Source organism: Gorilla gorilla, chromosome 12 (genome assembly GCF_029281585.2).
Source record: "Gorilla gorilla gorilla isolate KB3781 chromosome 12, NHGRI_mGorGor1-v2.1_pri, whole genome shotgun sequence".
Lineage (NCBI taxonomy): Eukaryota > Metazoa > Chordata > Mammalia > Primates > Hominidae > Gorilla > Gorilla gorilla.
In genome coordinates, this window is record NC_073236.2 from 69,410,983 (window position 1) to 69,534,899 (window position 123,917).

The 123,917-nt window shown below is 43.4% G+C and overlaps 4 protein-coding genes, 1 non-coding gene and 1 pseudogene across 33 annotated transcripts; 5 read left to right on the forward strand and 1 right to left on the reverse strand.

Moving 5' to 3' along the window:
* Positions 1–23,911: 23,911 nt before the first annotated feature.
* Positions 23,912–30,060, forward strand: FAM136A (family with sequence similarity 136 member A). Its single transcript, XM_055378065.2, has 3 exons — positions 23,912–24,120; positions 25,066–25,206; positions 28,560–30,060. The coding sequence occupies exons 1-3, from the start codon at positions 24,034–24,036 to the stop codon at positions 28,746–28,748; spliced, it is 417 nt and encodes a 138-aa protein (XP_055234040.1). The 5' UTR covers positions 23,912–24,033; the 3' UTR covers positions 28,749–30,060.
* Positions 30,061–32,260: 2,200 nt separating this feature from the next.
* On the forward strand, positions 32,261–44,713 carry SNRPG (small nuclear ribonucleoprotein polypeptide G). Of its 5 annotated transcripts, none has more exons than XM_019020940.3 (4): positions 32,261–32,458; positions 36,704–36,726; positions 37,893–38,017; positions 44,402–44,713. In XM_019020940.3, the coding sequence occupies exons 1-4, from the start codon at positions 32,427–32,429 to the stop codon at positions 44,450–44,452; spliced, it is 231 nt and encodes a 76-aa protein (XP_018876485.1). In that variant the 5' UTR covers positions 32,261–32,426; the 3' UTR covers positions 44,453–44,713. The 5 variants fall into 5 exon arrangements, with proteins under 5 accessions (XP_018876485.1, XP_055234042.1, XP_018876488.1 ...); XM_055378067.2 differs by lacking the exon at positions 44,402–44,713 and adding an exon at positions 38,720–38,865 and having other exon boundaries at positions 32,295–32,458; XM_031008245.3 differs by lacking the exon at positions 32,261–32,458 and adding an exon at positions 32,638–32,923.
* A 185-nt stretch (positions 44,714–44,898) lies between these two features.
* PCYOX1 (prenylcysteine oxidase 1) lies at positions 44,899–67,374 on the reverse strand. 2 transcript variants are annotated; one of them, XM_055378064.2, is made up of 6 exons: positions 67,030–67,374; positions 65,587–65,793; positions 63,763–63,937; positions 50,901–51,112; positions 50,405–50,557; positions 44,899–49,370 (listed from the first exon to the last, which is right to left on the reverse strand). In XM_055378064.2, the coding sequence occupies exons 1-6, from the start codon at positions 67,133–67,135 to the stop codon at positions 48,712–48,714; spliced, it is 1,512 nt and encodes a 503-aa protein (XP_055234039.1). In that variant the 5' UTR covers positions 67,136–67,374; the 3' UTR covers positions 44,899–48,711. The 2 variants fall into 2 exon arrangements, with proteins under 2 accessions (XP_055234039.1, XP_018876489.2); XM_019020944.4 differs by lacking the exon at positions 67,030–67,374 and adding an exon at positions 66,778–66,991.
* Positions 67,375–71,028: 3,654 nt separating this feature from the next.
* LOC101138535 (large ribosomal subunit protein eL39-like) lies at positions 71,029–71,288 on the forward strand (annotated as a pseudogene).
* Positions 71,289–75,978: 4,690 nt separating this feature from the next.
* On the forward strand, positions 75,979–76,049 carry TRNAG-CCC (transfer RNA glycine (anticodon CCC)). The gene has a single exon. It is a non-coding gene; the product is annotated as a tRNA-Gly (tRNA).
* A 197-nt stretch (positions 76,050–76,246) lies between these two features.
* TIA1 (TIA1 cytotoxic granule associated RNA binding protein) lies at positions 76,247–115,072 on the forward strand. Of its 24 annotated transcripts, none has more exons than XM_031008233.3 (13): positions 76,247–76,635; positions 89,172–89,268; positions 94,475–94,573; positions 96,012–96,066; positions 96,239–96,271; positions 97,508–97,595; positions 100,699–100,774; positions 108,313–108,421; positions 108,804–108,899; positions 109,010–109,094; positions 109,810–109,933; positions 110,789–110,934; positions 112,431–115,072. In XM_031008233.3, exons 1-13 carry the CDS (start codon positions 76,610–76,612, stop codon positions 112,555–112,557), a joined length of 1,161 nt encoding a protein of 386 aa, XP_030864093.1. In that variant the 5' UTR covers positions 76,247–76,609; the 3' UTR covers positions 112,558–115,072. The 24 variants fall into 24 exon arrangements, 22 of the variants coding, with proteins under 22 accessions (XP_030864093.1, XP_030864096.1, XP_030864103.1 ...); XM_031008234.3 differs by having other exon boundaries at positions 76,306–76,635; positions 110,792–110,934; XM_031008232.3 differs by having other exon boundaries at positions 76,307–76,635; positions 89,172–89,274; positions 110,792–110,934.
* The last annotated feature ends 8,845 nt before the right edge of the window (positions 115,073–123,917 follow it).

Sequence of the window (123,917 nt, forward strand, 5' to 3'; positions counted from 1 at the left end):
CAGGCCATACGCTGAGTACTAAATACAACAGTGAGCAAAATACACATGGTCCCTGCCTTTATGATGCTTATTACAATCTAGTGGAAGACACAGATGTTAGTCAAATAATCCCATAAAAAAGGTAAAAGTACGGCCGGGCGTGGTGGCTCACGCCTGTAATCCCAGCACTTTGGGAGGCCAAGGTGGGTAGATCACCTGAGGTCAGGAGTTCAAGACCAGCCTGACAACATGGAGAAACCCCGTCTTTACTAAAAATATAAAATCAGCCGGGCGTGGTGGCTCACACCTGTAATCCCAGCACTTTGGGCAGCCGAGGCAGGCAGATCACTAAGTCAAGAGATCAAGACCATCCTGGCCAACATGGTGAAACCCTGTCTCTACTAAAAATACAAAAATTAGCTGGGCATGGTGGTGTGTGCCTGTAGTCCCAGCTACTCAGGAGGCTGAGGCAGGAGAATTGCTTGAACCCAGGAGGCGGAGGTTACAGTGAGCCGAGATCATAACACTGCAATCCAGCCTGGCAACAGAGCGAGACTCCATCTAAAAAAAAAAAAATATATATATATATATATATATATATATATATATATATAAAAATCAGCTGGGCATGGTGGTGCATGCCTGTAATCCCAGCTACTCGAGAGGCTGAGGCAGGAGAATCGCTTGAACCCAGGAGGCGGAGGTTGCAGTGAGCCGAGATCGCACCATTGCACCCCAACCCGGGCAACAAAAGGGAAACTCCATCTCAAAAAAATAAATAAATAAAAAATAAAAGTACACCACAACTGGTGCTGGGAAGAAAAGGATTACAATACTTAATTTGTGGTCCATGCACCAGCAGCCTGGGCTCCACCTGGGAGCTTGTTAGAAACACAGCATCTCCAGACCTTCTGAACCAGAATCTGCACCGTACCAGGATGCTTCATAGTTTGAGAAGTCCAGGAGTAGGGAGGATCTGACTGATTACAGAGGTAACAAAAGGTTCCTGAAGGAAGCAATGAGTAAACTTAGATCTGAAAGGAGAGAAGGCACTAAGTCAAAAAGGGAGGGAAGAGTTGCAGGTGGAGGAAAGAGCGTATGCAAAGCCTTTGTGGTGCTAGAAGCCTGGTGCACATGAAGAAATAAAAAGGCCAGTACACATGTTTAACACAGAGTGCCAGGCAGAGCATGGGGGAGGTAAGCTCAGAGAGAGAGGAGGGCCCAACATACAGGGCTTTGTGTACTAAGGCGTTTTGCCTTTATATAGGAAACTATTGTTGTGTTTTCAACATGGACATCACTGAATTATATGTGAACAATGAAGTGATTGCTTTTGCTGCCTTTGACCTGTGATGAAATGAATAGTTTATACTGATATATCACTATATTGAACTATATCAGCATTCCTAGAATAAACCCTACCTGAGTGTGATGTTTATTCGTTGGATTTTATTTGGAAGTACGTTATCATTTTGCATCCACATTCATTCGTTAAATCAGTCTACATGTTTTGTATGCTTGTCAGGAGGATGTTTTTGGGTTTTTTGGTTTTTTTCAGACAGACTCTCATTCTGTCACCCAGGCTGGAGTGCAGTAGTGCAACCTTGGCTTACTGCAACCTCCACCTCCCAGGTTCAAGCGATTCTCCTGCCTCAACCTCCTGAGTAGCTGAGATTACAGGTGTGCGCTACCGCACTGGCTAATTTTGGTATATTTTGTAGAGATGGGGTTTTGTCAATTACCCAGGCTGGTCTTGAACTCCTGAGCTCAAGCAATCCTCCTGCCTCGGCCTCCCAAAGTGCTGGGATTACAGGCATGAGCCACCTTGCCCAGCCTGTTGAGGGGATGTTTTGTTCTCTTTTTGTTTCATGCTAGCTTTGTAAAATAAAATTCTCTACTATCCAATAATTTATGTATCACAGGAATTCTTTTCTTTTTTTTCTTTTTTTGAGACAGAGTCTCACTCTTGTCACCCAGTCTGGAGTGCAATGGTGCAATATCGGCTCACTGCAACCTTCGCCTCCCAGGTTCAAGTGATTCTCCTGCCTCAGCCTCCTGAGTAGCTAGGGTTACAGATGCCTGCCACCACGTCTGGCTAATTTTTGTACTTTTAGTAGAGATGGGGTTTTGCCATGTTGGCCAGGCCGGTCTCGAACTCCTGACCTCAAGTGATCCGCCTGCGTTGGCCTCCCAAAGTGCTGGGATTACAGGCGTGAGCCACCACTCCCAGCCAGGAATTCTTTCCTTTGAAGACTTGAAAAAACTCAGTATGCAAGAAGCGTCTTGAACATATATTGATAATTTATATTATCTTTAAAAAGAATTCCATGAGGTCTAAAAGCATATTAGCATAGCATTATGCTTACATTATTCTAATAATTTTTGTTCACCGTGGTATCTGTGTTCCTTTTCTGATTACTCATTTTGTCTTTATTAGATTAGGTGTGGTATCCATTTTATAGTTGCTTTGTTTTTAATAACAATGTGTTGAATCTGCTTATCTACTTATGGTAGTGGCTATATTTTGCAAAGCTATCTGTTAATCCTCTCCCCAACCCCTTCTCCATTAAGAGACCCTGCAGCCTTGACCTCAGAAGTACACACATGTGAGGTTGAGCCAGTCAGGTACCAATCAGGTACCTCATAATTGCTGTTTCCAGGGTATATATGGGAACCAAGCCAGGCCAATCAGAGCTCTTTCCCGGGCTTTTTCTTGTAAAAGCTAGCAGTAAGAGCTGCCTTCTTTTCCTCTCTGGGTACAAGCTGAAAGGATGTGACCCTCAAGCTGCCAAGATCCACGTTCTTCTCCATGTGAAGGATAAAACAGAGCCAACACACAGAGAAATGCAGAAATGAAAAACCAAAAACCACTCCAACTGCCCTGGAGTCCTTTGGTTTGGCCGAAGCCAGCTCTGTCTCTGCTCTTCCTTTGATTTGATGAGTTACACCAATAAATTCCTTTATTAATTTCACTTAGTCAGTGTTGGATTTATTAAACCTGGGACTCATCTTTTTCCTTGAAGGCCTAAAAGAACTTCAGCATGTTTTTATCTTGGATTCATTTATCCTGATACTGATGCTGCAATCCCTGATTTCTTTGGGTCTGCCTTTGCAAGGCTGCCCTCTTATTTGAGCCTTTCTGGGTTGCTTTTGTTTTGAGTGTCTCTTAACAATGGCTGTACTTTGCTGCACACACACCAGCGGGATATGTTCCTGGAGAAAGGTGCATGTGTACTTCCAGAGCCTTAGCTGGTTTGTGTCCTACCTGAGTAGCCAATTAAACTCACCCTGCCCCACACCCATGACTCTGTAACACAAGGCTCTCTGGCCGTCTACCACCTCTGGTATTTTCATCATCACAGCACTCAGGGTTTCCATGCCCTGACTCAACTTCCTTCTGTTTCTTTCTCAAGCTTTTCCACCATGCCCACCAGAATTAGTTTTGAGTGTAATAAATGCCCCCATACTGCCAACTTTTCTACTAAGGTTTCCTTCACCTCCTTGTCTTAACTGAAACCTAGATTTTCCCATAAGATCTCCACTTCTAAAACATGTTTAAGTTCTATGGAAACCACTACCACATTTCATTTCAAAGTGTTCTTTCCTTTTTATTTCATCTTCCTTCCTCTTTATGTACTCCATTAGGCAGATCCATCTTCATTTCTATTATCTCATTATCTTTTTTTTTCCATTTCCTAGAAACTATGTTTTCTTGACTTTAAAGAACAAGGCAAGCCTCCTCACACCTGTGATCCCACCACTTTGGGAGGCCAAGATGGGTGGATCACCTAAAGTCAGGAGTTCAAGACCAGCCTGGCCAACATGGCGAAACCCCATCTCTACTGAAAATAACAAAAATTAGCCAGGCGTGGTGGCACACACCTATAATCCCAGCTACTTGGGAGGTTGAGGCCAGAGAATTGCTTAAACCTGGAAGGTGGAGGTTGCAGTGAGCAGAGATGGTGCCACTGCTCTCCAGCCTGGGTGACAGAACAAGACTCTGTCTCAAAAAAAAAAAAAGAAAAAAGAAAAATGCAATGCAAGCCTGGACAACATGGTGAGACCCTGTCTCTACAAAAAAATTAAAAATTAGCTGAGCATAGTGGCACGTGTCTGTAGTCCTAGCTACTAGGGAGGCTGTGCCTGGAGGATCACTTGAGCCCAGGAGTTCAAGGCTATCGTGAGCCTTTTTTTTTTTAAGAGACAGGGTCTCACTCTGTTGCCCAGGCTTTAGTGCAGTGGCACAATCATAGCTCACTGCAGCCTCAAGCTCCTGGGCTCAAGTGATCCTTCTGCCTCAACCTCCCAAAGTGCTGGGGATTACAGAGATGAGCCACTGAACCCAGCCTACAGTGAGCTATGATCACCTAGTGGCTCTTTAGCCCTTCTTAACATCCATAACAAATCTCACAACCTCCACTGTGTCTGCTGCCACAGTCAAGATGTTACGCAAGGCAGCCCTCAGCCACCCGCCACCTCTTCCCTTCCTCTCTACCTCCCCCATCCAGCCAGATTACATCAGCTAACAACTCTTGGATCTGTGAAGAACTTTGCTGACACTCTAAACTGCTTCTCAAAAACTACTAAGAGATGGGGCATGGTGGCTCACGCCTGTAATCCCAACACTTGGCAGGCTGAGGCAGGCAGATCACTTGAGGATGGGAGTTCGAGACCAGCCTAGCCAACATGGTGAAACCCCGTCTCTACTAAAAATACAAAAATTGGCCGGGTGCGGTGGCTCATGCCTGTAATCCCAGCACTTTGGGAGGCCGAGGCGGGCGGATCACGAGGTCAGGAGATCGAGACCATCCTGGCTAACACAGTGAAACCCCATCTCTACTAAAAATACAAAAAAGTAGCTGGGCGTGGTGGCGGGCGCCTGTAGTCCCAGCTACTCAGGAGGCTGAGGCAGGAGAATGGTGTGAACCCGGGAGGCGGAGCTTGCAGTGAGCTGAGATGGCACCACGGCACTCCAGCCTGGGTGACAGAGCAAGACCCCATCTCAAAAAACAAAACAAAACAAAAAATTAGCCGGACATGGTGGCAGCTGCCTGTAATCCCTGCTACTAGGGAGGCTGAGGCATGAGAATCACTTGAACCCGGGAGGTGGAGGTTGCAGTGAGCCTAGATCGTGCCACTGCACTCCAGCCTGGGTGACAGAGTGTGCCCTGTCTCAAAAAAAAAAAAAATTACTAAGAGCTTGCTGCTTTGTTACTGCCCCCTGAGTCCCCACTGCCCTTGAATCCCACTGGCCTACAAGGGACTCTTGTCAAGAAGCAGGAAGGCATGGTGGTTACAGGTATGGCCTCTGGAGCCAGACAGCCTGGGTGTGAATCCTGGCTTTACTACTTGCAAACACGTGACCTTGTGTAAGGTGCTTAACTTTTCTGTTTCCTCATCTGTAAAATGCAGACAATAATAATAATACCATAGGATTAGAATGAGGATTTGAAGACATATTTCCAAAGCACCTAGAATAATGCCCGGCACATCGTAAGCCAGACGTTTGTAAATAAATAAATGAGACTCTGTGCACCAACGGAGCTATTTCCCCTATGTCCAGCATTGATCATGACGTCCCCAGTCTTCTCCATTCATTTTCCTTTTAATTTTTTAATTTGAAATATTTTTGAGCACACAGGAAAGTAAACACAGAGACTAATACAGCCAATGCCTATGTGCTTATCAGGCAGACTAACTTTTAAAACATTTGTGTAGCAGAGAGAGAAATATGTGTATTTGTGTGTATGCGTGTATTATTCTAAGATATAGAGACAGAGTTCTGCCTGAGGAGAAATGAGTTCTTTTACTTAACTTGAATATAAAAGTGAAGCTTCTAGGACTTGGGCTGGACAGGTGAAAGGAAAACACACAAAGAAGCCTAGGAGACTGGATCCAGAAAGGAAGATACGATAACGGTGGAGGAAAGAAAGGCCAAACCTCATAGTGAGTAGAATGTTCTTCTCCACAGAAGCAGGAATCGCTGAGGCCTTTCTGAACCACACAATCCTATGTTCAAGTTAAGGCTGTTTGCTCTGCCGTGATGCTGTATGACTTCTCTTGTTGCCTCAAACTTTCCGTCAACAACCACCACTCACACTCGCTCCATTGAGTGTGCGGTACTGAGAGGGCATGTAGCAACCAGGGAAGTACCTAGTGTAGGATGACAAGGTCCAAAAATGGAATAGCACATATGGGAGATGAGATGCCGCCTGCAACCGGCAGCAGTCCGCGGGGAAACGAACCCCTTCATCCACAATAAACAAGCTAGGAGACCAGACCACTACAAATCAGACTTGCAGCAAGCCTGCCTGCTGTCTCTAAGTGACAATCCAGGAGGCAGCTTCCCTCATTTTTGTCCCCACATCCAATTTATTTAATTTTTTTTATTTATAATTTTTTAGATGGAGTCTCACTCTGTTGGCCAGGCTGGAGTGCAGTGGCACGATCCCGGCTCACTGCAACCACCGCCTCCCAGGTTCAAGTGATTCTCCTGCCTCAGCCACCCTAACAGCTAAGAATACAGGTGCTCGCCACCACACCTGGCTAATTTTTGCATTTTTAGTAGAGACAGGTTTTCACCTTGTTGGCCAGTCTGGTCTCAAACTCCTGGACTCAAGCGATCCACCGGCCTCGGCCTCCCAAAGTGCTGGGATTACAGGCATAAGCCACCATGCCCAGCCCCCACATCCAATTTAAAACAAACCAGAGAAAGCCAAATATGCCCCTCTAATGAATCACAGAGGATTAATCACATTCGCTTTGCCTTCATGGCCCCTACAGCTTCCCCATGCTAAGTGCCTCGCAGCAGAGCACACCTGACGCCTTCGCTTTCTTCCACTGTGAAGCTTTCCCACTCTGCTTGCCTTTGAGCCTTCACTAAACACAAGTGATGGTGGCTGACTCCCTTGCTATAGCAAGTTCACAATAAATAGCCTTTGCTTTTCTCATTCAGCTGATCTTTGTTTATCTCCACTGTCCCAAGGGATGACCACTCCAAATGCTGTCCACCTCTCCAGGTTGCAGAGGCCCAGGGTGCCCTCAGGAGATGGCAGCTTCAGTGGAGTAGTGATGGGGACAACCAGGTATGAAGAATCTGGTGCTAAAATGTACTTGAGGTTCATGTACATACAACCTGCCTGCACTCCAGGCAACTCTCTGGATACCAACTCGCTGGTTCCTTCCTTTTCCCACACCTCCCACCCACAGCTCACCCCTTTGCCGTTGTCCAGACACAGTATCTTGTTTCCTTCATATCTGCCTGTTGAATACATTTAAGCATTATTATTCCTGTGCACAAATGATGCAGAAACCCAACCTTGGCCATGCCCTGTGTCTCGCTCCTCTGAAGAACACACAGTTCTGCCCTGGGTGGCTTGAGGTCTTCCCATGCAGGGGTTCCACTAGCACAGGTAGACCAAGGGCATTTACTCCTCCCCTCTGCCCTTCCATTAAGAATGTGCTCAGCTGGCCCTCTGCTAAGCTACTCTCCATGCTTCTAACAGGGAAGAGAGAAAATCCCACTAATGTTCTTTCTGGTCATGGCCAGCATAACCTCAAGTCAGGAGAAGAAATGCGTCCCACCTCCTCTGGTGTTCGGTGGAGCCACCCCGCATGTCTGCTAAAAGTTCAGCTGGAACCTGATGGTCTTGCCTCTCTTGGGTTCCTGACCAGGAGCCACAAGCCATGGCTAGAGGTCCCAAGCCCAGCGGTGCTGCTGGTATAATGACAGCCCCTCCCTCATTCCCTGAAGCATCTCTCACCCCCTCTCAGCACAGATCACCTAAATGGCAACTATCCCTTCTCAGCCCACCATCACCCTCCCCACACCCCACTAAGTTACATTGACTTAATGACAAAAGTAAGTGTACAGATCTTGTCTTTAAAGGTTGAAGGCAAGCTGGGGCTGGTAGCTCACGCCTGTAATCCCAGCACTTTGGTGGGGCCAAAGTGGAAGGATTGCTTGAGCTCAGGATTTCGAGATCAGCCTAGGCAACACAGTAAGACCCCATCTCTACAGAAAATAAAGTATTAGCTGGGCATGGTGGAGCACAACTGTAGTCCCAGCTACTCAGGAGGCTGAGGTGAAAGGATCACTTGAGCTGTGATCATGCCACTGCACTCCAGCCTAAGTAAGACCCTGCCAAAAAAAAGAAGAAAAGTTGACGGCAACCTTTTCATTTCTCCAGGATTAAATGACCCACAGTGGTCCTGGGCCAGATGCTTGTCCTGTCAGAACTGAGATGTCTGACTTTATGTGAAGTGCCACTGATGTTCTAATATCACCAAGAGAACCTAGGTCCAGCCATTAGTATCACTCTTCTTGTTGAGCTTGGATATATTTTGAAAATCTGTGTGGCATGGTGTTTACATGGGTAAAGTATTCAGTATTTACAGTAGATGAAATAAGTCTTTGGCAACTCTGGATCCCCTCTTAAAACTTCTGTCCTAATCCCTGGTCCTTTCAGGAGCCCAGTGTCCACATTCAGCCCTCTAACTGTCCACAACTTTGACAATATCTCCTCAAATCCCACCACCCCATCCAGTCTTGACAACGCCTCAGAATGGATCTCTCCTCTCTTCTTACTCTTCACAATTTGGAGCCAGGGATGTTGCCTGATTAAGAAGGGACTCTTGGCCTCTTTGGTAAGGAACCAGAGAGATGGTTTAATCCAGTCAAGCTCATTTTACAGATAAAGAAATTGAATCCCAGAGAAAGGAATACCTAAAACCAACCCAGATCCAAAGATTTCAACCAAAGTTCCCTGAATGGACCTTTACTGTAAGGAGAAGCAGAGCCCTTTGGGTTGAGTGTGTGTGACAGGCCTGAAGTTGCCTCCTCTGGTGGAACAGAGCCCAGCCCGACAAGAGACCTTCTTTAAGGGGCTCCTCAGCACTTCTGCTCCCAAGGCCTGGCCCACAACAGGTTCCACAAATTATTATTATTATCACCATTGTTGTTTTGCTATAACAACCACAGTAATAAGAGGGGGAGAAAGGGAAATACAGGATTCCCAGGAACAATAATAATTATTTACCTCATACCTCAGAGACACTAACTGCCTGCCACCACACCCCTGAGAGTTAATAGTATTGTCACAATTTATAAAAGGGAGAAGGAAGGAAGAGAAAAGGGAGTGGCTCTATCACTGAGTTAGCTGAAGGACAAGTTGGGAGAAGTAGGCTAAGAACACAGAAGAGTTTGATGCTCAGCCCAAGATTGAATCTGTAAACCAATGTTTTCAACAGAAACTAGATCTGCAACCTACACAGTACTTCAGCCCAGGACTTTCCAAACTCTTTTGATCATTATCCACAGTAGGAAATATAATTTCACATTTACACCCATGCATATAGCACTTTAAGAGGCAAAGGTGGGCAGATTGCTTGAGCCCAGGAGTTTGAGACCAACCTGGGTAACATAGCAAGACCTTGTCTCTAAAAAAAATACGAAACTTAGCTGGGCATGACGGTGCATGCCTGTGGTCCCACTTACTTGAGAGGCTGAGGTGGGAGGTTGCGGTAAGACATGATTATGCCACTGCACTCTAGCCTTGGCAACAGAGCAAGACCCTATCTCAAAAAAAAAAAAAAAAAAGATATAATAGCTATGAACCAACCCACACATTCTCACATTCTCACCCTACCCTTACCACCCTGGAAAAATGGGACAGTTCAACTCAATAAGTATTTACCAGGTACATCTGACCAGCACTCCACCAGATGCTGTGAGAAATGCTCTGATTGACAATACAATTTTAGACTTGCGAGGTCAGCAGGAGCAGGGGAGAGGATGTGAGTTTTGGAGTCCATCAGATCTCATTTGAGTCCCTTTTCCACTGTGTCTTAGCAGTGTGACCTTAAACAATGTACTTGACCTCTAAAAGCACTTTCTCCTGACAATGTTGAATTTTACCTGAGCCCAGTGATTCTGAAGAACAGTGAAGGTTAAGAAATCCCCAACTCTTTGTGTTCTGGAAAATGCTTACTGCAAGGACCCACACTTCTCCATATGACTTAGAGAAAACTCACAGATGCCTCCCTTGTTTACTTATGACCAGGCCAGACACAGATTCCAAATTCCCATTCTTTACCTTATAAATAATTACCTGAATTGCTTGTTCCCATTGATCAATAGGAACAAGATGTCGGTTAACCAAATTTTGGGTTAAGAGCTTTCTTCCTCTCTCCAGACCTCTGAGGTTTGGCCACCCTGAGCCTGAGCCGCACAACACTCCCGAGAGTTTCCTCCCAGAAAATATGCTAGCCTCACAGTAAAACATTCTCTGATCTACTATCTCGTTGGTCACATCATCCTCTTCTCCTGCTTCCCAACACCTGGTTCTTTTCTAGCTTTTTTACTCCTTTAAAAAAACTCTTGGCCAGGCACAGTGGCTCACATTTGTAATCCCAGTACTTTGGGAGGCTGAGAAGGGCAGATCACTTGAGGTTAGGAGGTCACCTGAGGTCTCAGCCAGCCTGGCCAACATGGCAAAACTCCATCTGTACTAAAAATAAAAAACGTAGATGGGTGTGGTGGCACATACCTGTAATCCCAGCTACTCGGGAGGCTGAGATATGAGAATCACTTGAACCTAGGAGGCAGAGGTTGCAGTGAGCAGAGATCACACTGCTGCACTCCAACCTGGGTGACAAAGTAAGACTCTGTCTCAAAAAAAAAAAAGAAAAGAAAAAGAAAAAACTCTTCTTCTCTTCTTTGTCTAACTCTCAAGATCTTTGCAGATGTTATGGTCACAAGGTGCTCCCTACTGACGTAGTCCCTTCCCCCACTGCATTAGTCCCCTCCACTATTACAATATTCTCTCTCCCCCATTGCAACAGTCCCCTACCCCAGTGCGATACTCCCCTCTTCCTACTCAATTGTACCCTCCCTCTAATGCAACAGTCCTTCTCCCTCTATTGCAATAGTCCCCTCCCCTATTGCAGCAATCTTCTTTTTTTAAAGATGGGATCTGGCTGTGTTGTCCAAGCTGAACTAGAATTCCTGAGCTCAAGTGATCCTCCTGCTTCCCAAATAGCCCTCCAGAGTAGCTGACACTGCAGTTGTACAGCACCATGTCCAGCTGCAACAATCCTTTTGAATTAAAGTGTCTCCTTACTAAGTCTGAATGTGGTTTTGACACTTGTCTGTCAAATAAGGATAACAGTAACATCTGCAAAGCTGTGGAGAGGGTTAGAAGTCCTATCTTTATGTGCCTGGTATATCTGGTGCACAGTGGGTGCTCAGTAAACAGAAGCTACTGTTATTATCATTGAAGGTAAAATCCCAGATGAGAAAAGTGAGGCCCCACTCAGCCCCCACTTGCACTCAGCTCCATGGCCTACCTTGCAACAAGGAGTGTTATCATGAAGTGGCTTCAAGAGAATGTGACCCAGAGGATGGGGAGGACAGAGGCCAGGGTATTCAAGCCATGTCATTTCAGAGGTGTATAGAAAACACACTGGGATGACAGTCAGAGATATCCATGTGTATTCTAATTTCTGACACCCACTGTGATGACATGAAACCCATGTCTTTCTAGGGCCCAGTTTCATGAGAAGGTTGATTTGGATCAAGAATTCTCAAACTCAGGCCTGGCACGGTGGCTTACGCCTATAATCTTGTTAACAGTGGAGGGTGTCCAGGTTCTTGGCATCTTGAACAAAGAATTGGACAAAGCACACAAACAAAACAAGGAAGGAATGAAGGGATTTATTGAAAATAAAAGTACACTCCACAGTGTAGGAGCAGACCCGAGCATAGGGACCCAAGGGTCCTGTTACAGAGTTTTTGTGAGTTTAAATACCCTCTACTTGGGGTACGCCCGATGTAAATGAAGAGGATGAAGTAGTTACAAAGTAATTTACTTGGTGTACGCCCTATGTAGAGAATATTTCTTCTCATAGCTGAAGTCTGAATCAGCCTTATGTTCCCAGCCTCCAGACCCTATTTTCCTGCCTCAATCTCAGCATTTTGGGAGATCAAGGCAAGAGGATCTCTTGAGGCCAGGAGCCTAAGGCCAACATGGGCAGCATAGGAAGACCTTGTTTCTACCAGAAATAAATATTTTCTTTTTTTTTTTTTTTTTTTGAGGCGGAGTCTCACTCTGTCATCCAGGCTGGAGTGCAGTGGCACGATCTCAGCTCACTGCAACCTCTGCCGCCCGGGTTCAAGCAATTCTCCTGCCTCAGCCTCCCAAGTAGCTGGGATTATAGGTACCTGCCACTACGCCCAGCTAATTTTTTGTAATTTTAGTAGAGATGAGGTTTCACCATGTTGGCTAGGCTGGTCTCGAACTCCTAACCTCATGATTCGCTTGCCTCAGCCTCCCAAAGTGCTGCGATGACAGGCGTGAGCCACCGCACCCAGTCAAAATAAGTATTTTCTATTTTATTTATTTTGAGACAGAGTCTCACTCTGTCACCCAGGCTGGAGTACGATGGCGCCATCATGGCTCACTGCAACCTCCACCTTCCAGGTTCAAGCAATTCTCCTGCCTCAGCCTCCCAAGTAGCTAGGATTACAGGCATGTGCCACCATGCCCAGTTAATTTTTTTTTTTTTCCCCCAGAGATGGAGTCTTGCTCTGTCGCCCAGGCTGGAGTGCAGTGGGGAGATCTCAGCTCACTGATACTTCTGCCTCTCAGGTTTTTTAAGCAATTATCTTGCCTCATCCACCAGAGTAGCTGGGATTACAAGCATGTGACACCACACCCAGCTAATTTTTGTATTTTTAGTAGAGATGGGGTTTTACCATGTTGTCCAGGCTGGTCTCGAACTCCTGACCTACTGATACGCCTGCCTTGGCCTCCCAAAGTGCTGGGATTACAGGCATGAGCCACTGCGCCCGGCCCTAATTTGTTTGTATTTTTAGTAAAGACGGAGTTTTATCATGTTGGTCAGGCTGGTCTCAAACTCTTGACCTCATGATCTGCCCTCCACGGCCTCCCAAAGTGCTGGGATTACAGGCATGAGCCACCACACCCTGCAAATTATTTTTTTAAAGAGTTTTCAAGCTGTGCCCCACATCACTCTGGGGCTCCATAGAGATGCATTCAGGGTTCCACAAGATATCTAAGAATTTTAATTTTTTAAATGTTTTAAAATTCTTTTTTATCTGCCGTTCAAAAAACACCTGCTCAAGTATATTATATGCCATGTTTTAGCCTAGGAGACATCATTGGGGAATTTTCTTGTGCTACCAGGTTAACTTGCTTTAGTCCAGGCTTAGACTGAAGCCTCTCCTGCCACTTCTGCTTCGTAAAGAGTATCTCAAGACTGAAAAAGGAAGTGGTGGGAAGAGGCCACCATATGTAACTACTTACCTGGTAAAATCAAGGTTGTCTTGATTCTGTGTAAATAAAGCAAAACTGAGATGTACAATGGAAGCTGAGACTGTCCTAGAATTGGTATGTCATTCATAACCCAATTTCAATTTTTTTGTGTTGATTGAAACAACCTTGTTGTTCTAGAGCTATACTGACCAATAGAACTTTCTGCAATTATGGAAATGCTGTGTATCTACATATAGTAGCCACATGCCACATATCCTAGTGAGCATTTAAAATGTGGCTAGTGTGACTAAGCTGAATTCTTTAATTTTGTTGTATTAAAATTTTTATTTTATTTTATTTTATTTTTTGAGATGGAGTCTCACTCTGTCACCCAGGCTGGAGTGCAATAGGGCGATCTCAGCTCACTGCAACCTCCGCCTCTCGGATTCAAGCGATTCTTCTGCCTCAGCCTCCCGAGTAGCTGGGACCACAGGCGTGTGCCACCACGCCTGGCCAATTTTTGTATTTTTAGAGAGACGGGGTTTCACCATATTGGCCAGGCTGGTCCCGAACTCCTGACTTCATGATCCGCCCACCTCGGCCTCCCAAAATGCTGGGATTACATGCATGAGCCATTGTGCCCAGCCCCCCTTTTTTTTTTTTTTTTTTTGAGATGGAGTCTTGCTCTGTCACCCAGGCTGGAGTGCAGTGGTGCAATCTCAGTTCACTACAACCTCCACCTCCTGGTTTCCAACAATTCTCCTGCCTCAGCCTCCTGAATAGCTGGGTTTACAGGCAAGCACCACCATACCTGGCTAATTTTTGTATTTTTAGTAGAGACAGGGTTTCACCATGTTGGCCAGGCTGGTCTCGAACTCCTGACCTCAAGTGATCCACCCACCTCAGCCTCCCAAAGTGCTAGGATTACAGTCATAAGCCATTGCGCCCAGCCAAAAACTTTTTATATTTAAAATACAGATGGGGTCTCACTATGTTGCCCAGGCTGGTCTTAAACTCCCAAGCTCAACGGATCCTCTCACTTCAGCCTCCCAAAGCGCTACGATTATAGGCATGAGCCGCCATGTCTGCCTTTACTTTTCATTTAAATTTAAGTAACAACATGTAGTTAAGTGGCTGCCATCCTGGATGGCACAGTAGATAGTCTATCTACAATAAGCAAATCTTTGAAATGTAAACTTACAAAATTAATCGAGATTGTTAAAATAACATCATCCATTCTTTATATTGGAGTTGCCCCCCCGACCCCTCTGCACACCTAGTTGTTAAGTTTGAAAACTAACCAAAAAGAGGGGAAAGAAGTTCTAATGTGAGCTCCCTTCTGCTGGGTAGCAAGGACATAATCTCAATCAACTTGGGAGTTCATCCTCAAGTTTCATCTGGTGGGAAGGTGGGTAGGATCATCTGTCCACACTGGCATCTGCGAGGGAAAAGGTCTCCATTCTTGGTTCACACCAGCTGCCTCAGAGTCATTCCTCTTCCCAATGACAATATTTCTCCAGATCCAGTTCTCTCAGGTACTTCTGGGCTCTGGGCTCCTCTCAGCTGCCTGGAGATCATTAGGCAGTTCCCATTCTGGGCCATGGGAAAGAGATACTGTCAGGCTGTCTGTGGCCCTATCTAGTTTCATGCTACTCTAGGGCAGCTCCTACTCACACTGAGCCTTGGAGAACCCTGTGGACTGCCTAAGGCCCTCTCTGCCTAGACCCACCATGCAGCCATCACCCCTCTGGAGCCTGGCCAACTCCCTGGGACTCTACAAAGGCAGACATGACCCCTTTGCTCCTGGATTGCTCAGCCTACTTAGGGGATTCTATCAACTGCCATCCCAGGACTTACTCAAATCTCTACACTTGAATTATAATTTCAGTCCTTTTCTGCTTAACATTGGTCACTGGCTGTATGCAATGTTTCCTCTTATTTGTATATGACATGGAAACATTTGTAATATAATTGTAAAAGCAAGATACCAAAGTATATATATTTTATTACTACAATTTTTATTTATTTATTTTTTGAGATGGAGTCTTGCCCTGTCACCAGGCTGGAGTGCAGTGGTGCGATCTTGGCTCACTGCAACCTCCGCCTCCCGGGTTCAAGCGATTCCCCTGCCTTAACCTCCCGAGTAGCTGGGACTACAAGTGCATGCCACCATGCCCGGCTAATTTTCTGTATTTTACTAGAGATGGGGTTTCACCACGTTGGCCAGGATGGTCTCAATCTCCTGACCTCATGATCCGCCCGCCTCAGCCTCCCAAAGTGCTGGGATTACAGGCGTGAGCCACCACACCCGGCCTACAACAATGTTTTTAAAAACCCATATAGAAAAAAAAAAGACTGGAAAGAAATAAATCAAGACCATATAGATGAAAGTGTGACCCTGGAGATGACAGAACACCTAGAAAAAAGAGACATGGAGCTGCCATATGAGCTCTAGAATGCTTACCTTCAGATGATATCTGAGAAACAAACATTTATCATGTTTCAACAAAAGAAAGAAATCAAAATTTAACAGTGGTATTTGAAGTAGTAGGGTAGCCGGGTATGGTGGCACATGCCTGTAATCCCAGCTACTAGGGAAGCTGAGGCAGGAGAATTGCTTGAACCCAGGAGGTGGAGGATGCAGTGAGCCAAGATTGTGCCACTGCACTACAGCCAGGACAACAGAGTGAGGCTCCGTATAAAAAAATCAATCAATCAATCAATCAAAATACATAAATAAGTAAAGTTGTAGGGTAGTATTATGGATTTTTACATTTTTATCTATTCATTGTTGCTTTTCTCTGGTTTCCAAATATTTCTAGTAATCTGATTACCTGTATAATGAAATTAATGAGGGGTTAGTATGTGCCAGACACTAGGCAAAGAATTGGTGAGAAGCAATGAACAAAACAGACGTGGTCCCTCTCCTCATAGAGTTTTTAATCTAGCAAAGAAAATAGACATGGGACAAGTAATGAACGATAGTGATGGGCATCATCACAGACAAGTACAGAGGGCCAAGAAAATGACAGAGGAGCATACAGAGTGGGAAGGGGGCAATCAGAGAAGTCTTTTTTAAAAAAACATTATGCCGGCCGGGCATGGTGGCTCACACCTATAATCCCAGCACTTTGGGAGGCAGAGGCGGACAGATCACAAGGTTAGGAGTTAGAGACCAACCTGACCAACATAGTGAAACCCCATCTCTACTAAAAATACAAAAATTAGCTGAGCATGGTGGTGCACACCTGTAGTCCCAGCTACTCAGGAGGCTGAGGCAGGAGAAGTGCTTAAACCAGGGAGGCAGAGGTTGTGGTGAGATGAGATCACGCCACTGCACTCCAGCCTGGGCAACAGAGTGAGACTCCATCTCAAAAGAAAAAAAAAAATTATGCCATAAGAAAAGTCTTTTTGATTCCATATAGCAAGTTCCCACTAATCAAAAGATTGAAATTATAGAGTGCGTTTACTGACCATAATGCAATCACGCCTGCAATTGATAAAAAGTTACCTAAAAATACCCATATGTTTAGAAATTAAGAAATATATTTTGGTCTGGCACAACAGCTCACGCCTGTAATTCCAGCACTTTGGGAGGCCAAGGTGGGAGGATCACGTGAGCCCAGGAAGAGACCAGCCAGGACAACATGGCAAGACCCCATCTCTACCAAAACAAATACAAAAATTAGCCAACTGTGGTGGCATGTGCCTGTAGTCCCAACTACTTGGGAGGCTGGGGTGGGAGGATCGCTTGAGCCCAGGAGGCAGAGGCTGCAGTGAGCTGAGATTGTGCCAGTACACCCCAGCCTGGGAGAAAAGCCAGACCCTATCTCAAAAAATATATATGTGTGTGTGTGTATATATGTGTGTGTGTGTCTGTATGTGTGTGTGTGTATTTCAAAAAATCCCATGGGTCAAATAATTCATATGGAAATTAGAAAACATTTGAACTAAAAAACTACATGTCGAAATTTGTGGCAGTGTAAAGCTAAAGCAGTATAAAAAGGAACACTTATAACCATAAAATGCAAATAACTAGAAGAAAGGCTGAATAAAATTAAATAAATATAATTTTTGTTTGTTTGTTTGTGTTTTGTTTTTTTGAGACGGAATCTTGCTCTATCGCCCAGGCTGGAGTGCAGTGGCACGATCTCGGCTCACTGAAACCTCCGTCTCCCAGGTTCAAGCAATTCGCCTGCCTCAGCCTCCCAAGTAGCTGGGATTACAGGCACCAGCCACCACATCTGGCTAATTTTTGTATTTTAGTAGAGATGGGGTTTCACCATATTAGCCAGGTTGGTCTTGAACTCCTGACCTCAGGTGATCTACCCACCTCAGCCTCCCAAAGTGCTGGGATTAACAGGCATGAGCCACCGCACCCAGCCAGCTTTTTTTTTTTGTTTTTTTGTTTTGTTTTGTTTTTGAGACAGAGTCTCACTCTGTCACCCAGGCTGGAGTGCAATGGCACGATCTCGGCTCACTGCAACCTCCACCTCCCGGGTTCAAGCAATTCTCCTGCCTCAGCCTCTCAAGTAGCTGGGATTACAGGCGCCCGCCACCACGCCCAGCTAATTTTTGTATTTTTAGTAGAGATGGGGTTTCGCCTCCTTGGCCAGGCTAGTCTCAAACTCCTAAACTCAGGTAATCCGCCCACCTCGGCCTCCCAAAGTGCTAAGATTACAGGCATGAGCCATCGCACCCGGCCAAATATAATTTTTTAACATCTCAAGAATACTTTCAAATCTTAGAGTTAAGAAACTTGTATTTTGTTTTTTGAGACAGGGTCTCACTTTGTCACCCAGGCTGGAGTGCTGGGGCACAATCATAGCTCACTGGAGCCTCCATCTCCTGGGCTCAAGCAATCTTCCCACCTCGGCCTCCTAAGTAGCTGAGACGACAGATATGCACCACCATGCCCGGCTAATTTTTTTATTTTTTGTTCAGACAGGATCTCCCTATATTGCCCAGGTTGGTCTCAAATTCCTGGCCTCAAGTGATCCTCCCTCCTCGGCCTCCCAAAGTGTTAGGATTGCACCTATGAGCCATCCTGCCCAGCCAGAATGATTTTTTAAAAAAAAAAACACAAAAAGAATTAACCATAAAGGGAAAAAATATAAATAGGATTACATTTAAATTAAGGACTTCTTTCATTAATACTGTTTAAAAACTGAAACGTCCACGAAGTAGGAGAAAATATTGTAACACATATAACTGACAAAGAGCCATTACAAGACTATATAAATATATTCGACAGGCTGGGCTCAGTGGTGCAGGCCTGTAATCCCAGCACTTTGGGAGGCCGAGGCGGGTGGATCACAAGGTCAGGAGTTCAAGACCAGCCTGGCCAAGATGGTGAAACCCAGTCTCTACTAAAAATACAAAAAATTAGCCAGGCAGGTGGTGCGTGCCTGTGATCCCAGCTACTTGGGAGGCTGGGGCAGAGAATTGCTTGAACCCGGGAGGTGGAGGTTGCAGTGAGCCAAGATCGCGCCACTGCACTCCAGACTGGGCAACAGAGCGAGACTCTATCTCAAAAAAATTAAATTAAATTAAATTTAATTTAATTTAATTTAATTTAAAATATATATATATATATATACACACACACATTCAACAAGCCAGCAAGTAAATGACCACTCCATAAGAAGATTTTTTTTTTTTTTGAGATGGAATTTTGCTCTGTCACCCAGGCTGGAGTGCAGTGGAGCAATCTCAGCTCACTGCAACCTCTGCCTCCCAGGTTTAAGCGATTCTCCTGCCTCAGCCTCCTGAGTAGTTGGGATTACAGTCCCATGCCACTGTGCCTGGCTAATTTTTGTATTTTTAGTAGAGATGGGGTTACACCATGTTGGTCAGGCCAGTCTCAAAATCCTGGCTTCAAGTGATCCATCTGCCTCGGCCTCCCAGAGTTCTGGGATTATAGGCATGAGCCACCACCTAGCCACAATAGGAAGATTTAAACAGGATCAACTGTAGTAGGCCAGGCAATAATAATAATAATAGTGGCTTTAGGGTGATAACAGTAAGCTAGAGAGATGTGAATAGATTCAAGAGATATTTACATAAGTGGATATTTATAATCATAAAACATTTGCTTTATTTTATATTTAATAATATGCGTATATAAAATAATTATTCAACCAAAGTTTTGAATATATATGTATTTTTTTGGCAGAGAGCTGTGAAGCAATTGTGTGGGGGGGGTGTGTGTGTGTGTGTATATATATATAATGCATATATATATATTTTTTTTTTTTTTAACCTGAGACAAGGTCTCTATCGCACAGGCTGGAGTGCAGTGGCGTGATCTCGGTTCACTGCAATCTCTGCCTCTCGGGTTCAAGTGATTCTCATGTTTCAGCCTCCTTTGTACCTGGTACTACAGGCATTCGCCACCACACCCAGCTAATCTTTGTATTTTTAGTAGAGGCGGGGTTTCACCATGTTGGCCAGGCTGGTCTCGAACTCCTGGCCTCAAGTGATCCGCCCGCCTTGGCCTCCCAAAGTGCTGGGAATACAGGCGTGAGCCATCATGCCCGGCCAGCAATTGAATATATTTTTAAAAAGTACTTGTGACTTCCAAAAAGTTGACTGAATTCTTCATTCTGCAGAAGACAGTGTTCTTTGCTTGTGAGTTTTCTTTCCCCAGCAAGGCATCATAATCGACCAAGGAGTGTCATGACTAGAGAGTGATAACACTTCAAGCTCATTCTTGTTGGCATTAATTTAAAAACAACTGATAACATGAGAATTGCTTTCTAAATTATCAGTTTGATGGATAAAGTTTCATCTGGAAGTCTTTAACCAAGGTTGGCCATAGCTGGGTTTCTGGCTACCACCCATTGCTAACCTGAGGGTTAGAAAAGGTAGCAGCATCTAGCAAAATTCACTTCCTCCCCTCATCCCAGGCCTCCTGGCCCCCATTTATCTCACCCACATCCTGAACATGAGCAAACAGGAAAGAGCCCTAGTCCCTCTTGTGCCACCATTTGTCTCTGGCAGAGAGGCTGGGAGTGCTTCTACCACTGCGGGGCCTGCGTTCACAGGATGGCATGCAGGAGAGGTGGGAAAGGAATCAAGATGACAGAACTGACTACCCAGGATCCTGAAAGAGCTGTGACTTGTTTCCAGTGAGTCAGCCCAGGCTTGAGCCAGATAATCCTGAAACCTCATTTCCCACCCTCAAAGCACCAGGGTAATAGCACAGACAGGTATCTGAGCTTCCTAACATGAGATTAAACTCTGCTTCCACCATGACTCCCATGGGATTTCCACAGCCAACTAACTGGAAGTCAGGAATCATTTTTCTTTTTTTTTTTTTTTCTGGTGGTTTTTTTTTTTTCTGTTTTTTTTGTTTTTTTGTTTTTTTTGAGGCAGAGTCTCGCTCTGTCACCCATGCTGGAGTGCAGTGGCACCATCTCAGCTCACTGCAACCTCCACCTCCTGAGTTCTAGTGATTCTCCCACCTCAGCCTCTGAGTAGCCGTGATTGCAGGTGTGTGCCGCTATGCCCAGCTAATGTTTTTATATTTTTAGTAGAGATGGGGGTTTTATCACGTTGGCCAGGCTAGTCACAAGCTCCCGGCCCCAAGTGATCTGCCCACCTCGGCCTCCCAATGTGCTGGAATTACAGATGTGAGCCACCACCCCAGCCAAGAATCATTTTTCATAAATACTGAAAGTACCATTCAATTTGTGTATACAAACTAACAAGGCTGCATTACTCAAGGACTTTTAAACTCATTTTAGCATGATTAACTTGGCTCCTACAAGTAGGAGCTGTTGGAGAGGTTCTGTCTGGCATTTTAGGAATAAGAGGGAGAAGTGAGTAGTTTCAGACTGTGCTATAAAGAATAAAGAAAGAACTTTCTGTGGAATATGGGACATAAGTATAAACATTAAGTCAGTCACAATAGAGATTTCCTACTTTTTCTAGTCTGGAGTTAGCCCATCAGGATTGGAATTCCAGCTCCACCAGTTTATAAATGTGCAATCTCTGGCAAGTGGTTTCATCTTCCTAGGCCTCAGTTTTCTGCCCTGAGTGAGAGAAAAGAGGAGAGTAAAGTACCCACCTCATAGGGTGCTTTGTCATGGAAATTAAATGAGATCATCCCGTGGAAGGCACTTAAAACACTGTCTGGCACATTATTTAATAGTTGGTGTCACCCTGATTCCAGCTGCTGCTGGGAGCCACCTGTAGTCGAGCTTGAAGTGAATAGGCTGTCTCACAACCCTGAACTGTGATTTATGGGGAGATACTCACACTTGTACTCACTAGAGAGGGCCTGGCGCTGGAAGAACACAGTTTGGTTGCTTGCTTGTTTGCTTGCTTGCCTTTTTTTTTTTTTTTTTTTTTTTGAGGCAGAGTCTCACTTTGTTGCCCAAGCTGGAGTGCAGTGACATGATCTCAGCTCACTGCAACCTCTACCTCCCGGATTCAAGCGATTCTCCTGTCTCAGCCTCCCAAAGTAGCCAAGACTACAAGTGCCTGCCACCACGCCCGGCTAATTTTTGTGCTTTTAGTAGAGATGGGGTTTCACCATGTTGGCCAGGCTGGTCTCAAACTCCTGACTTCAGGTGATCCACCTGCCTCAGCTCCCCAAAGTGCTGGGATTACAGGCGTGAGCCACCGTGCCCAGTCAAAACACAGCTTTCTTCAAAGAAGCTTAGGTTGAGTCAAACTCCCCACTGCCCTCAAACTAGAGTTCTCCTGCCATCTAGCGCCCAATGGCAGAAAATCGTTAAATTCTAATGACGGCCCCATTCCTTTGTTCCACCCCCACCTTGCACCCCCATGCCTGACATGGATTTCTCTTCAGCCCCATATGCCAAGCAAACACCCACTCATTTCAATTCAATTCAAAGCCTCAATTCAAGCCTTATCTCCTCTAAGAAAACCTTCCTGAGGAACCCGGATGGCTCACTCACTCCTTGCCAGCCTAGACCACCTCCTCCAGCACACCTCTTCCATCACTGCCCCTTCCCCTTCTCCACGGATTGTGCGTTTCCCTTCTCCACTGACACTCCCCTCTGGACCCGCACCCCTAGCTAACGTATTCGATAAATGAATGCACACGACAGTACTGTTATGGGTGGGACAGTGAGGCATTCCAAAAAAAAAACTCCAGGAATTCAGAAACAGTTTCATGTTGCTGGCATATAAGTGCTTCATTGATGACTGCTTCATTGATGATCTGTAGCCCCTGCTTTGTCTCTGAAGTTCATTTTTTATTAGAAATAAATGCATAAATATACATCTACCCTGTGATCCAACAATCCCATTTCTAGATATTTACCCAAAAGAAAAGAAAATCTGTGTCTACAAAAGACTTGGTCCAGGACTGGGTGGTGGTGCATACCCGTAATCCCTTTGATAGGCAGAGGCAGGAGGATAGCTTGAGGCCTGGAGTTTGAGACCAGCCTGGACAACATAGCAAGATCCCATCTCCAAAAGAAAAAAAAATGGTCAAGGATGTTCATAGTCACCACTTTATTCATAATAGCTACTAACTGGAAAAGACCCAAACACCCATCAGCAGGGGAATGGATCAACAAATGTGGGCCGGGCCCGATCTCAGCAATCTCAGCCTGCAATCTCAGCACTTTGGGAGGCCGAGGTGTGTGGATCCCTTGAGCTCAGGAGTTGGAGACCAGCTTGGCTAACATGGTGAAATCCCGTGTCTACCAAAAAAAAAAAAAAAATTAGCCAGACGTGGTGGCACATGCCTGTAATCCCAGCTACTTGGGAGGCTGAGGCATGAGAATCACTTGAACTAGGGAGGTGGAGGCTGCGTGAGCCGAGACGACATCACTGCACTCCAGCCTGGGTGACAGAGTGAGACCCTGTCTCAAAAAACAACAACGACAAATGTGGTATGTCCATTCAATAGAATACTACTCAGCAGCAAAAAAGAACCAACAACACAGCTCAATCTCGAAAGCATTAGGCTAAGTATTTTTCAGCAATATGCTAAAAAAGCCAGACAGAAAAGGAGTACTTATTGGATAATAACATACATATGACATTCTAGAAAGAGAAAATGTAATCTACAGTGACAGAAGCAGACCAGTTAGGGCAGGGGTGGGGAGATGGGGTAGAAAGGACGGAGATTGGGACAAGACAGAGTTTGGGTTTTTATTGTTGTTTAGAGACAGAGTCTCACTCTGTCGTCCAGGCTGGAGTGCAATGGCGTGATTTCGGCTCACTGCAACCTCTCCCTCCCGGGTTCAAGCAATTCTCCTGCCTCAGCCTCCCAAATAGCTGGGACTACAGGTATGTGCCACCACACCCGGCTAATTTTTGTATTTTTAGTAGGGACGGGGTTTCGCCAGGTTGGCCAGGCTGGTCTCAAATTCCTGAGCTCAGGTGATCCACCTGCCCACGGCCTCCCAAAGTGCTGGGATTACAGGCGTAAGCCACTGCGCCCGGCGGACAGGGTTTGTTAAAACTCATCAAGCAGCACGCCTAAGATCTGGGCATTTATCTGTATGTAAATTACATTAAATAATTTTAAAGAATGTAAAGGGAGGGACAAGGGAGGGGAGGAGGAAAGGCAGGCAGCAGCCGCAGGGCAGGTGTCCCACTGACCGGTTCCCAAGCGGGAGGAGGGCGGTGGGCTCGCGGACACCAACATGCAGTGGCTCCGTTCGGCCGCCAGGGGGTGCGTGGGCCCTGGAAGGGCGGGCGGCGAAGGGCGGCGAAGGGCGGTGAGGGGGCGGGCCCGTACGCCGATTCCATATGGGCGCCGGCGCGGAGCGCCGCGGGGCAGCGCGGGGTCGCCATGGCTGAGCTGCAGCAGCTCCGGGTGCAGGAGGCGGTGGAGTCCATGGTGAAGAGTCTGGAAAGAGAGAACATCCGGAAGATGCAGGTAGCGGGGCTGGGGCCGAACCAGGACCCCCTTCTCCGCGGGTGGGTTCCGGGCCCTTCCCTCAGCCACCACGCGACGCCTTGCACTGCAGCCGCGTCCCCGCAGACCGGGTGTGGGCGGCCCTGGGGTCGCCGGGGCGGCCTCGGACAGGACTTCGGAAGCTTTGGCGGATCGGATGAAATCCGTGTGCCCTTGCCGTGCGCGAGGCTGTTTTCCGCCCCTTCCAGCCAGGGGCAGGAGCGTCCTCGGCGGCAGGTGGGAAGCCCCTGGTGGCAGGTGCTCGCCCCACCACCTTCCCCTCTTAACGCGGCCCCTTCCGCAGGTGAGCGGCCCGAGGCCCAGCAGAGGCGCTGCCAACGTGAAAGACCAGAAATGCGAGGGCTTCCGGCCTCCCCGTTGGCCAGGTCATGCCCGCTTCTCTTGCGCCCAACCTCGCTTCACACAGCGCGGGTTTCTACACTGTTCTTCTCTGAGCCCCGCAATGCCTCTGTGTGTTTCGGTCCTGCTTCTCTCACGGAGTATGCGTTTCCCAGATAGTGCCCCTTGAGTCATTGATTAGTGGGTCGGCTGCCCTCTGGTGGAATTTGTATTGCTAGGTTGCTGACCTCTGAACCCCGTGGAAGAGGCACCTGGTTTTCAGAATTTGGCTTCGTCAGACCACCCTACCCTCACCCACTCGGGCGAACCTCTGTTCACCCAACCATCGGTGCAACAGGTGCCGATGAGCTAGCAGCAAGGAGACCATGAAACACTACACTGGACATTGAGGATAATTTTCCCCAGTGGTGGTTTTAAGGTCCTGGTGTCTATTCTCAGGGAAGGTGAAAGCAGAAGGTGGAGAGAGAGGTGCAAATATCCACGTGGCCTTCTAACTCCTGTAGTGCTCCATAGTCATCTCTGTCCCCAGAGACTTTCCTACCTAACCTCTCTGCCCTTTCTCCCCAGGGTCTCATGTTCCGGTGCAGCGCCAGCTGCTGTGAGGACAGCCAGGCCTCCATGAAGCAGGTGCACCAGTGCATCGAGCGCTGCCATGTGCCTCTGGCTCAAGCCCAGGCTTTGGTCACCAGTGAGCTGGAGAAGTTCCAGGTGAGAAATATCCTAGACAGAGCACTCTAGTCCTTGATACAGACTTTTGCAGGAGATGACAAACATTTGTTCAAAACTCTTGGCTTTAGTGTCTTGGTTCTGTTAACAGTTGTGATACTGATGGCCAACCAGTTTTCACAGGGTTTGAAATTTTGGAAAAAGTCTTGGCGGTCAAGTGCCTTAAGTTGAACATCATTTCCTATAGAAATGATGTAGGCCGAGCGCGGAGGCTCATGCCTGTAATCCCAGCACTTTGGGAGGCTGAGGCAGGTGGATCATGAGAGCAGGAGATCAAGACCATCCTGGCCAACATGGTGAAACCCCGTCTCTACTAAAATACAAAAAATTAGCCAGACGTGGTGGCACGCACCTGTAGTCCCAGATACTAGGGAGGCTGAGGCAGGGGAATCTCTTGAACCCAGGAGGTGGAGTTGCAGTGAGCCAAGATCGCGCCAGTGCACTTCAGCCTGGCAACAGAGCGAGACTGTCTCAAAAAAAGAGAAATGATATAATAGGGAGTTACCAGGGGAGTTCATGACCAAGAGCCCTTATGCAGTTTGTTGGGGAGGAGGCGTTTGTTTGTTCCTTTTGACATAACCACCAAATACAGAATGTATACTGTGTAGTATAAAGTTTCCTGGCTGGACGCGTAGCTCACGCCTGTAATCCCAACATTTTGGGAGGCCGAGGCAGGTGGATCACGAGGTGAGGAGTTTGAGACCGTCCTGGCCAACATGGTGAAACCCCATCTCTACTAAAAATACAGAAATTATCTGGGCATGGTGGCAGGTGCCTGTAATCCCAGCTACTCGGGAGGCTGAGGCAGGAGAATCGCTTGAAACCAGAAGGCGTAGGTTGCAGTGAGCCAAGATCGCATGCCATTGCACTCCAGCCTGGACAACAAGAGCGAAACTCTGTCTCAAAAAAAAATAAATAATGTTCGGGCACGGTGGCTCACACCTGTAATCCCAGCACTTTGGGAGGCCGAGGCAGGCAGATCACGAGGTCAGGAGATCCAGACCATCCTGGCTAACACAGTGAAACCCCGTCTCTACTGAAAATACAAAAAATTGGCCGGGTGTGGTGGTGGGCGCCTGTAGTCCCAGCTACTCGGGAAGGTGAGGCAGGAGAATGGTGTGAATCCGGGAGGCAGAGCTTGCAGTGAGCCGAGATCGCGTCACTGCACTCCAGCCTGGGTGACAGAGCGAGACTCCATCTCAAAAAATAAATGAAAATAAAAAAATAAAGTTTCCTAAAACATATATTATTTTTAAAACAGCAGAATCTCTAGAAAGGTAGGATAGCCTTGAAAAGGTACAGATTAGAGGAACACCCTTCCACCATTTTGTGGACTTATACACCCACCCAGGACTGCCCCTACTTGCTATACCCAGAGGGCAGCCCCTCTGTCACTAAGGAGCCGTCATTTATGTGAATCATTATTACTGTTGACTCACTGATTCCTGGCTCACAAGCCCCTCTGAGGTTACCAAAAGAGCTCCCTGTTTCCCTCTCTGGAGCAAAGAGTATCCACAACTTCATTTTACTCCCATCTTCTAAGTATATTTTTCTGGAACCTGGGGGAAGCAAGCCTACTTCCAAGCCAGTCTTTCATAGCCTGAGGTTCCATCCACATGGAAAACTTATACATAATGTGACACATCTTTACATTCTTCCATTCAAAACGCTTCAAAGTTACTGCCATTATGAAGGAATAACTTCTTCAGGATCATGGAACCCCAAAGGGTTTCTTTATGTTCTTTTTGACAGCTAATTTTATAGATGGGGTCTTTGGAAATGTGATTCTTAGATTGCTCTATAACTCCCCTTGCATTATCTTTTTAGTCCTCTCCAAGTGGACTTTCACTCTTCACTGGGCCAGAACCACTCCTGCCACTCACCTCTATGGGGCCGAATCCGGGGGTCATTTCTCAGTCTTCATCTTACTCTGTCTGCATCATTGACACAGTGGATCCCTCTCCTTCTTAAAGCACTTTATTCAGTTGGTCACCAGGACATCTCACTTTCCTGGTTTTCTGCCTCCTTCCTCGGCCTCCTTTGCTCTCTCTTCCCCACTCCAGCCTCTGAGCATCAGAGTGCCTGGGGCTGTCCTTGTTTCTTTTCTCCTTTCTGCTTACTTCTCTAGTCTCCTCTAGCCTCATAGCTGTAAATATAATCTCTATGCTGACAGCTCCTGCATTTATATCTGTAGGCCAGAGCTCACTGATAAACTCCACATTCACATATCCAACTAATTCCTCCACATCTCCATTTACTTTGTTTGTCTCTTTCCTCTCACTGGAATGTAAGTTCTGTAAGGGTAAGAACTTTGTTTTACTCATTGCTATATTCCCTAACATTAAAAGAGTGCCTGGCACATAGTAGATGCTCAATAAATATTTGTTGAATTGAATGTTTTCCTGTAGAAAGAACAGACTTTAAAGAATCAGTGGCTCACACCTATAATCCCAGCACTTTGGGAGGCTGAGGCGGGTGGATCACCTGAGGTTGGGAGTTTGAGACCAGCCTGACCAACATGGAGAAACCCCATCTCTACTAAAAATATAAAAAAAGTTAGCTGGGCATGGTGGCGCATGCCTGTAATCCTAGCTACTCAGGAGGCTGAGGCAGGAGAATCACTTGAACCCGGGAGGCGGAGGTTGTGGTGAGCCGAGATTGTGCCATTGCACTCCAGCTTAGGCAACAAGAGTGAAACTCCGTCTCAAAAAAAAAAAAGAATCAAGATGTTTGTACATCTTACAGTAACCTCTAGGGACCTCTCATTTCCTGGAAGAATGTTCTGCCCAATTTATTCTGTCATTCACCTGCTTTCTAGTAATAGTTTGAGCCTTCCTGGTGCCATCTTCTGTTTGAGTCAAGACAGTCTTGGAAAGCCAAACACAGTGGCTCACACCTATAATCCCAACACTTTGGGAAGCCAAGGAGGGAGGATCACTTGAGCCCAGGAGTTCAAGACCAGCCTGGGCAACATAGGGAGATCCCATCTCTACAAAAATAATTTTTAAGAAAGTATTAGCCAAGAGTGGTGGCGTGTGCCTGTGGTCCTAGCTACTTGAGAGTGGAGGTGGAAAGATAGCGTGAGCCTGGCATGTTGAGGCTGCAGTAAGCCATAATTGTGCCACTGCAGTGCAGCACTCCAGCCTGGGCAACAGAGTGAGACTCTGCTCAAAAAAAAAAAAAAAAAAAAACTTGGCCAATCACACTACCATGTCCCTTTAATTGACCAAGATGATACATATTAAACCTGTAGCACAGGGCCTAACACATAATGAGCACGCAGTAAATGGAGGCCTTACTCTCAGCTTTTTCTACGTTCTTCCTTCTTGCCACAGGACCGCCTGGCCCGGTGCACCATGCATTGCAACGACAAAGCCAAAGATTCAATAGATGCTGGGAGTAAGGAGCTTCAGGTGAAGCAGCAGCTGGACAGTTGTGTGACCAAGTGTGTGGATGACCACATGCACCTCATCCCAACTATGACCAAGAAGATGAAGGAGGCTCTCTTATCAATTGGAAAATAAAAGTCTTTGCCAGTGGCCATCAGGGCTGAGGGCAAGAATATATTTTTTATAAGGAATAGGGAGTTTTAGTCTTTTAAGCAAAGTTTACGAATGAAGAAATGAAGGATGGCCACAAGTGTAAGGCATATGTCACTTGCCTCTGGACACTGGTTATTTTATGTTTCAGTCCCTAAAAAATGAAATGGAAAAAAGTGGTGCTAAATCGAGTCAGAGATATTACAGGAGAGTTTTAGAGCTTATTATTTCCTGTGGCCAGTGCTTGTTCTGGCAGTAAGGCTCTCCCCTGTAACAAGCCAGAGCCCTCCAAGGTACCAGACTCTTCTTACTACACAGGTACTAACAGGCTGGCAGGTTAGAGTTGGTGAAGTCTGAGGAGAGATATTTTCTCTTTGTTGCCAACATCCTGTTTACCAAAAGTGTCACCACACCATCTTCCATAAGCTGTGAAACAAAATCAATGAGGTCACTAACTTAGAAGGGAAAGAAAGTTTTCTGGGTCTTTGTTTTCTTGATTTGGGGTAATTTATACAAGGGCATACAAGTGGATTGTAAGATGTGGAACTGGGAGGTAGACTAGTTTGGATAAGAACTCTGAAATGTTCCTTGTGGATCCCCATTTCTGGTCATCAAGATGTGGATGTACATTTCTTAAAATTATTACATGCTGCATCTTTCAGCCTGGAGACTGTGCAGAAACATGAGAGGTGACGACACACTAATTATGGGAAGCAGAATTACTGGCTGATGGCCCCTGAGGCTGTGTGTAGCAAAATGACAGGACAATCTTGCAGTAACACTTTCCCCTTGAAGAGAAGGGGGTTTTGATTGTGATATATACTAGTATCTAGGAATGAACAGTAAAAGAGGAGCAGTTGGCTACTTGATTACAACAGAGTAATGAAGTACTGGATTTGGAAAAACCTGGTTTTATTAGAACAGATGGAATGAAAGCCTACACCTAGCATTGCCTACTTAGCCCCCTGAATTAACAGAGCCCAATTGAGACAAACCCCTGGCAACAGGAAATTCAAGGGAGAAAAAGTAAGCAACTTGGGCTAGGATGAGCTGACTCACTTAGAGCAAAGGAGAGGCAGCCCCCATTACCAAATACCATTTTTGCCTGGGGCTTGTGCAGCTGGCAGTGTTCCTGCCCCAGCATGGCACCTTATTGTTTTGATAGCAACTTCGTTGAATTTTCACCAACTTATTACTTGAAATTATAATATAGCCTGTCTGTTTGCTGTTTCCAGGCTGTGATATATTTTCCTAGTGGTTTGGTTTTAAAAATAAATAAGGTTTAATTTTCTCCCCACTATTGAGTCTTCTTTCCTTATATCTGGGTGGTGAATATGTAACTTTCTCAGGATGCTTCTCCTTTTAACAGGTTAAATGAGTTTAAAATGTCCAGAAGAGTGGAAATTACTTTAGTTCAGATGCAGAACTGGTTCATTGTAAATGGGAAAAACTTTGAGAGGAGACTAGGACATTGTGACTTGAAGTTCATTAATGTAGAAAAGAAACTGTCTATGAGGCTAAAAAGAGAAATTCATTATCTATGTCAGGTCTCTAGCTTCAACTAAACACTAATAGCAAGTGGTAGTAAAGGTACAAAGCTATGACCCTGCTAGAAAAAATTCAGTGTCTAGGATTTTGAGTACTAAGAGAGTGCAAAATATGTGATGAGTTTAAGTCTTTACTATCATTGATATTTATATAGAGCCATTCCAGAATATCAGGAATTAACCGAATTTTTGAGAACTATCCCCTATTTAAAAACAAGGTATTCTATTTTGGTTTAGTCTTCTATAATTTTGGGGTAACAACTGGGAACAAGTCCGAGACCACTTTTTACACATCTTGACATGAAAAAAGAACACCTTATATTAGAAAATGTTTGTGTGCTGCACTTCACGTTTTATATACAGGGGCAATAGCACATCAGTGAGTTCTGGAGGTAGTGTTTGAAAAATTTCAGAATTGCCAGGCATGCTGGCTAACCCCTGTAATCTCAGCACTTTGGGAGCCAGAGGCAGGCAGATCTCTTGAGGCCAGGAATTTGAGAACAGCCTGGGCAACAAAGCGAGACCTCGTCTCTACAAAAAAAAATTAGCTGGGTGCAGTGGCATGCGCCTGTACTCTCAACAACTCAGGAGGCTGAGGTGGAAGGATTGCTTGAGGCCAGGAGTTCGAGGTTGCAGTGAGCCATGATCACACCATGCTCCCCAGCCTAGGTGACAGAGCAAGAACTCATCTCAAAAAAAATTTTTTTTTGCAAGACCCCTCAGTCAGAAATAGGTTCAAATTCTTGGAGACAGACCCAGTCACCTTAACTCTACAATGGTTCAGAGGCTGCTAACTTACACGTTACGGGAACCCTACTTGGTCTGACAGTATGCTGTAGGGTTACCTGCCAAAAAAATATAGAGGTCCAGCCGGGAGCGGGGGCTCACGCCTTTAATCCCAGCACTTTGGGAGGCCGAGGCCAGCGGATCACGAGGTCAGGAGATCAAGACCATCCTGGCTAACACAGTGAAATACGGTGTCTACTAAAAATACAAAAAATTAGCCCGGCGTGGTGGCGGGCACCTGTAGTCGCAGCTACTCGGGAGGCTGAGGCAGGAGAATGGCGTGAACCCGGGAGGCAGAGCTTGCAGTGAGCCGAGATCGCGCCACTGCACTCCAGCCTGGGCGACAGAGCAAGACTCCGTCTCAAAAAAATATACATATAGAGAGAGAGGCCCATTCCTCCAGGGATCATTATCATTTGATATATTGGTATATATGAAGAAAATAAGCGATACGATCCACAGACATGCGGGATTGGCCGGGTTTGCCCAGGAGCTAGAGACGGGACCATTATCTCAATATCTCAATTTTATTTTTTAAATAGAGAAGGGGTCTCGCTATGTTGCCCAGGCTGGTCTCGAACTCCTGGGCTCAAGAGATCCAAAGTTCTGGGATTTACGGCGCCCGGCTTTGTTTTTTTATTTATTTATTTATATTTATTTATATTTATATTTATTTATTTATTTATTTATTTTATTTATTTTGGCTGTTCCATAGACAAGAGCAGGGATACCCGGCTGGGCGCGGTAGCTCACGCCTGTAATCCTAGCACTTTGGGAGGCCGAGGCGGGCGGATAACGAGGTCAGGAGATCGAGACCATCCTGGCTAACATGGTGAAACCCCGTCTCTACTAAAAGATACACAAAATTACCCGGGCGTGGTGGCGGGCGCCTGTAGTCCCAGCTATTCGGGTGGCTGAGGCAGGAGAATGGCGTGAGCCCGGGAGGCGGAGCTTGCAGTGAGCCGAGATCGCGCCACTGCACTCCAGCCTGGGCGACAGAGCTAGACTCCGTCTCAAAAAGAAAAGAAAAAGAGCAGGGATGCCCACCGGTGGAATACCCGTTATCTCAATTTTGTACAAGGAAAACGGAATTCAGAAAGGTGCCTAGAGGACGCACCCCTCCGTCCTGGCCAATCGCTGAGGACATAACCGGAAGCTCAACGATGACCGAGGCGCTGAGATATCGCGAGGTGAAATGTAAAAACTGCCAACAATCCATTGGCTAACGAGGTCGATAACGCCAGACGCAAGACGCCGGGCCTACCGCGGGAGCGTGAGGGAAGCCGCGCGTTGCGTTCCAAGGCATCTGTGAGCCCGCGGAGTATACACCATGAGCAAAGCTCACCCTCCCGAGTTGAAAAAGTAAGTATGTGTGAGAGCCAAACCGAAGTGGTCAGTTATTTGCGTCCCGCGAGTCCCTTGGTTCCCTCTCCGTTAGCCGAATGTCTTGAGCCGCTTCACTTCATTTCTTCTTCCGGTCCGAGGTCGCTGGGATCCCGGCCAGGCTCCCGCGCATGAGACGTGAAGCCCGCGCAGAGCTCGCGTGTCGGTGTGGTTACAGCCGGCAGCCACGGCACCTCCTTCCGGCCGACTAGTCTCCAGGTCCCGCGGTCCGGCCCTTGGTCACCCGGCGCTCTCCCTCGTTCCTTGAAGATCTCCAATGCCACCTTTTGTTGAACATCTCGAATAGTATCGTGTTCTAGATAGACGGCTAGAGGGGGAAATTCTCTAAAGGAACTAAGGAGGGGCTGGAAGGGAAGGAAGTGTTTTTAAAACTACGTGAGGCATCAGAATCCGAAAGCCACTTTAGTCTTAGCAAATGTGTTTGTAGGTGTTTGAGCTTTTACTTAGAAACCTCATTCCTTTTTCTTGCCTTCTTTTACGTTAAGCTTGAATGTCATGTGTTATCTTGCTCTGATGTTGAAACTATGTAAGAACATTCATTTTTCTTTTTTTAAGAACATTAATTTTTTCTACTCAGAGAAGGCAAATTTTTTGAAGTTTTTTCTACACACCCAGTAAAGTCAAACAACTTTAAGTAGGAGAGCCTTACTTTAGGTAGGACTCAACGTAAAGCTTTGAACTCCTCAAATAGTTTTTGAGTGGACTTAACAGGTTATGTGTTTCCTGACTACGTTTCTGTTTTGCTTATACTTCCTGATGCTGGAATTCTACGTGTATTAGTTGGATTGCACAAAGGATGCAAAATTTTTACAGGGATCAGTTTTTTTCTGGCGTAGCATGTGGTTGGCTTTGTGTATAGTTCATTTATTACCAGGCACATGGAAGTCAGACAAAAGGGAAAGTTCCTATTTAATAATTTTGCGGCCGGGCACAGTGGCTCACGCCTGTAATCCCAGCACTTTGGGAGGCTGAGGCGAGTGGATCACCTGAGGTTAGGAGTTCGAGACCAGCCTGGCCAACATGGTGAAACCCCCGTCTCTACTAAAAATACAAAAAATTAGCCAGGCAGGTGGTGTGCGCCTGTAGTCTCAGCTACTCCGGAGGTTGAGGCAGGAGAATCGCTTGAACCCGGGAAGCGGAGGTTGCAGTGAGTCAAGATCGCGCCATTGCCCTCCAGCCTGGGTAACAAGACCGAAACTCTGTTTCAAATAATAATAATATTTTTGCATTTAAAGGTCCATTTGTATCAAAGCCATCTTTTGTATGAAAACTACTTCTATGTATATTTTAGTTAGGTCTGTTAAGGAATTAATTATTAAAACATAAGCCCAACGCGGTGGTTCACGCCTGTAATCCCAGCACTTTGGGAGGCCGAGGCGAGCGGATCACGAGGTCAGGAGATGGAGACCATCATGGCTAAAACAGTGAAACCCCGTCTCTATAAAAATACAAAAAATTACGTGGGCTTGGTGGCGGGCGCCTGTAGTCCCAGCTACTCAGGAGGCTGAGGCAGGAGAATGGCGTGAACCCGGGAAGCGGAGCTTGCAGTGAGCCGAGATCGCGCCACTGCACTCCAGCCTGGGCAACAGAGCGAGACTCCGTCTCAAAAAAAAAAAAAAAAAATAGAAGTTACTCAGAAATTATTGTGAAAATTACTCTTTTTATCTGAAAGTTATTTTTGGTGATGTAAGTATCCTCTGGATTCATCAGGGACTGGTGAAATGGTGTTTTTTTGTTTGTTTGTTTGTTTGTTTGTTTGTTTTTTAACAAAAAGACCATTCTCTACTTGTAATCCAAGATTTTCTTTCTGATTCATAACATAGTTTTTGAAAATTTCAGAGAAGGAAGCTAGTTTTAATACCTTTCTCTTCTCATCCCTAGGTTTCATGAATTGTGAAATCCGGTCAGATCTGCCGCCAAAATGACTTAAAAATTTTTTCTTCCTTTGCTTTCTCACAGATAGCATCTTCTTTTACACCATTATGCCCTCCTTCTGGTGTAGCATAACTCAGGTGTTCTTAAATGGGGAGTAGGGAATCTGGTGCTACCGGCTTCTAGTGAGTAGACACCAGGGATGCTGCTAAACATCCTACTGCTTATTCGACTGCCCCCAACAATACAAAATTAACTGGTCCCAAATGTCAGTAGTATAGAAGTTGAGATACACTGGCTTAACTGAATTCTTCCTTCCACTTCTTAAAATTTGCTGCCACAGTAGTCTTGCCAGTGACTGCTTTAATAATTTATCACAGTATGCAAAATCGAGTCTGTACTTAACCCAGCATTCAAGCACCAAACCTTATAGCTGCTAATACTCACGTATTCCGTTCTCCAGTCAAACTGAACTATTTGTGTTTGCTCTCACTTGCTGTGTGACTTTGAAAAATTGCTTTAGCTTTTCCAAGCCTAGTTCTCCATCTGTAAAAACGGTGGAAATGATAGACCATAATTGCAAAGTCGTTGTAAAGATTGTATAAGATCTTGTGTGTTATATTTGATATGTTTTATGTATCTTATTAAAATATAGTTTACTTCATATATATATATATATATTTTTTTTTTTTTTTTTTTTGAGATGGAGTTTCGCTCTTATTGCCCAGGCTGGAGTGCAGTGGCGCGATCTCGGCTCACCGCAACCTGCGCCTCCCGGGTTCGAGCGATTCTCCTGCCTCAGCCTCCCGAGTAGCTGGGATTACAAGAATGCACCACCACACCCAACTAACTTTTTTTTTTTTTTTTAGTAGAGACGGGTTTTCTCCATGTTGATCAGGCTGGTCTCAAACTCCCGACCTCAGGTGATCCGCCCGCCTTGGCCTCCCAAAGTGCTGGGATTACAAGCATGAGCCACCGTGCCCGGCCCATAAATATATTTTTACTTGTAAATGTATCTACTCCCTCCTTCAGTCATGCTCCTTGTTTTATATTTACATTTTCCCATGATAATCCTATACATTAAAATTGAATAAGTGCCCCACTTCGTGGCCCATATACTAAACATTTTTTTTTCTTTTTTTTGTATTTTAAAATTTGAATGAAATTTTTAAAATTGAATGAAATTTTATGTTTTCTGGCCTATAAATGGAAGAGATTAAAAACTGATTTGACTGCATGGCTTAATCTCATATTCCACTAAAATGGAATTTTTTTTTAATTCATATCGTTTGAAGTTTCAAATGTGCATTTATTATTCTAAAATATACTTAAATGTTGAGGACTACCCTGAACATTTATGCTTGATGCTTTAATATTAAATAAAAGAACACTTCTTATTTCAAATATAAAATACCTATTGAATTACATATGATTTGATTACTGTTTGCTGTCTTTACAACTTAGTTTTGGAAATAACCAAACGTAGGCAAGTCTTTGTTTTCCTCTTGTGACTATAAAATCCAATCATTGAAAATTAGGTCAATGAGACCAGATGTGGTAGCTCATGCCTGTGTAATCCCAGCGGCACTTTGGGAGGCTGAGGGGGAGCATATTTTTCGAGGCCAGGAATTCAAGACCAGCCTGGGCAACATAGTGAGACTCCCATCTCTTAAAAAAAAAAAAAAGAAAAGAAAGTAAGAAATTTAGGTCAATGAAACAACATAGTATTGAACAATAAGAATGTAATTCATATTAGTATACTCTACTTAATGTAAATTAATATAGTCTAAATATGTTTCATTTTTATTGCCTTTCCTCTTCCCAAATTACTTTGCTTCGTAGAATGTCTAATTTAGGTAACCCTTTATGCCCCCACTCTTTTTTTCCCCTGAGACAGTTTCGCTCTATTGCCCAAGCTGGAGAGCAGTGGCGCAATCATGGCTCACTGCAGCCTCAACGTGGCAGGCTCCAGTGATTCTCCGACCTCAGCCTCCCAAGTAGCTGGAACCATAGGCATGTGCCACCACCCCCAGCTAATTTTTGTATTTTTGGTAGAGATGGGGTTTCACCATGTTGCCCAGGCTGGTCTCAACTCAACTCCTGAGCTCAAGCAGTCCACCCGCCTCAGCCTCCTAAAGTGCTGGGATTACAGGCGTGAGCTACCTCGCCCTACTCCCTCACTCTTTACAGCAATACATTATTTTTACTATTGTAGATTTCATTATTCCCATTGTATAAATTTTAGCAAATTATCTTAACTATACCTATTTACTTGTTTATGCTTAAATTTTTTTAATTGGTTATATAATCTTTACCCTTTTCCTTTTTCAGATTTATGGACAAGAAGTTATCATGTAAGTTTGTTGTTGTTTTGGGGGTTTTTTTAATTATTTAATTGCTTTTTACATGTGTCTTAGCAATATGTTTGGAGCAACTTCATAAAAATTTAAAGTGGCCAGGCGCGATGGCTCACGCCTGTCTGTAATCCCAACACTTTGGGAGGCCGAGGCAGGCGGATCGTGAGGTCAGGAGATCAAGACCATCCTGGCTAACACGGTGAAACCCCGTCTCTACTAAAAATACAAAAAAAAATTAGCCGGGCGCAGTGGCGGGTGCCTGTAGTCCCAGTTACTCGGGAGGCTGAGTCAGGAGAATAGCATGAACCCAGGAGGTGGAGTTTGCAGTGAGCCAAGATGGCGCTACTGCACTCCAGTCTGGGCTATAGAGCTAGACTCCGTCTCAAAAAAAAAAAAATTTAAAGCACACAGGACCTCTAATTGACATCCATTAATTAAGCAGATTACTTAATCCTAACTAGACAATTTTATTTACCTAATTTCTGATAATTAATAAATTTAACAGCACTTCAGACTTTATCTTATGTAAGCCCTTCCTCACTTTGGCAAAATTAACAGGATTTATCAACCTTTTTTCTTTAAACAAGCTACAAAGGACTTAGACAAGGAACAGTTATCTTGTTTCTTGGGAATATGTAGGAATAACATTTGTTCAATTTATCTAAAAATCTGACCCACACAGTACTTGAAATATATGTAGGGGAAAAAACCATGAGCGTTAGAGGTAAGCAGCCTTCAGCTTGAATCTCACTTCTATCGTACAGTAGCTGTATAACCATGAACCCAGTTACTTAAAAGCTCGGGCACGGTGGTTTACACCTGTAATCCCCCAGCACTTTGGGAGGCCAAAGCGGGAGGATCCCTTGAGCTCAGGAGTTCGAGACCAGCCTGGGCAACATAGGGAGCCCCCATCTTTATAAAAATTTTAAAAAAGCTCTGAAGTTTAGTTCCGTCCTATAAAGTAAGGATAATACTACTTTTTAGGATTCTTATAAATTAAAATGTGGAAGTAAATACAAAAATGTTTAACCCAGTTCTTGTCATACAGTAAGGATAGTGGGTTTCAGACCTCTCAAATACTTGTTTTATCCCACCTGATTTTTAGTGAATGCTTGGTAGCTAATGGGATGTTTTTCTAAAACTTCTTTTTCTCTTTTTAATAGTGAAGTTAAATGGTGGCAGACATGTCCAAGGAATATTGCGGGGATTTGATCCCTTTATGAACCTTGTGATAGATGAATGTGTGGAGATGGCGACTAGTGGACAACAGAACAATATTGGAATGGTGGTAAGTAAAGATACAAGAGTTCTCTTGGAGATTTCATTTTTCTTTTGGAATGTGTATTAACTTTCCTGGTTAGTAACCCCCAGAAATGGCAAATAACAGGCAAGATTAGACTTTCCATCTCATTTTTAGTTGAACATACGGCAGTTACTCAGCTGTGGTAATATCCTGGTTACCTGTAGGTAGGATCTCAACTATACAGAACCTAAGGTCCTAGCGCTTGAAATAGCTGTTGGAAATCCTTTTTGAGCTTTATTCTGCAATAAAGGCTCATAGTTGGTCCTTCATTAGAGCAGTAGTTCTGAAACCTTAATGTGTATATGAATCCCCAGGGAATCTTGTTAAAATGAAGATTCTACTTCAGTAGGTATGGGGCGGAACTTAATTAAGGTTTTGCATTTCTACTGATGCCTAATGCAGATCTGCCAGTTCACAGATAACACTTTCTGATTTTACTTGTATACGTAGTTAACCTGGATTTTCTGGTTTACCACACCCAAAATTTTAAGGTAGCCAAGGTAAAAGTTACAAGGGATAATCACAATGACAGTTATTCACATGAGAGAAAAAGCAGGAAAAAATAAAAAAGCACATACTGAGCCCTCATAGGATTAAACATTCCTACATTCATTGGGCCGTAGTTTTAGTGATTGCTGAAGAAGAGTTTTGATACCCAGACTTTGAGTCCCTCTTTGTCTAACACAGGACAACATACCTAATAAAGCGGTAAGCCCAAAGTTCTTGAAAAAGGTGAACCAAAAAGGACAACTTACTTTTAGCAAATTATTAAGCATAAAGACCTCCAAGGAGTGGTAAGAGTTGCTAATTATTAGCCTTGATTTATTAACCTTGATTTTTAAGTTTGAGCAGTAAAGTTGAAGATAGACCTATTTTGACATCTCTGCCTGTAATTTTTTTACACACCATTCTTTCCAAGATTTGTGTTATTACTTATTTCAGATACTTTTTCATTACTGTATTTTGAAAAGCAAATCAATAGTTATGACTGAAAAAACAGTTTAGAGTCTCCAGATACCACACTGTACCCCCAAGTTTCATGTAAATTGACTTGTCTTTCAGGTATATTCCCTTGTGAGCTTCTGTTGAATAAGGCTGCCAGCATCATTAGTAGCCAAGTCCTTTTAAAAACATTTTCTAGATACCCCAAGATTTTCCTCCAAGCCCTTATTTTTACAAATAAATTTTCATTCTAATAGAAGGTAGATTAGGTTTTTAGTTCCTTGCAACAAATTTGCTGAAAAGGATTCAGGAAGAACTTGGCACCTTAATTGTCAATTCTGCTTTGAGAAGATTAGAGAATTATGTAACACACTGCTCATTGGAATTTTATCAGAGAAGGAATAGATCATCCCTCTGGCAATTTTCCCCCTAAACTTTATGGACTTTATTTTCTTTGCACAGAAATTGGTTGAAAGCACTGCCATCCCAAGTCATTTAAGTAATGATTACCTACTTAGTGTGTTGGGCAGCCTCCTGTTCCATCTCTGAGGTTTATGTGACACACACACCCCCAACCCCCAGCCAAAGAAAAAAAAAGTTTTTATCAGCAGACAGTAATTCTTGCTGCTGAGTCTTCACTTTGAAAAAGAAATAATAACACATCAGACTTCTTTAATAAAAGACATTTTAAAAGGCAAGAACAGAGATGAACTTTTTGACTTTTCTAAAGTTGGAAGAAGGGAAACAAATAGGTTAAGGTTTTGTTCATTTTGTTAGAAGTTGTTTAACAAAGGACAGTTGACTTCATTATTACCTTGTCCAAGTCAGTGATCCATTGAGGCCATTGAAATTACTTAATACTGTTTTATTGCAGTTATGTGTGTGTTGGCTGGGCACAGTAGCTCACATCTGTAATCCCAGCACTTTGAGAGGCTGAAGCAGGAGGATCACTTGAGCCCAGGAGTTTGAGATCAGCCTGGGCAACATAGTGAGACCTCATCTCTACAAAAAAATTAGAAAATTAGCCGGGCATGGTGGTGTGCACCTGTAGTCCCAGCTACTCAGGAGGCTGAGGCAGGAAGTCGAAGCTGCAGTGAGCTGAGATCACACCACTGCACTCCAGTCTGTGTGACAAAGCGAGATCCTGTCTCAAAAAGGATGTGTTTGTTTTCAGGAGTGAGTTTGTTTTTAACCTGTCAGCTGGATCGTTACCTAATGATAAATCTCAACTATCTTCTGAGACATCCCCAGAGTTGTCAGTGGCATCGCCTCTATCTTACTTTTTATTATGTTACATAGTTCAGGCACTCTTGCTAGGGTTGTCCTTCTGTAGCATCATTGAAGCACAGAAAAGGGAGCAGTATGTAATTCTGGACCTGATGGTTCAAGTTTGATTTGGAGAATTAGGCCTCAAACACAGTGGCAAAAGACGAAGAGCACTACAATAGGCCTCCTTTATCCTCAGAGTAGGTACCAGAAACCACAGATAGTAGTGAACCCTATGCAGAAATTTCTGTGTGTGTGTGTGTGCGCGCGCGCGTGTGTGTGACAAGAGTCTCACTCTGTCACCCAGGCTGGAGTGCAGTGGTGTGGTCTCGGCTCACTGCAACCTCCGCCTCCTGGGTTCAAGCGATTCTCCTGCCTCAGTTTCCCGAGTAGCTGGGACTACAGGCACACATCACCACGCCAAGCTAATTTTTGTATTTTTAGTAGAGACAGGGTTTCATTATGTTGGCCAGGCTAGTCTCAAACTCCTGACCGCGTGAGCCACCTGCCTTAGCCTCCCAAAGTGCTGGGATTACAGGCGTGAGCCACCACGCCTGGCCAGCACGAATTTCTTTTTACTTCTTCACAATCTCACAGATAGAAGATTCGTCCTTACCATAAATCTTAGCAGTCTCAACATATGATTCTTTTTCTTATTAAGTCAAGAACTTGTACCTTTTCACTTAAAGGAAGCACTTTACAGCTTCTCTTTGGCATATCCATATTGCCAGCATCACTGCTCTTATACTTTCAGGCTAATATTAAATAAAAAAAAAAAGGGTTACTTGAACACAAGTAACCCTTTGATACCACAACAGTCAATCATAAAACTGAGATAACTGATTAATGGGCAGCATGGAGATGCTAGACAAAGGATAATCCACATCCAGGAACAGTATGAGGTATCATCACACTGCTAAGAACAGCATGCAGTGTAAAACTTACGGATGTCTTTTGCTGGGATTATGCATTTAATGTTTTTGGACCACAGATAAGGTGGGACAAAGTTCACCATCTAGCCTTATTTTCTAAATATTATGTGACAAGACAAAGAAATATGTAAATTTAGCAGGGAGCTAGGCAGGAAGGCTAGCTTTTCTTGCTTTGGTCAATGAGATGTGATGTTCAATATCTGTTGCCAAAAAAAAAAAAATTGAGAATTTAAAATTCTGATAACTGGCCAGGTGCAGTGGCTCACACCTGTAATCCCAGCACTTTGGGAGGCCAAGGCAGGAGGATCACTTGAGACTCGGAGTTTGAGATAAGCCTGGGCAACATGGTGAGACCCTGTCTCTACAGAAAATTTTAAAATTAGCCCAGCTTGGTGGCTCATGCCTCTGGTCCCAGCTACTTGAGAGGCTGAAGTGGGAGGATCACTTGAGCCCAGGAGGTCAAGGCTGCAGTTAGCTGTGATTGAACCACTGTGTTCCAGCTTGTGTGACAGAGCAAGACCCTGTTTCAAAAAAAATAATAATTAAAATGAAAATAAAATTCTGATAACTAGGTAAGCATGTTTCTACTCCTGGCTTATGGCTGGTCATGGTGATGTGTGCCTATAGTCCCAGCTACTCAAGAGGCAGAAGCAGGAGAACCACTTGAGCCTAGGAGTTTGAGGATGCAGTGTGCAGTGATTGTGCCTGTGAATAGCCACTGCACTGCAGCCTGGTCAGCATAGCTAGTCCCAGTCTCAAAAAAATGGAGGGGAGCTCTGTTAACTTAGAAGAGTATCAATCTTTAGACTCTTTCAGTTCCCATTGTCATTTTCAGGGCACTGTGTTTACTGGTTTTTGTTGTTGGTTTGAGATAAGGTCTCACTCTGTCACCGAGGCCGGAGTGCAGTAGCATGGAGCTTGGTTCACTGTGGTCTCAACCTCCCTGGGCTCAGTTGATCCTTCCACCTCAGCCTCCCGAGTAGCTGGAACCACAGGTGTGCACCACCACCCTCAGCTAATTTTTGTATTTTTTGTAGAGACAGGGTTTTACCATGTTGCCCAGGCTGGTCTCAAACTCCTGGGCTCAAGCTCTCTGCCCACCTGGGCCTCTCAAAATGCTGGGATTATAGGCGTGAGCCACCGTGCCCAGCCATTCTTTTTTAAATCTGCTCTTCACTACCTTATCATACTCATTGCTGATAATTGGCTGCCAGGTTCCAAGACACTTATCCTACCAATTGTGTTCCCTTCTATTCTAGCAGCTGCAGTAATCACATATGAGTTCTTTTATTCATATTTACCAGGTTCTTGAGCCCTCTGTGTGCCTGCTACTATTTTAGGCACTGGGGTTTTGCACCTAAGTCCCTGCCCTCATAAAATTTACATTTGTATGGAGAACACAATAAATCATAGTGTATGTGTAAGTAAAACAAGCATGATACTGTGAGAAAAGAATAAGTTACAACTGCTTTTACTCTAGCTGCCTATAAGCATAGCTCCACTTTGAATCTTTTTGGAATGCCTCCATTTCTAATAAACACCTCAAATTATTACATTACCTATCCTTTCTCTCCCCTACATTACCTATTCTTTCCCTCCCGTACCCCTCCATTCACCTATCCAATTCTACTTGACTGATGGGTGATCTATCAATTATGATGATCTACGGTCTATTAGGGACTTACTGTTTTTAGTCCCCTAGCCTTCCAGTTTCGCTTATTTTTCTACCCCTCTTGAACTCATTTACCAGCTGATTCATCTATACTCTGATAAGTTTGTCTGTTGTTTTGTTTTTTTTTTTTTTTTTTTTTGACAAAAGACAGTTTCGTTCTTGTTGCCCAGGCTGGAGTGCAGTGGCGCTATCTTGGCTTACCGCAACCTCCGCCTCCCGGGTTCAAGTGATTCTCCTGCCTCAGCCTCCTGAGTAGCTGGGATTACAGGCATGTGCCACCACACCTGGCTAATTTTGTATTTTTAGTAGAGATGGGGGTTTCTCCATGTTGGCCAGGATGGTCTCGAACTCCCAACCTCAGGTGATCCACCCGCCTTGGCCTCCCAAAGTGCTGGGATTATAGGCGTGAGCCACCACGCCCCCGATAAATATTCTTATCTTCATTTATGGCTTATCTACTAGGTCAAGCACTGTTCTCCTAGGGCCCTTTTTTTTATAACTTCTCTTTCTGCCTCTAGGTTCTGTCCTATTCAAACTTTGGTGTATTTATATAATATCTTGTTGCAGGGACGCTTATGATTGTCATTCCCCCAAGTGAAACTCTCACTGGCTCATTGTTAGTTTCTGATGTCCTCCAAACACTAAGATTGGCATTTGAAGCTTTCCAAGATTGAATATCAGCTATCTTTGTTTCCTGATTCTCTTCATGAACTTTTTACTGCATTCAAATTAGATTACTTCCTTATCCTCTCATACTTTGTCTTCATCTTAGTTCTGTCTAGAATTTCCTAAAATCTCCTTTTCAAAATGCTGCCCAATTTCCAAGACCCAGGTAAAATGTCATTTTCATAAAGCATGCCTTTCACAATTTCCCATCCTGGTTTCTTCCCTAAATGATCTCATACCTCCAAACTGTACCTAACATACTCTACTGTACACATTTTACTCATTAATTTTTGGATCCCATAGAGTCAGGGATGGGCATTTAAATTTGAGTCCTGCATTTTAGAAGGTGAAATTAGGGCCAGGCATAGTAGCTCACGCCTGTAATCCCAGCACTTTGTGAGGCTGAGGCAAGCAGATTACTTGAGGTCAGGAGTTTGAGACCAGCCTGGCCAACATGGTGAAACCCCGTCTCTACCAAAAATATAAAAATTAGCTCAGCGTGGTTGGGGGGGGCTCCTGTAATCCTAGCTACTTGGGAGGCTGAAGCAGAATTGCTTGAACCTGGGTGGCAGAGGCTGCAGTGAGCTGAGATTGCGCCACTACACTCTAGCCTGGGCAACAGAGTGAGACTGTCTCAAAAAAAAAGGTGAAATTAGTCATTGGAGACTTGGCATTAGAATCTCATAAAGCAAATTGTTAGCCTTAAATCTAAAAGATGTCTGTCTTATAAAGGGCTTAGAGTTGTTTGGTGTCCCTGTGGCTTGAACAAAGCTTTGCAAACCAACATGTAATATTAAAAAACCATTAATGATTTGGTGAAAATTCTTAAATCATCATAGTTACGTCTGTTACCTGAGTTGTTCTTTTCAAATTTATTTTTCTCTTTCTTAGGTAATACGAGGAAATAGTATCATCATGTTAGAAGCCTTGGAACGAGTATAAATAATGGCTGTTCAGCAGAGAAACCCATGTCCTCTGTCCATAGGGCCTGTTTTACTATGATGTAAAAATTAGGTCATGTACATTTTCATATTAGACTTTTTGTTAAATAAACTTTTGTAATAGTCAAAAATGCTTTCTCAGATGTTCTGAATGTAGAATATCAGCTCTAATTCCAATTTTTTCTACCATGGATTTTCCTGGTTGACACTGATTTCAAAGGGTTTTATGCATTAAAGTGAAAGAATTTTATTAAATGTGAAACATGGCAAGGATTCCTTTTGTCCATCATCTTTCAACACTGAACAGATAAAGAAGTTACAAACATGAGTGAGTTTCTTCTAATACACTAATTTTCAAAACTTAAGAATAGTAAGTTTGATCTAGTCTGACTTTCCCAAGTACATCTACATTCCAAATATAGTACAACAGAAGCAAAAGACAGGAAGTAATGATGTAGTTGTTTATTTTGAACATAATCATGAAGTGGGGAAAAATTTTAATACAAGAGTAGAAAGAGGATTCCAGAGAAAAACATTCCAGTGTATCATGGTTCTTTGTGAGTGAGTAGAGAAGGGTAGCGAGGATGCTGTCCACAATGTATTCATCTAGTTAATTAATTGTATGGCCCACAAGCTCAAACGAGAGATACATTACAGATGGTTGTATTATAAACCTAATCTTAAGAAACCTTACCAAGCAAATGCTTAAGCCTGATTTTTTTTGTGATCTGATAAAAAGCCTGCAAATCGTGAATCACTTTTAAACTGTACAGAATGGACTACACACAAGTATGGTAAAGTTCTTGTAAAACACCAAACACAATGGCTCATAGATACATACCTCTCTCACTCTTAAACGGCATTTCCTAATTAATCATAGAAAATGTTTACAACAAAAGAACAAGAGGGATCAAACTAACAATCACAATAAGGAGAACTGATGTGAAGTCCCATACACTGTTACTCCATTTTTCAGCAACTCTTTATAAATCTTCATTGACTCCTTTACAACATATAGCTGAATTGTAGAACTAGTTCTTCAAGTGTGGTTCCTATAGCAGAACAGCAGCATCACTGGGGAACTTAATAAAATGCAACTTCTTATATCCCATAACAAACTTATTGAATAAACAGGGTGGAGCCTAGCGATGTTTTAACAAGCCCTTAAGGTAACTGATGCATGCTCAACTCAGAGAACCACTGGAGCAGAACTGGCTTTCATTCAGCCCCTGCATCATTTTTACCAGTCTCTTCTATTAAAAAAAAAAAAAAAAAAGGTCTGGAGCAGCAAGCTCTGACAGTGTTTTTTCTTCCAATAAAACTCTTAATACTATAGTTGCATAAAACTACCTAATGTGCCCGGAGTAGCAGGTTCTGCTAGGATTTTTCTCCCAGTAAAAAAGTACTCAACACTGTAGTTGCATTAAAACTACTTAATGTCCTTGGTATATTGATAACCTGTTTTGCTTTTGCCAAAGCAATTTCAGATGCCCTACTGGAAAATTTATCCAGAGTAGGTTTGATGTAATACCAGCAACATTTTTAATTTTTTTTTTTTTTTCCTTCTGGGACACAGTCTCACTTTTGCCCAGGCTGGAGTGCAGTGGTGTGATCTCTGCTCACTGCAACCTCCATCTCCAGGGTTCAAGCGATTCTCGCGCCTCAGCCTCCCAAGTAGCTGGGATTACTGGCACACGCCACCATGCCTGGCTAATTTTTGTATTTTTAGTAAAGACAGGGTTTCACCATGTTGGCCAGGCTGGTCTCAAACTCCCGACCTCAAGAGATCCACCTGCCTCAGCCTCCCAAAGTGCTGGTGAGCCATCATACCCAGCCTAAATTGGTTTTTTGTTTTTTTTCTGAGACAGAGTCTCACTCTGTTGCCAGGCTGGAGTGCAGTGGTGCGATCTTGGCTCACTGCAACCTCCGCCTCCCGGTTGAGGCAATTCTCCTGCCTCAGCCTCCCGAGTAGCTGAGATTACAGTAGCTGGGATTACAGGCATGCGCCACCATGCCCAGCCAATTTTTGTATATTCAGTAGAGATGGGGTTTCACCATGTTGGCCAGGATGGTCTTGATCTCCTGACCTCGTGATCCGTTTGCCTTGGCCTCCCAAAGTGCTGGGATTACAGGTGTGAGCCACTGCGCCCAGCCTAAATTGGTATTATAAGTAAAAATATATCCCATTGCAAAACAAGTCTACAAATGATGGAAATTAATTAGTATTTACCAACATTTAGCATATACATAACAGTATTACTTTACAAATTGTCTTCATTAAAACCGCAAAAGGAAACAAATATGAATACCTCAACATATCTGTTAAGAATAAAACTAGAAAAAAACACCCTTTTGACAAACCATGAGTTTAATCCCCTACCTATCAAATATATCTTGGCAGTTTTATCAGCATATTAACATTCACAACTGTGGTAGGGAAGAAGTCATTTTTACTCAAAACCAAAGTTTACACTATTTTGCTAAAGTAGCTAATGCCATGATCTGATGAAGGACTTTTAAGTTTCTATTCAATGGAAGGATTTTTTTTTTTTTTTAAGATGGTCTCTGTTGCCCAGGCTGGAGTACAGTGGCATGATCATGACTCACTGCAGCCTTGACCTCCAAGGCTCAAGTGATCCTCCCACCTCAGCCTCCTGAGCAGCTGGGACCAAAGGCGCGCATTACCATGCCTGGCCAACTTTTTAAAAATTTTTTGTAGAGGGGGTTTCACCATGTTGCCCAGGCTGGTCTAGGCCTTTTTATTTAATTTTTTAATAACACTACATGTTAAATTGGTTGCATTTACTTTTGAACTCTTAATCTTTTGCTTGTTCTGTTCTACCAGTGTCTTGACAGTTAATCATGATCTTTGTACAGTAGATGCAGAACTAGTTCTCAAGTTTTGCTGCCTGTTAATTACCATTTGGATGCTTTAAAACCCTACAGGTGATTCCAATGTGCAGCCAAGGTTGAGACCACTGTCTTAAGATTTCAGCAACCAATTTCTCACCCAGAAGGCTACAGTAAATGAAACACTTAACTCTTTGGACATATGCTGGACTTGGTTAACTTTGGTGTCATTCCAAGTATTCTGTTCTAGTGCCAACTGCTCGGGAGTTATTTAAGTTGCCTCTGCTGTTAGGCTGTCTGTGCTTATTATCAAGATTACTTCTAAAGTTCTTACTAAGAGAACTGAGAAAGTTCTAAAAGAAAGATCCTTGCAAAATGGATCTGCTTTGATACAGATTGGGTTTCTTAGGACTTCTAAGGCACTAAAACCCTTTGTAGGCATTTTCACACCCACATTGGTGATTCCCAACCCTGGGTGCACATTAGAAACTTTAAATAGCTACAATGCTAAGGGCCTATCCTCAGTCTTTGAATCTGAATCTCTGGTTATGGGGGTCTCTCAGTATTTTTAAAAGCTCGTGAAGTGAGGATTTAATAATAGAATGCCAGTTTCTTAATTCAGTAGCCCATATTTGCTTTTCATTTTACTTGAGATTTTTGTTTAACATCTTCAAGTTACATTACTAAGACTTCTAAATTTCACCCCTAATCAAATCAAGACAGAAGAATCAAAAGACAACATTCTGAAAGTCAAGGCTTTAGGCATGGGCACACGTACTTCAAACCGGTATGAAATTACTAAGAGTCAGGCATAAGACACCAGCTCCCATAAATTTTCTCTGACTGAAGATTACATCTAGCTGTAAAATTCAAAAGGACTACTCCCCAACTAAGATGTCTTTAAGTTCTCCCTCAGGTACTCACCTTAAAATGCTCTACAATTTTGATCAAAATCCAGGGTGCCACCCCCAGACCTACTGAATCAGAATCTTCAAGAGAGGAGCTTGAGAATCCATATGGTTTAACAAACTCCAGATGATTATTTTTATTTACTTTTTTTTGAGACGGAGTTTTGCTCTTGTTGCTCAGGCTGAAGTGCAATGGTGCGACTGGCTCACTGCAACTGCCACCTCCTAACTCCAGGTGATTCTTATTATCAGACAAGTTTAAGAAAAACTCCTAATGGATAGTGAAAGAATACTTAAGAAATTTTGGAGATGGCATAAGTGCAATAGCTATACCTTCACACTTAATTAGAACCGTGTGTTTTCCTATGACCAGCAGGGATTACTTTTATTTAACAATGATAATGGCAAAATATCTGGTTCAAAATCATCTCTGCTCAGATTTTGTTCTTTTTTGCCACTGATAGTCATTTGGAACTAGGAGGGGAAAAAGGAGTGTGTCACTTCATAGTTCAGTTTTAAGTTTCTCATATAAGCCATCCTGATCAATCATGTCTGTGTGCCCGTTCCAGCGGTGATAGGCAAGGAGTGCAGCGTTGTGGGCTGCAATGGCACTCATCTCCATGGCACTTGCTGCACACTCTATGCCATTGAGGTAATAAAGTCGATCATGGAGAATGATAGAGGGGCATTTCTCCGGGGGCTTATAGTGAGGATATGCAAGCCATGGCTTCTTCACAGCATAATCATAGGACAGAAAGAGCTTTAAAATTTGTGCTTTAGTAAGAGTTTCTTGGGAAAAGATCTTCCAAACGTATGTTCCATCTGTTGGTGGCTCAGGATCTTCCTTTTCTCTCACAGAGGACACAATCCCAATACTGTTAATGAACAAATCTGAATTATCAGTGGTTAAAACTGTATTAAGGCCAAATTTATCTATGGGTCTAGAGCTAAAGATAGATGTATTCAATTCCCCCTTAACTAAAGTTGTCACTATATGTTGATAGTATTGATGGAATTCCTCAATTGGAGGATCAAAGTTGAGAAAAGTAATATTGGACATTTTTCGATTCAACGGAGTGGCCACCAAGACGATGTCATAGAAGTCTGAACGAGTCTCAGTTCCAATTTGGTAGACCACTTCATACATCTTTGTTGGATTTCCTAGAGGAAATAAGGAGGCATATATTTGTTTAGTGTTTCTAACATACCTTCTAAAAATAATTGTATACCTTCTTCATAATTTCTCTATAATTCTAAAGAATTGAAGAAGTTATATCCCTTAAGATAGTTGTCCCTTGCATTTTTATTACATTGAGGCCAATTTCTTATTCAGAATGTCAATAAGTACAAAATACAGAATTTTTACTTTTGAAGATAAGATTATCTTTCGGCCAGGCGCAGCAGCTCACACCTGTAATCCCAGCACTTTGGGAGGCCGAGGTGGGTGGATCACGAGGTCAGGAGATCGAGACCATCCTGGCTAACATGGTGAAACCCCGTCTCTACTAAAAATACAAAAAATTAGCCGAGCGCGGTGGCAGGCGCCTATAGTCCCAGCTACTCGGGACGCTGAGGCAGGAGAATGGCGTGAACCCGGGAGGCGGAGCTTGCAGTGAGCCGAGATAGGCCACTACAGTCCGGCCTGGGCAAAAGAGCAAGACTCCATCTCAAAAAAAAAAAAGATTATTTTTCAAATCCAAGGAGTCATGCCACAGCACTTAACTACATTGGGGAATTTTTTTTTTTTTTTTTTTTTTTTAGATGGAGTCTCACTCCGTCACCCAGGCTAGAGTGCAGTGGTGTGATCTTGGCTCACTGCAACCTCTGCCCCCTGGGTTCATGTGATTCTCCAGCCTCAGCCTCCCGAGTAGCTGGGATTACAGGCACCTGCCACCACGCCCGGCTAATTTTTTGTATTTTTAGTAGAGACAGGGTTCAACTATGTTGGCCAGGCTAGTCTTGATCTCCTGACCTCAGGTGATCCACCCTCCTTGGCCTCCCAAAGTACAGGGATTACAGGCATGAGCCACTGTGCCCGACCCATTGGGGAATATTTCTACATGGTACAATATATACAATTTCAAGTTTCATCATTTTAGAACTGAGTAAGAGATGACAGAAGAGAAGTGTTTCTCCCTGAGCAATCATTTTCTGCAGGGGAAATCAGGAACAATAAGACAGAAATTCAAGCTTACCTGTGTACTTGGTCTTTGTTTTCTCCTCTATGTACATTACTGAGCCAGATATAAGATTGCTTTTGGATGCCTGCAGAAGCCCTGAGCAAACAAGTTTATTGCCACCTTCTACTGCCCAAAGGCCAGAATCAGAACAGGACAGTGACACTGCCCCTGTCAATAGGAGGAAAAATGTGTTTTAATTCTGACTTTTTGTAAGAGGCTCTCTACCCACTCTCCCTTCCCAATTACATGTTCTACTCCAAATGTCTCTAGACATTGCTAAATGGCCCCTGGGAGCAAAATCTCCCCCAGTTAAGAATAACTGAACTAATGAAAGCTAAAGACCCTCTCCCCCTAAAAATGCACATCTACATATGCACAATTTTGCTAACAATGTCTGAAGTTCACAGAGAAAAGTAGCCGCCAATCCACAGCCTAAAGTCAGGAATCACCACAGCATCAGGTAAGCCCCTTTGTGAACTAATGTCCACCACTGTTTCAAGCCCTGGCTTACCCACAAAGGCATTGATGTCCGTGCTTTGGCCATAATTGACCCTCATAACAGGAGCAATCATTTCACTGAGGAACTTCTCAGAGAAGCCAGCCTTTTGCAAGGTTTCAAGAAGTGTTCGATTAAGCATTCCAAGGAAGTCATCTCCTCCTAGAGCATGAAGTAATTTTTCGACACTACTGAAGGCATAGTCATGAGACTGGTAGCGGTAGATCCTTTGGAAAAGAAGAGAAATCCATTAAATACCAAACAAGATGTGGGGAAGGGGATGTATAAAGAAGGGAAGTGGCATCATAAGAATCAAACTGACATCTAGGTGCAGTGGCTCACACCTATAATCCCCACACTTTGGGAGGCAGAGGTGGGCGGGTCACCTGAGGTCAGGAGTTCAAGACCAGCCTGGCCAACATGGCAAAACCCCATCTTTACTAAAAATACAAAAATTAACCGGGCATAGTGGTGTATGCCTGTGGTCCCAGCTACTTGGGAGGCTGAGGCAGGAGGACTGCTTGAGCCCCGGAATTCAAGGCCGCAGTGAACTGTGATCATGCCGCTGCACTCCAGCCTGGGCCAGACAGTGACAGTGTCTCTTAAAAAAAAAAAAAAAGAAAAGAAAAGAAACTAAGGAAGAAAGAAAGAAGAAGAAAAAGGAAAAATAAAAAGTAGAAGGAAGGCCAGGGGCGGTGGCTTCATGCCTGTAATCCTAGCTCTTTGGAAGGCCAAGGCAGGAAGATCACTAGGTCAGGAGTTTGAGACCAGCCTGACCAACACGGTGAAACCCCGTCTCTACTAAAAATACAAAAATTAGCTGGGCCTGGTGGCGCACGCCTGTAATCCCAGCTATTCAGGAGGCTGAGGCAGGAGAATCGCTTCAACCCGGGAAGCAGAGGTTGCAGTGAGCTGAGATCACACCGCTGCACTCCAGCCTGGGCAACAGAGCGAGACTCCATCTCAAAAAAAAAAAAAAAAAAGTAGAAGTAAAATACTTTGTCTAAAGGCCACATGGCAAGTATAAGGCTCAATCACAACTTGCCCACTCTGCTGTCAATCACCCACACATGCACAGTCTCCACTGGAGCACACCTGACCCATTCACTGGTCTCTAAATTTGCCCTACATGTTGTATCCCCACCAGTGCACAAGCTCTTCCCTCCAACCTGAATACACTTCCCATTCCTAACCATGGAACATCTATTCTTCCTTAACAGAACTTGAATCCCACCTTCTCTGAAGTCTTGCTCAACTTCCCAGTCCACAGTTATATCATCTCCAGAAGCCTCATAAAACTTAGCACCAGTGCCACTCATTCAACAATTAGATGCTTTCTATTATTTTTTAGAAAACATCACTTGACCAAAAAGAAAAATATCACCCAACATTTCTCTGCATTTTATGGATTTAAAACAACATTCACATAAATTAGTGCATTCAGTAATTCAAACACAATTTTTCATGTTGCAAATAGTACAAAGATGGAAAACAGGCTTAAGTTTGGGACAAGTAATGAGGGGTTTATCTCTTATTCCCTTAAGGGGCTTATAGTTAGGGATAAGTAATAAGGCACATGCAGAGATAAGTATATGAAAATAAGAAATTAAGAGCCAAGGAAAGATCCCTATCACTGATCATGGAAGGGAAACTTTCACATCAAGTTTTTTCTCTCAAAATGTACTATATTTTTTTACAGAACAAGGGACAGTATTATAACCATTTCAGTATTACCTACTAAAAGCATAGTAGTAGTATAAGTGTACAAAATGTTAAACACATTTTTATTGGAAAAACTGAGAAACTAAACGCCTTCTAACCACAGCATTTGGGTCCCAGTCTTTAGGAGACTGGAAAAAGTAGGATGGAAACACTGAATTCTTCAGAAAAATAATAGCCTGGATATCTCATATCCAAAGAAGAGTGATCTTTGGCTAATGGTCAACATGAGAAAATAGCAGTCAATTAAATAAGCTACTAATGATGCTATAAAAAACATATTCCCCAACTGCTCCTGCCAGAGCTGCAACCTCACTCAAGCAAGTCTCCTTGGGGGGGGCGGGGTGGCAGCGGTGAGATGAAACTATATACACAATATAAACAGAGAGCACTCTAATTGTTTCATGATACAACTAATTGTATTAGAATAAATACACTGCTGGTATGGTGGCTCATGCCTGTAATCCTAGCACTTTGGGAGGCAAAGTGGGGCAGCATCACTTGAGGTCAGTAGTTTGAGACCGCCTGGCCAACATGGTGAAACCCCATCTCTACTAAAAATACAAAAATTATCCAGGCATGGTGGTGCATGCCTGTAATCCCAGCTACTCAGGTGGCTGAGGCATGACAATTGCTTGACCCAGGAGACAGAGGTTGCGGTAAGTCAAGATCATACCACTGCACTCCACCCTGGGTGAAGAGCAAGACTCCGTCTCAAAAAAATAATAATAATAAATGAAAAAACAGAATAAATACTACTAAAAAACAGCACCCAGATGAGGCAGCATGCACCTGTAGTCACAGCTACTCAAGAGGCTGAGGTGGGAGGATCACTTAAGCCCAGGGGCACAAGGCTGTAGTACATTATGGTTGCACCTGTGAACAGCCAGCCAATATACTCCAGCCTGGGTGACAGAGTAAGACAGGAGGATACCTTGAGGCCAGGAGTTCAAGACTAGCCTGGGCAACATAGCAAGACTCTGTCTGTACACAAAACGTAAAAATTAGCCAGGCGCAGTGGTTCATGCCTGTAATCCCAGCACTTTGGGAGGCTGAGGCGGGCAGATCGCTTGAGGTCAGGAGTTTCAGACCAGCCTGGCCAACATAGCGAAACCACACCTCTACTAAAAATACAAAAATTAACTGGGCATGGTGGCGCATGCCTGTAATACTAGCTACTTGGGAGGCGGAGGCAGGAGAATCGCTTGAACCTGGGAGGTAGAGGTTGCAGTGAGCTGAGATCGTGCCACTGCACTCTAGCCTTGGTGACAGAGTGAAACTCCATCTCAAAAAAAAAAAAAAATTAAAAATTAGCCAGGCATGGTGAGGCATGCCTGTAGTCCCAGCTATTCAGGAAGCTGAGGCATGAGGATCACTTCAGCCCCGCTGGTTGAGGCTGCAGTGAGCTGTGATCACGCCACTGCACTCCATCCAGCTTGGGCAACAGAGTGAGACCTTGTCTTAAAAAAAAAACAAAAACAAAAACAAAAAAATAATAATTTTTTTAAAAATATAACTGGGGCCAGGCACAGTGGCTCACGCCTGTAATCCCAGCACTTTGGGAGGCCAAGACAGGTGGATCACCTGAGGTCAGGAGTTTGAGACCAGCCTGACCAACATGGAGAAACCCTGTCTCTACTAAAAATACAAAATTAGCCGGGCGTAGTGGTGCAGTGGCACAGTGAGCCAAAGTGAGCCAAGGAGAGCCAAGATCGTGCCACTGCACTCCAGCCTGGGCAACAGAGACAGCCTCCATCTCAAAAGAAAAAAAAAAGGAGAAAATGGTCTGAAAAGAAGACTAGAAATACATGGGGTTAGGAGGGTTGAATTCTAAATAAGACTGTCCAAAAACAAGAGTGGTCAGGAAAAGCCTCACTGAGAAGATGATATAGACCAAAGACCCGAAGGAGATGAGGATGCAAACCAGGCAAACATCTGGGGGAAAATATTTCCGGTAGAGGTAAAAGCAATGCAAAGGTCACATGACAGAAGCTTGCCTGGCACATTCAAGAAACAATGAAGCCAGAGCAGCTGAAGCAGAGTGATATGGGAGAACTGGGAGTGGTACAGCCAGAAATGTTACTGGGGAGAGGAAACTTCCAGAATGGCAGAGGAAGGACCTCTGGAAATCTGCTCCTCCATAAAAGCTATGAGAATACTGCCAAAAATGATCAACATTGACTCTTTCAGAGCTCTGCAGATAAACCAAAGCCTTTCCAAGTCCAAGGAGTATTTATTCAAGAAAAATGTCTGGCAGGCTTGGTGGCTCACACCTGTAATCCCAGCACTCTGGGAAGCTGAGCCAGGCGGATCACTTGAGGTCAGGAGTTCGAGACCAGCCTGCCCAACATGGTGAAACACCATCTGTACCAAAAATATAAAAAATTAGCCAGGTGTGGTGGCACACGCCTGTAATCCCAGCTATTCAGGAGGCTGAGGCAGGAGAATCGCTTGAACCCAGGAGATGGAGGTTGCAGTGAGCCAAGATCGCACCATTGCACTCCAGCCTGGGCGACAAGAGGGAGACTCTGTCGAAAGAAAGAAAGAAAGAGAAAAAGAGAGAGAGAAAAAAAAATAAAAAATAAAACCAGCACCCTTCCAACTGCAATGTGAAACTAGCAAGCTAGAAGCCACTGGAGAGAACACAACGAGTTTGTAGCTCCCAAAAAGCACTATCCTCAGAGAACTGTCAATATTTGACCTATCTGGCAGCTCCCAAAAAGCTCTATCCTGAAGGCTTGTCTTTATTCGATCTGATTCAAAGTTCACTCTATGCAACAGCCCCATCCTGAGGGCACGTGTCCACGTGTCAAAAAAAAAAATCTGTGGCAATTGTTTAACATCACAGATGCCGGAGGCTATGACATCAATAGAGACTACAAGAGGCTGACCAAAAAAACTTTTTAAAAAAGGCCGGGTGCAGTGGCTCACGCCTGTAATCCCAGCACATTGGGAGGCACAGGCTGGAGGATCACTTGAGGTTAGGAGTTCGAGACCAGCCTGGCCATCATGGCGAAAACCCATCTCTACTAAGAACACAAAAAATTAGCCAGGGGTGGTGGTGCATGCCTGTAGTCCCACCTACTCAGGAGGCTGAGGCACAAGAATTGCTTGAACCCAGGAGGCAGAGGTTGCAGTGAGCCGAGATAGCGCCACTGAACTCCAGCCTGGGCAACAGAGCGAGACTCTGTCTCAAAAAAAAAAAAAAAAAAAAAATTAGCTGGGCATGGTAGTGCACATCTGTAGTCCCAGCCACTCAAGGGGCCTGAGGTTGGAGAATTGCTTGAGCCTGGGAGGCAGAGGTTGCTGTGAACATACTACACTCTAGCCTGGGCAACAGAGTAAAACATCATCTGAAAAAAAAAAAAAAAAAACAGACACACAGATCCTTGAAACAAATAAGAAAACCCAGAAATAAACCTTCATGAATATGATCAAATGATCTTGACAGAACTGAAATACATAATTCAACAATAATGGAGACTTCAATATCCCATTTTCAATAATGGACAGTTACTGAAAATGACAACAGTGTATTAGTTCACCAGGACTGCCATAACACAGTACCAAAGACTGGATGGGTTAAACAAAAAAAGTTTTATTTCTTATAGTTCTGTAGGCCAAAAGTCCAAGATCAAGGTGTGGATGCATTCGGTTTCTTCTGAGGCCTATTTCCTTGGCTTGCAGATGGCCACCTTCTTGCTGTGTCCTCACATGGTCTTTGTGTGTTTCTTCTGTGTCCCAGTCTTTTTTTTTTTTTTTTTTTTGAGACAGAGTTTCACTCTTGTTGCCCAGGCTGGAGTGCAATGGCTCACTGCCAACCTCTGCCGCCCAGGTTCAAGTGATTCTCTTGCCTCAGCCTTCCTGAGTAGCTGGGATTACAAGCATGCGCCACCACGCCCAGCTAATTTTTTGTATTTGTAGTAGAGAAGGGGTTTCACCATGTTGGTCAGGCTGGTCTCGAACTCCCAACCTCAGGTGATCCGCCCGCCTTGGCCTCCCTTCTGTGTCCTAATCTTAAGGACACCCATCAAATTGTTTTAGGGTCTACCCTAAAGACCTCATTTTAACTCAATCACATATTTAAAGGCCCTGCCTACATATGCAGTCACATTCTGAGTACTGGGTGGCTAGTGTTTCAACCTATGAATTTTGGGGAAAACAAATTTAAAAGTAAGGGATGAGAGCACAGAATCCTGTCATGTCTTCTCAGTCACAAAACAGATTTTGGCTATAAATCTCTATTAATGAAATAGCCACTGAAGGTTTCTGAGTAGTGGAGTGATGTGATGAGTCTTAGATTTTAAAGAACTACTTTGGCTGCTAACCTGAGAACAAATGGTAGCAATATAACAGTAATGGCAGATGATTTAGGAGGTGTATTGGTTTTCCACTGCTGCTATAACAAATTACCACAAACTTAGTGGCTTAAAACAACACAAATTTACGGCCGGGTGCGGTGGCTCACACCTGTAATCCCAGCACTTTGGGAGGCTGAGGCGGGTGGATCATGAGGTCAGGAGTTCAAGACCTGCCTGGCCAAGATGGTGAAACCCCATCTCCACTAAAAATACAAAAATTAGCCGGGCATGGTGGTGGGCGCCTGTGATCCCAACTACTCAGGAGGCTGAGGCAGAGAACTGCTTGAACCCAAGAGGCAGAGGCTGCAGTGAGCCAAGATCGTGCCACTGCACTCCAGCCTGGGTGACAGAGCAAGACTCTGTCTCAAAACAAAAAACAGCTCTCCCTCTCCCCCTCCCCCTCTCCCTGTCCACAGTCTCCCTCTGATGCCGAGCGGAGGCTGGACTGTACTGCCGCCATCTCGACTCACTGCAACCTCCCTGCCTGATTCTCCTGCCTCAGCCTGCCGAGTGCCTGGGATTGCAGGCGCGTGCCGCCACGCCTGACTGGTTTTCGTATTTTTTGGTGGAGACGGGGTTTCACCGTGTTGGCCGGGCTGGTCTCCAGCTCCTGACCGTGAGTGATCTGCCAGCCTCGGCCTCCCGAGGTGCCGGGATTGCAGACGAAGTCTCGCTCACTCAGTGTTCAATGTTGCCCAGGCTGGAGTGCAGTGGCGTGATCTCGGCTCGCTACAACCTCCACCTCCCAGCCGCCTACCTTGGCCTCCCAAAGTGCTGAGATTGCAGCCTCTGCCCAGCCGCCACCCCGTCTAGGAAGTGAGGAGTGTCTCTGCCTGGCCGCCCATCGTCTGGGATGTGAGGAGCTCCTCTGCCCAGCCGCCCAGTCTGGAAAGTGAGGAGCGCCTCTTCCCGGCCATCATCCCGTCTAGGAAGTGAGGAGCGTCTCTGCCCGGCCGCCCATCGTCTGGGATGTGGGGAGCGCCTCTGCCCCGCCGCCCCGTCTGAGATGTGAAGAGCGCCTCTGCCCGGCCACAACCCCTTCTGGGAACTGAGGAGTGTCTCTGCCCCGCCGCCACCCCGTCTGGAAGGTGAGGAGCCTCTCTGACCAGCCGCCCTCTCCGAGAAGTGAGGAGCCCCTCCGCCCAGCAGCCGCCCCGTCTGGGAAGTGAGGAGCCCCTCTGCCCGGCCGCCACCCCGTCTGGGAGGTGTACCCAATAGCTCATTGAGAACGGGCCATGATGACGATGGCGGTTTTGTCGAATAGAAGGGGGGGAAATGTGGGGAAAGGAAGGAGATCGGATTGTTACTGTGTCTGTGTAGAAAGAGGTGGACATAGGAGACTCCATTTTGTTCTGTACTAAGAGAAATTCTTCTGCCTTGGGATGCTGTTTATCTATGACCTTACCCCCAACCCCATGCTCTCTGAAACATGTGCTGTGTCCACTAAGGGTTAAATGGATTAAGGGCGGTGCAAGATGTGCTTTGTTAAACAGATGCTTAAAGGCAGCATACTCGTTAAGAGTCATCACCACTCCCTAATCTCAAGTACCCAGGGACACAAACACTGCGGAAGGTGGCAGGGTCCTCTGCCTAGGAAAACCAGAGACCTTTGTTCACATGTTTATCTGCTGACCTTCCCTCCACTATTGTCCTATGACCCTGCCAAATCCCCCTCTCCGAGAAACACCCAAGAACAATTAATAAATACTGAAAAAAAAAAAAAGTTATAATCTTACGGTTCTGTAAGTTAGAAGACCAAAGTCAGTCTCTCTGGGCTAAAATCAAGGTGTGCACAAGGCTGTTTCCTTCTTGAAGCTCTGAGGGAAGACTGTCTTTTCCAGCCTCTACAGGCCACCTGCATTCCTTGGCTCGTGGACGCACACCCCTTCCTAGCATCACTCCAATCTCTTCCTTCCATCATCACATCTCCTACTACCCACCCTGATCCTCCTGCCTCTCTAAGGACCCTTGTGATTATATTGGGCCCACCTAGATAATCCAGAATAATCTACCCATCCTTAACCATATCTGCAAAGTCTCTTTTACCTCAAAAGGTAACACATTCACAGGTTCCAGGAATTAAGACATGGACATCTTGTGGCAGACGGCAGGGGAGAGGATTATTCAGCCTATAATAGGAGGCTACTCTAGCAATCCAGACAAGAGACAGTGGTGGTGACTTGGAACAAAGTGGTAGCAGTAATCCTGGAGAGAAGTAGTGGAATACTGGATGTATTTTAAAGGCTGATGGAATTCGAGATAGAGTGGGTTTGGGAAATGAAAGAACAAAAATTGACTCAAAATATTTGGTAGGAGTAACTGGAAGGAAGAAAGGGTGTTTATAAAGCCTTTCCCTGTGAGTCTATCAGTCTCAGATCAAGAAGTGTTAAGGATCTTACAAGTCCCCAGAAATGCACTAACTTGAGAGAGAAGAATAAGCTTTAACCTAGTCTACAAGCCAAGATATCTCAACAGGAAGCCATCAGCAGACCAGAGATTTAAATTCCACAAACATCTGAGTAAACATCTACTACATTCTAGTTACTGTGCGTAGTATAGGACAAGCACACGGTGTGCACCGTATAATAAGGGATGTTTGAAAAGAAAGATGAATGTTGATTGAAGCATTAAGGAAATGCTTTGCTGAAAAAGTGAGATAAGAGGTTGGACTTGGGAGTAAAGAATGGCATCCGGCTGAGCGCGGTGGCTCACGCCTGTAATCCCAACACTTTAGGAGGCCAAGGTGGGAGGATCACTTGAGCCCAGGAGTTCAAGATCAGCTTAGGCAACATGGCAACACCCTGTCTCTACAAAAATTTAAAAAAATTAGCCAAGCATGATGGCACATGCCTATAGTCCCAGCTGAGGCTGAAAGATGACTTGAGACCAGGAGGTCAAAGCTGCAGTGAGCTGTGATTGCACCACTGTACTCCAGCCTGGGTGACAGAGCAAGACTTGGTCTCAAAAAAAAAAAAAAAAAAAAATTAGTTAAGAATGGCATCCAACCAGAACAACTACATAAATGTATGTGCAGAACTGGAAATTAAGCTAGCTAGTGCTGATGTCAGGGGCTGCAGGATTTCCGCCCAAGTACCTCCAACAGCAGAGAATGAATGAATGCACTGTTTTCGAGTATTGCCTACCACAAGCTTGAGCCCTCTTTCGAGTGTCATGGTTTACTACTGTTATATAGGTCTTTCTCCACCTTGTGTATACTTTGATCTTGGCTCACCACAACCTCCGCTTCCTGGGTTCAAGCGATTCTACTGCCTCAGCCTCCCAAGTAGCTGGCATTAGCTGCGCCTCCACGCCCAGCTAATTTTTGTATTTTTAGCAGAGGCGGAGTTTCACCATGTTGGCCAGGCTGGTCTCGAACTCCTGACCTCATGATCTATCTGCCCTGGTCTCCCAAAGTGCTGGGATTACAGGTGTGTGCCACCGCGCCCGGCCCATAAATTATTTTTTAAAGTCAAAAACAGTATAACCTATGTATCCCCTCACTGGTTCTTTTTCCCAGTTCTGTAATACCTTGAATTCACTTCAAAAGTGATTTCTTAGGCCAGGTGCGGTGGCTCATGCCTGTAATCGCAGCACTTTAGGAGGCCAAGGTGGGCAGATCAATTAAGGCCAGGAGTTTGAGACCAGCCTAGCCAACATGGTAAAACCCCATCTCTACTAAAAATAAAAAAATTATCCAGGTATGGTGGCACATGCCTGTAATCCCAGCTACTCAGGAGGCTGAGGCAGGAGAATCGCTTGGACTCAGGAGGCAGAGGTTGCAGTGAGCCGAGATTGCACCACTGCACTCCAGCCTGGGTGACAGAGTGAAACTCGTCTCAAAAAAAAAAAAAGTAATTTCTTAATTTCTTAAAGGGCAATTCTCTACATGTCAAGCAAGCCACAGATAAAAAAAAAAAAACAAGGCTGGGAGCAGGAGCTCACGACCATAATCCCAACACTTTGGGAGGCCCAGGTGAGTGGAACACTCAAGCCCAGGAATTCAAGACCAGCCTGGGCAACATGGCCAAACCTCATCTCTACAAAAAAAATACAAAAAATTAGCCAGATTTGATGGCACGTGCCTGTAGTCCCAGCTACACAGAGGCTAAGGTAGGCAGATCCCCTGAGCCCAGGAGGTCCAGGCTGCAGTAAGCCATGATCACACCACTGCACTCCAGCCTGGGTGACAGAGTGAGACCTGTATCAAAAAAAAAAGAGGGCCGGGCACAGTGGCTCACACCTATAATCCCAACACTTTGGGAAGCCGAGACAGGCAGATCACAAGGTCAGGAGTTCGAGACCAGCCTGGCTAACACGGTGAAACCACATCTCTACTAAAAATACAAAAAATTAACCGGGCATGGTGGCATGCGCCTGTAGTCCCAGCTACTCAGGAGGCTGAGGCAGGAGAATCACTTGAACCTGGGAGGCAGATGTTGCAGTGAGCCGAGATCCCGCCACTGCACTCCAGCCTGGGCGACAAAGCGAGACTCTATCTCAAAAAAAAAAAAAAAAAGAAAAGAAAAACAATACACACAAGCAGGGCTGATGCCATCAGAACTTGATCTGCGTGCTGAGTATGCAGCACCATGCCACCCACCTTCTATAAAGTGACTGGCTGTCTCTACGCAAATTCTATATATTTCCTTGGTTGTGTATTGCCTGTCTCTCCACTAGAATATATATTCTTTGAGGACAAGGACATGTTGTAGGTCCTATACTCTCAACATAGAACAATGCCTAGCACCTAACAGGTATTCAATATTGGGTGAATGAATGAATGGCTACTTAAAAACATTATGCACTGTAGATGAACTTAAGGTACCCACGGGAAAGGCATTTAAGGAACTGACCTAAGAATGATATTGAGAAAGAAAGAAACCCCAAACTACCATGAGTTATAGAAACCAGAGCATATCCTGCTTAACTTTTTTTTTTTTTTTTTTAGACAGTCTGGCTCTGTCCCCCAGGCTAGAGTGCAATGGCATGATCGTGGCTCACTGCAACCTCTGCCTCCCAGGTTCAACTGATTCTCCTGCCTCAGGCTCACAAGTAGCTGGGATTACAGGCATGCACCACCACGCCGGCTAATTTTTTATATTTTTTGTAGAGACAGGGTTTTACCATGTTGGTCAGGCTGGTCTCAAACTCCTGACCTCAGGTGATCCACCAGCCTCAGCCTCCCAAAGTTCTGGGATTAGAGGCATAAGCCACTGTGCCCAGCCCTGCTTAACTCATATTTGTCCTGTTCAATACCTGGTCATATGACATGTTTTTTTTGTTTTTTTTGTTTTTTCCCCTCAAGATGGAATCTTGTTCTGTCACCCAGGCTGGAGTGTAATGATGTGATCCTGGCCTCCAGCACCTAAAACTGCAAAGCAGCATAAAAATTAGCACGTGCTAGCCGGGCACAGTGGCTCACGCCTGTAATCCCAACACTTTGGGAGGCTGAGGCAGGCGGATCACGAGGTCAGGAGATCAAGACCATCCTGGCTAACACAGTGAAACCCCGTCTCTACTAAAAATACAAAAAATTAGCCAGGCGCAGTGGCAGGCACCTGTAATCCCAGCTATTTGGGAGTCTGAGGCAGGAGAATCACTTGAACCGGGGAGGCAGAGGTTGCAGTGAGCCGAGATGGTGCCACTGCACTCCAGCCCGGGCGACAGAGCAAAACTCCATCTCAAAAAAAAAAAAAAAAAAAAAAAAATTAGCACGTGCCAGCCGAGCTCGGTGGCTCACACCTGTAATCCCAGCACTTTGGGAGGCCAAGGCAGGTAGATCACCTGAGGTCGGAGTTCGAGACCAGCCTGGCCAAGAGGGTGAAACCCCATCTCTACTAAAAATACAAAAATTAGCTGGGCATGGTGGCAGGCATCTGTAATCCCAGCTACTCGGGAGCCTGAGGCAGGAGTATCGCTTGAACCCAAGAGACAGAGGTTGCAGTGAGCCAATATCAAACCATTGCACTCCAGCCTAGGCAACAAGTGAAACTCCATCTCAGAAACAAAAAAACAAAAAAACTAAAAAACTAGCATATGCCAACAGCTTTAAAAATACAGATTGTACCTTTCAAAATTAGACTGGCTATTTTATGTTAGACTTCCTGATTACCAAAGTGATACATATTCACACACATTAAAAAAACTGTTTAAATATAGAAAAGCATAAGGACGAAAAAAAGGCACCTGAATTCTCACTACCCAAAACAGTGCTAGAATGTAAATTATTGGAATATGGAACTTTTACTCTACTTCAGGCTGCTGGTTCACTGAAAACATGTCACTATTAAAGGCCATTTAAGTTTTCTGATCCTTTCTACAAGCTCTTATACACATTATCTCATTCATATACACAACACCAGCACAGCATAGAGATTAAGAGTGAAGACTCAAAGGCCACACTGCCTGGGTGGCAACTCCAGCTATACCACTTACTATGTGGGTTAACTTGCCTCTTAAAACCTCTCTACACCGCCACCTTCTGCATCTGTTTAAAGAAGGTAAAAACAGTACCTACCAGAGTAAGTTGTCATAAGAATTCAAGGCATCTAACAGTATCTGGCAACACTAAAGAAGCATTTGCAAAATACACTTCAGAAGCAAAAATAAACCAACCTTTCAATATCCAAGCAAATAGTCTGCATAGTTTCTACAAAACATTTTGCCTAACAATGTTATAAACAGGCCTTGCTGTGAGGTAGAAAATGCTTACAAGAAATCATAATTCCTAAAGTTCATCAAGTTTAATTTAACCTAAATTAAAAGATCTTAGGTTAAATGGAAGGAAAAAAAATTACCTCATGAACTTGTCTAACACGTCCTCTACCCACATGTGCATACGGAGGGATTGAAATCCATAGCGCCAAACTAATTTAATCACGTTAATTATGAACCAGTTGCTCTCCTCAAATACCAGAGTCTCTCCATTATATATCCCCAGTAGGCCACCAGAGGCCTGAACAGCAGAGAGACCTGCAAAAACATAAAGCACAGCTAAGTCAGTGGTGTCTATGCTGATCAAATGAAAGAACGTAATCTGAGTGAATTTGGGGCTTCCCTCAGTTCTCAGGAGACACATAAAGGAGCTCTATCTTTGGAACAGTGTGAAACACTATACTTTCACTACACTGTCCAAAAGCAGATTTGCTAGGCGATGGGTCAGATGATCATGTAAATATTAATATATCAAAAGTAGATATATTTTTACCTGGCTATTTTTAGACTAAAAGTCTAAAAAAACTGGATAGTCAAAGGAAAAAAGCCAGAGTACCAACTGAATTCAATTTAAAAACAAAGATGTCAGACATGCATCTTCATGGCATAATTTGTTCTGGGTATACCTTCGCCCTCGTGGAGGAAACGGAAGCAGAGGCAGCATCTACAGAGGATGTGGAAGGCAGCTGAGGCACTTCCATTCCTGTGAGAATCCTATTTTGCAAAACTGGGTATTTCAGATAACTGGAAGGAGGCCAAAGTTACAAAATACTCCCTGCCGAAAGGGCCTGCAGAGGCCTGTCAGACTTTCCCCATGACCTATCCAGCTCCTCTGCTGTCAGGGCAGCAGTTGCACGTCCCAAGTTCTAGGCACGTGTCTGCATCCATAGCTGTGTGACGGAGTTTGTTTTGTTGGTGGTGGTTTGTTTTGATAGGGTCTCACTTTGTTGCCCAGGCTGGAGTGCAGTAGCATGATCAAGGCTCACTGCAACTTCTATCTCCCAGGCTCAAGGGATCCTCCTGCCTCTGCCTCCCAAGAAGCTGGGACTACAGGTTTGTGCCATCACACCAGGCTAACTTTTTTATTTTTAGTAAAGACAGGATCTCACTATGTTGCCCAGACTGGTTTCTAACTCCTGGGCTCAAGCGATCCTCTGCCTCGACCTCCCAAAGTGCTGGGATTACAGGCATGAGCCACTGACCCTGGCCATGGCCATATGTGAGTGACTTTGAGCCAGACAATTCAAGTCTCTGGGTCTGATTTACTCAGCTGCAAAATGATCACAATGAGGTGACTATCTCCAAACCTTCTCTGATTCTTTAACACAAACCCAGAATTTTAAGAACAGACAACAGAGGCCGGGCACGGTGGCTCACCCCTGTAATTCCAGCACTTTGGAAGGCCAAGGCAGGTGGATCACCTGAGGTCAGGAGTTCAAGACCAGCCTGGCCAACATGGTGAAACCCCGTCACTACTGAAAATACAAAAATTAGCTGGGCGTGGTGGCAGGCACCTGTAATCCCAGCTACACAGGAGGCTAAGGCAGGAGAATCGCTTGAACCGGGAGGCAGAGGTTGCAGTGAGCCAAGATCGCACCATTGCACTCCAGCCTGAGTGACAAGAGCGAAACTCCTTCTCAAAAGAAAAAAAAGACAATGGCAGCCATTCCCACCCCCACCCCATGGCTGTAATTCCAGATAACTGAAGATACAGACAACTAGTGTCCCATTACAGCAGAACTGCTCCTAACTCAGGCAGTACCAACTAACAAGAAAGTGAGGAAAACAGTTTTACCAACGTCTCTGTAAGGCAATTAACAAGGCAGAAATTTCAGTTCTCCATCTGATAAAAATATCCGGGGATGTCACACAGTAATCTGGTGAGCTCCAAGACCAAAATTACATACCCAGGTCTTTGACAAAACGTTTCATGTGCAGATTTAAAGGATGGATGACAGAACCTCCTGCCTCATATTCTTGCCCCTGCACCATCATGGTAGCCAGGCGGCCCCCGACCTCTTCTCTTTCAAACAGATCTATCTTCACATCTTTCCCAAATTTCTGCCGCAGGTAATAGGCTGCTGAAGTGCCACCAATTCCGGCTCCAATAATCGCTATGAGGGAAAAAAACAGAAGATTATATTTTCCCCTTTTACCAGCTCTGTGAGTTGTTTTGTTTTTGAAAGACCATTAATAGCGGAGGTTGTTACTCAAAGCTATTAACAATTTGGTGGGGGAAGAGTGACACCTGCAGATGCCCAAAGATTCTCACAGGTCTTTATGGAGGAACCAAGGGGCCTGCACACCCTTCCAGATGCCCAACTCACGGGCACATTAGAGGTGGACCTTTCCAGCACGCATTCTTAATAAAGTGACGGCCATTTATGCCTAGCTTTGTTGTGTCTAGATTCAATGTAGATAGGTTAATGATACCGAAGAACACAACTTTAAAGGGGGGCGGGAGGGAGACAGGAAGCAAAGAGCCAAGGCTCCTGACACTGGAGCTCTTGACACTGGAAAGAGAACAGATTCTTTCTGCAGCTGTGTTAGTCCTAGGCGGAGAAACTGTGCAAGCCAGGGGCCTCTGAGAGCAGGCCGACCTCAGCAAAGCGGAGCTGGGGGAAGGGGGTTCAGCCTCCCAAGGGAAGCAGGCAGGGTCAACTTGTTTGCACTCCTCCCTGTGCTGTGCCTGCGTGAGCCTGTAATCTGGCCGGGCGCCCCAGGTCAAGCCAGAACACTGGAGTCTTCACGGTCAGTGTTCAACGGGAAGATAGAGAAACCTAGGCCTCCCCGGAGCCCCAGACCTAAGAGACAGAGGCTACAGGTACGCTAGGCGCCTGCCTGCCCGCCCGCCCCTGTCCCCGTCCACGCCCATTCCTCAAGTGGGCACCTCTCCACGCCTGGGAATGCACAGTCCTATTCCAAGCAGAGCTGAAAGCCGCCCTGAAGTGTGAATGGGGTAAAGCGCGACCTGCGCAGCTGGCTCGGCCTGCACCGCTGGACTGCGTCGCGGCTGTGGGATCTGGGCGCACTGCGCAGCGGCCGCCCGGCGCGGGGCGCGCTCCAGCACCTTCCCGCGCCGCCCCCTTCTCGCCTACCGATTTTATCTGGCGGGGCACGCAGCTCGGCGCCCTCGGGGCATCCGCAGCTGCACAGCAACAGCCACAGCCCCAGCAGCGAGGAGACGAGCTCCGCGACGACGCGCCCCATTGCCTCCACAAGCTCTGCAGCTGGCCTCAAGAGCCCCGCAGTCCTCCCAACGCTGCGCGGCTGCGCGCTCCGCCCAGCCCCGCCCCCAGGCCGCCCAGCCCCTGCGAGCCCCGCCCAGGTCCTGCGAGCCCCGCCCCGACCTCGCCCCGCCGGTCCTCTCAACCCTGCAGGAGCTCGCCACTCTGGGCCACTCAGTGCCCTAAGCACATCCTGCCGCCTCGAAGCCCACCCTCCCTCAGAAGACATCGAAGGCAGAAGCTGGCTGGGCGCGGTGGCTCAAGCCTGTAATCCCAGCACTTTGGGAGGCCGAGGTGGGTGGATCATGAGGTCAGGAGATCGAGACCATCCTGGCTAACACGGTGAAACCCCGTCTCTACTAAAAATACAAAAATTTAGCTCGGCATAGTGGCGGGCGCCTGTAGTCCCAGCTACTCGGGAGGCTGAGGCGGGAGAATGGCGTGAACCCGGGAGGCGGAGCTTGCAGTGAGCCGAGATTGCGCCACTCCACGACTCCGTCTCAAAAAAAAAAAAAAAAAAAAAAAAGCAGAAGCTGAGGCTCGCCTCAGCTCTCCTCCTCCCTCCCTATCTATTTGGGTGAAGCACCTTAGTTCTTCACTAGTACCCTCTTCTGTTCCCTCCGTCGCTCCTCTCAAAGAATGCACACAGCTAATCGCTGCCAGAAACAGACCAAAGGGACAACAGTACTTACTGAGTGATCACCCTGTTGCGAGAACTGTAAGGTTCTCCGTGAATGGGTAAATGGTGCTAATTGTAAAGAAAAATGACGGAGACTGAGGATGGGGTGGCCCAAGGTGAAGGGGGTGTAATAGTAGTAACAGACATGTATAAAAGTAGTGTACCTGTAAGGACACCAGAATGTGCCACCCCAAAATACGCCTCTTTAGCCTAAGGATTATTTCAAGCCGAAGACAATTGAGAAGATGTAGATACGATGTAGATACGTGGGTGGAAAGTTCTCCGTCTTCCCCCATTTGCCTAAAAGCAGGACATAACTTTTATTTTTTTAACAATTTTTAAATATATTGCATTTTATTACATAAAAGTAAAATTAGTAAAATAATATAATAATTTGATATACTTTATAATTTATAATTTCTCTCAGTATAATGTAGAAAAGTATTACTCTGAACACCTACTTTTTTTTTTTTTTTGAGACGGAGTCTTGCTCTGTTGCCCAGTCTGGAGTGCAGTGGCGCGATCTCAGCTCACTGCAAACTCTACGTCCCGGGTTCAAGCAATTCTTCTGCCTCAGCCTCCCGAGTAACTGGGACTACAGGCACCCGCCACCGTGCCCGGCTAATTTTGTGTATTTTTAGTAGAGACGAGGTTTCACTGTGTCAGCCAGCATGGTCTCGATCTCCTGACCTCATGATCCACCCGCCTCGGCCTCACAAAGTGCTGGGATTACAGGTGTGAGCCACCGCGCCCGGCCATGAACACCTACCTTAAACATTACTTAATTTAGGCTAACTACAATGAGCCTCGCTACTTATATTTTCATCATGCATCTTACATTTTAATGTCCTTACTCTTTTATAGAAAAGGTCATAAAGAATGCCCAACTAATAAAGAATCTCTAATATCTCTGATACAGCAACAACTGATCACATACTTTCACATGTGAATACAATAGAAATAAAGTAACAGCATAAAGTAATTTGAAAACTGTATTACATTATTATTCACTTTTCAAAAAATTGTTTTCAAGGAAACAAATATACTTTCAATGTAATTACAAAGCTTCAAAAAAATCTCCTTTTAAAGTTATATACAAATAATTTATCTAACAACTTTAATTGTGAATTCATTTTTATACTCAACACTCCTATTTAGTGTAATGTCTGAAGTAAAGCAGGACATAAATTTTAAAAGGCAAAGGTATCCCTCTTCCCACACTGCCTGGAAGGACAAAGGTTAATCACTAAAGACAATTTTACACCTGTTAAATAAAATTCATAGGAAGCCATTGGTTTGGACTGAGCTCCTGCACTAGACTAGGCCCAACAGACTAAACCAAAATGGAGTCACTCAAGTCACTCATGTTCCACATCACAAGGTCAAAACTAAGTTGTCGATCTGACTTTCTAAGAAATCAGGAGAAAGAAAAATAATAGTCAAATTCCCAACAGACTAGTTTGAAGTGACATGATAAGGAAATACACTCTGCTTTAAACTTTTCAAGGAAAGTAACCTCGAAACAACCAATTCACTTTTCTCTTTCTGCTTTCTTCAGCCCTTTCTGAAAGCCAACCTCCTCCACTCAACTCATAGGAACACTCATTCGATTTTATAAAATGAGGTGTTGCACAATTCTACAATCGCAACTAAAAGCCAATTATGCTCTTTAAACTAAATTAGTTGTAATTTTGTCTTTTGACAAACCTTTATCAGCCAGGAATCTACATGACAAACTTCATTAATGAGCCTTTTTCTATCGTGTATTTGCCTTCCCATAATTTGCCACCCCTAGAGACTCAAAATCATTTTCCTTCTCTTAACACTTCTTTTTTCTTTCTTTCTTTCTTTTATTTTTTTTTTTTGAGATGAAGTTTCGCTCTTGTTGCCCAGGCTGGAGTGCAATGGCGCAGTCTCACAGCAACGTCCGCCTCTCGGGTTCAAGCAATTCTCCTGCCTCAGCCTCCTGAGTAGCTGGGATTATAGGGAAGCGCCACCACACCCGGCTAATTTTGTATTTTTAGTAGAGATGGGGTTTCTCCGTGTTGGTTAGGCTGGTCTCGAACTCCCGACCTCAGGTGATCCACCCACCTCGGCCTCCCAAAGTGCTGGAATTACAGGCGTGTGTCACTGTGCCGGGTTCTCTTAACACTTCTCTAAACATATACTGTTCTTTTTTGAAGATGCTGTATAATCCTGAATTCAAAGCTACCTCTTGGAGATTTGCTCATTTCCCTGGTCTCTCTTTTGAATACGTGACTTACATGTTTTTAAATTTCTGTTTTTCTTTTTTTCTTTCTTTCTTTTATTTATTTATTTTGAGATGGCTTCGCTCTGTCACCCAGGCTGAAGTGCAATGGCACTATCACAGCTCACTGCAACCTCCCGCTCCTGGGCTCAAGCGATCCACCCACCTCAGCCACCAGAGTAGAGTACCTGGGACCACAGGCATCCACTACCATGCCCAGCTAATTTTTACATTTTTTGTAGAGATGGTTTTTTGTCATATTGCCCAGGCTGGTCTGGAACTCCTGGGCTCCCAAAGTGTTGGGATTACAGGCATGAGCCACCATGCCTGGTCCTGTTTGTTTTCTTCTTGTTAATCTGTCTTTTGTTACAGGGGTCTATCACAACCAAAAACTAGGAAGGGTAGAGGAAAACTCTTTTTTTCTCCCCAACATACCATACAATAGAACATTATGCATGCATTAAAAGGAAGCCAAGCACGGTGGCTCACGCCTGTAATCCCAGCACTCTGGGAGACCAAGGCAGGCAGAATATATGAGGTCAGGAGTTCAAGACTAGCCTGGCCAATGTGGCAAAACTCTGCCTCTACTAAGAATACAAAAATTAGCTGGGCGTGGTGATGCATGCCTGTAATCCCACCTACTTGGGAGGCTGAGGCAGGAGAATCACTTGAACTTGGGAGGCCAAGGTTGCAGTGAGCTGAGATTGCACCACTGCACTCCAACCTGACAGGCTGATCTCAAAAAATAAAAAATACAAAAAAAAGAATGTTGGAGCTTGGCGCAGTGGCTCACACCTGTAATCCCAGCACTTTGGGAGGCCGAAGCAGGCAGATCACCTGAGGTCAGGAATTCGAGACCAGGCTGGTCAACATGGTGAAACCCTGTCTCTACTAAAAATATAAAAATCAGCCAGGCGTGGTAGTGCACACCTGTAATCCCAGCTACTCAGGAACGCTGAGACAGGACAATTGCTTGAACCCAGGAGGCAGAGGTTGCAGTGAGCCAAGATTACGCCACTGCACTCCAACCTGGGCGACAGAGTGAGACTCCGTCTCAAAAAAAAAATGGGTCTATAACTAATGTCCTAGTATTATCAGTTGAGAAAAGCTTGTGGTTGCATGATGGGTATAAAATGATCTCATGCCTCTTTTCCTTTCTCTGCCATCGTGGTGCGTTCTTGACTCCACCCTCACCATGTCTTCTCACAAGACTTTCAGGATTAAGTGATTCCTGCCCAAGAAACAAAAGCAAAATCGTCCCATTCCCCAGTGGATTCGGATGAAAACTGGAAATAAAATCAGGTACAACTCCAAAAGGAGACATTGGAGAAGAACCAAGCTGGGTCTATAAGGAATTGTACATGAGATGGCACACATATTTATGCTGTCTGAAGGTCACAATCACGTTACCATATCAAGCTGAAAATGTCACCCCTATGTGGAGAGTTCGACGTGTTTTCCTCTCCGAATCTGTTATGAAAGCATTGGTTGGCTGGGTTCAGTAATAAATATGTGAGGCCTTTCATTTAAAAAAAAAGTCTCATTTCTGTAATTACAATACTTCACCCAAACAAACAAAAATAACTAGTACATGAACATGAAGAACAATATAGATGAGAAGAAAATAGGTTGGATACAAAATAAAGTTAAACTTGGAGAAAGAGGCTGGGCTCAGTGGCTCACACCTGTAATCCCAGCACTTTGGGAGGCTAGGGCAGGCGGACGGTTTGAGCCCAGGGTTCGAGACCAGCCTGAGCAAAATGGCGAAACCCCGTCTCTATGAAAAAATACAAAAAAATTAGCCTGGCATGGTGGTGTGCACCTGTAGTCCCAGCTACTCAGGAGGCTGAGGCAGGAGGATCACCTGAGCCTGGGAGGTAGAGGCTGAGGTGAGCAGTGATTGTGGGACTGCATTCCAGCCTGGGCACAGAGTGAGACTCTGCCCCCAACCTCCAAAAAAAAAAAAAAAAAAAAAAAAGGTACATGTACCAGGATACAACTGCAACATTATTTGTAATACAATAGGTTTTTGAAAAGTAGTAACCTGAATATCCATCAATGCCAGTTATGGTAATTTATTCAATTTACCATCCAATACATTGTGGAACTTTCATTTTATGGACGATCTTGCAACTATTAAAAAACTATTAGGCCAGGACTGGGCGCAGTGGCTCACACCTGTAATTCCAGCATTTTGGGAGGCCGAGGCTGGTGCATCACTTGAGCCCAGCAATTTGAGACCAATCTGGGCAACAAAGTGAGACCTCCATCTCTACAAAGAATACAAAAATTAGCTGGGCGTGGGCCGGGCATGGTGGCTCATGCCTGTAATCCCAGCACTCTGGGAGGCCAAGGCAGGCGGATGACCTGAGGTCAGGAATTCAAGACCAGCCTGGCCAATATGGTGAAACCCTATCTCTACTAAAAATACAAAAACTGGCCGGGCGTGGTGGCAGGCGCTTATAATCCCAGCAACTCAGGAGGCTGAGGCAGGAGAATTGCTTGAACCCGGGAGGTGGAGGTTGCAGTGAGCTGAAATCGAGCCATTGCACTCCAGCCTGGGGAACAAGAGTGAAACTCTATCTCAAAAAAAAAAAAAAAAAATTAGCCAGGCATGGTGGCACGTGCCTGTAGTCCCAGCTACTCAGGAGGCTAAGGTAGCAGGAACACCTGAGCCTGGAGGCAGAGGCTGCAGTGAGCTGACATCATTGCCACTGCACTCCACCCCGGGCAACAGAGCGAGACCCTGTCTCAAAAAAAAAAAAAAAAAAAAAAAAGCCCGGCGCAGTGGCTTACACCTGTAATCCCAGCATTTTGGGAGGCCAAGGTGGGCGGATCACTTGAGGTTAGGAGTTCCAGACCAGACAGTCCAACATGGTGACACCCCATCTCTACTAAAAAATGCAAAAATTAGCGGGGCATGCTGGCCCACACCTGTAATCCCAGCTACTAGGCGGGCTGAGGCAGGAAAATCACTTGAACCTGGGAGGCAGAGGTTGCAGTGAGCTGAGATCAGGCGGGTGGATCATTTGAAGTCAGGAGTTTGAGACCAGCCTGGCCATCATGGTGAAATCCCGTCTCTACTAAAAATAAAAAAAAATTAGGCCGGGCATGGTGGCTCACGCCTGTAATCCCAGCACTTTGGGAGGCCGAGGCAGGCAGATCATCTGAGGTCAGGAATTCAAGACCAGCCTGACCAACATGGAGAAACCCTGTCTCTATTAAAAATACAAAATTAGCCGGGCATGGTGGCACATGCCTGTAATCCCACCTACTCGGGAGGCTGAGGCAGGAGAATCGCTTGAACCCGGGAGGTGGAGGTGGCAGTGAGCCGACATCATGCCATTGCACTCCAGCCTGGGCGACAAGAGCGAAACTCTGTCTCAAAAAAAAAACAACAAAAAACTAGTCAGGTGTGGTGGCTCACACCTGTAATCCCAACTACTCTGGAGGCTGAGGCACAAGAAACGCTTGAGCCCAGGAGACAGAGTTCACAGTGAGCCAAGACACTGTCACTCTGGGTGACACTCTGTAAAAACAAAAAACAAAAAACAAACAAAAAAAAACCCTAAAAATCCCAAGTGTATACATGTGCATCTGTATAGAGTAAAATGTGGAATATTACAGATGAATCTATTAATATTACTTGCCTCAAAAGGAGGAAGAAGATACATTTTTAATATTTTCCTTATGTATCCATTTCATTTCATTTGTAACACTAAGCACGTTGTACTTTTGTAACTTAAAAACTACTCTACTTAAAAAAAGTACTTGTGCAATATCCATATAATGGAGTTTTATTTGGGAATAAAAAGGAATGAAGTACTGATACACGTTACAACATGGATGACCCTGAAAAGCATAATGTTAAGTGAAATAAGTCAGTTACAAGAAACCATATATTACATGCTTCCATTTATATGAAATGTCTAGAATAGGCAAATCTATAGGGGCAGAAAGACTAGTGGCTGGGACATGGAATGGGATGAGGGACAGGGAGTGTCTGCTAATTGCTACGGGTTTCCTTTTTGAGGTGAAGAAAATGTTACAAAATTGATTGTGGTGATTGTTGCACACACACCTCTGTGAATACACTAAAAACCATTAAACTGAAAAACACTTTATATGGATGTCCCAAAAAGGTGTTTTAAAAACACCATCCCCATTAACATTTGTTTTATTCACCATCAAAAGACTAGTACTTGATATCTTTGAAAATAATCTGAAGAATGTGTCAGAGACTCTAAAGACAATTCCAAAAATGAAAAATCCAGAATGTATACAGTCTGAAGAAACTACTTTAAAGAGGACATCACGTTTTTGTTTTTTTGGTGTTTTGTTTTGTTTTTGAGGAGTCTTGCTCTGTGGCCCAGGGGCTCACTGCAACCTCCGACTCCCGGGTTCAAGTGATTCTCCTCCTACCTCAGCCTCCCGAGTAGCCGGGATTACAGACATGTGCCGCCACATCTGGCTAATTTTTGTATTTTAAAGTAGAGACGGGGTTTCTCCATGTTGGCCACGCTGGTCTTGAACTCCTGAGCTCTAGTGATCTGCCTGCCTCGGTCTCCCAAAGACTGGGATTACAGGCGTGAGCCGCCCCTCTCAGCCGACATCACGTTTTTCGATGTGTAAACTCTCCTATGTTTAAAAAATATTTCTACAACTTAAATAAACTTACCTCATAGATATTTTCCAGTTCAACACTACAGATCTGATTAATAGCTTTTCAATAACTGCAAAATAGTCCATAAAATGAATGTTCCGTCTGGGGGCAGCGTCTCACGTCTGTTATCTCAGCACTTTGGGAGGCTAAGGCAGGCAGATCACCTGAGGTCAGGAGTTCAAGACCAGCCTGGCCAACATGGCAAAACCCTGTCTCTACTAAAATACAAAAATTAGTTAGGCTAATTTAGGTGGTGGCGCACGTCTGTAATCCCAGCTACTAGGGAGGCTGAGGCAGGAGAATCGCTTGAACCTGGGAGGCAGAGGTTGCAGTGAGCCAAGATTGTGTCACTGCACTCCAGCCTGGGAGACAGAGCGAGACTGTCTCAAAAAAAAAAGAAAGAAAGAAAAAGAAAAAGTTCCACATGTATTTGGTGTAAATTGAATACATTACCATAAGTAGCATTGATGGATATTTTTTCCTACTGTAAACAATGCTGCAGTTGTATCTTGGCACATAAATCTTTATAAATTAATTGTTTTATTTCTGTAGGATAGATTCCTAGACATAGGAATACTTTAGTGATATATATATATATAATAAGCAATGTGAAATGCATACAGAGTATACTGAATCACATTTCAGAGCTCTAATTTCTCTGCCTCCTAAAGTTGGACTGAAGTTTATGTATCTTTTGACTTGTTTACTTTTAAGATTCTTGTGACCAATTTGCATTAAATAGCTGGGGTTTTTTGTTTGTTTCTTTGTTTGTTTTTTGAGACGGATCCTCGTTCTGTTGCCCAGGCTGGAGTGCAATGGCAAGATCTCGGCTCACTGCAATCTCCACCTCCCAGATTCAAGGATTCTCCTGCCTCAGCCTCCTGAGTAGTTGGGATTACGGGCCCTCACCACCAAGCCCAGCTAATTTTTGTATTTTTAGTAGAGACAGGGTTTCGCCATGTTGGTCAAGCTGGTCTCGAACTCCTGATCTCAGGTGATCCGCCCGCCTCAGCCTCCCAAAGTGCCGGGATAACAGGCGTGAGCCACTGCCCCCGGCCTAAACAGCTATTTCTTCAATGCTTTTCAATGTGCAATCAATACACGGAAGAAATGCAAATATAAATAAAAATCTGGCATCTGGAAATATCCTCCCCGCGCTGAAAAATTTGGCTAGCACCAACGACGCAAATTCTTAATAAAATCCTTACTTTTTTAAGTAAAACTTTTTTTCTTTTTTCTTATTTCTTACGTAAACATTTTAAATTGAAATTTTTTTTCTGTACAGAGAAAGTTGAAACATCCATTCCCATGTTTGGGATGAGAAAAGATAAATTATTTATGTTATTGGAAAACAGAAGATTACAGACTGTCAATAAACTTTTACTTTTAAATGAATAAATAATACATGACAATTCTCTTCACATGAGAGAACGTCTGCTTCTATTTCCTCCTAAAATACTCTGGCGGCGAAACATCTCAAGAGCGCCGCTGGTGTAGTGGTATCATGCAAGATTCCCATTCTTGCGACCCGGGTTCGATTCCCGGGCGGCGCATACGCGTTTTGCTTCTCGCTCTCTAAAAACCAGATAGCTTGAAGAGTCTTTATATATCTTTCCAAAAGAGGAAAGATTTAGGCTTTTTACTGTCCCTGAAGGTGTCCACTCCCTTATAATTCGCGGTCGAAACACTCGAATCCGCAGCCAGAAGACAAAAAAGTTCACGCAAGTCGTGAAGTAGTTAATCCTTGCGCCTGCGCAGTCTGAGACGTCCCTCGCGTCGGGTGGAAGAGCGGCTGCGCAACAAGTGAACCTATGGATTAAGGTGTAGCCGGGCGGCCCGGAGGTTGAGCGTGCAAGGTTATTCTGCGCCTGCGCGGCCCGGGTAACTTTGCTGGCTGCTCCTAGGCTCCCGGCTCGCCGCCATCTTGTATTGGGGTTTCATTGTTCCCGCTGGGCCGGGCGGTTTAGTGTAATTGCCGCCGGAGGAGGAGGCGGAGTAACCTCTGGTCAGCCGAGAAACCCCACTATCCCGTAGCCATAACCGCTTAAACGATTTGGGAGGTAGTGAAGGGCAGGGAGCTGGACCTGGAGGCGCCGCCGCGACAGCAGCAGCCATGGAGGACGAGATGCCCAAGACTCTGTGAGTCTGGGGCAGCGATGAGGGAGGCGGGATGGTGGTCGTCCCGGAGGGAAGGCCTCGGCCCTGCGCCGCTCCCAGCCTATTGTTCTCCGTGGACACCGCGATATCGTGGTTTTTGTTTCCTTAGCATGCACCTGGATGCTTAGTACCAAGACCCAATCTGTGAGGACGAGGTGAAGGGAGACGGGGCTCAACCCTCTCGATTAATCCCTTCACTTTAGCAACACCATTGCATGACCTTTGCTCTCGCCACGGGCCCTCTGTGGTCTTAGACCTGGAGAAAAGACTTTAATTCAGACCTCTTTTTAGAACTCGTCGAACCTTCCTTTTGTCCTATGCTTTCTTTCCTTTTCCCGCTTCTCCCCCTTTTTGATTAACCTGTTCTTATCTTTACAGCCGTCTCCCTTTAATTTTACTTTTGATTTCCTACTGAAATTCTTCCTTTCATTTTCTTCTCGGTGATAAGATTTTTTTCCCCCTCGAGGGTGCTTGTACTCGTTTTCAGTGCAGTAAACTTTATTCTTGCAGTTGCCAATTGGAAAAAAGCCAAGCATTTTTCTTCAACCTCTGGCTTTCCTTCTGTAGCACCCACCGACCAAAAAGCCTAACCATACACCCCAAGGATTTGGAAATCTCACCCAGAAGGAATATATCAATTGAGGGGAAATGGATTTAATATTATTTTTATAGTCCTTTACTACTGTTGTGATTGACATGGTGTTGAACGAGCGGGCTGTAAATGCCCTAACATATTTACAGAGAATTTTTAGAGATAGCGTTAAATTATCGGAGCGTGGATATTTTCTTTGTCGTGTGGCTTCCCCCACTGCGTTCTTTGTTTTTCGAGGTATTATCGGATGAGTTGATCCTGCCTTTGTTGGCATTTCTCGGAAGAAGAAAAGCTCAATGAGTTCTTGACATAGCTTTTTGTTTTTCTTGGATGACATAGCTTTTTGTTTATATTCTTGGAATACTGGCAGTTTGAGAGCTCCATGCATTAAAAATGCAATTTTAGGTTTCTCTTTGCAGCTCTCTAATAAAGTTGCTCTGAAGTACGATGTAATTGTTTTTTTACCTCCAAAATTTTTCCACTTTTAAGTTGCTATTTCTTGTCTATATTGGAAATGTGGTTACACTTTTTTTCTTAATAGATTGTCAGTTAATCTGTTAGTAACCTTGAAATTTCTTTTCTCTATTCCTGAGGCTCAGAAAGTATCTTTTCAGTAGGACGTAGCAATTAGTGCATGACCTTTGTTTTAGGAAAGATTGTATCTGTAGATGAATACTTCCTAAAAAACTACTAGCCTCACGGTGTTGGTGGAATCTCTTCCCTCTTGCCTCTTAGCTATGACAGTCATCAGCATTTTGGGTTAAGGCACTGCTCGTGTTTTATAATGTAAACTTAATATTCTCAGTATTAGTTTGAAAATGTTTTATTTTAAAAACTGCAGAAGTATCTGACCACTTAACTTTTTAACTTTTTAATTTTGTTTTTACTTTTTAATTTTTTGAGATGGAGTCTCACTTTGTCACCCAGGCTGCAAGGCTAGAGTGCAGTGATGCGATCTCGGCTCACTGCAACCTCCACCTCCTGGGTTCAAATGATTCTCCTGCCTCACCCTCCCAAGTTAGCTGGCATTACATGCGGGCACCACCATGCCCGGCTAATTTTTGTATTTTTAGTAGAGATGGGGTTTCGCCATGTCGGCCAAGCTGGTCTCGAACTCCTGACCTCAGGTGATCCGCCCACCTCGGCCTCCCAGAGTGCTGGGATTACAGGTGTGAGCCACTGCGCCTGGCCTGTCCTCAACTTTTAACTATTACATTTATGACTTATTTTGCCTTGTATCCCTCACTAATACTCCCCATCCAAGAAACTCTTCCTCAAAGTAGTCATACTGTAAAATTCTTCTCTTGTCTCTACCTCCCTCAACCCAAACCCCCATTTTTCTAGTCAGGCAAACCTTGACCAAACATGAGGGTACTAATCCCTAAGTTTTCCTAATAGTGTTTTTAATTTTCATGTAAGATTTTTGCTTTAATGACCCTGGAAGTCAGAGGCTTTTAATATATGTTCTTAGCACAGTTCTTAGCACACTAAAAACACAGCCTCTTAATATATGTTCTTAGTGTGGTCCATGGTAAGTGATCAATAAATTTGTTTAAGAAACGGGTATAATTGGCTGGGCACAGTGGCTCACGCCTATAATCCTAACACTTTGGGGGGCTGAGGAGGGTGGATCACTTGAGGGCAGGAGTTCAAGACCAGCCTGGCCAACATGACAAAACCCTGTCTCTACTACAAATACAAAAATTAACTGAGCATGGTGGCGCATGCCTGTAATCCCAGCTACTTGGGAGGCTGAGGAAGGAGAATCGCTTGAACCCGGGAGGTGGAGGTTGCAGTGAGCCGAGGTTGCGCCATTGCACTCCAGCCTGTGCAACAGGAGGGAGGCTCCATCTCAAAAAAAAAAAAAAAAAAAAAAAAAAATCTGGTAGAATTTCAAGCAGTGAATTAAGATTTTACTCTTTCTTGAGGATAAAATAGAGTCTGAATTTTTATCACCCACATACCTAAATGGCTCACTGGAAATTCCTTCATTTGCTACATCTGAGTGTTCGGCATCTCCATGTTAAGTTAGAGAATACCAGTATTTGATTTCTTGTCACCAATACTTTGGAATCATACTCTGAGACAAACTTCCCAAAAGTTTATACTGCAAGATTATTTTGAGGAGTATTCAAGGTACAGTTAATAAGTTCAAACATTTGTAGTGAGCATATGGGTGATGTATACTACTCTTCTCCATGTATAAATTTGAAATTTTCCACAGTAAAAAAATAAAAATACGTGTATAGTGAGTCTGAATTGGCCTTGGTCACTTTAAAAATATTCAACTTGTGAACTAAAAGCTACACACTAGACTAGAAAAACATTGCTGGTGTTAGTTGATGAAAGTTAATTCCCTCAAATCCGGACACCTTAATATCCATTGTGTGGTTTACTCTCAAATGCATGAGTGTTCTCTTTTGAGATAACTGTTATTGTGCGGCTTTCACATTTGCTAAGATGCAGATCTGTAAATTATAGACCATCTTTAAAAGCCTGCAGCTGGCCAGGCATGGTGGCTCACACCTGTAATCCCAGCACTTTGGGAAGCCGAGGTGAGTGGATCACCTGAGGTCAGAAGTTTGAGACCAACCTGGGCAACATGGTGAAACCCCATCTCTACTAAAAATACAAAAATTAGCTAGGTGTGGTGACACATGCCAGTAGCCTCAGCTACTCGGGACTCCGGAGGCTCAGGAAGGAGAATCGCCCGGGAGGTGAAGGTTGCAGTGAGCTGAGATCACGCCACTGCACTCCAGCCTGGATGACAGAGCAAGACAGAGCCCAATTAATTGCTGTATACTAATGTGGGCCTTGCCTTTCTTCTGCTCCATGCTCATCTTTCTTTTTTTTTTTTTTTTTTTTTTGAGACGGAGTCTCGCTCTATCGCCCAGGCTGGAGTGCAGTGGCGCGATCTCGGCTCACTGCAAGCTCCGCCTCCCGGGTTCACGCCATTCTCTTGCCTCAGCCTCCCGCGTAGCTGGGACTACAGGCGTCCGCCACCACGCCCGGCTAATTTTTTGTATTTTTTTGTAGAGACGGGGTTTCACTGTGTTAGCCAGGATGGTCTCGATCTCCTGACCTCGTGATCCGCCCGCCTCGGCCTCCCAAAGTGCTGGGATTACAGGCGTGAGCCACCGCGCCCGGCCTCCATGCTCATCTTTCATTCTTGTTGTCTACTCCACTCTCCAAATAGTATTGGCCTTGTAATTTGTATGAAATAAAATCTCTTTTATTGAGAATCAGACCTATCTTTTTTTTTTTTTTTTTGAGACGGAGTCTCACTCTGTCGCCCAGGCTGGAATGCAGTGGCCCGATCTTGGCTCACTGCAAGCTCCGCCTTCCAGGTTCACGCCATTCTCCTGCCTCAGCCTCTGGAGTAGCTGGGACTGCAGGCACCCGCCACCACGCCTGGCTAATTTTTTGTATTTTTAGTAGAGACACGGTTTCACCGTGTTAGCCAGGATGGTCTCGATCTCCTGACCTCACGATCCGCCTGCCTCAGCCTCCCAAAGTGCTGGGATTACAGGCGACAATCAGACCTATTTTAAAGATTAGATTGAAGGCAAGGTTGGCCAAAATGAGATATTTATTAGATAATACTTATGTTTCCAAATAACTGCTAGTAATTAAGAATATGCTAGAAACATTACATTCGCTCAGTAATATTGAGAGCATACTACATGGCTGTCCGTCTTCTGGGAACTGGGGATATGGTAGTACATATAATAGGCCTTTTACGAATTTACATAAGTAATTATGTTAGATGGTAATAAGTGCTATGGAGAAACATAATGCAGGGTATGCATGGTAAGGAGGAAGGGGTGGATATTTATAGAGAATAATAAAGGAAGGTCATCCTTTGATAAGTGACATTTGAGGAAAAAAATGAAGGAGATGAGGGAGAGCCATGCTTCTATCTGAAGGAGGAGCACCCTAGAAAGAGCTAGTGCAAGGGGCCCTTGGGGGCAGGTCATGCTGGTTGGTTAGCCTGAAGAGAGTAAATGTAGTAGAGGAGTAGGAAATGAGGTCAGAATGATAAATAGGAATGTTAGGGGAGATAGAAAATGCCAGATCATACGGATCCTTATGAGGGCTATCTTATCTGAGTAGGAATGGAAGCTGTAAGTGGGTTTCACGCAGAGTAGTGGTATAGCCTATCTTAACCTTAAAACTGGCAAAAGCAAGTAGCCTAGTCAGGAAGCCAATCCAGGTATCAGAGAAAGCAGTGCCTGTAATTGTAGTTAGTGCTGGTGAAAGTGATGGGAAGTAGTTGAATTATGGATATGTTTTGAAAATAGAGCAACAGGAATCACTAGTGGCTTAGATGTGGCATGTGAGAATGATGTCAACAATAAATGGATTTATTTTAAAATGTGTAATATCAGTTATCTAAAATGTTATAGTTTGTTGCAAAATATAAGTAAAAATGAAAAGTCTTGAGGATCGATATCCCTTAAGATGTCTGCAGGCATAGTATTGAATACATTTGTTCAAGCTGGTTTACCTAGTGAAGGAGGTCCCAACTAGTAAGGCAGTTTCAGCCATCTCTTGTAACAGATTATTCTTTGTGATGGGTATACATTTGTTAAATAATAATAAGGTTAGGATGCTGATGTATAGTATATACACAAGCACTCACTATTCTACGCAATTTATTTATTTATTTATTTTAATTGAGATAGGGTCTCATCCTGTTGTCCAGGCTCTGGCACAGTGGTGTGATCACAGGTCACTGTAGCCTCGACCTCTCAGGCTCAAGGGATCTTACCACCTCAGCCTCCTGAATAGCTGGGACTACAGGCATGTGCCACCATGTCTGGCTAATTTTTAAAAATATTTGTAGAGAAGCAATCTCACTGTGTTGCCCAGGCTGGTCTCCAACTCCTGGGCTCAAGCGATCTTCCCACCTTAGCCTCCCAAAGTGGGATTATAGGTGTGAGCCACCGTGCCTGGTGTTTACACAGTTTCTTCATTAGCAAAAGACATAACTAATCTTTTCCCCCTAGGGTAACTTAAGCAAAATGAAAGAATTTTCTAGCAAATTGCAAATGTTCAGAAGTCATTCTGAGACAGTACATTTAACTCTTTAACAGATATTTATAGAGCAATAAATATCATTGCAATGATATTGCAATGTTCCAGGCAGTGTTCTAGACTAGCAGTCCCCAGCCTTTTTGGCACCAAGACCAATTTTGTGGAAGACAATTTTTCCATGGGCGGGATGGTTTCAGGATGAAACTGTTCCACCTCAGAACATCAGGCATTAGATAAATTCTCATAAGGAACACACAACCTAGATCCCTTGCATGCCCAGTTCACAAATGCTGCTGATCTTACAGGAGGCAGAGCTCAAGCAGTAATGCTCCCTCCCCTGCTGCTCACCTCCTGCTGTGTGGCCCAGTTCCTAACAGGCCGTGGACGCATAATGGTCCATGGCCTAGGGGGGAGTTGGGGACCCCTGTTCTAGATGGTAGATACCAACTAAGAATAAAAATGAAAACTTCTTATGGGATTTATTATTAGGTGTAAAAAACTATTCGTCGTTTTTACTCAAATTTTCAGAGACCTTATCAAATTCTCTGCCTCTTTTTTGAGACTGAGTCTCTGTCACCCAGGCTGGACTGCCGTGGTGAGATCTCGGCTCACTGCAACCTCCACTTCCCGGGTTCAGGTGATTCTCTCGCCCACCATCACACTTGGCTAATTTTTTGTGTTTTTAGTAGAGACGAGTTTCAACATGTTGGCCAGGCTGATCTCGAACTCCTGAGCTCAAGTGATCCCCCACCTCAGCCTCCCAAAATGCCGGGATTACAGGCGTGAGCCACCGCTCCCAGCTAATCCTGAAAATTTCTTATAGGCACAAGAGTCAGGTGAGAGTAGACACACAAGAGATGCAGAGATAGTACAGAGTTTTGTTTTTTGCAGGGGAGGGTTTTGCGGAAGAATGGCATGATAACCTTCATCTAGCATCCCTTAATGTTACCATCTTATATAACCGTGGTATAATTATCAAAATTAAGAAATTAACACTATAGGCTTTATTCCAATTTTTCCACTGATATCCTTTTTATATTCTAGGATCCAATTCAGGAAAATACCACATTGCATTTCGTCATCGTCTCTTTATTCTCCTTCATTCTGTGAGAGGTCTTTCTGACCTTAACACTTTTTTTTTTTTTTTAGAGGTAAGGTCTCACTCTGTTGCCCAGACTGGAGTGCAGTGGCACAATCATTGTTCACTTCAGCTTCCCAAGTAGCTGGAACTACAGGTGCACACCACCACACCCAGCTAATTTTTTCTTATTTTTTGTAGAGAAGGTGCATATCACTATGTTGCCCTAGCTGGTCTCAAACTACTGGCCTCATGTGAATCTCTCACCTCGGTCTCCCAAAGCACTGGGTTTACAGTTGTGAGCCACCACACCCTACCGACACTTTGGAAGGGTACTGTTTCTCCTGTTCTCCAAAATCACCGTGACTTCTTTTTTCTTAACTTACTCTGTTGGTTAGAAGTAAGTCACCGAGGCTAGCTCACACTCAGGAAGAGGAAGATTAAGTTACACTTCCTGGAGGGAGGTATATCCAAAGAATTCATAGTCATGTAAAACCACTAGTTCATTGGTCAAAACTTTTTTTTTTTTTTTTTTAAGACAGAGTCTCACTCTGTTGCCAGGCTGGAGTACAGTGGCATGATCTCGGCTCACTGCAACCTCTGCCTCCCGGGTTCAAGCGATTCTCCTGCCTCGGCCTCCCTAGTAGCTGAAACTACAGGCACACGCCACCATGCCCAGCTAATTTTTTGTATTTTTTAGTAGAGACGGGGTTTCACTATGTTGGCCAGGATGGTCTTGATCTCCTGACCTGTGATCCGCCTCAGTCTCCCAAAGTGCTAGGATTACAGGCGTGAGCCACCGCACCTGTCCCAAAACCAATTTTTAATAAATATTTTAGTGGAGGTACTTTGAGGCTATGCAGATACCCTGTTTCCCCTTTTAAGGTTTCATCAACTAATGTGAGCTTCCATGGGTGGATCTTCCTTTAGAAATTATTACTGTGGTGTTTCAATGGTGATTTTCTATTTCTCTCATTCTTTCCACATTTATTAATTCTGTAAGAAAAAACTATTTTCCCCTCATCGGGGATCCATTTAAACATTATTGATTGTATTTGGTTGTCAGTGTTTTTTATGTCCTTTTTTTTTTTTGGTGGGGGGGCAGGGAGGGCAGTGTCTTGCTCTGTCACCCTGGCTGGAGTACTATGGTGTAATATCAGCTCACTGCAATGTCCACCTCCCAAGTTCAAGTGATTCTTGTGCCTCCCCTTCCCAGGTAGCTGGGATTACAGGCATGCGCCACCACACCTGGCTGATTTTTGTATTTATTGTAGTAGAGATGAGGTTTCACCATGTTGGCCAGGCTGGTCTCTAACTCCTGGTCTCAAGTGAACTGCCTACCTCGGCCTCCCAAAGTGCTAGGATTTCAGGCTTGAGCCACTGTGCCCAGCTTTCTGTTTCTTTTATTTATTTATATCTTAGAAATGAGGTCTTGCCATGTTCCCAGGCTGGACTCAAACTCCTGGGTTCAAGGGATCCACCCACCTCAGCCTCTGAAGTAGCTGGGGCTGCGGGCTTGTGCCACCACTCCCTTTTATTCAAGAACAGTCATCTGTTGTTTTTGTTTTAGGACAATAATTTTTTGAAGAGACTGAGTTGTCTTATAAAATGTCCCACATCTGGATTCGTAGAATTGTTTTATTTGCCTGATATCCTATAAACTTAAATCTAATTTTCAGCTTGGTTAGATTTAGGTTAGACTTTTTTATGTAAATATTTCATAGGTGATACTGTGTAATTCATATTATATATACGCAGTATCTCATTGGTCGTTGCCCATCTATAAAATAATTGAAAATTTTATCACTGGGTCATAGTGGTAACAGCCAAAGCTCTCATTTTTAAGGTAAGGTTTTCCCTTTGCAATTTATTAAGTAATCTATGTGATAACTTTGACACCTTGTGACTATTTCCACACCAACTGTTCATGTAGTAGTTTAAGCATTAATTAAAGATCCTTGCCTGAAACAGTTATTTCATTAGGGTTTGCACATTGTTAATTTAATACTATCTTTCTACATTTATTAACTAGCATTCTTCTGTAAAGGAGAACTTTTCTAAACTAGAGCTATTAGATTACACTATTTAGTGGGAGTTCCTACTTAATAGGATAAATGCTTAATTCTGTCTCTTTTTCAGAATAAAGACTTGGTGTAGTAATAACTCCCAATACTGGTAAATTGCTGTTGGGTAAATGTTGCTGTTACTTTCTCTTTTGAGTACCATTATTTTACCTGATCGTTAAATGTCATTTGTTATTAAGACTCAGCATTTCTTCCTTTGCCATCCTAACCTTTTCCAAAGGCTTCGTGTTAAGCACTCAATATGTGTTTGTTGAATGGTAGATGGAAAGAAGAAATTGATTCCACACTTTGTGAGCATGTATGAATATTTACTTTTCTGGGGAGAAAGTCCATACCTTGTATCAAATTTTCTGAAGGGTACCTGAGAGACAAATGAGAAACTACCATTCTGGGGAGACTGCATTCCCTGATTCCAGAACTGATAAACCTCTAACTCTGTAAAATGACTAGAGGTAATCTCATCTCAAAATCTCATTTAAAAACTTATTTATAAACCCTTTATTGGCTGGGCGCAGTGGCTCACGCCTGTAATCCCAACAATTTGGGAGGCCGAGGCAAGCAGATCACGAGGTCAGGAGATCGAGACCATCCTGGCTAACATGGTGAAACCCCATCTCTACTAAAAATACAAAAAACTAGCCGGGCGTGGTGGCAGGTGCCTGTAGTCCCAGCTACTCGGGAGGCTGAGGCAGGAGAATGGCGTGAACCCGGGAGGCGGAGCTTGCAGTGAGCCGAGATCGCACCACTGCACTCCAGCCTGGGCGACAGAGCAAGACTCCGTCTCTAAATAAATAAATAAATAATAAAACCTTTATTTTCTTTTTAGAGATAGAGTTTTGCTCTGTCACCTGGGATGGAGTGCAGTGGCATAATCATAGCTCACTGCAGCCTCTTAACTCCTGGGTTCAAGTGATCTTCCCACCTCAGCATCCGAAGTAGCTGGGACCATGCCATGGGACATAGTGCCACCATGTCTGCTAATTTTTTATCTTTATTTTTATTTTTTGTAGAGACGGGGGTCTCGCTGTATTGACTGGGCTGATCTTGAACTCCTTGGCTAAAGTGATCTTTCCACCTTGGCCTCCAAAAGTGCTGGGATTACAGATGTGAGCCACTGCCCCTAGTGTAAACCCTTTAAATGAAGATCATCACAGTCTTATGGTCTTGTAATGCATGATTTATATTTTTATTGATTACCAACTCATAATCTGTGATGTTTCTACTCCCTTTCACCCCTCTTCTACCGATCAGTAATGTTAAATGGAAGGTTTCTCATCCCACTGTAAGCATTCAAAACAACTGATAATTTACCTATAACTTTTCAAAAATGTGTTCATTGCATAACCAAAGTCTACCTAAATTGAACAAATAAGGGAAATAATGTTAATTTAAAAATTGGGGGTACCAGCCTGGCCAGTATGGTGAAACCCCGTCTGTACCAAAAATATAAAAAAATTAGCTGGGCGTGGTGGCGGGCGCCTGTAGTCCCAGCTACGTGGGTGGCTGAGGCAGGAGAATCACTTGAACCTGGGAGGCGGAGGTTGCAATGAGCCGAGATCGCGCCACTGCACTCCAGCCTGGGCGACAGAGCGAGACTTTGTCCACAAAAAAAAAAAAAAAAAAATTGGGGGAACGTCAATGTTCTTAGTAGTAGTAATACCATAGAAGTAGAAATAATTGCAATGCCTCTTAGGTTTGATGGTATAATTTTTTTTTTTTTTAATTGAGATGGAGTCTCGCTCTGTTGCCCAAGCTGGAGTGCAGTGGCACCATCTCGGCTCACTGCAAGTTCCGCCTCCCAGGTTCACGCCGTTCTCCTGCCTCAGCCTCCTGAGTAGCCGGGACTACAGGCACCCACCACCATGCCCAGCTAATTTTTTATATTTTTATTAGAGACGAGGTTTCATCGTGTTAGCCAGGATGGTCTTGATCTCCTGACCTCGTGATCTGCCCACCTCGGCCTCCCAAAGTGCTGGGATTATAGGCATGAGCCACTGTGCCCAGCCTTTTTTTTTCTTTTTTAAGACAGTCTTGTTCCGTCACCCAGGCTGGTGTGCAGTGGCATGATTGGGGCTCGTTGCAACCTCTGCCTCCTGGGTTCAAGCAATTCTCATGCCTCAGCCGTCCCCCAGTAGCTGGGATTACAGGCAGGCGCCACCACGCCTGGCTAATTTTTGTGTTTTTAGTAGATAAGGGGTTTCACTATGTTGGCCAGGCTAGTATCAAACTCCTGCCTCAAGTGATCCACTCTCCTCAGCCTCCCAAAGTGCTGGGATTACAGGTGTGAGCCACCTTGCCCAGCCATTATTGTATAAGATATTTTATATAACTAATGATGATTCATTTGAGTGTTTTTAAAGCTTGTCTTCCTAAGGTAAGCCTGGAAACGTAGAAATAAGCAATCAATTTGCAAAACAATGACTGAAACAGACATGCACATACTAGCTTCCCCTTCACTAGCAAGGTGTAATATATTTTCTTTTTTCTTTTTTGAGACATAGTCTCACTCTGTTGCCCAGGCTGGAGTGCAGTGGTGCAACCTCAGCTAACCCAGCCTCTGCCTCCTGGGTTCAAGTGATTCTCCTGCCTCAGCCTCCCAAGTAGCTGGGTTTACAGATGTGCACCACCATGCCTGGCTAATTTTTGTGTTTTTAGTAGAGACAGGGTTTCACCATGTTTACCAGGCTGGTCTCAACTCCTGGCCTCAGGTGATCTTCCCACCTTGGCTTCCCAAAGTGCTGGGATTACAGGCGTGAGCCACCACACCTAGCTAATATATTTTCAAATAACATACTTTACATCTGTTTTCAAAGAGATTTTGAAGTGTTGGCAAACTTTTAAAAGTTACTCCCAAATATTATAGTTTAAGGCAAAGATCTGCCTATTTCTCAAGTTTAATTTTTAATGAACAACTTTAGAAACCGAAGGAGAATAAGCAAATTAAAAATGGTAAATCAAGGGCTGGGCACAATGCCTCATGCCTGTAATCTTTAAGATTACACTTTGGGAGGCCAAGGCGGGCAGATCGCTTGAACCCAGGAGTTTGAGACCAGCTCAGCAACATGGTGAAACCCCTTCTCTACAGAAACTGTAAAAAAATTAGCCAGATATGATGGCACACGCCTGTGGTCCCAGCTACTTGGGAGGCTGAAGTGGGAGAATCCCTTGTGCCCAGGAGGTGGAGGTTGTAGTGAGCCAAGATTGCGCCACTACACTCTAGTCTGGGCAACCCAGAAGACCTTGTCTGAAAAAAAAATAAATTGAGGTAAATTGAGCTGGGTGTGATGGTTCCTCTAGTCCGTTACTCAGGAGACCGAGGCAGTAGGTTTGCTTGAGGCCAGGAGTTTGAGAGCAGCCTGAGCAATATAGCCAGACTATTTCTCTTAAAAAAAAAAAAAAAAAAGACCGGGTGCGGTGGCTCACACCTGTAATTTCAGCACTTTGGGAGGCTGAAGCGGGCGGATCACCTGAGGTCAGGAGTTGGAGACCAGCCTGACCAACATGGAGAAACCCCGTCTCTACTAAAAATACAAAATTAGCTGGGTGTGGTCACGCACGCCTGTAATCCCAGCTACTCGGGGAGGCTGAGGCAGGGGAATCACTTGAACCCTGGAGGCGGAGGTTGTGGTGAGCCGAGATCATGCCATTGCACTCTATCCTGGGCAACAAGAGTGAAACCCTGTCTCAAAAAAAAAAAAAAGGTAAATTGTTTCTCTTTGTGTTTCAGATACGTCGGTAACCTTTCCAGAGATGTGACAGAAGCTCTAATTCTGCAACTCTTTAGCCAGATTGGACCTTGTAAAAACTGCAAAATGATTATGGATGTAAGGGTATTTTACTTAGTTAACTTTATTCTTTTTTTTTTTACACATTACTTAAAGCCATTGCTTGGAAGGAATTCTTAGTTTACCATGGTCTAAATATAGTATAAATTATTAGTTTACTGTAGTCTAAATATAGTCTTAGTTTACCATATTCTAAGTTAATAGGGATTTTAGTGAATTTGTAATGAACCTGTTTTGACAGCTGAATTTAATTTGTTTTATTACATGATGGAAGATGACAATAGAACTAGTTATTTCTAGATCAGATGGGAAGATATATATGTGGGCTCTTTCAGGTGCGTTGAGGCATCAGAAATGTTTATATGTGGTGTCAACTGGTTGGCTAATAAATTCAGCTCTTACAATTAAATTGGAAAACAGGTTTAAAAATAATAGGCATTTGGTACAGTGAAAGTATTTTTAACTTTATTTTTAAAGGTCATCATTCAAGTTTTTCTTGTATTTAGGCAATTCCTATTTATGAGACCTTAATGTATTAAACACACACACACACACACACAAACATTGAACTCATTCATCTAATTGGTGTTAACCCTGAATCATAATAGGTATAAAAAGACATTTAGGGAACATTTACCCCATTTCCCTGGAGTCTTTGTCTCCTGGTGGTGGGGAAAAGACTAAATTTTTTTTTGAGATGGAGTTTTGCTCTTGTTGCCCAGGCTGGAATACAATGGTGCGATCTCGGCTCGCTGCAACCTCCGCCTCCCGGGTTCAAGCAATTCTTCTGGCTCAGCCTCCCAAGTAGCTGGGATTACAGGCATGCGCCACCACACCTGGCTAATTTTGTATTTTTAGTAGAGATGGGGTTTCTCCATGTTGGTCAGGCTGGTTTAGAACTCCCGACCTCAGGTGATCCACCTGTGTTGGCCTCCCAAAGTGCTGGGATTACAGGTATGAGCCACCGTACCTGGCCTAAATTTTTTAATGGGAAAGGCAATGTTAAAGAGAAATCCTTTTGTCCCATGGTCTCTCCTTTCTGTAAACTTTTGGGTTGTTTGTTTGTTTGTTTGTTTGTCTTGAAAGACAGGGTCTTGGTATAGCCATTGCACCCAGCCTGCTATAAACTTTCAGTTTTCTTTTCTCCAGAAAAGACAATCATGTATGTGTGTATGTGTATATGTTACCTTCTTTCCTGTTGTATTCCAGTTCAACTTTTTTTTACTTGATATTTTTAAAAGTAATTATTTAGCCGGGCACAGTGGCTCACACCTGTAATCCCAGCACTTTGGGAGGCCGAGGCAGGCAGATCATGAGGTCACGAGTTCGAGACTAGCCTGACCAACATGGCGAAACCCCGTCTGTACTAAAAATACCAAAATTAGCCGGACATGGTGGCAAGCGCCTGTAATCCCAGCTACTCAGGAGGCTAAGGCAGTAGAATCGTTTGAACCCAGGAGGCGAAGGTTGCAGTGAGCCGAGATTGCGCCATTGCACTCCAGCCTGGGCGACAGAGGGAGACTGTCTCAAAAATATATATTTATCCAATTGGCTTAGATTTGTTGTCTTAGATCTTAAAATGTTGTCAGACCTTTGTTCTGATGCTGCAAAATCATCTGCATATTATATAGATGAAATCAACAAAGAGTTATGTTCTTTTATTCTATCACATTTAATATCGGTATGCCTTTGGATAAAAGAGAAAAAATCCATGTACCCATAGAGAAAGACAGGAGGGAAAGATGGGGAAAAATGAAGAGAAATTTAAAACCAGTCTTTCCTTAATCTAGATCTCCTTACTTATCCCAATGGTAGCATTTATGGAAAATTTGCTGCCTGTCAGTTACTTTAATACATTGTCACAAATGCTCAATAGAAACATAAAGAAGGTGTTATTCTCATTTCATGTATGAGGAAATGAGGCAAAGCAAGGCTGTAAACCCTAGTTGATTTATCCGAATATAAATCTTCTCCGTTGGTTTGCCTGCTGCTACTCTCTCTCTGGCTGGTCATGTATTTCCCTGGGGAAAGATCATTAGACAAAACGTTAATGATTGCCTTGGCTACAGAAAAAACCAGGTTAGCCTTTGCCACTTTTTATCATTTGTGGATTCTGATCGCTCAAAAGCTTAGATTTTTATTATTCAAATCTAAATTCCAGTCTGTTCACATTCTGAGACTAATGTTCACATTTATAAATTTTATGCTCCCTGGACTGATAATATGTATATATGCTTCGATTCTTATTTAAAAAGTTAGTTTTTTCTGCATATAAATTAAGTAAAACATATTCTTTTTCATTTATTTACTCTTAAATGCAAGTGACTTTTTCTTTTTTTTTTTTAGACAGAGTCTCACTCTGTTGCCCAGGCTGGAGTGCAATGGCATGATCTCAGCTCACTGCAAACTCTGCCTCCCAGGTTCAAGCTATTCTCCTGCCTCAGCCTCCTAAGTAGCTGGGATTACAGGCACGCGCCACCACACCTGGCTAGTTTTCGTATTTTTAGTAGAGACAGGGTTTCACCATGTTGGCCAGGTGGTCTCGATCTCCTGATGTCATGATCCGCCCACCCCACCTTCCCAAAGTGCTGGGATTACAGGCGTGAGCCACCACACCCAGCCGCAAGTGACTTTTTCTAACTTCATTTCAGTGTTGCCTGTCAGCATTGATCTTGGTAATAGAATTCCCATTGTGTTTTATTAGTTTGAGTTATATAACATTTTTATTCTCTAATTTTTTTAGACAAAATATAGTCCCAATATATTAAACTTTGTCTTGGCCTCGTTGCTTTAGAATTTTTACAAGTCATTGCCAGTGACTCTCAAACTATTAGTTGTTGATGTACACAGTGACTGATGCCTGTAATCCCAACACTTTGGGAGGCAGAGGCTGGAGGATCACTTGAGCCCAGGAATTTGAGACCAGCCTGGGCAACATAACAAGACCACATCTCTAAAAAAAATTGATTAATTGTACTTGAAATAAAATTGTATATTCCTCTATTTTAGTAGCTTTCTAGTCTTTTGAATTAGTTTTTTATTTTAACAAATCTGTTTAGGAGGCTATGGAAAGAATTTTAAAATGGCCTATAATGTCATTTGATATTTTGCACTGTAGGTGTAAAAATTGGAATTTTTTTCTGCTACTTGAATTTATAATTAAACATCCAGGTTCTATTTATCACATAGCCTCACCTACCTGGAACACCAGCAGAAAAGGGAAGATTTTTTTTTTTTTTGAGACGGAGTCTCGCTGTGCACCCAGACTGGAATCCAGTGGCACAATCTTGGCTCACTGCAACGTCCACCTCCTGGGTTCAAGCGAATCTCCTGCCTCAGCCTCCCGAGTAGCTGGGATTACAAGCGCACGCCACCACACCCAGCTAATTTTTGTATTTTTAGTAGAGATGAGGTTTCACCATTTTGGCCAGGCTAGTCTCGAACTCCTGACCTCAGGTGATCCACCTGCCTCATCCTCCCAAAGTGCTGAGATTACAGGCATGAGCTACTGTGCCCGGCCAAGGGAAGATAATTTTTTTTTTTTTTTTGAGACAGAGTTTCACTCTTGTTGCCCAGGCTGGAGTGCAATAGCGCAATCTCGGCTCACCGCAACCTTCGCCTCCAGGGTTCAAGCGATTCTCCTGCCTCAGCCTCCCGAGTAGCTGGGATTACAGGCATGCACCACCACGCCCGGCTAATTTTGTATTTTTAGTAGAGACAGGGTTTCACCATGTTGGTCAGGCTGGTCTCCAACTCCTGACCTCAGGTGATCAGCCCACCCTGGCCTCCCAAAGTGCTGGGATTACAGGTGTGAGCCATCACGCCTGGCTGGGAAGAATTTTTTTTTCTTTTTTCTTTTTTCTTTTTTTTTTTTTTGAGACAGAGTCTCGCTCTGTCGCCCAGGCTGGAGTGCAGTGGTGCGATCTCGGCTCACTGCACACTGCAAGCTCCGTCTCCTGGGTTCACGCCATTCTCCTGCCTCAGCCTCCCGAGTAGCTGGGACTACAGGCGCCCGCCACCAGGCCCGGCTAATTTTTTGTATTTTTAGTAGAGACAGGGTTTCACCATGCTAGCCAGGATGGTGTCGATCTCCTGACCTCGTGATCCACCCGCCTCGGCCTCCCAAAGTGCTGGGATTACAGGCGTGAGCCACTGCGCCTGGCGGGAAGATAGTTTTTTAAAGGCTTCTGAGCAAGCAAAAAATTGATGTCAGAAAGTTCACATTGTAAAACCTATTCTAAAATTTTATTTACCAGAGAATCTCTTCAGTTTTCAGAGCCTATTTACGTGTATTTTAAAACAGGTTTAAGAAGGTTGGCTAAGATTTTCTGCTACTCAGCAAGCTAGTAGCAGCAAGGAGCAATGTACATTTGTAGCAGTAAAAAGTAACTTATAACAGGGAGGGGATAGAAAAATCATAAAAAGCCGAAGTGAGACTTCAGAACTTAGGAGTTCAGTCAAACTTAATCTGTGTAGCTTGAACAAATGGTTATATGATGATGGGGTATGTGTAGCTATATATCCAGTTAGGATACCTAGTCATTAATATTAAATTATAGTACTATAGTATAACCTGTTGAAGAAAATAGCTATGTATAAAAGCAGTGTGATTTTAAGTGTTTGCTTTTTTTTTTTTACTTTTTAATTATTTTAGAGACAGGATCTTGCTGTGTTGCCCAGGCTGGATTCAAACTCCTGGGCTCAAACATTCCTCCCACCTCATCCTCCTAAAGTAGCTGGGACTACAGGAGCTCTCCACCAGGCCTGGCTGTTTACTTTTTTTTTTTTTTTTTTTTGAGACGGAGTCTTGCTCTGTCGCCCAGGCTGGAGTGCAGTGGCGCAGTCTCGGCTCACTGCAACCTCCACCTCCCAGGTTCAAGCAATTCTCCTGCCTCAGCCTCCCGAGTAGGTGGGATTACAGGAGCCTGCCACCACGCCTGGTTAATTTTTGTATTTTTTTTTAATAGAGACAGGGTTTCACCACGTTGGCCAAGCTGGTCTCAAACTGCTGACCTCATGATCCACCTGCCTTGGCCTCCCAAAGTGCTGGGATTACAGGTGTGAGCCACCTCACCCAGCCTACTTTTTTAAATCTAAAATTTACTTGTGGAATAGACTATTCATTCTCCATGGCCTAATAACTTAGATGTATAAAACTTGGTTTAAGATTTTTTTTTTTTTACATAATTTTAAGGTAATGGGTGAATAAAGCTTAAAATTGGCTTTTGTGTTTCTTCTCCCACAGACAGCTGGAAACGATCCCTATTGTTTTGTGGAGTTTCATGAGCATCGTCATGCAGCTGCAGCATTAGCTGCTATGAATGGACGGAAGATAATGGGTAAGGTAAGCTGTCGTAATTAAAGAAGGTGACTTGCACTGAAAAAATTTAAGTTATGTATGATTTTGTTTCCTTTTTAGAAACATTAAACACTTTTTTTTTTTTTTTGAGATGAAATTTTGCACTTGTTGCCCAATCTGGAGTGCAATGGCGCAGTCTTGGCTCACTGCAACCTCTGCCTCCCGGGTTCAAGTGATTCTCCTGCCTCAGCCTCCCTATTAGCTGGGATTACAGGCACGCACCACCACACCCAGCTAATTTTTCGTATTTTTAGTAGAAATGAGGTTTCACCATGTTAGCCAGACTGGTCTCAATTTCCTGACCTCAGGTGATCTGCCTGCCTCGGCCTCCCAAAGTGTTGGGATTATAGATGTGAGCCACCGCGCCTGGCTGAAACATTAAACACTTTATAGCAAAAGGTCAGTTATTGACATATAATATTAAAAAGGTAGGATAAAGCTTTTAGAGGGCAGAGGCTTGTGTTTATGTTAGTATTTTCTTTTTTTTTTTTTTTTTTTTGAGTTGGGTCTTGCTCTGTTGCCCAGGCTGGAGTGCAGTGGCGCGATCTCAGCTCACTGCAAGCTCCGCCTCCCGGGTTCATGCCATTCTCCTGCCTCAGCCTCTGGAGTAGCTGGGACTACAGGCGCCCGCCACCACGCCTGACTAATTTTTTGTATCTTTAGTAGAGACAGGTTTCACCGTGTTGGCCAGGATGGTCTCAGTCGCCTGACCTCATGATCTGATCTGCCCGTCTCGGCCTCCCAAAATGCTGGGATTACAGGCGTGAGCCACCGCCCCCAGCTTTTTTTTTTTTTTTTTTTTTTTGAGATGGAATCTTGCTTTGTCACCCAGGCTGGAGTGCAGTGGCACCATCTTGGCTCACTGCAACCTCTGCCTCATGGGTTCAAGCAATTCTTCTGCTTCAGCCTCCTGGGTAGCTGGGATGACAGGCACCCACCATCATGCCCAGCTAATTTTTGTATTTTTGTAGAGACAGGGTTTCACTCTGATGGCCAGGCTGGTCTTGAACTCCTGACCTCAGGTGATCCGCCTTTCTTGGCCTCCGAAAGTGCTGAGATTACAGATGTCAGCCAGCAGCCTATGTTAGAATTTTCCATGGTGGATTGTACATGGTAAATACCAAAATATTTGCTGAATTACTCAAGCTTGGATGCTAATGGAAAAGAATGAAAGGAAAAAAATAATATGGGTACTTTAGGTAGGAAAGGTTAATTGAATGATAACAGACACATAAAGATTAGGATTTGTCAACATTATTTGCCTAAATGTAGGTCAGAAGATTAAGTATTGAAACTTGACCAGAGCTGGTATCTCCTTCAGTGTTTCATCTTAAACAGATATCTTCCTATGTGTTTATAGATGCAGATGTGATTTTGGGCTTTATTTTTGTGAAGTATAAATGTAGAAATTTTTTTTTTTTAGGAAGTCAAAGTGAATTGGGCAACAACCCCTAGCAGTCAAAAGAAAGATACAAGCAGTAAGTATATTTTATGCTCTTTGAACATTTGTTTTTATTGTACCCAGTAGTTTTATTGTAAAGCCTATAAACATCATACATGTTTGCAGTAATGTTTTGATCGTTATCCTAAGATATGATTGAATGTGTTTGTGTTAATAAATTTAAGAACAAATCTAATCTTTGTCATCAGGTAGTACCGTTGTCAGCACACAGCGTTCACAAGGTAATTGTATCTTCTTAAACATAAAATGAAATCTCTTGAAAGGGTATTCACTAACCACCTGAAGTTTTTTTGTTTGATATTTGGGGGAGGGGGGCGGGAGGAGATATTATTTCTATTTGTCTCTCTAGCAATACTTTTCTCCCTTCTCAGTGTTGACCAAGTATAACTTGTCCGCTACTTTGGTGCTAGTTCAAGCTTTCTGACCCGTTTGGTAGCAGCTGATGCCTTAGAACTACTTTCACCAACTAAGGGGCAAAATACCCTCCTTTCTTGAGGTCACCATCTGGGCTTCATACCCAGATCTTCCAAATGCTTGAGTTGCTCCTCAAATTTTGTTTCCCAAAGAGCAATCCAAAATGTTGTTTAAGGCCTGTCAAATATGGGTAACTTTTCTTTCCAAATATGCTTTGTCAAATTGATGTATGTGTCCATTTTAAAGTGTTGATCCAACAATTTTGCATTTTTAAAGTGTTTCTTTTTTTGATAATTGTCTTTTTTAAAAACTTCAGATATGGGATGGTTATTTCTCTCCAATGCTTTTTTAATGGTTCTGATATAAAGTGAAGGGATTACTGTTTTCATTCTGTTGCCTTCAGTCTTAGTTCACTTGCACATGGATTCACATAAACTGAATGGTGTAATGTCTGGGCAACCAAAACTGTTGGCTTTTGAGAAAACTGTCAAATACTTTAACATCAAACTGTTGCAATGCAAGGTATTTCTTTGATTGTTCTTCACAAAATATGGTTAAACCAAGTATATATCATGTAGCTAGCTTCAGTAAATTGTGTTAACTGAGGCAAATCTAGTCTACATAATTCACAGTACCACTATTTTATTTTAATTTGTAAAGCCTTAATATAGTGGTAAACTGAATAAAAGTAAATAATTATTATTAGAATGGTAACTAAGTCATTAAATTTTTTTGCAGAACTGAAACTTGTATGTTATTAGTTTATTTTCTTAGACCAGTGTAATAATTGACTGTAAATAGAAATATAAATATCACTTTACAGTTAGATGTATCACAGTCGTTTCAGGAGAATTTTTCATATATTGTTACCTTGATTCATTGTTTAAAATTGGTAGGATTTGTATAGATATAGGATAGTGTTTTATTTATACTTTATCATAAGCCATAATCATTTTAAGAATACTTTATTGGATAGATTTTAGTACTTTTTAAATTCTAAAGTTCTATTTTTCTTTTCACTTCCCCTTCCTTCCCCTTATAAGATCATTTCCATGTCTTTGTTGGTGATCTCAGCCCAGAAATTACAACTGAAGATATAAAAGCTGCTTTTGCACCATTTGGAAGAATATCGTAAGTAACAGAAGATAAATAAAATCCTTTTAATTAGAAACAATTATATGTAGACATAACTTGAAAATAATTCTGTTGTGAATTTTGTACATTAATTTTATAACTTGAATATAATGTATTACATTGTTTAGAGATCATTCAAGAAGTTAACAGCAAAAGATTATTTTCCCATTGATGAATAAACCTTTGGTTTTCAATTATCTTAAAATCCTTTTTCAATTAGCATAGCTCTTAAGAGACAAATTTGCCATTGTACATGTTATACTTTCTTATATAGGTATCAAGCTAGCTTGGTGACAATCTTTAGTAAAATTGTGCTGTAACTAAGGAATTTAGATCTGTTGGGTACTTCTATGATACCATGCATTTTGTGTTAATATATTTTAACAAAAAGAAACCTTAAGAATTCAACTTAAAAAGCAGTTATTGAATATTATTTTCTAGATATTTACACCCTTTTAAAAAAACTGCTAACAGTAATAGTGCCTTAATAATATTTTATGAAGCACTGCCTTGCTTGCACTTGTTATTAGTCATACATTTTAGGCCCTTATGAATAAATACCTTACTTGAGATAGCATTCATCGTAGAAGAACTTTAAAATTTTGAAAAGCATGCCATATTAGAGTAAGAATAACAAGTTGTTTACAGTACTTTCTGTAGAGTAATTAGCTTAGAAAACTTCTTCAGGGTTTCCGCTTGCTCTGTTATTTTTCCACCTAGAAGAGTAGTAAAAAGGAAGTGCTAGCTGTGGTTTGGTTTGAACAGACCAACAGCAGAGATGAGGTGAGGAGACTGAAAAGTAAATGCCAGTAGTATTGGTGAATTTTAGGAGCTTTCGTTTGAAGAGTTATCGTTCCTTGATTAGGGGATGTGACCAAGGAATTACCAACTTTAAAGGTGGTCACAGAATTAGGGCTTATAAATGGACTTCTTTCAGATGACATTTTTCTTTGTGAGACCTGATCAGGAAAATAAGTACAGCTTTCATTTCTTGATTGTCTCTCTTAATAACATCTTAGAGTTTCAATAATAATTAGCTTGCTTTCGAATATCTGGACTTAGACAGTCTTAGCCTTTGGCCTCTCAAGGGCTCTAAATCTCTATGCACAATTTGGTGTTTTCATTTTGGTGTGGAAAATCTTTGTAAATTTTATCCTATTGTCAGAGTAGTCATGGAACCATAAAAGGATAAAGAAGCCTGATCTAGATCTTTGCTGCTGCTTCTCCAGAGAATCTTTTCAGAGAGAAATAAATGAGTTGAATATTTTTCAAGACTAACATTTTCTGAAACTTTAAGAAGAAAAAATTTTCTAACATTGTGAACAGATTAAGTAGCTATTTTATTAAATGCTTTGATTTTAATTGAGGTAGTTTTTTTGAAAACACAGGAATTTTAGTTTGGAATTAGGCAAAGATTGTTTAACAGTTGGTGAGTTTAAGTTAAGTGACCTTCAGATTTTAGCAATTTCATGATTTACAAATCGTGGGTTATATTTTTTTCTCTTAAATATATTTCTGTGTCATATTTTTAGTCTGTAGATTTTCTTATGGTCCCATGATTATTGGTGTATACTTTTTTTTTCTTGGTAAGACCTTTAAGTTTTATGATTTTCAATTGAGATAATGTATAATGTTTGAGTTTTAGGCTATATAAGGAATTAGCTTTCCTGCATTTAAAGGAATCATTTGGCAGTCAGTAGCATATTTTCCTGATTTTTTGTTGTTGTTAAAGGAGATAAGTTGATAACTGTATGTTGAAGGGTTCTCATGATATTCTCTAAAAAGTGCAAATATCAGTGCCTGATTTATAGATGTGTAATAAACAGTGGTCTGTAAAAGCATGTAGTATAAAAAATATGGTATTTTCCCTTATATACAGCCTATAAACTCTTCCTATTCCTTGAGTTTAGGGTAGACTAACAAATTACAGCGTAGAAGAGTCAGCTACCAGATTAAATGCATGCGTACCATACAGATAATTTATTAAGTATTTTTGCATATTGAACATTGACTTACATTAATTTTCCCTTTTCACCACCACGTCTTTGTCATTTTGACCCTGAACACTTAATAAATCACTCAGATTGATCTAAAATATGCTTATGTATACTTTAATAGAAAATTACATTGCATGGCTTTCTGACTTGGGTTTTTGTTATAAAAGTGCCTGTTTTGTTCATGTGTCCTGAGAGAGCAAGCATTGTGACATACCTGACTAACTTAAAAGCAGATTGCCTGTGAAGCACAATTTGAGTCCAATTTTTTGAGGTATGGAGTTTTAGCTATCATGGCTGGGTTTTTACTCAATCTCAAATAATAGGGCTCTGGTTATTTTGCAGAGTGTCTCTGAAGAATGGACAGAATTGCCCTGGCTAACTACAAGCTACGGTTCACAGTGGATAAATGTTGGCGTGCTTTTTTACTTTCTGACTTTTTAAAATTTTGCTTTTATATCTTGTAGTTCCAATCAATTTTATATGAATGCTATTATAAAATTCAGTGTAAAATCTTTTCTTGTCTAGCTTAAAACTTGTGTGTGTCTAGTATTTTTCTTCAATGATTTAACATTTCTGAAAATGTCAAGTTCTCAAAATTTAGACAAAAAGGGGGGTATAAATTGATCTGAAAAAATTAAATAGTTTAATTAGTTTAGGGAATATACAACTTTTTCATTCTTTTGGTTTCCAGTTTTCTATTTTTTTTTAATGATTAGGTAGAATATAGTGTCAAATAAGTTATAAATTGCATGGTTAAAGAAAGCCATTCATCTAATGTCCTGTGAACTTTATAAGTGGTTAAGTAGTTCATGTGAGTAGCTGCTTTCACCATGCTTAATATTTAAAAGTTTAAAAAGTTTTTTGAAGAGAGAGGCAATTTCTGTACAATATAAATATACATATATACTTAAGTTATTGATTTGCATGTCTATAAAATTAAGCCTCATTTCCTAATACATGATAAATTTTGTAGAATAGAAGGTGAATTTGCATTAAAGGTTCACTTTAATGAAGGTGAAACATGAGAATGAGTTGTGTGTGAAATTCTTATTTGATATCCAGAGGATAGTTTGCAAACCTAAACTGATTGTTTCTGATTTCAGAGATGCCCGAGTGGTAAAAGACATGGCAACAGGAAAGTCTAAGGGATATGGCTTTGTCTCCTTTTTCAACAAATGGGTGAGCTCAATGAGAAGTGCATGGATAATGCTTAAAGAGTAAAGAATGGAAACACTCCGTTTTAATTACTAATCTTTTTCTCGTCTGCTGTTTATTTTACTGATGATTAAAATAAACCCTCACTAGAAGATATCTTCTTCTGTTTTGTCTGTTTAACATTTATTGGCACCTGAGGCATGCAGAGTACTGATAAGATGTTTTCAGAATGTAGAAAGTAAAGTTGTTTAAATTATCAGCCAAAGGTAGATGTTGAAAATCTCATTTATGGATTTAATTCATTATCTCCCTAGTTTATATTCCCATGGTAGTTTAAAAGTAGCTAATAAAATACTGTGAGGAGGCCAGACGCAGTGGCTCACACCTGTAATCCCAACACTTTGGGAGGCCGAGGCGGGTGGATCACCTGAGGTCAGGACTTTGAGAACAGCCAGGTCAACCTGGTGAAACCCTGTTTCTACTAAAAATACAAAAATTATCCGGGCGTGGTGGCAGGCGCCTGTAGTCCCAGCTACTCGGGAAGCTGAGGCAGGAGGATCACTTGAACCCAGGAGGCACAGGTTGCAGTGAGCCGAGATCATGCCACAGCACAGCCTGGGCAACAGAGTGAGACCCTGTCTCAAAAAATAAATAAATAAAACAAAATACTGTGACGGATAGGAACTTTTTAAAAAATTATATATTACCCGGGCACAGTGGTTTATGCCTATAACCTCAGCACTTTGGGAGGCTGAGAAGTTTGAGATAAATACTGGCAATATAGTGGGACCCTATCTCTACAAAATATATATATTTTTTATTTTACTTTTTTTTCCGGGAATTCCGAAAATTCAGCCGAGCCCAGTGGCTCACGCCTGTAATCCCAGCACTTTGGGAGGCCAAGGTGGGCGGATCACTTGAGGTCAGGAGTTCAAGACCAACCTGGACAACATGGCAAAACCCCATCTCTACAAAAAATTAGCCAGGCATGGCGGCACATGCCTGTAGTCCCAGCTACTTGCGGGGCTGAGGCGGGAGGATCACTTAAATCCAGGAGGCCAAAGCTGCAGTGAGTCATGATCAAGCCACTGTACTCCAGCGTGGGTGACAAAGTGAGGCCCTGTCTCAAGAAAAAAAAAGTTGAAAATTGTAAAGTACATTGAGAGGTGAAAACAATACAAGCTCAATCATGTACATGTCCCATCTACCAAAGATTTTTTTTTCCCTGTAAGATGAGAAAATAAAAATTAAGAGAATTTATTTGGTTCTGAAAACTTTACTATTAAGCATAGCATAATGTTTTAGAAAGGTAGAAAAATACCTTCTATAATGGATTGATAGCCGTGATTAATTTGAGTTCCTTAGAGGATTGATTCATAGGTTTTAGGATGTTTTAGTGCAAGTTAGGGAAATAAATTGGCGGTTTGATGGGCTAGGAATTCATTTTTCACATTTTCGAGATTGTGGACTATAGGGTTCTGCTATATAAAAATCACTGTTGAATGTGTATTTAGTATGAACTAGAGTCAAATAGCAAAGGATGTCTATTGATAACCTGTGTATGGCCTCTGGAGTTAGCCAGAGATGTATACAAATTCTGACAACCATTATAAAACAGATGTAACTTTGAGTAAATAATATAATCTTCTTTTTTTTTTTTTGAGGCGGTGTTTCGCTCTGTTGCCCAGGCTGGAGTGCAATGGCGCGATTTCGGCTCACTGCAACCTCCGTCTCCTGGGTTCAAGCAATTCTTCTGCCTCAGCCTCCCAAGTAGCTGGGATTACAGGTGCCGCCACCATGCACGGCTAATTTTTTGTATTTTTATTAGAGACAGGATTTCACTATGTTGGCCAGGCTGGTCTCAAACTCCTGACCTTGTGATCCGCCTGCCTCGGCCTCCCAGAGTGCTGGGATTACAGGCGTGAGCCACCGCGCCCGGCAGTAAATAATATAATCTTCTGTAAAATCTATAAATTTAAGTCTATAAATTTCAACTTATGTAAAATTTGTGATATGTGCTTGGCTCTGTTACGCAGTGCTACAGCCCTGATTGCAATTACCCCCAGCCTCTCTTCCTATGTTCTACATGCTAGGAAGACCACAATACTAATTGAGCTTAGCTTCTCTGCCTACCCCAAAATAACTGAATGTTGCTGGAAAAAAACTGAGTTTAGGTGGTTTTGCTTCTAATTTAATGGTCACACACTTTAGGTGAGTACAGAGTACTGTCTTGGCAAACATGTATTTCTCATCTTTCAACCACCAAACTTACATAAAATTCATCCACCTTCCCATTCTTCCTATTATAGTACGGGAAAGGTCCTTCCTGTCAAAGGCAAAATCACTTATGATTGTGTCCCCATCTCTCTTGCCTTTTCAAGGACTTTGAGCCTATGCTGCCACTGCTTCATTGGTTTTTTTTGTTTGTTTGTTTTGTTTTTTTTTTTTGTTTTAACAGCAGCTTTATTGAGATATAATTCAAGTATACAGTGTGGCCGGGCACAGTGGCTCACACCTGTAATCCCAGCACTTTGGGAGACTAAGGCAGGCAGATTACTTGAGCCTAGGAATTTGAGAGCAGCCTGGGCAAAATGGCAAAACCCCCTCTCTACAAAAAATGAGCCAGACATGGTGGCACACACCTGTAGTCCCAGTTACTTGAGAGGCAGAGGTGGGGGAATCACCTGAGCCCAGGAAGTTGAGGATTCAGTGAGCTGAGATTGCACCACTGCACTCCAGCCTGGACGACCGAGACCCTGTCTCAAAAAAAAAAATTTTTTTTTTTTAAAGTATACAATTCAGTGGTTTCTAGATAATTCACAGAATTGTGCAACTATTACCACAATAAATTTTAGAATATTTTTACCACCCCAAAAAGAAGCTACATGACTCATTAGCAGTCACTATCCTCCTTTCATGCCCCTCCTGCCAGCCCTGAACAATTGTCAATCTACTTTCTGTCTCTGTAGATTTCCCTGTTCTCAACATTTCCTATAAATGGAAATCATAATGTGCTGTTCTTGTTATTACTGCTATTCTGTGTCATCACTCTATTCCTTCTCTACTGGATCATTCTCATCAACCTAGGATCTCTCTTTTATTTGGAGAGAGGGTCTCACTCTGTCACTCAGGCTGGAGTGCAGTGGTGTGATCATAGCTCACTGCAGCCTTGAACTCCTGGGCTCAATCCATCCTCCTGCCTCAGCCTCCGGAGTAGCTGGGACCACAGGTGTACACCACCATGCCCACCTAATTTTTTTTTAAAAAAAAGGCCAGGCACAGTGGCTCACACTTGTAATCCCAGCACTTTGGGTGGCCGAGGCAAGCAGATCATGAGGTCAGAAGTTCGAGACCAGCCTGACCAACATGGTGAAACCCCGTCTCTACTAAAAATATAAAAATTAGCCAGGCATGGTGGCACACGCCTGTAATCCCGGCTACTCAGGAGGCTGAGGCAGGAGAATCGCTTGAACCCGGGAGGCAGAGGTTGCAGTGAGCTGAGATTACGCCACTGCACTCCAGCCTGGGCGACAGAGTGAGACTCCATCTCAAAAAAGTATATATATATATTTTTGTAGGAACAATCTCACTTTGTTGCCCAGGCTGGCCTCGAACTCCTGGCTTCCACCAGTCCGCCCGCCTTGACCTCCCAAAGTGGTGGGGTTATAGGCATGAGGCACTGTTCCTGGCCATCTAGTATCTCTTAATCAAAACCACTGTTTATCCTCACATCCCTTCCCTAACTGTATCCCCATTTCTTGGCTATAATTCTCAAGAGTTGTTTGCATATGCTTCTACTTTATCTCCCATTCACAACCACCAACATAGATACATCTCTGTTTTTTTTCCACTTTTTTGAGTGAGTAGTTTTATTTTTTTCCTGAGGAGCTGTATCAAAGTATCATAAACTGGATGGCTTAGAGCAACAAAAATTTATTTTCTCAATGTTTTGGAGGCGTGAAATTCACAATCAAGGTGTCAGCATGTCCATGCTCTTTTGAAGGCTCTGTAGAAGAATCCTTTGTTGCTTCTTCCAAGCTTCTGGTGGTTGCTGGTAATTCTTGGCATTCATTGGCTTGTAGCTGTATAACTCCAATCTCTGCCTTCATCTTCACATGACCATCTTCTCTCTTTGTGTATCCATATAATCATCTTTTTTTTTCGAGACAGGGCCTCACTCTGTCACCCAGGCTGGAGTGTGGTGGCACAATCACAACTCACTGCAGCCTTGACCTCCCAGGCTTAGGTGATCTTTCCGTCACAACCTCCTAAGTAGCTGGGACTACAGGTGTTGCAACACCATGCCCAGCTAATTTTTCTATCTTTTGTAGAGACAGGATTATGTCATGTTGTCCAGGCTGGTCTCGAACTCCTGGGCTCAAGTGATCCACCTGCCTCAGCCTCCCAAGTGCTGGGATTATAGATGTGAGCCACCGTGCCCAGTCTGATCTTTACTTCTTATAAGGACTTGAGTCATTGGATTTGGGGCCCACCTTAATCCAGTATAACCTCATCTTAATTACTTCTGCAAAGACCCTGTTTCCAAATAAGGCCATATTTCACAGATACCAGGGTATAGGACTTCATATCGTTTTGAGGGACACAATTCAACACATAACATTAGTTAAGCATCTCATGGAGTTCGGACTGGTTGGCGTGATAATATTTGTTTCTTTTTAAGAATGTGCATTTCCTGCCAGGCACAGTGGCTCATTCCTGTAATAACAGAACTTTGGGAGGCCAAGGCAGGAGGAGGACTACTTGAGCTCAGGAGTTAGAGACCAGCCTAGGCAACAGCAAGACCCTGTCTCCATTAAAAAAAAAAAAAAAAAAAAGCCTGGCGACCTAGTCTGTGGACCCCGAATCCCTCCCATTGCCTGTTGCAACCAGTAAAGGCTGTTCCTACCATAGTAAAAAAATAAAAAATAAATAAAAAAAACAGCCAACCTTGTTGGTGCATGCTTATAGTCCTAGCTACTAGGAGGCTGAGGTGGGAGTATCACTTGAGCCCAAGGAGTTCAAGGCTACAGTAAGCTATGATCACGCCTGGATGACAGAATAAGACCCTATTTAATTTTTTTTTTTAAAGCATTTCGTTTTCATATTTCAAGAAAGGCCTTGAATTTGCCTGTTCCTTCAGTAGTAGGTTAAGCTTACCTTTGATGTGTGCACACAAAAGTTACACTCCATTTACTTTTTAGTCTACTCTAAGCTGGTTTTAATCTCACTTTGTACCAATGCTACTCTATTTTCAAGGTCACCTCTTAACCTCTGTTTTCTTGGCTCCCTGGACCATACACTTTTGTGGCTTTCTTCCTTCATCACTGGCTACTCCTCCCTAGTCACCTTAGCTAGTGATTATTCCTTTACCCATTTTTTAAGTTTTGCTGTTTTTCAGGGCTCTGTCCTAGGCTCTTTCTCTAGTCTGCATGAATTTTGTATCTTCAGTCTACTTCTCTGTGTTCCACATTTATTAACAAATGATCTTCATTTATATGTCTCACAGGCATCTCAAAGTTTTTTCTTAATGGAGCTTTTTGTTTCTTCTCAGACCTGTTCCCCTTTTCTTTCCTAGTCTTTCTCCGCATTTCAATAAATGCTGTCTTTCCAATTTCTCTAGAGGAACCTAAGAGTTATCTTTTCTCTCCTTTTGCTTGTGGTGTCCCCTCCAGCCCCCATTATTTTGGCCTTGAGTTTAAGTTACATTCACTGCTACTGCAATGCTCCTGGCCACCAACACTTTTTAAAAATCTAGAATATTGCACAAGTTTCATAAAGTATCTTTATCCCCTTACTACCCATTATCCTAAGCCATTCTCCTCTTAGCACTAAGAATGGCCTCCTTGCCGGGTGCGGTGGCTCACGCCTGTAATCCCAACACTTTGGGAAGCCGAGGCAGGCGGATCACGAGGTCAGGAGATGGAGACCATCCTGTCTAACATGGTGAAACCCTGTCTCTACTAAAAAAATACAAAAAAAATTAGCCGGGCTTGGTGGCTGGCACCTGTACAGGAGAATGGCGGGAACCCAGGAGGCGGAGCTTGCAGTGAGCCAAGAACGCGCCACTGCACTCCAGCCTGGGAGACAGAGCAAGACTCCATCTCGAAAAAAAGAATGGCCTTCTTAAAACATAGGTCATGATTATTCCTTGCTTAAAATCTTTCAGTTTCATTCTCTGACATTCTTTTTTGCTCGCTGGATTCCACTGAAACTAGTCTTTCACATGCTGCTTTCAGATGCATACCAAACTTTTGTGCCTTAACACACTTTGCAATACTTTTCTCTCCACTGGGGCTTTCTTCCTCATTGTTTTGACTTGGCTATCTTCTATTGCTGTCAGGCTTAGTTTAAATGTCATTTCAGAGAGACCTTTCTTATTCATCCTGTCTGTAGTAGATCCTTGTGCCCATATTCTCTATCTCAGCCTTTTGTTTCTGTCATAGGTCTTACCACAATTTGTAATTGCTTTATTTGTTCCCCACAAAAGAATGTAAGAGACCATGTATGCTTGTTTACCAGTGTGTCCCTAGCTCTTAACCGCATGCCTGGAACATAACTGTTCAATATTTATTTGTTGGATGAATGAGAAACCAAATATTGTTAACAAGCTTGTTAGATTGTTTAAGGAAAGATTTTCTTCTATAGTAGTCTGAGTTGCATGAACTTTATGATATCTACCTCATTAGGGCTGTTGGGCTTAGGACCTTTTCAGATGATTAATGTTCCCAAAATTTAATATTCAAATAAGAGAAAAACAATACAAAAGCACCATTGGGTTGAGCATGGTGGCTCATGCCTGTAATCCTAGCACTTTGGGAAGCTGAGGTGGACAGATCACTTGAGGTCAGAAGTTTGAGACCAGGGCCGGGCACAGTGGCTCACGCCTGTAATCCCAGCACTTTGAGAGGCCAAGTTGGGAGGATCACGAGGTCAGGAGATCGAGACCATCCTGGCTAACATGGCGAAACCCTGTCTCTACTAAAAATACAAAAAATGAGCCAGGCGTGGTGGCAGGTGCCTGTAGTCCCAGCTACTTGGGAGGCTGAGGCAGGAGAATGGCGTGAACCTGGGAGGCAGAGCTTGCAGTGAGCCGATATCACGCCACTGCACTCCAGCCTGGGCCACAGAGCAAGACTTAAAAAAAAAAAAAGAAGAAGAAGTTCGAGACCAGCCTGGCCAATATGGCGAAACCCCATCTCTACTACAAATACAAAAATTAGCCAGGCATGGTGGCGGATGCCTGTAATCCCAGCTACTCAGGAGGCTGAGGCAGGAGAATCGCTTGAACCCAGTTGGCAGAGGTTGCAGTGACCCAAGATCACGCCACTGCACTCCATCCTGGGTGACAGAGCGAGACTCTATCTGAAAAAATAAATAAAATAAAAAATTTAAAAATATAAAAAGCACCATTGCATTTTAGGAAAGCTATCATATGTTGTATATTTCATAGAGCATTTTCACTTAAACATTTGTGAAAAGCACCAAGTTTTCTCTACTGCTAAGAGTTGTTTAACATCAACTAATAGTGACTTCTTTATTGTTTCTAATGTTGTACGGAACAGGATGCTGAAAACGCCATTCAACAGATGGGTGGCCAGTGGCTTGGTGGAAGACAAATCAGAACTAACTGGGCAACCCGAAAGCCTCCCGCTCCAAAGAGTACATATGAGTGTAGGTGTATTGGAGAAGAAAAGGAAATATGGAGTTTTGGAGAAAAATACGCTAGATTTTAAATGTTAGAGCTGTTCCCGGAGACTTATTGCAGAAATAGATGAGAAGCAAATCAAGACTACTATTCAAAAATGTACTTAGTTTTCATTTTTGTAATTATAAAATTATTTCTAATGTCAAGTCTCCTATTAAATAGAAAATACTGGGTAATTTTTTAGACATTCGTGGGGGAGGTTTAATTCTGAACTGACGTATAATATGTGTAATATAAGCATTTTGATCAAGGTTAATGTTACCTTTACAGTAGTGTAGTGAATGCTACTTTTCTCTTTCTGCACATTTTATTTAATGATTTAAAGACATAAACCTTTTCTCTCACCAGCAAATACCAAACAGCTATCATATGATGAGGTTGTAAATCAGTCTAGTCCAAGCAACTGTACTGTATACTGTGGAGGTGTTACTTCTGGGCTAACAGGTATGGGAGCCTTCCCTGTGTGGCATTAATTTTTAAAGTGCAAAGCTTAATATTTGTAGGATTTTTATATAACTTAGTGTGATTTGTTTGTTTGGTTTTTTGTCTAACAGAACAACTAATGCGTCAGACTTTTTCACCATTTGGACAAATAATGGAAATTCGAGTCTTTCCAGATAAAGGATATTCATTTGTTCGGTAGGGATGGTTTTTTAAAAAAACTTTTTTCTTGGTAATGTCACTGGAAAACCAGAAAATAAATAAAAATAAAAAACTTTTTCCTCCAAAATATTTTTTGAACATTTACCTCATTTTCTTAAAAATTTACCTTGGTTATAAAGAAGTTGAAATTTTGGCCGGGCACGGTGGCTCACGCCTGTATTCCCAGCACTTTGGGAGGCCGAGACGGGTGGATCACCGTCATGAGTTTGAGACCAGCCTGGCCAACATAGTGAAACCCCGTCTCTACTAAAAATACAAAAATATAAAAATTAGCCGGCATGGCGGCGCATGCCTGTAATCACAGCTACTCAGGAGGCTGAGGCGGGAGAATCACTTGAACCCAGGAGGTAGAGGTTGCAGTGAGCCAAGATCACAATCACTGCATTCCAGCATGGGCAACAGAGCCAGACACCGTCTCAAAAAAAAAAAAAATTGAAATTTCTCTAGCATCTAGTGTATTTGCCTCTGTGATTTTATAGCTCCCTCCCTAACACAAGGCCAGTGAAACACACATTCTCTGTTAACACAAGTTTCCCCAGAACTACAAGATCTTTGAAAAAAATAGCAAAGAAAATATGCCATGTTACGCAAACTGTTTTACCTCAGACTCACCTTGATTTTTAAAAATAGGTTTTATTCATAAATATTTAAAAGAATTTGTATTGGTGATTCTTAATATTGTTTTCAATAGGTTCAATTCCCATGAAAGTGCAGCACATGCAATTGTTTCTGTTAATGGTACTACCATTGAAGGTCATGTTGTGAAATGCTATTGGGGCAAAGAAACTCTTGATATGATAAATCCCGTGCAACAGGTGAGAGGGTTCTTAACTTTGAGAAGTAGTTGTTGGGCTAATAATGTTATTTTAAGGTGAAGATTGTTGATAATCCTTGTTAATAAGTTTCTAGCTAAAATGATAGTATATAAGGGCTCTTCCCACATGTATTATAGTTCCAGAATGGTGTTTCATGGATTGCAATGGTGACATGATGAATGTGACCGCCTCAATTGACTCATGCTCACACAGTGGATTTTAAAATGCTCCAAGAAACCTAAAAGGGTATCACATCTTTTTTTAATACTTGGTAGATTTATTCACATACCATTTGGAGAACTCACAAGCATGCTTGACTCAACTGAAACAAAAATAAAGCTGTAAATATAGTTATGGCCTTGGCATTTTTCTTCCAGATTTTGCTGCCTTTTTTTTTTCCAGGCAGCTTTAGTGGTTCAAACTTGATTCCACAAAGATTTCTATGAGGAAACTGTAAATGGAGCACAGAGATGGGAGTAAGCAAATCCTAAACTATATAAGTGTCTTAAGTAAGCTGAATATAGAAATAACTAATCACATCTTCCCTATCTAAAGGAAACAATCATGTAGATAGTATACCAAACACTTAAACATTCTACTAAGTTTAACATTTATTACTAGAGTATCAACTGATGCCTTCCAAAAACTATGCCATTCAGAGTATCATGTAGAGTTACAGCAGTATAACCTCACTTGTTTTGTTTTTTTTTTTTTTTTAGCAGTCAACTCTTGTTTATCCTGTCATTTTAATTGTAATGATGGCCCTGTGTGTTTTGGCTAAGAATTTGTGGTATCAGCATATTAGGATTGTATATATATAGTTAACTTCAAGTAATACTAAATTTTATTTAATAGCAGAATCAAATTGGATATCCCCAACCTTATGGCCAGTGGGGCCAGTGGTATGGAAATGCACAACAAATTGGCCAGTATATGCCTAATGGTTGGCAAGTTCCTACATATGGAATGTATGGCCAGGCATGGAACCAGCAAGGATTTAAGTAAGCATATCTTATCTCTTCCTTTACTAACCTTTGAAAATGTCTAAAGAAATTTTAAGTAGGAAGAAATTTTAAGAATTAGTGGGTAATAGGGCCTCTTATGTAAAGCGTAACTATGGCCTTGAGAGAACTTAAAATTGTTTTTTAGTAAGAAAATAAGAGCTTAATAGTTGTTAAGCTTTTCACATGACTAATGGTCACTTAGCCATTCTTATATACACTGAGTTTGATCCTAGTTGTTGTATTCATTATGCTTTTCTCTGTACAAAGGGTTTTTTCAATATGCATTGTTATATTGCAAGCTTCCTTATACACCCTGAATTATACTATTTTACCTACATTTCTGAAAAACACACTGGAAATAAAATACTTGAGAGGTTAAAAAGGAATTTAGTGGGCTGGGCGTGGTGGTTCCTGCCTGTAATCCCAGCATTTTGGGAGGCTGAAGTGGGTGGATCACTTGAGGCCAGGAGTTTGCGACCTGGCCAACATGGCGAAACCCCACCTCTGCTAAAAATACAAAAATTAGCCAGGTGTAGTGGTGCACACCAGTAGTTCAGCTATTTGGGAGGCTGAGGCAGGAGAATCACTTGAACCTGGGAGGCGGAGGTTGCAGTGGGCTGAGACTACACCACTGCACTCCAGCCTGGGCAACAGAGCAAGACTCTGTCTCAAAAAAAAAAAAGGATTTTGTGGTCGGGCGTGGTGGCTCATGCCTATAATCCTAGCACTTTGGAAGGCCAAGGCAGGCAGATCACTTGAGTCCAGGAGTTTAAGATCAGCCTGGGCAACATGGCGAAATCTCATCTCTTCAAAAGATACAAAAAAAATTAGCCAGACATGGTGGTTGCGTGCCTATAATCCCAGATGTTCGGGAGACTGAGGTAGGAGAATCGCTTGAGCCTGGGGAGACGTAGGTTGTGGTGAGCTGAGATCATACCACTGTACTCCAGCCTGGGTGACACAATGAAAACCTGTCTCAAAAAAAAAAAAAAAAGAAAGAAAAGAAAGTCTTGTAATGTTATGAATTTTTATGAGCTTTCATATGCTAATAATTGTTTTGATTTCTTCTTTGAGTAGTATAATGTTCTTTTTTCATTGTAGGGAACCTACCTGACTCTTTCAGGTAGTGGTTTCCTCAGCAAATGTGTTCAACCAAGATATAGAGATGAGATGGATAGCTTTCTTTTCCAAGAATGGGGTTAGGTTTTTCTATATTCAAAGGAGATGAATGTTGATAAGTTCAGGGTATTTTCTTAGCTTTAATTTCTAACAAAATTAAACTGTCCAAATTAAACATACAGGGATGCTTGTTTTTAAGAGAAAAAAACTTTAGTAAAAGATTTCATTTTCCCTAGCATAAATTATTCTATTTGGGATTAAGAAAAAGTATGTTTCCCATTTCCCATATTTGTTCTTGTTGTTTGTTCTTGCCAATACTTTATTTTAATCAGTGGATTTCCTTTCCCCTCTGCTTCTTTCACATTCTCCACCAGTCAGACACAGTCTTCTGCACCATGGATGGGACCAAATTATGGAGTGCAACCGCCTCAAGGGCAAAATGGCAGCATGTTGCCCAATCAGCCTTCTGGGTATCGAGTGGCAGGGTATGAAACCCAGTGAAAAAGGACTCCAGAATCTAAAGCCAGTGGCTTGAGGCTACAGGGAGTGTAGTAAAGCCGTTGTTTACTTAAAGATTTATCAAATCAGTCAGTGCAAATGTCAGATACAATGTATTTATTTAAAAGATTCATTTTTAATCATGAAATTACTTATCATCCACATTGTTTTAAAAAGAAACAAGATGCTGGATGTCTGCCAATTTTTGCCTTCATTACCTTTTTTGATAAAGTTTCTCAGATCCTTGTTTCAAACACAAATGCAGGGATTGCTGCCGCTTTTTAACTATTAAGAGGCAGAAAATTGCACAATATTGAACTTTTTTCCACTGAAGTAGTGTGCAGTTCTAGTTTGCATTCCTGATATGATTTAAAACATGTAATATAAAGATGTTAAAAAAAAAACCAAAACTGTGCAGAGTCTAGAAGTTCTTTGTCATCTTCAGCTTGTGCACAATTCTGTTTTAGGTTAAAAAAAGGCATTGTTTGAGCTGTCCCATCTCCACTGTTATCCCTTTGGGGTTTTTTAATATAAATTATTAGTTTACATCATTTTTGTATCTACATCTTTTTTCACAAATTTGTCTTGCCTTATTAAAGTTCTGTAAAATATACTTAAATGGAAAAATGATGTTCATTTAGATTGAAAACTTTTCTCAGACGGATTGATAATTGCATTCATCTTGTGTTTTATATGAGAAGGTGCCTCAAGAATTTCCTGTTGGATTTGTTTAAAAGGATTTTTATCTTTCGTGATAAACTTTGCTGTGTACCAGGAACTATAAAAACAAAAACTTGTTACTAAAGAAAATATCTGAAATGTGATAAGTTCTTATGCCATGTTAATTTCATGTGTCAACTTCAACATTTACATGTATTATTTCATTATGTTAAATGTTTTAGCAATTTAATATTTTGCACAGTTAGCAAACTTTGTATGTCATTTCCTTCAAGGCATCATGCAGAGTTGACATGAGATTTATAAGGTTTTAAGTTGTTTGCATGTGAAAATCAAATACATACTTTGGTAGTCTTTGAATACAAAGTCATCTGCTCTTGTTTTTCAAGAATTTTGAGACACAAAGTTGTATGTAAAGGAATATATTAATTTGCCGTTTTCTAGGTAGATTTGCTCAAAAAGAGTGAATCAACTTAATATGTACAAATGATAGCTGTGAAACTGTAGAATATCTTTGTGTCAGGCTTGGAGTTCATTGTGACCTCCAAATTTTGCCTGAAGGACCAGCTGAGCAAAGCATCTTTTAAATGTTCAGAGGCCAAAAGATAAACAAAAAAAAAAAACCTTAAAATCCTACCTCTTTAAACAGCCTTCAAATAAGAGACTCCTCAGTGCAATCATTATTTTGATTCTTTTGGTACCTGTTTTCCTGGAGTTCCCGATTTTATTATTTTGGGGTGGCTCCAAGCATTAAGAGGTTTAATCTTTGATGGCATTGTTCTAGTTTTGAAATTTCTAGTATATTTCAGAGTCTCTTTGAAGACTTGTGTGGGAAGTTTCACTTTGTTTTCAGTGAAGATCACAAACCTCCTTCTTCCTTGACTCAAGAGGAAAGGTCCCAGTATACATATTTGAATGGTTGATGGTTTTCAAGACCTTCAGGGAGCTCCCTGCATTTTACCTAGAAACAGAAAAGGCCCGCAAAATCTTAAGTTTCCTGGCCTGCATTTCCCGGGTAGGGGCAAATGACTCCAAGCTGGTCTCTAAGCCAATACCCTTGTAAACCAGAGCCCAGGAAAGACAGCTCGAGTGTGTAATTCTCTGGAGCTCAATTCTATGCAGTTGTGCTGATATTTCATTAAGTCACTGTGTATTTTTAAGTGTTGATACATTAAAAGTCGCTTTATGGAAGATGAGTAAATTTTTTAAATACTTGGAAATTTTATTTCCTTGTTGACTTCTACAGATCAGGGCATGCAACCAAAAGCAGCTTAAATGAAATATTTTAAAATAAAATATCAGGAAGCTATTTTTAGATTTCTTCTGGCTGATGTTTCTACTTTAGGACCCTCATTGTTCTCTTATTAAAAAAAATTATTTCCTGTGCATCTCATGGACTGCAGGGTAAATTATTTGGGCATAAATAATTTAAATAGTTTTCTTTCATTTTGACTATCTCCAGTAATAACAGTTTTTATTATCCAGCATATTGGCTTATTGCACAAATCTTAAAATGTACATTGACTACTTTTTGAGAAGAAAGTGGTATCAGTACTCATGATGAAAAGGTTACTACTGAACAAATTCACATTTCAGGAACACCTCTATCTTTGGTTTAAATCTTACTCTTAGTTTTTCAGTCTAAAAATCATACTGGTATTAGTATCAGGTAAGGAAATTAAAGTTTTTAAAATGGTTTCATTCTCTGCAATATGCAAAATTTAGATTTTACTTTCTGGTACTGTAAAGAACCTGAAGTGATTTACACTTAATGGGTGATTAATCCAGTATTCTTTACCCTGAATGTTTGGATATTAAAGTTCCTTTATGTTTTCTATAACCTGTGGGATCTTCTTGCAGTGATTATTGTGTGTGAGATTTTTTTTTCTTTTTGGTCTATCCATATTGTTATATTCACTCAGGTATTTTTTTTTTAATCTTATTCCAGAATCAGTGGTTTATATTGGGTTACTGTTTAACACCAAATGGAATTGGCATTCTGCAGATTTAATTAATTATGAAACCAGGGTCTCATTTTCCTTGCTGATACTTGTTGAAAATGAGATTCACATTCTAGTCTTTATTTTCCTCCTGTTTTGTCCCTGTGCTTGTACATCTTCCTTTTATTTGTGTGTTATAGTTCTATTCCATTTGAGAAGGCAGTTGCTAAGAACTAGATTGCATGTACAAAGACAGGTTTACTAAGTGCTGTACAGTGGTCCTGAGGTTACAGTTGAATTAGAAAAACGAAATGTACTTACAGGAAATAAGAAAGCAAACCTTTCAAATGAGAGTGATGATTTCTTTAAAAAAAAAATCAGTTTTTTTCTCTCTTAAATAATGTTCTTTATTTCACGAAATCATCTATCTTAAGCATGAGCAGGGATAAACAACTCCTAGAAGGAACTCAATTCATTCTTCCTGGATTTTCTCTGTTATTAAATCACAAAAATGATAGTCCCCAATCGTTTCTTTATAGGAGGTTATTACATTTCATTACAGTCACTGCATTTTGACTGTTGTGTTTAGAATTTGAATGTACATCCAAAATGATGAGTTTCAATTTAAGAGCCTTAATAAAATGTGTGAGTGTGTCTCAATTGAATAGGTTTTTCTACCTTCATTTGAAGACTGTAATTCATATTCATATGAATTAACCAAACAGGAAATTCATATGTATTATATGTATTCATATGTATTAACCAAACAGGAAAACAACAGGTGTCAATGGTAGCAGGTTTTTGTAGACCTTTTTTTTTTTTGAGATGATGTCTCACTATTGTCCCCCAGGCTGGAGTGCAACAGCGTGATCTCGGCTCACTGCAACCTCCCCCTCCTGGGTTCAAGCCATTCTCTTGCCTCAGCCTCCTGAGTAGCTGGGATTAACAGGCTCCTGCCACCACGCCTGGCTAACTTTTGTGTTTTCAGTGCAGACGGGGTTTCACAATATTGGCCAGGCTGGTCTTGAACTCCTGATCTCAGGTGATCCACTTGTCTTGACCTCCCAAAGTGCTGGGATTACAGGTGTGAGCCACCACGACCAGCCTTTTTTAAAAAAAAAAAAAAAAAAACAGGCTTAATTCACTTTATTGTTCGTGTATAAAAACCCGTTTTTTTGTTTGTTTTTTTTTTTTGAGACGAAGTCTCTCTCTGTTGCCCAGGCTGGAGTGCGGTGGCACACTCTCAGCTCACTGCAGCCTCTGCCTCCTGGGTTCAAGTGATTCTCCTGCCTCAGCCTCCCGAGTAGCTAGGACTACAGGCATGTGCCACCTTACCCAGCTGAACTTTTGTATTTTTAGTAGAGATAGGGTTTTGCCATGTTGAACAGGCTGGTCTCAAACTCCTGACCTCAGATGATCCACCTGCTTCAGCCTCCTAAAGTGCTGGGATTACAGGAGTGAGCCACTGCGCCCAGCCAATGGTAGCATTTCTTGAGTGTCTTACAGTTATTTGAAATTTCTGCTCACTCAAATGGCTGTTTGCAGCATTAGCTTCAGAGATAAGATATTCCCAAGATTGCCAGTAATTAATTACACTGTGGCTCCTAAAGTTGGAGGGTGAAGTTACTGAGATAGTAAATTCAACTTTAAAAAGGAAAAAGCAAACTTTACTAGGTGATGCTGTTTAGAAAATAGAGATTAAGCACAATTTTGTATACTGAATAAATGAGATCCTTAGCTATTTATCCTTGTTCAGCTCTAGAATGCCAACAGCCAGACATGCCCACCAGGCAGGATGTTGGAGGATCCTTCTGTGGTAAAACTAAGTGACTCTTGAGAGACAACAGTTACTGACATTTAAGAGCACCCACCGAAAACGCCAACTGGCCACCATTCCCTCTACAGCCAGTCAATAAGGCCTGCCCATGTGCACAAATCTTCCAGACAGGTTTTTAGTGCTTCACTTTTACATAGGAATGGGAAAATACCACTAGAAATTTGAGGAAAACTTTGATTGTGAAAGGTAGCTCTAAACAAAAAGCAACTCTCAATCAGAAAATTTCCAGGAGCTGGAATGTCCCCAGATAAAAGAAGATGTTGTATTCAAGAAATTATGGCCAGGCTCGGTGGCTCACGCCTGTAATCCCAGCACTTTGGGAGGCCGAGGCAAGCGGATCACCTGAGGTCGGGAGTTCGAGACCAACCTGGCCAGCATGGTGAAACCCTGTCTCTACTAAAAATACAAAACTAGGCAGGGCACAGTGGCTCACGCCTGTAATCCTAGCACTTTGGGAGGCCGAGGCGGGCGGGTCGCCTGAGGTCAGGAGTTCGAGACCAGCCTGCCCAACATGGTGAGACCCCATCTCTACTAAAAATACAAAAAATCCCATCTACTCAGGCGGCTGAGGTGGGAGAATTGCTTGAACCTGGGAGACAGAGGTTGCAATGAGCCAAGATAGCGCCACTGCACTCCAGCCTGGGCAACAGAGCGAGACTCCGTCTCAAAAAAAAAAAAAAAAAAAAAATTAGCCAAGCATGGTGGTGCATGTCTGTAATCCCAACTACTCAGGAGGCTGAGGCAGGAGAATCACTTGAACCTGGGAGGCGGATGTTGCAGGGAGCCAAGATCGCACCACTGCACTCCAGCCTGGGTAACAAGAGCGAAACTCTGTCTCCAACAAACAAAACACAAAATTCACTGGGCGTGGTGGCACAAGCCTGTAATCCCAGCTACTCAAGAGGCTGAGGCAGGAGAATCGCTTGAACCTAGGAGGCAGTGGTTGTAGTGAGCCAAGATGGCACCACTGCACTCCAGCCTGGGCAAAGCGAGACTGTCTCAAAAAACAAACCAACAAACAAAAAGAAATTAGGAAGCCAGACACGGTGACTCAGGCCTGTAATCCCAGCAATTTGGGAGGCCAAGGTGGGAGGATTGCTTGAGCCCAGGAGTTTGAAACCAGCCTGGGCAACGTAGCAAGACCTCATGCCTACAAAAAATGAAATTAGGGCCTGGGTGCGGTGGCTCAAACCTGTAATCCCAGCATTTTGGGAGAGCGAGGCAGGTAGATCACCTGAGGTCAGAAGATCTAGACCAACCTGGTCAACATGGCAAAACTCCGTCTCTACTAAAAATACAAAAATTATCTGGGCATGGTGGCACACTCCTGTAATCCCAGCTACACAAGAATCACTTTAACTCAGGAGGCTGAGGGTGCCGAGAGCAGAGATCATCCCATTGCATTCTAGCCTGGGCAACAGAGTGAGACTCTGTCTCAAAAAAAAAATAAATAAAAATAAATAAAATATGGCAGGGCACTGTGGCTCACTCCTGTAATCTCAGCACTTTGGAGGGCTGAGGCGGGTGGATCACCCACTTGAGGCCAGGAGTCCAAGACCGGCCTGACCAACATGGGGAAATCCTGTCTCTACTAAAAATACAAAAATTAGCCAGCTGTGGTGGCACATGCCTGTAATCCCAACTATTCAGGAGGCTGAGGCATGAGAATCGCTTGAACCCAGGAGGCGGAGGTTGCAGTGAGCTAAGATCGTGCTACTGTGCTCCAGCCTGGGTGATAGAGCAAGACCCTGTCTCAAAAAACAAACAAAAAACAATTAGCAGGATAGTAGTAAAATACCAGAAAAAGAAATTTAAAATATGAATGCATTCAGTGAGAATATTAAAAGACAAGAAACAGTTTTAGAACAGAAATCAAAAGTGAAGGGAAAAAATTAAGTTGGCTCAATACAGGAGGTTTAATAACCAACTAACAGGAATCCCAGGAAAAGAACTGAGAAAATAGAGCGGGTAGAATGTACTGTATTTTTTTGAGACAGAGTCTTGCTCTTGCTCTGTTGCCCAGGCTGAAGTGCAGTGGCGCGATCTCGGTTCACTGTAACCTCCACCTCCTGGGTTCAAGCGATTCTCCTGCCCCAGCCTCCTGAGTAGTTGGGACTACAGCTGTAGTGTTGGTATTGGGAGGCATTCATGCCCCATTTGGCTAAAATGACAAAACCATTGTACTGGTTGACAAAAAAGGGGGCTACCTGGGATTGGGTTGATAAAGCTAAGGCAGCCTTTCTGGCAGCCATGTGGGCTATTCAATAAGCACAGGCCCTACAAGTGATTGACTAGGGGAGCCATTTAAACTCTTCCTGCCTTGGCCTCCTAAAGTATGGGGGTTATAGGCCTGCCACCACGCCGAGCTAATTTTTGTATTTTTCATAGAGACCGGTTTTCACCATATTGGCCAGGCTGGTCTCGAACTCTTGACCTCAGGTGATTTGCCTGCCTCAGCCTCCCCAAGGGCCTGGATTACAGTCATGAGTCACCATTTCCGGCCTAGAATTTATTTTATTTTATTTTATTTTATTTTATTTTATTTATTTTATTTATTTATTTATTTATTTATTTTTTGAGGCAGAGTGTTGCTCTCTCTCCCAGGCTGGAATGCAGTGGCGCGATCTCGGCTCACTGCAAGCTCTGCCCCCTGGGTTCACGCCATTCTCCTCCTCAGCCTCCCCAGTAGCTGGGACTACAGGCGCCGGCCACCACACCTGGCTAATTTTTTGTATTTTTCATAGAGACGGGATTAGCCAGGATTGTCTGGATCTCCTGACCTCATGATCCACCCGCCTCGGCCTCCCAAAGTGCTGGGATTACAGGCGTGAGCCACCGTGCCTGGCCGACACCAGACAATATTCTAAAAGTTACCAAATGGAGGCCGGGCGCGGTGGCTCACACCTGTAATCCCAGCACTTTGGGAGGCCGAGGTGGGTGGATCACGAGGTCAGGAGATCGAGACCATCCTCGCCAACATGGTGAAACCCCGTCTCTACTAAAAATACAAAAAATTAGCCGGGCGTGGTGGCTGGCGCCTGTAGTCCCAGCTACTCGGGAGGCTGAGGCAGGAGAATGGCGTGAACCCGGGAGGCGGAGCTTACAGTGAGCAGAGATCTCGCCACTGCACTCCAGCCTGGGCGACGGAGCGAGACTCCGTCTCAAAAAAAATAAATAAGTAAAAATAAAGTTACCAAATGGAAAAGGATTGAAATTAATATTAGCCTTAGATTCTCAAGCCAGGCGCAGTGGCTCAGGCCTATAACTCCCACGCTTTAGGAGGCCAAGGCAGAAAGAGTTTAAATGGTGCCCCTAGTCAATCACTTGTAGGGCCTGTGCTTATTGAATAGCCCACATGGCTGCCAGAAAGGCTGTCTTAGCTTTATCATCCCAATCCCAGGTAGCCCCCTTTTTTGTCAACTAGTACAACGGTTTTGTCATTTGAGCCAAATGGGGCATGAACGCCCGCCAATACCCCAGCAGGCCCACAAAGGTCTGCAGCTGCCTCACCATGGTGGGCTGGGATATGCCTGAATTTTGTCTACGATGGCCTCTGGTATGACTTTTGTCTTACCTGACCAGGTAACTCCCAAGAATTTGGCAGACAACCCAGGCCCTTGGACCTTGGATTCATTGACAGCCCAACCTCATGCTGCCAAATGTTGTTGCAAGAGGGGCACCACAGCTTCTAAATCTGCAGGAGAATCAGAGGTTAACATAATATCATCAATGTAATGGAATAGGCGGATCCTCTTTGGAAATTTCCAGGCGGCTAAATCCGTAGCAACGAGACCATGACATATGGTGGGACTATGCACGTAGCCCTGTGGCAACACTGTGAAAGTCCATTGTCGCCCTTCCCATGTGAAGCCAAACTGTTCCTGGCTCTCTGGAGCGATATCATCTGAAAAGAATGCATTAGCCAAATCCACTGCATAATGGTACTGTCCCAATTCCATCGTCAGGTGGTCCATCAAATCCGTGATAGACGGGACTGCTGCATGTAAAGGGGCTGTTACTTTATTTAGTTCTTGATAGTCCACTGTCATCTACAAAGTCCCAACAGGCCTTTTGACTGGCCATACCAGAGAATTGTAGGGACTGTGGGTGCCATGCACTATCTGCACCTCCTCTACCTTTTTTTTTTTTTTTTTTTTTTTTTTGAGACAGAGTCTCGCTCTGTCGCCCAGGCTGGAGTGCAGTAGCGTGATCTTGGCTCACTGCAAGCTCTGCCTCCTAGGTTCACGCCATTCACCTGCCTCAGCCTCCCGAGTAGCTGGGACTGCGGTGCGTGCCACCACGCCTGGCTAATTTTTTGTATTTTTAGTAGAGACGGGGTTTCACCGTGTTAGCCAGGATGGTCTTAATCTCCTGACCTCGTGATCCGCCTGCCTTGGCCTCCCAAAGTGCTGGGATTACAGGCATAAGCCACCGAGCCCGGCCATCCTCTAGCTTCTTAATAGTCTCAGTTATCTCTGTATGCCCTCCTGGCAAGTGGTATTGACAAGCGGAGGTAACCCATCGGGGTTGTGACAGAACCTGGGCAGGTGATGCATATGTCCCCATAGTACCAGCTTTCCTACATGTACGCGGAGTCTGAATTCTCTGGCTGTGGTGTGTAAGTTAAGACCGTGCAAAATATCCATCCCCAGAATGTATTCCAGTATGGGAGAGATATACACAGTGTATAAATGGGAGGCCAAGCAGCCAATGCCGAGGTGCAAAGATACAGGTTTTACTTTCACTGACTGGCCTCTATAACCATCTATGTATGCAGCCTTGCCTAAAAACTTATCCCGTTTCCCATAGACGAGGCTATAAACTGCGTCAGTACCTACCAGCACCAACACCTGCTGTACGTTGGTGGGGTACCAGTGGATTGCCAATTCCACATGTGGCCTCTGATCTCTGGTGTCCTGCCAAGCCGGGCACCTTGGCCAGTTCCCTAATCAAACATAAAAGGCTTTATTCTCCCACCTATCTGCAAGTAATCCTTGAGCTGGAGTGTCCAGCAGGACTGGGTTGAGCAGCATCATCCTGCCCTGTCTTGGGCATTTTCCGGAATTGCTGCTCCGGGGACAATTGCTTCCACAAAGTTAACAGCACTTCATTGGGTTGCCTGTCAATTTTCTCTCAAGCAACCCCAGCCAATATCAGATCAATTCACATCTGCATGGAGGTCACCTGCTGGGGCCACTTTTTGTCCTGTGGGGTGGCTCCCTATGGGAGGGATACCTTCCCCTTCTTTATAGCACAGACTCCCTGCTCCCACTGCTGGCTTTCTGCTTCCCCAAGGGCTGCCATGGCAGTATCATCTTATGTATGGTAGTCACCTTATGCCCAATGTATGGAGAAGGACAATGACCAGAAAGCCAAAAACCACTCGGGGATGCAGAGCCCAACACAAGGTCCCTCATGTGGGAGGTAAAGCGTTCATCATCTGGCCCTTGGGTATTCAAATCAAAAATAGCCTGCCACATACCCGTCTTCCGAATTACCTCCACCAGCTCTGCATATGATTGCCATTTACTCACAGTTTTTTGATAATTCTCTGGCATCGTTCCACCCTGTCCACATGGCTGCCATCAGCCATTCAATCACGATATGGTCACCTTTCCCTTGTGCCAACTGCCTGCTCACCTGCAACCGCTGATGGAGGGAGGGGTGAGCTGTGACAGAAGCCAACTTTTCCATCTCAGCAGTGGAACCGGAAATACTGTCAGCTCCTTTGTCCCAGAAGCGGAGCATCCAGGCAGGTAGGGGCTTCCGCTACTTACCTAACTCCCACAACTCAGTGGGGGTGTAGGCACTATATGAAGTGTGCTCCACCACGGTAGGGGGTCCCTGGGCCCACCCTTGGGGCCCAAGTGGCTGTTCATGCTCTATTTTCTGGCAGACCACAGGGTGAGCCTGCAGCAGGGGTTCTTCCTCCTCGGTATCAGATGGAATGGGAGTCTCTGGCCAGGAAGGCAGGCTCAAGCCTGCGCTTACGGCAGTTACCCATTCTCATTCCAAGCTTTGTATTTGGGCCTCCAGGCACTCAGCTAGCACCTGGAGGTTCCTTACCTGTGCTGTATCCCGCAGGGACTGGGCATGCACTTTCCATAGCATAGTCAAAAATGCCCATCCAACTCTGCTGGCAAAGGCACCCTCCTTCTCAGTGCTGTGTGCTTTCAGGTGCTTCGGGGCCTTCTCCATGCTCACGGGGACCTGTCTACCTCTGCCCATGTTTCCACCAGGGCCCATCTGAACAGCACAGCTGCCACCAGGTACCACAACCCATGTTGGGGCCACATGGCCAACCAGGGATCATCAGGTGCTGAGGACTCACTCACTTCACAATCCTGCCAACTACGCCAATTGTCCAGTTCCAACCCAAGCTGGAGTCCGAGGGGAGTTGGTGGACGGGTGGCAGGTAGTTGAAAGAACACTTGGGGGTCCGGAGGCAGGGGCTTTATTATGTGCCTCTCTCACAGTGTCGGTGATACATTTTTGCACCTCAGAGCCAGGTGATGAGCTCACTTATAACATGGTTACATAACTGTGATTATATAATGCACAGGATTGTGCACACGCACTCCAATCCTGCTGTGTCATGCTGCACCGGATGTTTACCTTGGCCTACTCTTGACTGCCATGCAGCCTTTTTCCTTACATATATATATACCATGGAATACTATGCAGCCATAAAAAAGAATGAAATCATGTCCTTTGCAGCAACATGGATGAAGCTGGAGGTCACTATCTGAAGTGAATTAATGTAGGAACAGAAAACCAAACACTACATGTTCTCACTTATAAGTGGGAGTGAAACATTGGGTACTCATGGAAATAATGATGGCAACAATAGAAACTGGGAACTACTGGGGGGAAGGTTGAGAGACTAACCATTAGGTACTATGCTCAGT

What these genes read in the sequence shown, in the direction of transcription:
- PCYOX1 (XM_019020944.4), bottom strand. Translation starts at nt 66,889, where the DNA reads ATGGGGCGCGTCGTCGCGGAGCTCGTCTCCTCGCTGCTGGGGCTGTGG. An exon ending in GTGTTAGACAAGTTCATGAG is followed by an intron (nt 51,113 to 63,762) that starts GTAATTTTTTTT and finishes TCTTTTCCAAAG; the next exon opens with GATCTACCGCTACCAGTCTC. An exon ending in GGACATCAATGCCTTTGTGG is followed by an intron (nt 50,558 to 50,900) that starts GTAAGCCAGGGC and finishes TCCTATTGACAG; the next exon opens with GGGCAGTGTCACTGTCCTGT.
- FAM136A (XM_055378065.2), top strand. Translation starts at nt 24,034, where the DNA reads ATGGCTGAGCTGCAGCAGCTCCGGGTGCAGGAGGCGGTGGAGTCCATG. An exon ending in AGAACATCCGGAAGATGCAG is followed by an intron (nt 24,121 to 25,065) that starts GTAGCGGGGCTG and finishes CTTTCTCCCCAG; the next exon opens with GGTCTCATGTTCCGGTGCAG. An exon ending in GTGAGCTGGAGAAGTTCCAG is followed by an intron (nt 25,207 to 28,559) that starts GTGAGAAATATC and finishes TTCTTGCCACAG; the next exon opens with GACCGCCTGGCCCGGTGCAC.
- SNRPG (XM_055378067.2), top strand. Translation starts at nt 32,427, where the DNA reads ATGAGCAAAGCTCACCCTCCCGAGTTGAAAAA. An exon ending in CACCCTCCCGAGTTGAAAAA is followed by an intron (nt 32,459 to 36,703) that starts GTAAGTATGTGT and finishes TTCCTTTTTCAG; the next exon opens with ATTTATGGACAAGAAGTTAT. An exon ending in TATGGACAAGAAGTTATCAT is followed by an intron (nt 36,727 to 37,892) that starts GTAAGTTTGTTG and finishes TCTTTTTAATAG; the next exon opens with TGAAGTTAAATGGTGGCAGA.
- TIA1 (XM_031008231.3), top strand. Translation starts at nt 76,610, where the DNA reads ATGGAGGACGAGATGCCCAAGACTCT. An exon ending in TGATAAATCCCGTGCAACAG is followed by an intron (nt 109,934 to 110,788) that starts GTGAGAGGGTTC and finishes TTTATTTAATAG; the next exon opens with CAGAATCAAATTGGATATCC. An exon ending in TGGAACCAGCAAGGATTTAA is followed by an intron (nt 110,935 to 112,430) that starts GTAAGCATATCT and finishes ATTCTCCACCAG; the next exon opens with TCAGACACAGTCTTCTGCAC.